This window comes from Zalophus californianus, chromosome 12 (assembly GCF_009762305.2).
Source record: "Zalophus californianus isolate mZalCal1 chromosome 12, mZalCal1.pri.v2, whole genome shotgun sequence".
NCBI classification, from domain to species: Eukaryota; Metazoa; Chordata; class Mammalia; order Carnivora; family Otariidae; genus Zalophus; species Zalophus californianus.
The window spans coordinates 106829705-106973883 of record NC_045606.1 but is presented as its reverse complement, the minus strand read 5'-3'; the positions used below and the strand labels follow the sequence as shown (position 1 = coordinate 106973883).

The 144179-nt window shown below is 46.7% G+C and overlaps 1 protein-coding gene and 1 long non-coding RNA gene across 4 annotated transcripts; one reads left to right on the top strand and one right to left on the bottom strand.

Moving 5' to 3' along the window:
- The first annotated feature begins 50224 nt into the window (after positions 1-50224).
- VIPR2 (vasoactive intestinal peptide receptor 2) lies at positions 50225-116596 on the top strand. Of its 2 annotated transcripts, none has more exons than XM_027573744.2 (13): positions 50225-50414; positions 52640-52739; positions 73585-73692; positions 78288-78385; positions 96105-96202; positions 102504-102645; positions 107601-107718; positions 108400-108460; positions 109964-110033; positions 110568-110659; positions 113915-114044; positions 114118-114159; positions 114878-116596. In XM_027573744.2, the coding sequence occupies exons 1-13, from the start codon at positions 50352-50354 to the stop codon at positions 115049-115051; spliced, it is 1296 nt and encodes a 431-aa protein (XP_027429545.1). In that variant the 5' UTR covers positions 50225-50351; the 3' UTR covers positions 115052-116596. The 2 variants fall into 2 exon arrangements, with proteins under 2 accessions (XP_027429545.1, XP_027429544.1); XM_027573743.2 differs by having other exon boundaries at positions 107568-107718.
- Positions 116597-129548: 12952 nt separating this feature from the next.
- On the bottom strand, positions 129549-141812 carry LOC113910981. 2 transcript variants are annotated; one of them, XR_003516342.2, is made up of 4 exons: positions 141355-141812; positions 137970-139094; positions 137026-137121; positions 129549-129760 (listed from the first exon to the last, which is right to left on the bottom strand). It is a non-coding gene; the product is annotated as an uncharacterized LOC113910981 (long non-coding RNA). The 2 variants fall into 2 exon arrangements; XR_003516341.2 differs by lacking the exon at positions 141355-141812 and adding an exon at positions 139179-139630.
- Positions 141813-144179: the final 2367 nt, after the last annotated feature.

Here is a 144179-nt window from a genome sequence, read left to right as displayed (position 1 = left end):
GTTCTTTTATTTCTCCAGAAGCGTTTCTCTAATAACTTCCACACTTTTTTCAAGCCCAGCTAGTATCTTTAAAGTCATGATTCTGAACTCTAGGTCCGACATCGTACTAATGTCTGTATTGAGTAGGTCCCTGGCTGACGGTACTACCTCTTGTTCTTTTTGCTGAGGTGATTTTTTTCGTCTCTTCATTTTGTCCAGAGGAGAATAGATGAATGAGAGAACAAAATGCTAACAGGTTTACAACGTCCCCAGCAAATATACTCTATACAAATCAGAGAAGACCTGAAACCAGGGGAAAAGAAAGGGAAAGAGAAAAAAGAAGAAAAAGATAAAAACAAAAACAGAACAATACAAAAAAACAGAATATGATCAAATATGATCAGGCTAGTGCATAGATCAGTGCCACACACTAGATTTGGGTGTATTTTGGTCTGTTAGAAAAAAGTGCCTCCTAATATTTTAAAAGAAGAAAGACTTATATATACAAAATAAGGGTTGATACAATGAAGGGATGGAAGATGACTGTAAAGATGAAAATTATAAAAGATTTTGTAAAAGGAATTGATAAGATAAGAGGTTGTTTGAAAAAAGAAAGAAAAAGATTTAAAAAAAAAAGAAAAGAAAAGAAATGGGAGAGACTGTGATCAGGCAGGAGACTAGAACAAAGCCATACACTAGTGATTTAGGATATATTTTGATCTGTTAGAAGAAAGTGTATATCAAAATTTTAAAGAGAGAAGAACTTATATATATATGCCAAAAATAAGGGTAACTACTATGAAGGGATAAAGTATGACTCTAAAAATGAAAAATAAAAAATGTTTTTTAAAAAAGGGATTGATAAGATGTTGGTTGAAAAAGGGAAAAAGAAAAATTCCAAAAAAAAAAAACTTAAAAAAATTAACTTTGAAAAACTAATGAATCATGGTAAAAAAAAAAAAAAAGCCATGAATTCTATGTGCAGTATTCCCCTAGCGCTGGAGTTCTCTCGTTCTCCTTGATCGGTAAACTTGGTCTTGGCTGGCTGTTCGTGCTGATCTTCTGCGGGAGGGGCCTGTTGCCGTGGTTTCCAAATGTCTTTGTTGGAGGCTGAATTGCCCCGCCCTTGTTGGTCCGGGCTAAGCAAGCTGCTCGGGTTTGCTCTCAGGAGCTTTTGTTCCCTGCAAGCTCTCCGTACAGCCTTGGAGGACCAGGGTGAAAATGGTGGTCTCCCAATCTCCACCCGGAGGAGCTGAGAACTCGGGGCCCCGCTCCTCAGTGCGCCCCCAGAGAAAAGCAGTCACTCCCGTGTCCCCGGTCTCCGGCCGCACTCCGTGCTCACCCGGCCTGTGACCGAGCATTTTTATCTCTGGCTCCCGACCCCGTGTGGAGTCTCCAAACCCAGCAGATCCCTGCGGTGCGCCCCCGCACAGCTCCTCCTGAGGGAGGAAGGGGAGTCTCCCCGGATCTGCCGCTTGTTGGGTCCCTGCTGGAGGAGCAGTGGCCCGACTGGGACGCGGATCACAGTTTATGGCCACCCCGAGCTGAGAGCCTGCGCCTCGGCTCCGTCTCTGCAGCCGGCTTCCCCGCTCCGATCCCTGGGAGCTCTGGCACACTCAGGCACCCCCGGTCTTTCTGTGACCCTGAGGGTCCTGAGACCACACTGTCCCGCGAGGGTTCCACTCCCCACTTAGGCACTGGAGCGACGTCCCTCAGCGGAGCCGGCTTCTAAAAGGTCCGATTTCGTGCTCCGCGGCTCTAGCACTTGCCAGAAGCGGCCGGCGGAGGCCCCCTCCCCCGCCGTCTATCCTCCCGCATATCGCCTCGGATTCACTTCTCCGCACGTCCTACCTTCCAGAAATTGGTCGCTTTTCTGTTCAGAGAGCTGTTGCTATTCTTCTCTTCGATCTCCTGTTGAGTTCGTAGGTGTTCAGAATGGTTTGATCCCTATTCACTTGAATTCCTGAGACCAGACGAAATCCAGGTCTCCTACTCCTCCACCATCTTGCTCGGCCCCCCTGGCCTATTTATTTTTACATAGAAGAGACAGCAGGTCTCCAAAGAAGCTTGTGCTTGTGTAAGATGACACAGGACAAGTGCCCTAGCACAAGCCAGAAGAGTAGGAGCCCAATCTCCCAAGGTAACCTTCTCTACAGGGCTGCGGTCAGCACCTCATAAGCTACTTCTTGTTGCTAAGGTGTTGGTGGCTTAGGGCTTAAAGATTTACCCCGAGTATACTACTTTTTATAATATGAATATCCAAAAATTTTCAAGATGGTTATTCTCCCTCTACCAACAGCAGCTCACAAACATTTGCGGAGCATTACAGGGCTTAGAAAGTCATGAGTCTGGCAAAATCAGCCTTATTTGTATCCATGTTCTGTTCATGTCCATTAGTAAAACACTCAAATGATGATACCATAAGTGTTCAAATTAATGGCAGGCACAATAGTATTCTATTATTGGAATAAAAAACTATGATAAATTGAACTACTGACCCCAAACTATCACCTCTTTCTGCACACAAGCTCTGTGCCATGTAACTTTGCAATTCCTTCCATTAGAGGTGGGTTTATTTCCTCCCACACTGATGCTGGGCTTGGCCAGCATCTTGCACTGACCAACAGGATAGTAGCAGATGTATTGTTATAGAAGATTTGAAATGGGACTTGCCCTCCATGCTTCTGACACTGCCCAGAGGAGTGTTGACCCAGCTAGCTCATTGGCAGGATGAGAGACAAGGAAAGAAGACCTGGACCCACCTGTAACTTAGAACCAATTGAACAGCCTAGATTTACTGTCAGCCAAACTACAAATATATGAGTAGAAATAAAGATAAGAATGATTGGAAGTCATTAGTGGTTCTCCATGGAAGTACAATTATTGGAGATCATTGTTTCCTTCTTTGTATTTTCTGTGTTTTCTAAAGTTGCTGCAGTTATCATGTCAATAAATAAGATGATGCTGTGGATCTCCACTGGCCTTAAGTGAGCCATAACTGAGAAAGTCACTGAAAAATGTTGGACATTTCTCCTGTGCTGTTTCCCGTGGGCCCTGCTGTATTCCCAGAATACAACTTTGGAAAACAAAGCATCCCAATTCTACTTTTATACTCTCTCCTCAGGTTTGAATACCCACAGTCATAAATTAGATTCATTGTTTTAAGTCTGAATCATGTACCCACCCCTAACTGTTGGACTTTGATTCAGAGAGCTATTTTTAGTGCTTACTTTATGGGGTAAAAAGATGGATTGAGGTGGTCTTTTAGAGAAAGGTTAGTAACCTACTAATGATTTTCAAATGCACCCTAGGTTTAAACTTTACACTTTCTAAAACTCATTACCTTTCCAGACATCAGCAGCAGTTAAAATGTAATTATAAACAGGTACATTTATAATAGCAATAGACATATGAGATATCTAGGAAGAAATCTAACAAATTATGTGCAAAATTCTTATAAAAAAGATATAATTTTATTAAATTTATTTTAAAAGATAAACAGAAAAGAAATCATGTTCATGGGTAGGAAAATAATATCATTAAAATTCCCATAAAAGTAAATTACTAATTTAATTCAATACTAATCAAAATTCCAAGAGGATTTCTTTGATGGACTTAAGCAAGCTGATTCTGAAATGGATTTGAAAGAATAGAAGAACAAGAGCAGCCAAGACAAATGCCTCTCTAGGTTGAAAATCTCACCACATGCAATCAAATTATGAAATACTGATTGTATTTATGTTCCTGGCACAGTACTGGACACTGAGATTACCGTGATTAGTGAGATCACTAAACAACAGTAAAGTGGTCCTGGTGGACGCTATAAAGGAGAATCATGTGACAGCTAGGGTGATGCCCTAGAATTCTAAGATGAAGTAAGGTGGTCTGTGGAGCCATTTGCAGGCTGTAATGGAAGATGGCATGGTTATGATTATGATTATGGTCCTACAAACTATTTCTCCTGAAATCTTACAATCAGGGGTTATTCTTAATTAATATCAAAGCATGTGGAATTTCTCTGGGCTGCTTCTGTTTCCTGAGAGCTATACTTAGGGTCTGAGCTCTATTCCCATTCCTTGGCATCCCAACTACCTTTCAATTCATCCTGTTAAAATGGAAGCTGATAAGTGGTTTATTCCTCCAAGGAGTTCATGGATTTGAAAGATGAATTTTTGAACACAAAATATCTTAAAGTTAAAAAGGAATGCATTTATAATAATCTGTAATGGTATAATTTCAAAATGTACATCACCAGAGATCTATTTGGAGAAGGACCTGGGGATGATTTTCTAAATATAGTTTAGCCAGTGGCCTCACCATGAACATAGTTGAAGCCCTTATAAAGAAGCAAATTTGCTAGCAACACATGTCTTGACTGTCAGTAGAGCAGGTGGGTGCACAGTGATTCCATAACAAAGAAATGAGGACTCTGCGTCTCTAATTCTCCCAAAGTCACCCTCAGCTGCTGGTTAACATCTAAGTTCACATGCCAACATACCTCAATACCAAGGCACTGAAGGAGGGAAAAAGCATAACTAGTGCAAAGAATGTCCAAAGAGTGAAAATTTATGATCATAAAAAATAATTTTTTTCATTGCAGGAGATTTTGCCTTTATTTATATTGTTTGACATTTTATGAAATATACCACTCACCTGTTATGTGAGTGCTTATAATTAAATAATTAACAACAGAAAAGACTGTTGAGGGGGCCAATCTTCTATCTACATATCTGCACATGCATATATATAAAAATTGGATAACAGTTCATATTTAAAAATTATATATATGTAATATATATGCCTTTTTTAATTCAGCATTTCCTAGATTAACAATGCATTCTCTAGTGACTATGAAAATGCTAGCTTTCTCTACTTGAATTTTTCTTACTAGTTATTTATAAATCATAATCCATTATGTATTTCAAAATTTAATTTCTGATTCTGCATTTACCTTGATGCTTACTTCAATACCTAGGAGATATTTCCAAAATGGAAAAATTAACAAAATTAAGGCCTTTTAAGGGCTTTTCTTTTAACTAATTTGAAAATGGCTTTCAAGATTGAAAAATATTTGTTACTTGACTGCATTATCATTTATAGTCCAGTGAAATGTAAGTCAAACTGGGTCTTGCTTTGGATTTGAAGCTTTTGGCCTGAGTATGGAAGGTCTTAGAGCTGAAAGATACACCCTTCAACCCAGTTACACAGAATCACACAGTTTAACATTGTAATGATCATTGTTTAAAGACAAAACTTTGGGAAACTTCTTGGTTATAAATCAGAATATTAACTACATTTAAATTTTTTGAAAAGCTACAAGGGTTTTGGTTTTTTTTTTAATGTTCTTTTTCTATTTATTTATATATTTTTTGATGTAGTGTTCCATGATTCATTGTTTGTGTATAACACCCAGTGTTCCATCCAATATGTGCCCTCTTTAATACCCATCACCAGGCTAACCCATCCCCCCTCCCCTCTAGAACCCTCAGTTTGTTTCTCAGAGTCCATAGTCTCTCATGGTTCGTCTCCCCCTCCAAAAAGCTACAAGGGTTTTGAAAGGAAGCAGAACAGGCTGGATATAATTTAACAGGGTAGGCTCACAGCTAAGCACAATGTTAATAGCAGAAATAAAAAGTGCCAAGAGACACATTCAGAATTTTCAGAATTTTACCTTGACAGTGTTTGGTCTTGTTCAAATTTGAAGTCCCAGTGAAATCAAAGCCAGGGTTCCAAAAAATAAGTTGATTTTAATGATTTTTGCCAATTTAGTCATGATTTTGTGGAGGGGTAGACTTTTGAATACTTACTTACTCTTACTTACTCTTACCTTACTCTATCATTTTTGCTTCTCCTTTTTTGAAGGACAATTTGCTACACATAGAAATCAACTGTTAGAGCTGTTAAGGGTACACTGGACAGGAGAAGACCCTTCTCTCTTATTGCTTTCAAGATTGTTTTTTGGTCTTTTGTTACTTTGATTCTTCTAGATGTATCTCTCCTTGAGTTTATCTTTCTTGAAATTTGTTTGAGTTTCTTAGATGTGTAGATTATTTTTTCATCAAATTTGGGAAAGAATATCCTTTCTACTCCTTTCTCTCTTTCCTCTCCTTTGGGACTCCCATTATGCGTATGTTGGTGCACATGATGGTGTCTCACATATCTGTGAGACTCAGCTTATTTTTCTTTATTTCTTTTTCTTTGTTTCTCAGACTGGATAATCTCAGTTGATTTATCTTCAAGTTTTCTCTTTCTTCCTTCTGACATCTCAATCTGCTGTTAGCTACTACACTGAATTTTTTTCATTTTAGTCATTCTATTTTTCAGTTTTGGAAGTTCTCTTTAATATTATTTTATAATTTCTATCTGCTTATTAATATTCTCTTTTTGGTGAAACGTCATACTTGTACTTTCCTCTAGTTCTTTAAACCTCAAACCAGGTCTAACATTGGTTCCTAGGACATGTTTATCATGGCTAATTTAACGTCTATGCCTACAAAGTCCAATGTCTCTGATTCCTCATGAAGAGTTTCTCTTGACTTTTTTTTTTTCTGTGATGAGCCAAGCTTTCCTGTTTTGGGATATCTCATAATTTTTGTTGAAAGCTGGCCATTTTAAATAATATAATGTGACAGCTCTAGGAATCAGACCATTTCCCTGCTCCAAAAGCGTTATGGTTCTTTTTCTTTGTTATTACTACTATGTTGCTGTTTGTTTTATGACTTTCCTGAATTAATTCTGTAAAGTCTGTATTCTCTATTATATGTGATCACTGAGGTCTCTGCTCAGTTAGCTTAGTGGCCAGAAAATGATTGAACAGAGATTTCCCTAAAAGCCTTGAACCAGTAAGTCTCCTAACCTTGGCTATGGGGCTCTGTTTGTGTGTTGGTGTTTCTTTTAATGCTCTGGCAGGCCCTTTACAACACTACATCATCCATTACATCCTGCTTATGGAGACCCTCAAGGCAGACACAAAATGAGAGATTTGGACCCTCTCAGGTCTTTCCTGGGCAGCTTGGGCATGACTTTTTATAGTCCCAGGAATATGTTGGAGCTTTTCAGAGCCCTATGAACATGTTATCCCTCAGATTTTCCTTCTGTTATTTTGGTCAGCTTCTTGTTTGCCCACAAAGTTATTGCTGCCTCAGGCAGCTACTATGTTAAACGATTGCCAGTGATCTTTTCAACAGATGCCCCAGGGACAAAACTGTTTACATGGAGTAATCTCTGAGTCAGATCAAATAAAAACAAGTCCTTGACTGGAGGTTTCCAGAGAACTGCCAGACCTGTCAAATAGTAACAATTATCTGGGCATGGGATGTTGGGCAGCTTCAAACCCATCCTACCCCATCCAGTGGCTACTAGTCTGCTACTTCTCACAGCCAGCTATTTGTTTTCAATACCACTGCAGAACTGGCACAGAAGGGTTAGAATAGGAAAAGTTAAAATGCCACAAATCAAGATTCAGCCATTTTTCTTGAATAAAACTCCTCGGGATCTTGCAAGGCTTTGGTTAAATTCTAGAATATTGAAAAAGTTTATTTTGACAATTTTGCCACTGTTCTCATTGCTTTTATGGAAGAACGGGTTTTTCAGTTTCTTACTCCAACATTCTGGGAATGCTGTTTAATCTGCACGTGGAAATTTTAAAATGTCTATTTACCTAGTAAAAGGTGGTTAGCAGCTAAAATGTATAGTAGTTAGAGACTACTAAAGAGGTAGAGAAGTAGCAAATGGAGAAGGCCTGAAGAATACAAAACAAAGAAATATCAACTTAGATGAGTACCCCTACCCCAAGCCAAGACCTAGGTCTCTAGGGAGAGGCTGTGGCTGCCACAGATGTATACAGTGCACCGACTGAATATACCCTTGCTAGAGGGCAGGGCTGACTAAATGAAGCATCCCTAAGGTGAGTACCCACACTGCCCCATGTTGATCCACTGGCAGATAGCAGAAGCAAAACACCTTCCACTTGCTATTAACAAGTCCTAACATTGCCAGCTGGAAAAGAGATGTCTAGTGTCCAGTTTTCATATCACAAAGCCAGGCCAAGAAAGGTGAATTTGGATCAGAGAAGCAATATATTGATAACCAGGACAGCACCTTTTGATAATGGAAATGTAATTCTCTGTAATGTATCTAAATTTAGTCCTTCTGTCATCCACACAGAAGCCAGCATTCTATGAACAATCCCCCAAATGATAGCTTCTTTATTCAAATGATGCCTCAGACTCATCAGAACACAAAGTCATTATCTAGGAAGCCTTCATCTTATTAGCCGTCTTCCAGATTTTTTCCTATGCTCATCTGGTAGGTTCTTTGAGAGTGTGAATTTTTATTTATTTTAATATTTTTCATCTCAGGTGTAGTTGGTTAAATCTGAGTAGCTAAGAGTCTAATGTTTGTGAGTTTTCAATTCAATAATAGAACTGGCTTAGTGAAGCACTTAGTGAATTCATTTAGTGAAGCATATCTTATGAACTGCCAGGTCGATTCAGACTCATTACATTTAGGTGGTATGAGTAAGTTCTAAAATGTAAACCAAAAAGGAACAAACTAAAGGGTAGAGTCAGGGAGCCACTTGACAGCAGTGAGCAAAGACAGAGGTCACCCTCCATGTGGGTGCTTGTCTGCAGCTGGGTCTTAGGATTTCCTGGGGGCAAAAACCTCCTGACAGAGACTTTTAAATAACTTTATTTGAGATGTCATCTTCCATAACAGCTTCCTAGCTACATGCCTATTTACAAAACAAAAGAATTGGTTTTGGGAAAGCATAAAAACTAAATACAGTTAGCTTCAGGACACAATAAAGAACCACCACGTGAGTAATTGTTACCTAGCAGGAGTCTAGCTATTTCAGAGAACATAAAATTGCATCAGAACTGATGTTTTATGAACCTCCTTGTCATCCTGAGTATTTTAGGGTGGTTTCCTTTTATTCTCCACCTAAGAATATGATGTGACTCACCCTAGTTCATCAACATTGGAATTTAAGGGGGAAAATAGTGTAAAATGCCATTTTCTGGAATATAAAATGCAGGCAACAGGGTGAAGAAGAAACAGGAAGAAACCCCTTTTATTCACAAGTCATTTCAGGGCACTGGCATCCACTAGCAGAAACTAATAGAAGCCACATGGCTTCATACGGCTTGAACCGATCAACAGCCTTTGCTGTTATAGAAGTAATGGTCAGCAGCAATGTCCAAAATAGCCAAACTGTGGAAGGATCTGAGATGTCCTTCAACAGATGAATGGATATAGAAGATGTGGTTCGGGCGCCTGGGTGGCTCAGTTGGTTAAGCGACTGCCTTCGGCTCAGGTCATGATCCTGGAGTCCCGGGATCGAGTCCCACATCGAGCTCCCTGCTCAGCGGGGAGTCTGCTTCTCCCTCTGACCCTCTTCCCTCTCGTGCTCTCTGGCTCTCATTCTCTCTCTCTCAAATAAATAAATAAAATCTTTAAAAAATATATAAAAAAAAGAAGATGTGGTTCATATATGCAATGGAATATTACTCAGCCATCAGAAAGGATGAATACCCACCATTTGCATCCACATGGATGGAACTGGAGGGGATCATGCTAAGTGAAATAAGTCAATCAGAGAAAGATAATTGTCATATGATTTCACTCATATGTGGAATATAAGAAATAGTGCAGAGGATCATAGGGAAAGGGAGAGAAAACTGAATGGGAAGAAATCAGAAAGGGAGACAAACCATGAGAGACTCTGGACTCCAGGAAACAAACTGAGGGTTGTGGAAAGCGAGGTAGGTGGGGGGATGGGGTAACTGGGTGATGGACAACAAGGAGGGCACGTGATGTGATGAGCACTGGGTGTCATACACAACTAGTGAATCATTGAACACTACACTCAAAACTAATGATGTACTATATGTTGGCCAATTGAATTTAAATTTTAAAAAAAGAAGTAATGGTCAGTCCTGTTAAGATTATAGAGATAGGACAAGAAGAGAAAAAAAAGATTCAAAATGACAGAACACAAAATTTCTGCAATTGCCAGATGATTCGGTAACCAGAATGTGAGTTATTATGGGGAAAGTACCTCTTTGAAGACTTGTGGGAGAGTATCTTCACCCTTGAGGTCGGATCAGAAACAGAGGTTTCATTTCCCAACGTCAGTCACAGAAAAACTGTAACCCCAAACCATGAGGAGCCATGTGCTTACTTCAGCGGGGGTCCCACCTCCTGGTGCCTCTCCAGCTTCCAGGCAGCCAGGGTCCCACTCCTGAGGGCCAGTAAACAGCTGCCTTAGGGCTCAGAAGACAGCTCATTCAAGGTCCCTCCAGAGCAACTGGGAGGTTTCCCAATGGGATTAGCCAGCAGGAATATCAGATGCCTGGCAGAGTGACTTCAAAAATAAGCATGGACCATGAGTTTTTCCTAAGGTTTAAAACCACTGATTTCTATTAGAGTTTTAAGGATTAGAGTATAGGATATAAAAATCTGTGGACTTTCGTATCCTCATCTGCTCAAAAGAGGGGCTGTGTTAGGGATGGGCAAAGGGTCCATACACAATTGTTCAGGATTAATGCAGCTTGCTTTTCACCCTAGAAGTTGGTGACCCACCACAGCTGTTCCAATAGCAACAGCCCAACCCAATTTGGAGCTCAAGGAATAAGACAGGCCTGATAACGCCATGAGCTGCACACCTCACTTCATTAACGGCTGGATTTAAATAGTCCTCTCTTCATTACTTTTACAGCAGACAGGCCCAATACCCACCTTTCCAAGTTCCCTCCTAACTATTGCTTCATCAGTATTGCTGTACACTTGGACAAGAAACACCCACAGAAAGATCAGGCTTGCAAGTCTTGAGAATGCAGTCTGCATTTTATCCACGCTTACTTCACACTCTTCACTTTCAAAGAGCAAATGCAACATCTGGGGCTTTTGTCTTACATGTCCTACACATGTCTTACATTTGGGGCTTTTGTCTACATGGACATTAAACTCTCTATGGAAAGTATGTTCTGCAAAAAATGTACCTCCTCACTTTTTTTAAAATTTTATTTTATTATGTTATGTTAGTCACCATACAATACATCATTAGTTTTTGATGTGGTGATCCACGATTCATTGTTTTCCTATACCACCCAGTGCTCCATGCAGTACATGCCCTCCTTAATACCCATCACTGGGCTAACCCATCTCCCCACCCCCTCCCCTCTAAAACCCTCAGTTTATTTCTCAGAGTCCATAGTCTCTCATGGTTCATCTCTCCCTCCAATTTCCCCCTTCATTTTTCCCTTCCTTCTCCTAATCTCCTCCATGTTATTCCTTATGTTCCACAAATAAGTGAAACCATATGATAATTGACTTCCTCTGCTTGACTTATTTCACTTAACATAATATCCTCCAGTCCCATTTGTGTTGATGTAAAAGTTAGGTATTCATCCTTTCTGATGGCTGAGTAATATTCCATTGTATATATGGACCACATCTTCTTTATCCATTCATCTGTTGAAGGGTATCCGGCTCTTTCCACCGTTTGGTTATTGCAGACATTGCTGCTATGAACATTGGGGTGCATATGGCCCTTCTTTTCACTACATCTGTGTCTTTGGGGTAAGTATCCAGGAGTGCAATTCCTGGGTCATAACGTAGCTCTATTTTTAATTTTTTGAGGCACCTCCACACTGTTTTCCAAAGTGGCTGTACCAGCTGGCATTCCCACCAACAGTGTAAGAGGGTTCCTCTTTCTCCACAACCTCTCCAACATTTGTTGTTTCTTGGCCTGTCCATTTTTGCCATTCTAATTAGTGTAAGGTGGTATCTCAATGTGGTTTTGATTTGAATTGCCCTGATGGCTAATGATGATGAACATTTTTTCATGTGTTTGTTAGCCATTTGTATGTCTTCTTCAGAGAAGTGTTTGTTAATGTCTTCTGCCCATTTTTTGACTTGATTATTTGTTTTTTGGGGGTTGAGTTTGAGAAGTTCTTTATAGATCTTGGATACCAGCCGTTTATCTGTAGTGTCATTTGCAAATATCTTCTATCATTCTGTGGGTTGCCTCTTTGTTTTGTCGACTGTTTCCTTTGCTGTGCAGAAGCTTTTTATCTTGATGAAGTCCCAAAAGTTCATTTTTGCTTTTGCTTCACTAGCTTTTGGAGATGTATCTTGAAAGATGTTGCTGTGGCCGATGTCAAAGAGGTTACTGCCTATGTTCTCCTCTAGGATTTTGATGGATTCCTGTCTCACATTGAGGTCTTTCATCCATTTTGAGTTTATCTTTGTGTGTGGTGTTAGAGAATGGTTGAGTTTCATTCTTCTGCATGTGGCTGTCCAATTTCCCAGCACCATTTATTGAAAAGACTGTCTTTTTTCCATTGCATCTTTTTTCCTGCTTTGTCGAAGATTATTTGACCATAGAGTTGAGGGTCTATCTCTGGGCTCTCTATTCTGTTCCATTGGTCTATATGTCTGTTTTTGTGCCAGTACCATGCTGTCTTGGTGATCACTGCTTTGTAATATACCTTGAAATCGGGCAACGTGATGCCCCCAGCTTTGTTTTTCTTTTTCAACATTTCCTTGGCAATTTGGAGCCTTTTCTGATTCCATACAAATTTTAGAATTGTTTGTTCCAGCACTTAGAAAAATGTCATTGGAATTTTGATCAGGATGGCGTTGAAGGTATAGATTGCTCTATGCTACCGAAACATTTTAACAATGTTTATTCTTCTGATCCATGAGCATGGAATGTTTTTCCATCTTTCTGTGTCCTCTTCAATTTCTTTCATACGTGTTCTGTAGTTCCTACAGTATATATCTTTACCTCTTTGGTTAGGTTTATCCCGAGGTATCTTATGGTTTTTGATGCTATTGTAAATGGAATCTTTTCTCTAATTTCTCTTTCTACAGTTGCATTGTTAGTACATAAGAAAGCAACTGATTTCTGTGCATTGATTTTATATCCTGCCACATTACTGAATTGCTGTATGAGTGTTAGTAATTTGGGGGTGGAGTCTTTTGGGTTTTCCACATAAAGTATCACGTCATCTGTGAAAAGAGAGAGACCCCATCAAAAAGGAGAATTTCAGACCAATATCCCTGATGAATATGGATTCCAAAATCCTCATCAAAATCCTAGCTAATAGGTTCCAACAAGACATTAAAAGGATCATCCACCACGACCAAGTGGGATTTATCCCTGGGATGCAAGCATGGTTCAACATTCACAAATCAATCAATGTGATAGAACACATTAATAAGAGGAGAGAGAAGAACCATGTGATCCTCTCAATTGATGCAGAAAAAGCATTTGACAAAATACAGCATCTTTTCCTGATTAAAACTCTTCAGAGTATAGGGATAGAGGGAACGTTCCTCAAGTTCATAAAATCCATCTATGAAAGGTCCACAGCGACTATCATCCTCAATGGGGAAAAGCTGAGAGCCTTTCCCTTAAGATCAGGGACACATCAAGGATGCCCAGTCTTGCCACTATTGTTCAACATAGTACTAGAAGTCCTAGCAACAGCAATCAGACAACAAAAAGAAATAAAATGTATTCAAATTGGCAAAGACCTCTTCACTTTTTTAAGAGTCATACTTTTAAAAAAATATTGAAGTATAATCAAGATACAATGTTATATTAGTTTCAGGTATACAACATACTGATTCAACAATTCTATACATTACTCAGTGTTCACCATAATAAGTATAGTCACCATCTGTCACCATACATTATCACAATAGTATTGACTATATTCTTTATGATGTACTTTCCATCTCTGTGACTTATTTGTTTTATAATTGGAAGTTTGTGTCTCTTAATCCCCTTTATCTATTTTGCTCATCCCCCTACCCACCTCCCCTCTGGCAACCACCAATTTATTCTCTGTGCTCAAGAGTCTTTTTACTTGTTTGTTCATTTGTTTTGTTTTTCAGTTCCGTATGTAAGTGAAATCCAATGGTATTTGTCTTTCTCTGTCTGATTTATTTCACTTAGCATAATACACTCTAGGTCCATCCATGTTGTCGCAAATGGCAAGATCTCATTATTTTTTTTGTGGCTGAGTAATATTCCTTTGTGCATATGTATATCTTCTTTATCCATTCATCCATAATTCGGCCTTTGGCTAATTCAGAGGTTGAAATTACCTCATAAGAGGCCAGCTAATTGCTTTTTTGAATCTACACTAACTTCAAATTGATCCTATTCTCAGAGGTACGTAGGCTTAGTAATAGAAAATACTTCAAGCTCTTCTACAGTCATTACTCCTGAGTAACTCAAACTGTACCGAGGTTTAACTGGCATAGGACTATTGAGTTCACAAGGAATTTCTTTTAAAAGTCTGGAAAAGAGTATTAATTCCTTAATTATCAATAATTACACCCAGCTTCCTTTAAAGCAAAGATACTTAAGGCAGAAAGAAAAAATATACTGAAGTTCAAACCATCTTTATACTTGCTTTCCTTTTTCTGGCTCAAGAAAGTGTCTCAAGATCAACCTAGTTTTTAGATTGGAAAGAGAAGTTTTAGGACAAAGTATCACTTCATGAGGTGCATATGGAACATTAGCTCCTGCTGGAGTCCCAAGTTGTACATACCTTGAGGATTATAATTACATCAGCAAGTGATACCCACTGGAATACTTGCCTCACACAAACTGATAAAAACTCCATGTTGGGCAATTTCTAATCTGCAACCTGTAAATCCGTCTTCCATGTGTACCTGAATTCTTTGGCCAATTAGCCCACTAGTTCCCACCATCCTTCCCAAGGCCAGGGTTTCCAGCCCAGGCATCCCGCTCTACCATCTGGAACCACTGATTCTCCTGTCTGGGCCTCTTTTTCTAACCCTTAAAATTAGGCAAATCTTTCTCAGCACTAGGATTTTAGGATTCTTTCTTTGAGGCTCATGTAAGTTCCAGCTTCCTTACAAGGAAAGGGGAAGGAACCCATGTGGTTATCCCGTTCTCAAGGTGTGGGTGGGGTCAGAGGTGCAGATAGTGGGGCTGCTGTCCAGTATCAGCTCTGTCCAGCATCTGCCTGGCAGTCCTATAATTAAAAAACATTTTGTTCATTTTCCTTAGGACTGACACTTGAGAAAAATGTTTTATTTCCCTTCAATCAATTTTCTATCTCCTCAAAGATATGTTTTTTGCAAATATACACCATAAATTTGACCTTCTCCCTAAACTTATTTAAAAAGTAAATTAAAAAGAAAATCAATTAACAAGCGTTTAGTAAAAATCTATTTTATAGTCATTATTGCTGTGCCAGGACGAAGAGGTATATAGCAAGTTTCTTCCCAGAAGAGTTGATAAGAAAGGGACCAAAGATTAATTAGTAATGAAATCAAAAAGTAACTTATTGGTAACAATGTGAAGGAGCAGTCCCGGGAAGTCCCTGGGACTTTTTGGTGGGCTGTGAGATCGGCTCAGGAGTCCCCTGCAGAGCCACACCCAAAGCCACCTGGCTTCAGCTCCTTGGTCATATGCCCTCATCTGATCTCCTCTGCATTTGGAAGTTCAGAGAGCCCCCAGGGCTCCAGTTCCACCAGCACACTGTGCCTGTCCACTGCCCCAAGCCCAGGGACTTCTTCCCTCACCTCTGCTCCGCATTTTGCATTTACCTTTGTTATATAACTCATCACTTACACTTAAAAGTAAACTTTTGGGGGGCAGAGCAAGATGGCAGAGGAGTAGGAGACCTGGACTTCATCTGGTGTCAGGAATTCAGCTGAATAGGGATCAAACCATTCTGAACACCTACGAACTCAACAGGAGATTGAAGAGAAGAATAGCAACAACTCTCTGAACAGAAAAGCGACCATTTACTGGAAGGTAGGACGTGCGGAGAAGTGAATCCGATGCGATACTCGGGAGGATAGACGGTGGGGGAGGGGGCCTCCATCCGCCGCTTCTGGCAAGTTATAGAGCAGAGGAGCACAAAATTGGAACTTTTAGAAGTCGACTCTGCTGAGGGACGTCGCTCCAGTGGCGAAGCGGGGGTGGAACCCTCGTGGGACAGTGTGGTCTCAGGACCCTCGGGGTCACAGAAAGACCGGGGGTGCCTGAGTGCGGCAGAGCTCCCAGGGATCGTAGTGGGGAAGCCGGCTGCAGAGACGGAGCCAAGGTGCGGGCTCTCAGCTCAGGGTTGCCATAAACTGTGATCAGTGACACAGTCGGGCCACTGCTCCTCCAGCAGGGACCCAACAAGTGGCAGATCCGGGGAGACTCCCCTTCCTCCCCCGGGAGGAGCGGTGTGGGAGCGCACCGCAGGGATCTGCTGGGTTTGGAGACTCCACACCGAGTCGGGTGCCAGAGATAGAAACGCTCAGTCACAAGCTGGGTGAGCACGGAGTGCAGCCAGAGACCGGGGACACGGGAGTGACTGACTGCTTTTCTCTGGGGGCACACTGAGGAGAGGGGCCCCAAGTTCTCGGCCTCTCCGGGCGGAGATTGGGAGGCCACCATTTTCACTCTCGTCCTCCAAAGCTGCACGGAAAGCTTGCAGGGAACAAAAGCTCCCGAGAACAAACCTGAGCAGATTACTTAGCCTGGACCTACAAGGGCGGGGCAATTCCGCCTCCAGCAAAGATGTTTGAGAACCAGGGCAACAGGCCCCTCCCCCAGAAGATCAGCATGAACAGCCAGCAAGCCAAGACCAAGTTTACCGATCAAGGAGAACAGGAGAACTCCAGCGCTAGGGGAATACTGCACATAGAATTCATGGCTTTTTTACCATGATTCATTAGTTTTTCAAAGTTAATTTTTTTAACTGTTTTTTTTTAATTTTCTTTTTCCCTTTTTCAACCAACATCTTATCAATCCCTTTTTGAAAAAAAAAACATTTTTATTTTTCATTTTTAGAGTCATATTCTATCCCTTCATAGTAGATACCCTTATTTTTGGCATATATATATATATAAGTTGTTCTCTCTTTAAAATTTTGACATACAGTTTCTTCTAACCGATCAAAATATACCCTAAATCACTAGTGTATGTCTTTGTTCTAGTCTCCTGCCTGATCACATTCTCTCCCTTTTTTTTTCTTTTTTTTAAATCTTCTTTCTTTTTTGAAACAACTTATTATCTATCAATTCCTTTATAAAATCTTTTATAATTTTCATCTTTAAAGTCATCTTCCATCCCTTCATTGTATCAACCCTTATTTTGTACATGTATAAGTCTTTCTTTCTTTAAAATTTTAGGAGGCAATTTCTTCTAACAGACCAAAATATATCCAAAATCTAGTGTGTGGCACTGATCTATGCACTAGCCTGATCATATTTGATCATATTCTGTTTTTTTGTTTTGTTTTCTTTTGTTCTGTTTTTGTTTGTTTTTATCTTTTTCTTTTTTTTCTCTCTCTTTCTTTTTTCTTTCTTTCCCTTTCTTTTCCCCTGGTTTCAGGTCTTTTCTGATTTGTATACAGTATATTTGCTGGGGACGTTGTAAACCTGTTAGCATTTTGTTCTCTCACTCATCTATTCTCCTCTGGACAAAATGACAAGATGAAAAAATCACCTCAGCAAAAGGAACAAGAGGTAGTACCGTCTGCCAGGGACCTACTCAGTATGGACATCAGTATGATGTCAGACCTAGAGTTCAGAATCATGATTTTAAAGATACTAGCTGGCCTTGAAAAAAACGTGGAAGTTATTAGAGACACCCTTCCTGGAGAAATAAAAGAACTAAAATCTAACCGAATCAAAATAAAAAAGGCTATAAATGAAGTGCAATGAAAAATGGAGGCACTAACTGCTAGGATAAATGAGGCAGAAGAGAGAATCAGCGATATAGAAGAACAAATGAGGGAAAATAAAGAAGCTGAGAAAAAGAGAGATAAACAACTACTGGATCACAAGGGCAGAATTTGAGAGATAAGCGATACCGTAAGACAAAACAACATTAGAATAATTGGGATCCCAGAAGAAGAAGAAAGAGAGAGAGGGGCAGAAGGTATATTGGAGCAAATTATAGCAGAGAACTTCCCTAATGTGAGGAAGGAAACAGGCATCAAAATCCAGGAGGCACAGACAACCCCTCTCAAAATCAATAAAAATAGGTCAACACCCCGACATCTAATAGTAAAATTTACGAGTCTCAGACATAAAGAGAAAATCCTGAAAGCAGCTCGGGAGAAGAGATATGTAACCTACAATGGTAGAAACATTAGATTGGCAACAGACCTATCCACAGAGACCTGGGAGGCCAGAAAGGACTGGCATGATATCTTCAGAGCACTAAACGAGAAAAAAATGCAGCCAAAAATACTATATCCAGCTAGGCTGTCATCGAAAATTGAAGGAGAGATCAAAAGCTTCCAGGACAAACAAAAACTAAAGGAATTTGCAAACACAAAACCAGCCCTACAAGAAATATTGAAAGGGGTCCTCTAAGCAAAGAGAGAGCCTAAAAGCAGCATGGACCAGAAAGGAACACAGACAATATACAGTCATAGTCACCTTACAGGCAATACAATGGCACTAAATTCATACCTTTCAATAGTTACCCTGAATGTAAATGGGCTAAATGCCCCAATCAAAAGACACAGGCTATCAGATTGGATTAAAAAACAAGACCCATCAATATGCTCTCTGCAAGAGACTCATTTTATTTTTTTTATTAAAGATTTTATTTATTTATTTGAGAGAGAGAGAGAATGAGAGATAGAAAGCATGAGAGGGAAGAGGGTCAGAGGGAGAAGCAGACTCCCTGCTGAGCAGGAAGCCCGATGTGGGACTCGATCCCGGGACTCCAGGATCATGACCTGAGCCGAAGGCAGTTGCCCAACCAACTGAGCTACCCAGGCGCCCAAGAGACTCATTTTAGAACCAAAGACACCCCCAGATTGAAAGTGAGGGGGTGGAAAACCATTTACCATGCCAATGGACACCAAAAGAAAGCTGGGGTGGCAATCCTTATATCAGACAAATTAGATTTTAAGCCAAAGACTATAATAAGAGATGAGGAAGGACACTATATCCTACTTAAAGGGTCTATCCAACAAGAAGATCTAACAATTGTAAATATCTATGCCCCTAACATGGAGCAGCCAATTATATAAGGCAATTAATAACAAAAGCAAAGAAACACATTGACAACAATACAATAATAATGGGGGACTTTAACACCCCCCTGATTGAAATGGACAGATCATCTAAGCAAAAGATCAACAAGGAAATAAAGACTTTAAACGACACAGTGGAGCAAATGGACTTCACAGACATATTCAGAACATTCCATCCCAAAGCAACAGAATACACATTCTTCTCTAGTGCCCATGGAACATTCTCCAGAATAGATTACATCCTAGGTCACAAATCAGGTCTCAACCGGTACCAAAACACTGGGATTATTCCCTGCATATTTTCAGACCACAGTGCTTTGAAACTAGAACTCAATCACAAGAGGAAAGTCGGAAAGAACTCAAATCCGTGGAGGCTAAAGAGCATCCTACTAAAGAATGAATGGGTCAACCAGGAAATTAAAGAAGAATTAAAAAAATTCATGGAAACCAATGAAAATGAAAACACAACTGTTCAAAATCTTTGGGATACAGCAAAGGCAGTCCTGAGAGGAAAGTATAGAGCAATACAAGCTTTCTCAAGAAACAAGAGAGGTCTCAAATACACAACCTAACGCTACACCTAAAGGAGCTAGAGAAAGAACAGCAAATAAAGCCTAAACCCAGCAGGAGAAGAGAAATCATAAAGATCAGAGCAGAAATCAATGAACTAGAAACCAAAAGAACAGTAGAACAGATCAACGAAACTAGGAGCTGGTTCTTTGAAAGAATTAAGAAGATTGATAAACCCCTGGCCAGACTGATCAAAAAGAAAAGAGAAATGACCCAAATCAACAAAATCATGAAGGAGAGGAGAGATCACAACCAACACCAAAGACATACAAACAATTATAAGAACATATTATGAGCAACAGTATGCCAGCAAATTAGATAACCTGGAAGAAATGGATGCATTCCTAGAGAGGTATCAACTACCAAAATTGAACCAGGAAGAAATAGAAATCTTAAACAGACCTATAACCACCAAGGAAATTGAAGCAGTCATCAAAACTCTCCCAACAAAAAAGAGCCCAGGGCCAGATGGCTTCCCAGGGGAATTCTACCAAACATTAAAGAAGAATTAATACCTATTCTCCTGAAACTGTTCCAAAAAATAGAAATGGAAGGAAAACTTCCAAACTCATTTTATGAGGTCACCATTACCTTGATCCCAAAACCAGACAAAGACCTCATCAAAAAGGAGCATTACAGACCAATATCCTTGATGAACATGGAGGCAAAAATTCCACCAAAATACTAGGCAATAGGATCCAACAGTACATTAAAAGGATTATTCACCATGACCAAGTGGGATTCATCCTTGGGCTGCAAGGCTGGTTCAACATCCGCAAATCAATCAACGTGATATAATACATTAACAAAAGAAAGAACAAGAATCATATGATCCTCTCAATAGATGCAGAAAAAGCATTTGACAAAGTACAGCATCCTTTCTTGATCAAAACTCTTCAGAGTATAGGGATAGAGGGTACATACCTCAATATCATAAAAGCCATCTATGAAAAACCTACAGCGAATATCATTCTCAATGGGGAAGAGCTGAGAGCTTTTCCCCTAAGGTCAGGAACGTGGCAGGGATGTCCACTCTCACCACTGCTATTCAACCTAGTATTAGAAGTCCTAGCCACAGCAATCAGACAACAAAAAGAAATCAAAGGCATCCAAATCAGCAAAGAGGAAGTCAAACTCTCACTCTTTGCAGATGATATGATACTGTATGTGGAAAACCCAAAGGACTCCACCCCAAAACTGCCAGAACTCATACAGGAATTCAGTCAAGTAGCAGGCTATAAAATCAATGCACAGAAATCAGTGACATTCCTATACACCAACAACAAGACAGAAGAGAGACAAATCAAGGAGTCGATCCCATTTACAATTGCACCCAAAACCATGAGATACCTAGGAATAAATTTAACCGAAGAGGCAAGGGATCTGTACTCAGAAAACTATAAAATACTCATGAAAGAAATTGAAGAAGACACAAAGAAATGGAAAAACGTTCCATGCTCATGGATTGGGAGAACCAACATTGTGAAGATGTCAATGCTACCTAAAGCAATCTACACATTCAATGCAATCCCCATCAAAATACCATCCACTTTTTTCAAAGAAATGGAGCAAATAATCCTACAATTTGTATGGAACCAGAAGAGACCCCGAATAGCCAGAGGAATGTTGAAAAAGAAAAGCAAAGCTGGCGGCATCACAGTTCCAGACTTCCAGCTCTATTACAAAGCTGTCATCATCAAGACAGTATGGTACTGGCACAAAAACAGACACATAGATCAATGGAACAGAATCAAGAGCCCAGAAATGGACCCTCAACTCTATGGTCAACTAATCTTTGACAAAGCAGGAAAGAATGTCCAATGGAAAAAAGACAGTCTCTTCAACAAATGGTGTTGGGAAAATTGGACAGCCACGTGCAGAAGAAGGAAACTGGACCATTTCCTTACACCACACACAAAAATAGACCCAAATGGTTGAAAGACCTAAATGTGAGACAGGAGTTCATCAAAATCCTAAAGGAGAACACAGGTGGCAACCTCTTCGACCTCAGCCACAGCAACTTCTTCCTAGAAACATCACCAAAGGCAAGGGAAGCAAGGGCAAAAATGAACTATTGGGATTTCATCAAGATAAAAAGCTTTTGCACAGCAAAAGAAACAGTCCACAAAACCAAAGGACAACCGACAGAATGGGAGAAAATATTTGCAAATGACGTATCAGATAAAGGGCTAGTCTCCAAAATCTATAAAGAACTTATCAAACTCAACACCCAAAGAACAAACAATCCAATCAAGAAATGGGCAGAAGACATGAACAGACATTTTTCCAAAGAAGACATCCAAATGGCCAACAGACACATGAAAAAGTGCTCAACATCGCTCGGCATCAGGAAAATCCAAATCAAAACCTCCATGAGATACCACCTCGCACCTGTCAGAATGGCTAAAATTAACAAATCAGGAAACGACAGATGTTGGCAGGGATGTGGAGAAAGGGGAACCCTCCTACAGTGTTGGTGGGAATGCAAGCTGGTGCAACCCCTCTGGAAAACAGTATGGAGGTTCCTCAAACAGTTGAAAATAGAGCTACCATACTACATGTATGTAGTATGGTATATATATACATATACCATGCTATATGTATATATATACCATATACCATATACCATGCTATATATATATATATATGGTATATATATATGTATATGTATATATATACCATATACATATACCATGCTATATATATATACCATATATACATACCATATACATATACCATGCTATATATATATATATATATATGCTATATATATATATATATACATACCATATACATATACCATGCTATATATATATATATATGGTATATATATACATATACCATGCTATAGTACAGCAATTGCACTACTGGGTATTTACCCCAAAGACACAAATGTAGGGATCCGAAGGGGTACGTGCACCCCAATGTTTATAGCAGCAATGTCCACAATAGCCAAACTGTGGAAAGAGCCAAGATGTCCATTGACAGATGAATGGATAAAGAAGAGGTGGTATATATACACAATGGAATATTATGCAGCCATCAAAAGGAATGAGATCTTGCCATTTGCAATGACGTGGATGGAACTGGAGGGTGTTATGCTGAGTGAAATAAGTCAATCAGAGAAGGACATGTATCATATGACCTCACTGATATGAGGAATTCTTAATCTCAGGAAACAAATAGAGGGTTGCTGGAGTGGTGGGGGGTGGGAGGGATGGGGTGGCCGGGTGATAGACATTGGGGAGGGTATATGCTATGGTGAGCGCTGTGAATTGTGCAAGACTGTTGAATCACAGATCTGTACTTCTGAAACAAATAATGCAACATATGTTATGAAAAAAGAAAAAGAAGAAGATAGCAGGAGGGGAAGAATGAAGGGGAGTAAGTCGGAGGGGGAGAGGAACCATGAGAGACGATGGACTCTGAAAAACAAAGTGAGGGTTCTAGAGGGGAGGGGGCTGGGGGGATGGGTTAGCCTGGTGATGGGTATTAAAGAGGGCACGTTCTGCGTGGAGCACTGGGTGTTATGCACAATGAATCATGGAACACTACATCAAAAACTAATGATGTAATGTATGGTGATTAACATAACAATAAAAAAATGGAAAAAAAAAGAAACAAGGAGCTTTACTGTTATATTTCCTTCTAAGAGTTTTGTAGTTTTAGCTTCCATTTAACTATATGATCCATTTTGAGTTAATCTTTGTATATACTGTGAAGTGGGATTCCAACTTCATTCTTTTGCATGTGGATATCTAGTTGGACATCTAGTTGTCACAGAAGTATTTGTTCAAAAGATTATTCTTTCCCTATTGAATTTTCTTGACTTCCTTGTCAAAAATGAATTGACTATAAATGTAAGCGTTTACTTTTAGACTCTCAGTTGCATTTCACTGATATTGATATCTATCCTTAAGCCAAATTCACAGTCTTGATTACTGTAGTTTTAGTAAGTTTTTGAATTCTCCAGCTTTGTTCTCCTTTTTAAAAGATTGTTTTGGTTATTATTGATCTCTTGCATTCCATATGAACTTAAAATCAGTTTTTCAATTTCTGCCCAAAAAAAAGCAACTGGAATTTTTATAAGGATTGCCTTATCTGTAGATCACTTTGTGAAGTATGGTTATCTTAACATTATTAAGTGTTCCAATATATTAACATTACATATCTTCCCACTTATTTAGGTTTTTACATTTTTTTAAATGTGTTTTAGTTTTCCGTGTACAAGTGTTGCACTTTTTTGTTAAATTTATACGTAAGTATTTTATTCTTTTTGATGCTGTGGTGATGATGAGGTGGAATTGTTTTCTTAAATTCATTTTTGGATTTTTGTTGCTAGTGTATAAAAATACGATTGATTTTTTTTGTATATCGATAGCCTACTTAACTAAGTATCCTGCAACATGGCTGAACATGTTTATTAGTTATAATGGTTTTCATGGATTTCCTAGGGTATTATATATACAGGATCATGTCATCTACAGATAAGGGTGGTTTTACATCTTCCTTTTCCACTAAGAAGGCCTTTTATTCCTTTTTCTTTCCCAACTGCTCTGGTTAGAATCTCAGATACAATGTTGAATAGAAGTGGTAAGAGCTTGACTTTCTCCACATCTTCGTTAGTTCTTTGAGCATAGTTAAGATAGTTGTTTTAAATTCTGGTTCTGGTGTATCTGCCATCAGGTACAGCTACAGGACATCCGGAGACACTTACTGTTGATTTACTTGTTTTCCTTTGAATGTGCCATACTTTCTTGTTTCTCTGTATGCTTTGTGATTTTTTGTTGTTTTTGTGGAAAGTTGCAAATTTGAATCTAATAATCTGGTAATCAGATTTTTCCCCTTCCTTAAGGCTTGCTATTTTAGTTATTATTTTGTTTATTGCTTGTTTTTTTTTTTTTATTGTTGTAAGCTGTCTCTGTGCCAAGGATAAGGCTGAGGCATAAATTGAGATCTCAGATCTTTTCTGAGCCTATGCCTTTCCCTGGGCATGCATGGCCACTTTCTAATTTTCCCTATATATGCCGTTGTTTTTGAATGTCCTGGTCTTTAATGTCAGGCCCCCAAAAGGGGAAAAGAGAAAAATGTTCAAGCTTTCAATCGGCTCCAGAGTTCCAAAATAGTTACATCAGACAAATTCTGTCAGCGCAGTTGTCTATGTGGAGAGACAGATTCTTGGAGCCTCCACTCTGCCATCTTCCCAGAATCCTCACTGAGTTAATTGTGATACTTGGTCTTTCCAGGAACTTGTATACCTCATCTAAAGTTTTCAGTTTGTTGGCGTACATTGGCTCATAGTACTTCCTTATACTACACTTTGTTTCTGAAAGGTCAATAATGTGTCCCCTCTTTCACTTTGACTTCAATAACCTGAGTCTTCTTCCAAATCCCGCTGAAGATTTGTCATGTTGTTGGTCTTCTCAAAGCCCTGACTTGGTTCTGTTATTCTCTTCACTGCTGCGCGGCTGTCTGTCCCTCGGAGCTAGTGCTGTCCTGATATTTATCATCTCCTTACTCCTACTTGCTTTGCGTTTATTTCTTCTTCTTTTCCCTGTGTCTTAAGGTGGAAGGCCAGGTAGGCATCTGTGATCTTTGTTTTTAATACAGGCATTTACAGCTATAAATTTCCCTCTAAGACATATTTTAGCTGTCATGTTTTGGTATCTTGTGTTTTTATTTTCATTTATCTCAAAATATTTCTAATTTCCCTTATGACTTCTTTCTTGATCCACTGGTTGTTTAGAAGTATGTTCTTTCATTTCTACACATCTGTGTATTCCACAAATTTCCTTCTGTTATTAATTTCTACTTTAATGCCATTGTAGTTGGAAAAGATGTTTTGTATATTTCAATCACTTTAAATTTATCCAGGCTTGTTTTATGGCCTAGCATATGGTCTAACCTGGAGAATGTTCCACGTTCACCTGAGACGAATATAGATTCTGCTGCAGTTAGATAAAATATTCTATAGATGTCTATCAGGACTAGTTGATTTACGATGTTGTTCCAATCTTCTATTTCCTTTGCTCTTCTGCCTGAATGTTCTATCCAGTGTTGAATGTGGAATACTGAAATCCCCAACTATTATTCTTGAATTGTCTATTTCTTCCTTCAGTTCTATCAGTTTTTATACAATGTATTTTAGAGATCTGTTGTTAGGTGAATATATGCTATAATTCCTATGTCTTCCTGGTTGATTGACACTTTAATCATTATACAACATTTCTCCTTATCTCTAGTAACCTTTTTCTTTGTTTTAAAGTCTGTCTTGTCTAATATTGGTAGAGCTGCTTCAGTTCTTTTATATTTCTTGTATGGTATATTTTTTACCATTCTTTTAATTGTAACCTATTTGTATTTTTCAATCTAATGTGTGTCTCCTATGGGTAGCATATGACTGGATCTTGTTTTTTATCAATTATTTTGATGCTATCATTAATAGTTGGATTTACATCTGCCATTTTATTTTTATGTTTCCTATTTTTTGTTCACATATTCCTCCTTTACTTCCTTCTTTTGCATTAAGTGTATACTCTAGAGTGTAACATTTCAATTCCTTTATTTTTTTATTTATTTTTTAAGAGGGGAGGGGCAGAGGGAGAGGGAGAGAGAATCTCAAGAACTCTATACCTAGCGTGGAGCCTGACGTGGGGCTCAAACTCACAACCTTGAGATCATTACCTAAGCTGAAATCAAGAGTCACTTGACCACCTGAGCCACCCAGGCACCCCTCCATTCCTTTATTTTTTAAAACATAATTTTTGTGTTCTTTTCTTAATGGTTCCTCTAGAGCTTACACTATACATCGTAACCTATCAAAATCTATTTCAGATTTATCCTAATTTATACTGAATTTATTCTAATGAAATACAGAAAATTTTTTCCTATATGTCTTCATTCTTTCCTCTTTTGTGATTATTAGTGTTATATATATTATATACATATGTTACAAGTCCAGCAATACATTTTAATAATTATTGCTTTATATAATCTTATGCCTTTTTATTGAAGCTGAGAAAAGAAAGAAATACAAATACATATGTGTGGAGTTGGTCATATGAACCTTTTTATTTATTCCTTTTGGTCTTCTTAAGTTCTTCCTGCAGATTGGAGCTATGGTTTGGTGTCATTTCCTTACTCCAATACAGCATTGTCCTACATACTTCCCTATAGTCCAATGTGCAGTTAAGGTCCAGTAGATTACATTTCAGTATGTTATTGGTTCAACAATATAATAATATACTCATATTATTTTATACAATTATTTTTAATCAATCAAAAGAAGAATAGAGAACTATGCAATGTTACACTATTTTGTATTTACCTATATAATTATTTTTTTTTAGTGCTCTTTTTGTGCATACAGATTTGAAATACTATCCAGTATCACTCGTTTTCAGCCTGAAGAACTTATTTCTTGTAGACAGGTCTTCTTGCAACAAATTCTCTCAGTTTTTGTTTATCCAACAATGTCTTTATCCTGACTTGATTTTTGAAAGATAGTTTTACTGGACTTTTTTTTAGTTTCCACGCTTTGAATATGCCATCATGTTTCCCTCTGGCCTCTATTGTTTCTGAGAAAAGTCAACTATTAGTTTTACTGGGGTTCCCTTGTTCATGATGAGTCATTTTTCTCTAACTGCTTTCAAGATTTTGTTCCTTTTGGTTGTCAATATTCTGGCTGTGATGTGTCTAGGTGTGGATCACTTGGCTTTTATCCTTCTTTCATTTCCTTTAATTTTTTTGGATGGATAGATTAATATTTTTCATCATGTTTGGAAAGCTGTCAGTTTTTATTTCTTTAAATATTTTCTCATTTCCTTTCTCTTTCTCTTCTCTGGTAATCTCATTGCATGTATGTTGGTGCCCCTAATGGAGCCCCAATTTCTTTGCAGCTCTGTTTATTTTTTTTCATTTCCCCCCTTCTCTTCTGCAGTTATATAATCTCTACTGACCTTTCTTCAAGTGTGCTGGTTCTTTTTTCTGCCAGGTCAGATCTCCTGCTGAGACTCTCTAGTAAAGTTTTTATTTGGGTTATTGTAATTTCATCTCCAGAATTTTTATTTCATTCTTTCCAATAATTTCTCTCTTTGTTCATATTCCTTATTTAATGACACATTGTTGTAATGTTTCCTGGAATTGTTTAGGTATGGTTTCATTCAGTTTTTTGAACATCTTTATAATAGCTGCCTTGCAGTCATTGCTAAGTCTACCATCTGGGCCCCTTCAAAGGCAGTTTCTATTACCTGTTTTATTAGCCTTGTGTATGGGTCACACTTTCCTGTTTCTTTGCATATCTCACAATTCTTTTGTTAAAAATCGAATTTTTGTTTAAAAAAATTTTAACTACTGTATTGTAGCAACACTCAATACTGATTCCCCCCTCCCTGGGGTTGTTGTTTGCTAAGCTGTTTATTGTTTAGTGCCTTGGCTGAACCAATTCTCTGAAGTCTGTCTCCCAGCCAACTCACCCCCAATGTGCAGCTTCTGTTATCTCTACCTAGCTGTTCCCCCCATTGTTTCAATCTTCTAACCTGTCACCTAAGTTTCACCTCTGGGTAGATATAAGTCACTTTTTTTTTTTTTTTTTTTTGGTAAAAGGCTTGTTGTAAACCCCCTTAGTCTGTTAGATTTTAGAATATTTGCTTTATGATTCTGTTAAGTATTTATTTCAGAACTGGCATGTCCCAGGCTCTAGGAATCAATGATTCCATGAGAAATGATAGATGGGTTCCTTCCAGGAAATGTAAAATTTTTCCCAAATGTTTTGTTTTGCTTTTTAAGATCTTATTTATTTATTTGACAGAGAGAGACAAAGCGAGAGAAGGAACACAAGCAAGGGGAGCGGGAGAGGGAGAGGTAGGCTTCCCGCGGAGCAGGGAGCCTGATGTGGGGCTCGATCCCAGGACCCTGGGATCATGACCTGAGCCAAAGGCGTCGCTTAACCATCTGAGCCACCAGGCGCCCCAAATTTTCCCAAATGTTTAAGTTCAAGGATGACTTGCTTTACCCATGATTCAAGTTTGGACTTAAGGTTCAGTTTTCTTTTGCTGAGTAACTATCCCAAACTTAGTGAAATAAAGCACTTTATTTTGCTCAGCCATTCTGTGGTTCAGATTGTGGACAGGGTGTAGCATGTATGACTAGTCTCAGCTCATCCTGTCTGGAAGGACCTCAATGGGAAGACTCAAGCATTTGGGTTGACTTGAAAGTCTGTGGGCTGAAACCATTAGGAGCTTTCTTAATTCACATATTTGGTACCAAAACTGGGCTAACCCGGTGGATTTCTATGTGGCTTGAGCTACTCACAGCATGGCAGCTGGGCCCCAAGAAGAAACTTGCTCACAGGAAACACCAGAGAGAAACCGCATGGCATTTTATTACCCGGCCCTAGAGGTCACATACATCACTCCCACTAACTCCAATTGGTCAAAGCAGTTACAAGCCAAATTAAAGGGGAGGAAGCATGGATCTCACTTCTCAATGGAAAAAATGTGGAGAATTTATGGTCGTATTTTAAAAACAGCCACAGCATGTTTAATACTAAATTCCCCTGAGAATTATATCTGTGTCTATTACCTTTACATGGTAAGAAAAAAGAAGGTAGAGAAATTTTAAATCATTGCAGCCAAAGCCAGTTGAGGCTTAATCAGAAATTATAGTGTTAAGTCATTATCAGATGTTTGTACCTCAGCAATGGTTGCTTTTGCAGAGGGTTCACAAACTGGTCACAATTTTCTAAAAAAATAAGATACAAGACAGATGAGTTTTGACAGGACACTCAAAGAAGGGAGAGGGAAAGTGTAATGTGCGGGCTGGCTTCCCTCGGGGACAACATGCCTTGCATCGAGGGCACTCAGACAGTGAAGTGTGCCCCCGGGGGCCCCAGACAGCTCAGAGAGGAAAAAGCAAGGAAAGAAACACAAAAAGTCCCAATGACCTGCTTCAAAATTGTGCCCATGAATGACCCTGGAATAAACGAAGGTTTCCCTGCATTCTTGGATTGAAAATCTGCAAATGTTAAGGAACTAGACTTTCTTCTGTCTGGAAAATAAAATTATAAATCCTGGTTGTGCCTGTCAGTCCATCCACAGGAGATTCAGAGCCATTTTCTTTGGCTTGATGTGCGGGAGCTTCTGGCATGGAGGAGGGTTCCGGATGATAGTGCTTTCTAGGGACTCCTAGTTACTCAGGAAGAGGGAAAATGCCAAGACTCAAACCCCTTGTTTTATTAACAAGGCCTAGAGAGGCAAAGTGACTTGCTGACAATCCCCCAGGCATGAGGCGCCAATTCAAGCAAGGTCTTTCAGTCTGTAGAACGAAGGAGGGGCATTGCCTCCAGCCAGGAACAACATGTGGCCTTGAGGCTTGAAAGTTGAGACATTTGCTGTTCAGTAGAAGCTGTGTTGGACGGAAGTGGGCTGGTTAGTAAGAGAGGTTTATCAAGATCAAGGTGAACATTTAAAAAACACATTAGCAGGGTTAGGAGGGCTAGCCTTCTCTGTCCCTGAGTAACTTTATTTGTTTGTTTGTTTGCTTGTTTAACTCACTCCTTTGGGTTAAACCCTTGGAGGCTGATACAAAAAGCCAGCAGTAGAGGGTCACCTGAGTGACCTGCCACATTAAACTGTGACCACACATTAATACTCTGTGGGACTGAAGCTTGCCCAGTAGAGGGAACTTGGGGAAGAAGACAGGGAAGTTTCAGGGCTCTGAGGGAGTGGGGGGTCAGTGCGGGGAAGACCAGGCTGGCTGGCCCACAGGGAAGAACTTAACAAGTAGCAAGAAAGAAGGTGAGAGAAAGACCTTTTGGGAGAAACGGAATCGTGCCAGGAGCAGAAGCAACAGTCTCTGCCACCAGCAACAGCTAACAGCTATTGAGTGCTTGCCCTGTGCCCAGACCCATTCTAGATTTTCTGTATGTTTCATCTCATTTAGTCTTCACACTAACCTGTGTCAATGACACTATTATTATTTCATGGTGCTGCGAAGGACCTCCTCTGCCTTCTAGAGGTTAAGAAACCTCAGCAAGATGACACACAGGGACCAGATAGTGTTGGGATAAACCTAGGTTTATGCTCTGGGTCAAAAACTATGTTCTACTGCCAAAGCAGTGCAAACTTGATGATTTTCCCTATTGCCAACTCTGTAGATTATAGTGTCCCAGAGAAAAACCTTTATAAATGACTCTCAGTGACATCTGACGTGATAGCCAATGCCATAAGAAGGGCAAGGTGAAGGAATATATTTGGCACAGTGCAAATCCATCTCCACTAGGAGAAAATCATACTTAAGTACCAGGCTTAGCATCACATTGGTTTCATTTAGTAGATGTTTCCCCAACATGTATCCCAGGATGTGACAATGCCAAGAACAGACAACAATAAATCTCCTAGGGCCAACAGCCACATTCCTGCACAGTCCAGCCACCCAAACATCTTGTGGATATTGGCCAGAAAGATGTAACTTTCAGAACAGTTGCTTCTACTTCTTGGTCTTTTCCCCTCTCCTTGCCAGACATACCACAAGGACGGCCCTGTTCTGCATATAGCATGCCTTTGGTGTCTCAACTGTTTTGGCTGCAAGTTCAAATAGAAAAGAATAATAAGTTCTTTTCAAAATGTCTCTCTCTACTGGAAATAAATAAAACTTGAGCTTGTGAGAAGGTCTTCACTGAGTCCTAACAGTTTAACCTTGTTGTGTGAAACCGAAGGGGCTCTGAAGGGAGGAAGACCCCAAAGGGGGAAAAAAGGCAGACTACCCCCAGTAAATGAGACATAAAGGAAATTATTTCATCTGAACCAAAATCAATTAATTTTTTACATCAGGAGTCCAGAGGTACTGTCTGAAACACCTGAGTGATTGTCTCCATTTCATTTTGGTTTTAAACAGATTCACGATGAAAAAATGCTAACGAGAAAAAAGAATCTATTTTGATTTTCAAATGTAACGTAGAAACAATTCTGATGTTCTGAGCACATGATGGGTAGTAAACACCATCGTGTCCCCCACACGCCCTCAGCACTCACCTCTCCAGGGCATGTCTGCCTCAAGCAATTCCAAGTCTTCACTTGGGACTCTAGTGGGGAGCTACTACCCCAGGAGCCCCACTGGCCCATGGGACCTGGAAGGTGAACACTTGGCATCCACAGCCCTTGGATGAGACAATTCTGAGGCATGTTCTATATCACCTCCCAGAGACGCCCAGCGGGACTGAGCCCCAGTTGTCCACGGCAGCAATCTGCTTGTAAATGACCTTCTCTTCCATCTCTGGCCCCCACCGCCCTACTAGCACTTCAGCACCTCCTGATTAAGCCCCTTGCTCAGAGTCAGCTGCACAGTTATTTGTGATATGGAAGGAAAGCTGTATAACTCCCCACTGATGGAGCCAAGAACAGAGCTGCTAAGAAATGATGCCTGCTATTTTCTTCAAGGAGTATTTTGATTGGCTTTTGGTTTTGTAGCATTTTCGCTGCCCCTTGAAGTCATGTGAAATGTCTAAACTATAGAAGAAAATCCACCAACTGGTTGAAAAGAATCCAAAATGTTAAATGTTAGAGATCTTGGTCTTTCCCCAAATGGACTTCAGTGCACACTATTATCTGCTTCGGTTCATAAAAAACTGTCAGGAAATGGAAATATTGAAAGAAATATTTTTTATTCCAAGAGAAGAGAATGTGAAGCAGCAAAACTGCATTAATAAAGGTCATATTGACCTGTTTTTAATGGACTTCTTTAATCTCCTAAATCTATCCTTAATTTACTCTGATTCCTTTTCCTGAAATTAAAGGGCTTGCCACAGCCTGGTTCATCCATTTGGGTGCCTATGAAATCAATGGTTCTTTTTAAAAATAGTCTTTTTCTTCAAGACAAAGAAGGAAGGAAGGGGAAAGGGGGGGAGTGGGAAAGGGGAAGGGGGAAGAGGGGAAAGGAACGAAGGAGGGCAGGAAGGAGGGAGGGAGGAAGGAGACAAAACAGGTTTATGGTATTGGTAACAGGCTGGGCTGGGCCTTGTCTCTAGACGAACAAAGGAGATGTTTTCTAAAGTATAATGATGGTCTCTGGATAACTGAGGTTTTCTTCTCTGATGACCAGGCAAGGACTTGAATATGGAGTCACGGGATTCTCTCTCCCGAGAACAGACAAGACCAGGGTCTGGCTGGGAGGTGCCCCTCCACAGTTAGTCTGTTCCACATTTACCCAAAAGTGGCTGGATGAGCCTGCTGGCTGCCAGGATCAGCTCCTCTCCAGGCCCCCAGCCTCACTCTGGTTTGTCAGAGGACAGAGGTTCAGCTGCCGCTGTGTTAGATTACTAGCTCTTGCCTTTCTGAACCCATAAAATAGACATCTTAAAACAAGGAGGGAGTGCGAGGTAGACATTAAAGTCACAGTCCCTGAAATGAGGGGATTGGGACTCTGTATCAGGCTCTACCACCTAATATCTCAGTTTCTTACTCTCTTCCCAGTTTCCTTGTCACTAAAACAGAAATACTAGTAACATTTACTTGATAGGGTGTAATGGGGTTTAATCAACTATTTGTGCACAGTGCCTGACCTTCTGGCTCTTGGTCAGGGCCCAGGGGGAGGTGGCCTGGGAGAGGCGGCAGGTGGCTGGGGAGGACAGTCCCCTCTCGGAAGGGTGCTGCCCTGCTCTGCACCTGCCCGGAGCTGAGGTGCTGGAGTCAAAAGTCCCCATGAACGACATCTGTGAGCATGCATGCTGCCACTCCTTCTTGCCTGGAGCAGAAATTGGTAATTCAGCGCTGTCCTGGGGTGGGTCTTCAAATCCGTTCAACACAGCCTTCCCAGAAGCTGCAACCAACCAGTCTCAGATGGCAACAGCAGAGGAGATGAAATCTTGGACAGTCGTGACTGTCCTGCAGGCCCTCATGCCCCACGGTCAGGGGAGCAGGAAGCACGTGGTCAGGGAAGTCGGTCCAGAATCCTGCGCTCTCCAGAAAGCACCCCATCCATCAGCCGGCAGGGGTCTGCACCAAGGGCGTGATGGCCCTTCAACCCCTGTGGCTAATTATCTCCAGGTGCCGCTGCAGAGTTCCTGGGGGGACCTGAGACAGGTGATGGCATCCTGGAGTCCTCCAATCTCGTATAATCCAACTATAGCCACCCACACACAGTGCCTCCGGAGCAACAAACCAAATTACCTTTCCCCTGCCTGCCTCCTATGGACAGCGTGGGAAAATCAACACAAGGGCAATTTAATCATCCTCCCTGCATTTTGCTTTTTCAGGAACTCTTCCAGTTTCTACACATTCTATTTTTAATCCTCTCAAACATATTCGACAAGCTGGAAGGACAGTACACTCCATAAAGAAAATTAAAGCAAGACATGACCTGTTTGAAGGATGAGACATTTTAAGTAATCAGCTAAAGTGCTCTCAATTATAAGAAGGAACATTTTTTAGGAGAAATATGGGCTGATTTGTGGATTACAAATCTTCCCTTTCTGCAGTCACAAGGTGTCCAGGCTTATGCATTTAGCTGTTATATTGACCCATAAAGACATTTGAATTAAAGCTCAATACTTATTTCGTTTATTATCTACCCACCTCTCTAGCTATTCATTCTGTGTAATGGGCTAGTTAAGTTACTAGAGCAAAGTGTGGTTTTCCTGCAATTACTGGACATCTGTCCTCCCCTGCAGATGGCAAGCCCTGTGGGGCTGGCAGCAAGTCTCTGGTTCTCAGTGACGTCTTTCACACATCCTGGGTGCTAACTAAATACTTGCTCATTAGTGAAGAGTCAGTTGGACAATTAGGTTTTCCATCTTTGTGATCATCTGAAGACGGGCCGGTAGGTGGTGGAATGTTGCAGATTAATTCGCAGCAAATATGGCCATATTGAAGGTTCTATCTGGCACCACAGGGGCAACAGAAATGTGGGTCATGGCCTAAACCTGACAAGTTTACAACCCAGCTGGAAAGTGAAGCCACAAAACAGCTCTATACACATCAGCATGTGATGAAATATCAAAATGAGTGACAGAGCCTCCAGCCATGGTCTCAGGACTGGACGGTCGGTCAGACCAACCAGTATTCTCCTCACTGCTACACTGTGGCTTTGACAACTATGCTGGGTGGTGAAATAAGACCGTGATCGGGAGGGGTGCCACAGAGCCCCCTGGTTTCTGGAAATGTTCTAGCTCTGGTTCTACTGGTGGACACATATATAAAACACACATTGTGCAACTTACGACTCAGCTTTGGAGAGTAAAGAGGGAAAAGGGGCTTCAAAGAACAGATGTGCACCATTTAGCGGAATCCAGAAACTTGTGTACTTCTGGTGATATAGCTTTGCTGGCACCTGGCCGTATCATCATGAGCTAGAGAAGGCAAAGAAACAGAGGTGGTTCTGGAAAACACACTGCCAGTTGCTTCCTGCCTGAAAAGCTCGTATTTGCTGTCTCTGATCCATTTGTGCAGGAAATTTTTCATCTGATACTTTTCAGTTCAAAATTTGCCACTAATGGAATAATTAAATACCAGAAAGATGAGTCTTGCCTTCTGACATTTTTCTTCTTTGACCCTCTTCCAGGGAAAGCATGCAAGTCCCTGTTTCCTACAAATTAGGGCTGAAGAGCATTGTGTCAGCTGGAAATAGGAAGTCCCAGAATCTTCTGAAAATCTCAGCACTAAAATGAGGGATAAAATTGTGCATCTTCCCAATGAGGCATGTTGTGTATGTACAAGTGTGTGCATGCATGTTGTTTCCTAAAAGGTGGAGCTAGCCCCCGAAGTGCCCGTCCCTGATAGACAGAGACAGGCCTCTGATTATTCATATCTCCCAGCACCTGGCTTGGTGCATGGCACAGTAGATGTACTAACAAGTGTATAAATATTATGAAACTTAACATAGGTAGAAACTAAGTAAAAAATTAAACCGAACAAAATGTATTTCTACAGGTATATATTGTTCTGTTAAAAACTTCAAAAATAACTTTCATTTTTGTTTATAAAGTAATTGTTTAGAAACTTTAGCAAAAATACACAGAAATAGAAAAAAAATACAAAAGACCCAGATTAGAGCTCTGTATTTTAGTGTACAAAATTAGCAATCACACAACTAGCTCAATTGAGAGTAAAGTCACAGCAAAACTTTGAAGTCAAAGTTGACAAATTTATCCTCAGATCCTTTATCTCCTCATCTTCTCCCTGCTCTTCCAGGGCTCACTGCCCATTTTTTCTGCACGATCCTCCCCTACTATCCAATATAAAGCTCCCACTCCCCAACCAGCATCTGTACCTAAGTGCTGACCTTGGGCTAGAAGCCCAAACCCTGCCCAAGGAGCTCCAGGCACCAGCTGTGAGGTTGGAAAGGACTAATGGATGGTGGGTGAGTAGGGTCCTGGGGTCACTCCTGGCTGTGTCCCCTAGTAGTTTATGGTTAAGAAATGGCTTATTTGACCATCTTTCTGGCTAATGATACGAGAATCAACTAAATCAATTAAGCTGTCAAAATAGCTCAAAAACTTGGATCTGTGGTTTGAAGACCATCAATATGCAGCCATCTGACACCCATCAGAAGCTCTTTAGACCCTGGCAGCCTCACAAAGGCCCACTCAGGCAGGGCTGGTCCAGGCCTCGAATCTCTAGTATACAGAGTCCACCTAGCAGCAGGACTAGGGGTCCCCACCAAACCAAAATGCCCAAGTTAAGGACCCCTCTAGACTGTGTGAGTCAGCTTTTCCCCCTCCGGAAATTAAGAAAATGAGTCCAACCTTCTTTAACCAAGACAAGATGTTGACCTGGCACGCATGCAATGAGGTAGGCAGGTCCATCATGCCCTGACAGAGACAGGGGCTCCCAGGCTGCCTAGGCCCGGGACATAGCCATTCAGAAGGCAGTCCAGCCAGTTTTTAAATTGTTTTGATAGTAATGCACAATGTGACCACACATCTCCATATATGCATTTTGATGCCAACAAAACTGTAAAATACAAATATGTTTTAAACAACTCTAAAACAAATGTAAGATGCCCCTGACCCAAGGACCTTAGCTTGGCAGCATCTTGCCTTTCAGCCCCTCCTGAGTCCTTTGGAGTGTTCAGAGAGCAGTTTTTCCCCCTTGCCTTCCTGGACAGGACCAGTCAGCCTCGCCTGCCTGGCCTCAGCCATTAGCAGGATGCTCCACAGGAGCAAATGTCTTACTGACCTGCCGAAGCCTACAGTTTGAGGGCACCTTAACCATCTTTTCTAAAAATATGTTCTCACTTCTCAGCTTTCTAAACGTACCATGCACATAACATTTTCTCGGTTCTTCAGCCTTCGTGACCATGGCATGATTCTCCTACAATGATGCCAGCATTATCTTGTAGTTCCTGTGTCACTGTTTTAACGTAATATCTGCTCCTCTAATTTGTTATGGTTGTTTGTCAACTTGACTCAAAGTTCCTAAACTGCTTTGAACTTAACCACCAGAGAGTCAGAAAAGCAAGCTTCAGATCCAGTTAAAACGGAACAGGTGACCTGAGCGGGGGCCCCAGCAGAGCTACAGGGAGGGCGTTTACCGGTTTTCCTGCCATTGGCATTTGCCACACAGCAGCAATTCTCCTGGAAAGGTCATCTTTGGGTGAGTGAATGGTCACTGTGATGCTTTTCTCTTTCAGATAAAGAACTGACACTGGTTTGCAGGTGACCAGCCACAGTAACACTGTTTTCACTGGTTCCAGGTGTAAAACCAGCCCCAAGCTTTTTCTTCTACAGATGCCTAATATGTAAGAAAGGAAATTATCTCCAGCTTGGACAGCAGAGTAGGTAAAAAGCCTCATTTTGGTCTTTTAAAGACTGCAATAAATATGAATATGCAGCTAACTCTAATTTTTAAATATCAATTTAGCTTGCTTTCAGAGTTTTAGATGTAGTCAGAATAGCCTATTAACCTGTTCACTAACTCATTTTACAAATGAGAAGACTTGTGTGCCAAGAGGTAAAATGATCATGCAAGGTCATGTGACAGGGCTTTGGTAAAACCTAGGCTCCCAAGGCTCTTTTTCCTCAGCTACCTCAGGTTAAAAATAATAGTTGGGTGCTTGAGTCAGAGAGGGAAGTTTTCCTTTGCTGCTATTATGTGACATCTGGGGAAGCGTCACCTCAGGCAGCATGGTGCAACACTGGGGAGCGCTCTGTGCAACACTGGGGAGCGCTCTGTGCTCAGCGCAAAACTCATACACTGGCCCCTGACCCGTCACCCCCTTTCCAAAGTACATGTGGAATTACAGAAAGGACCCACAGAATAGATGAAAAGTACAGGGAAGACTGAAGGACAGATCTTATGCAGCACTATTGTAATGAAAGGACAGGGACAGAAATGTTGGTACTTCCACTAACACCTCTGGTTTTGTGTTGTAAAAGGGTGAGCATAGAAAAGCCCTCGCCGTCATGTGGTCTATCCGCTGCTCCTGGGGGGACATTATCAATTATTCAAGGGCACTGTAGTAATTAATGATCCTTCCCCTTCATTCTAGAAGAAAACTTTTAAACTAAGTTCCATTTACCAGTTTACTTCTTAATTCTCATTTCTGCTTAAGTATGTGGTTAAAAACAGGAGATCTTTATTTTGTTTTCCTTCAGACTTGTTCATTTTCTTCTCTTCTCCCTAAAAAACAGAAACAAACCATTTTGAAAGGCAACACAGTATTTCAAATCCTGACTTTTCCTAATGATGCAGAGCTCCCTGTGCACGTGACTTCTCTCCATCCTGTGGCCAGGGCTACCTTTGTAAAAAACAGGTCAGATGGGTCTCAAAACCTCTGACACCCTTCACTCAGCCCACACCATCATCACCCTAGAAACGCATGTTTCTAACTGTGAGCAGGTAGTCCCAAGCCATTTTGTTGCCAGTTTTGTCAGGGGTGTTCTTTGTGGTAAAGAATTGTTGTGCGCATTGCGGGATACTTTGTACCTGGTCCCCCAGCACTCAGTGTCCAGGAGCTGACAATCCTCCTTTCCATACACCAGCCAGAGACAGCACTAGTCTGAGGCATGTTTTGCACGCTCCAACAGCTCACAGTCAGTTCGTGATTGTGGTGGGCAGTGGGGAGCAGAGCCTAGTCTCACAGGGTGGAACCCTGAAGTGGGGAGTGAGGAAGTGAGTGCTGGAGGAGGGGAAGCATCCAGAGCAAGTTTTACCTGTAAGGGTACCATGCATCTGAAACGCTGGCCCCTGGACTCACCATCCTGGGTATAAATAGCATGAAATCCTTTGCTGGCTGCCTTGGTCCCTGAGAACAGAAATACATGTAAGTCAGGCATCTAAACCACTAAATGCCATCTGTGAGGTTTCTGAAAAGCCAGGGAAGAGATGAAGCACTGGGAGATTCTCGCTTAACGTGGAGGAAACTGCTTTTTGAGAGTGACCCAGAAGAGATCTGAGCAGAAAAGGACAAGACAAGGAGGGGCCATGCCTGAGACCTTGAGCTCTGCCCTCTGTGCTCACTGCTGGGGTGGAAGCAGCTCTTGTGTGATGTGAGCAGGCAGCTGCTTCGGAGCAATAACTGCACCATTTAGGGCTAATTTATATCAAGAGACAAGAGGAACACAGAACAGGATTGCAGAGCGTGGGTTGTAGAAGGCAAATAAAGTTAGAAGGTGTGTTGAAATGTTTGCTCTGTTGTTCCCTTCTCTTTTGCTGGAAATTATGAGCAGCCTGTACTAGTTCCAAGGACCAAATGGAGTGAGTACAGCAGATGTAAAAGGCATCATTCACTGGAGGTCACTCTGCTCTCCAAGTTGTTAATCTTCAGTCTTTTGGGTTGAATTTATCAGCGCTGTAAAGTCAGCCTGCCATGTAAAATATTAAGGTTATAACTACTGAGGCTTTCCTGGTTTTAAAAAAGTACAGAAAATCTTGTCATTGATGTATCAGCTAATGTACTGACCAGTTAATCAGCTGATTTATTCTCCCTAAACTTAACCATATATTGAGTAAATATTGGAGTCCACCTGATGTATACTCTGGAAAATACTTTGAAAAGTAATCCAGTACATTTATAAAAATATGCTACGTTCCACCTTACCTCTGGCTTGTATTTTTTTTAAAGAAAACAGTTTTCAATAGACTTCTAATTTCTAATTCAGCATGAGAGGAACTTGGAAGGCATCACTCCTGCCTTCTCAAGGAGAAAAAGCTGAACAAACTAAAAATCAAAAACTTATCTTAGATTCATCACAGAATTGAGGTCAGAGAGCAAACCACTGCTCCCAGAATTGGAAAGACAGGCTGATGCAGAGAATCACAGCTTATGGGAGCAGAATCCCGGGAGCAAAAAACCTTTGCAGGAACCAGTGCAGTGGTGGAAGACCCTAAGCTGCAACTGATTAACTGATGAATTCACTATGGACAATTCTGCAAGTTAAAATCTGCAGGAGGACCCACGCCTAGGGAGCCTCACAGTTTTATGACTTTACCTCCAGGAGTGTACCAGGTTCTCACAGTGAATATCAGAGAAAAATCCCTTTGTTTTGCAGCAATGGGGGGGGAACCCATTTTTAAATACACAAGAGTACTCTGTTCTTAGTAAGACCTGTCTCAGGGGGAACTAGTAAACCCTAACCTGCTGTGGTTTTATCAGAGCCTAACCTACCCAGAGAAAAGAGAAATACTCAACTGCAGCCCATTCTAGCCATTCTATCCCACTTAAGGGAAAGAAAAAACTGAAAAGTTCTAGTGAAGTTCATGGTCCAGAGGCACAGGCTCACCAAAAGACAGAGTCCCGACATTAGGACACAGAAACCCTCCCTTCCCCCACCTCACCACTGCACATCAGTAGGGTTCCTGTATAACAACAGGGAAAGACACTGAAAGAACTGCACATCTCAGACCTTATTTAAGAAGTCTCTGAGAAATCCAAAGACAACAGAGCAGAAAATAACAAGGATACTGGAGGAAACTGTAGCCTGCGATACCCACAGTTACAGCAAACAGCAAATACAGCCTAACTCCTAGCCAGATAAACATAAAAACTAATACCAAGGCCTGTTCACCTCAGTTCCTTTTACCCAGCACATCACGTTCAACTTCTAACAATAAAATTACAAGGCATACTAAAAGACAAAAATCACAGTTTGAAGAGGCAAAGCAAGCATTAGAAACAGACTCAGATATGGCAGAAATTTTATAATTATTAGACCTAGAAATTAAAACACTATGATTAATATGTTAAGGACTTTTAGGGGAAAAGTGAACAACATAAAAGAACACACAGATAATGTAAGCAGAGAGTGGAAATTCTAAGACAGAGTCAAAAGGAAATGCTAGAAAATTAAAACACTATTAACAGGAATGAATGCATTGATGGGTTCATCAATAGACGGTATGACTGAGGAAAGAATCAGTGAACTTGAGGAAATGTCCATAGAAACTTCCAGAACTGTAATGCAATGAGAAAAAAGAATGAAAAAGATGGAACAAAATGTCCAAGAACTGTGGCACAATTCCAGAAGCTGTAACGTACACATAGTGGGGAAAAAGAGAAATCAACAGAAGAAATACTTGAAACAGTAATGACTGAGAATGGTCCAAAATTAATGGTGCGGATCAAAAATCCAGGGAGTTCAGAGAATACCAAGCAGAATAAGTACCAAAAAGTCTACACCTAGACACAGGAATGAAGTGGGGGCAAGGGAGACACGCAGCTCACACCCCTATTGAACATTCAGTCTCCTTGATGGAAGGGGTATGAGGGAGAAAAGCCATGTGAAATAAAAGTAATAGAATATAAGGAAGGGAGTGGGCAACCTGGGTGGCTCAGTCAGTTAGGCGTCCAACTCTTGATTTTGGCTCAGGTCATGATCTCAGGGTTGTGAGATGGAGCCCCAAGGTGGGCTCTGCACTGGGTGTGAAGCCTGCTTAAGATTCTCTCTCTCCTTCTCCCTCTGTGCCCCTCCCCCCCATATATATGTATATATATAGAAGGAAGGGAGGAAGAGGAAGGGTACATCTGGGCAGGTATGAAAGGGTATGAGACATTTTGACCTCACAAGGAAGGTCAGTGTGACTTCTTTGCTTTCATAGCACACTGAAGAAACTGACACTCAGAGAACTTAAATAATCCTGGAACACTCAGCAAGCCAGCAGGAGACGTAAGAGCCTAGCATCTAACTCTCAAGCCCACACTCTCCCCATTGCACCATAGTCTCCTTAAGCCTGAGGAGGTATTGAAGGCCATGTCCTGAAGAGACTTAATGTTGCCCTAAGGAGATTGGGCTTTATTCTGATATGGGTGGAAGTACCCATATTCAAATGGCAGAAAATTAAAAACAGAAAATCTTGAAATAAGCCAGAGGAAGGGGGGTGGGGAGGAAACCTTACATATAGAGGAGTGTAAAAAAAAAAAAAGAATTGAATTCAACTTCTCTCCAGAAACCATGCAAGCAAAAAGTAAAGGAGTGAAATGCTTTAGAGTGTTAATGGAAAAAAACCTACCAATATAGTATTCTGTATCCATCAAAATTAACCTTCACAAGTGAAGGAGAAATAAAGACTTTCTTAGGTAAATATAACTGAGAGAATTTATTGCATGTAACCTTGCCTTTCTAGAAATATTAAAAGAAATTATTTAGAAAAAATGAAAATGGTGTAGGTTAGAAACTTGGGTCTCCATAAAGAAGATTGTTAGAGAAGGAAAACTTGTTCAAAATACTAATAGAATAGTGCATTTTGTTATAGCTTATGGACACACAAATTGAATGACAAATTATAAAGGACAGAAGGATTTATTGAGGATACTCTGTTATAAAGTATTTGTTCTACCTATAAAGTGGTATAGTGTGGGGTTTTTTTCACTTTTTTTTTTACTTTAAAGAAAATTTTACTCACCAGGACAATTCCATACATTAACAGATTTCCCCAAAAGACATTAAAGTTAGAACCAGAGGAGGGCTTGAGATATTGTCTTGGCCAAATTCCTTATTTCACAGATGGGGACTTTAAGGTCTGAGAGAAAGCAATGCCAGTCCCCCAGCTGGGATGCAAACCCAGAGCTGCTGACTTCAGTGGTTTTTCTTTTCCTGCTCTTTGACTATCTTGTCACTACATCTATACAGGGATGTGTCCTCTTTCAGGGTATAGTGTTATTTGAAAACGGACTTGAATCCAACTAATCAAAATCTGTGGGATACAGGAAAAACAGTGCTTAGAGGGAAATTTATAGCATTGAACGCATACATTAGAGAAGATGAAAGATAAAAAATCAGTCATCTAAATTTTCACTTTAGGAAATTAGGGGGGAAAAAGCAAATTAAGTCCAAAGTAAGCATAAGAAAATGAAGAATTAGAGCAAAAGTCGATGAAATGGAAAACAGGAAAACATTAGAGAAAAATCAATGAAACCCTAAGCTGGTTCTTTGCAAAGATCAATAAAACTGATAAACTTCTAGGCAAGTTAACTAAGAAGAAAAAAGAGAAAACTCAAATTATTAATATCAGAAATGAAAGAGGGGCCATTCTATGTCCACAAATTCAGTACATTAGGTAAGATGAGTTAATTCCTTGAAGGACACAATTTACCAAAACTCACACAAAGAGAAATAGAAAATCTGAATGAACCTATATCTATGAAATGAATTAAATCAATAGTTAATAACCTTCCCAAACAGAAAATACTGGGCCCAGATGGGTTCACTGGTGAATTTCACTTAACATTGAAGGGAGAATTTGTACAAATTCTCTACATCTCTCCCAGAAGATAGAAGTAGAGGGACTATTCCTAACTCACTCTATGATGCCAGCATTACCCTGACACCAAAACCGGACAAGGACATTGTGAGTAAAGAAAACTACAGACCGATATCTCTCATGATCATAGATACAAAAATACTCAACAAAATATTAGCCAACTAAATCCAACAATTTATAAAAATAATTACACAGCACAAACCTGTGGGATTTATTCCAGGTATGCAAAACTGGTTCAACATTTAAAAATCAATTAATATAATCTATCACATCAACAAGCTAAAGAAGAAAAATCATGTGATTACATAAAATAGATGTTGAAAAAGCACTGACAAAAGCTAACACCTATTCATGATAAAAACTCTCAACCAAACTGAGGGTTCTAAAAGGGAGGGGGGTGGGGGGCTGGGTTAGCCTGGTGATGGTGTTAAAGAGGGCACGTACTGAATGGGGCACTGGGTGTTATATGCAAACAATGATCATGGAACACTACATCAAAACTAATGATGTACTGTATGGTGATTAACATAACATAATAAAAAAAAGACCTCTCAACCAAGTAGGAATTGAGGGGAACTTCCTCAATTTAAAAAAGACCATCCGGGGAGGGGGGGAGCCCTACAGTTAATATCATACTTAATGGTGAGAAACTAGATACTTCCCTGCTAAAATGAGGCAGGCATGGATGTCCCCTTTCACCATTCCTATTCAACATCATACTGGAAGTTCTAGCTAATGAAATAAGACAAGAAAAAGAAATAAAAGGTACATAGACTGGGAATGAAGAAATAAAACTGTTTTTGTTCACAAATGACATCATTGTTTATGTTGAAAATCCCAAAGAATCAACAACACAAAAAACCTCCTACAACCAATTAGTGATTATAGCAAAGTTGCAGGATATAAGGTTAATATACAAAGGGCAATTGCTTTCTTATATACCAGTAATGAACAAATGGAAGATGAACTTATTGTTTACATTAGCACCAAAAAACCCTGAAATACTTAGCTATAAATCAAACAAAATATGTACAAGATCTATGTGAGAAAAACTACAAAATTCTGATGAATGAAATCAAAGGAGAAATAAATAAATGGAGAGATAGTTCATGTTCATGATTAAAACGATTCTATACTGTCAAGAGGTCAGTTCTTCCCTAATTAATCTATAGATTCAATGCAATCCCAATCAAAATCCCAGCAAGTTATTTTGTGGATATGGATAAACTGATTCTAACATTTATATGGAGGCAAAAGATCCAGAATAGCCCACACAGTATTTTTTTTTTAGATTTTTATTTATTTATTTATTTGACAGAGAGAGACACAGCAAGAGAGGGAACACAAGCAGGGGAAGTGGGAGAGGGAGAAGCAGGCTCCCCGCTGAGCAGGGAGCCCAATGCGGGGCTTGATCCCAGGACCCCAGGACCATGACCCGAGCTGAAGGCAGACGCTTAACTGACTGAGCCACCCAGGTGCCCCTAGCCAACACAGTATTGAAGGAGAAGCAAGTCAAAGGACTAATACAAGCGTGGTAAGACTTCAAGACTGATTATAAACTACAGTTATCAGGACAGTGTTGAGGGCGCCTGGGTGGCCAAGACTCAAAAAACATGGAGGAACCTTAAATGCAGGTTGGTATGTGAAAGAAACCAACCTAAAAAGACTACACACTGTATAATGCCAACTATGTGACATTCTGCAAAAGGCAAAACTATGGAGACAGTAAACTATAGATGTTAGTTAATAACATTGGTTAACCAGTTTCAATGATGTGCCACAATAGTAAAAGATGTTAATAAAGAGAAAACCAGGGTGCCTGGCTGGCTCAGTCATGTGACTCTTGATCTTGAGGTTGTGAATTTGAGCCCCACATTGGGTGTATTATGACAACCTTGGAGGAGGAAATTATGGAATTGGGAATTACAATGAGTTTGGAAATTATAACCAGCAACCTTCTACTGGTGGTCCAATGACGAGTGGAAGCTTTGGTGGTAGCAGGAACATGGGGAGACCATATGGTGGAGGAAACTAGGGTCCTGGAGGCAGTGGAAGCTGTGGGGTTATGCAGGGAGAAGCCGATATTGAGCTTCTCCCTATCTGTATGGGCTTCACTCTACACACAGGAGAGGGTGGGAGCCCAGAGGTAACAGAACAGATTCAGGTTACTGAAGTAACAGTGTGAAGGAAACCCTTATCTCAGTCATGTGTAAGTATGCAGTGATATGACAGAGGACACCAGAGCAGATGCAGAGAGCCATTTTGTGAATGGACTGGATTCATAACAGTACCTTACTGTGGAGGAAGGATTATAAAAAAAAAAAAAAGCCTTTGAGACAGTTCCTTAGCTTTTTAATTGTTGTTTCTTTCTAGTGATCTTTGTAAGAGTGTAGAAGCATTCCTTCTTTGATAATGCTAAATTTGTATGTTTCAGGTGACATGGGAAACCTTTTCAAAGATTTTTCTCAAAGTTTTGAAAAGCTATTAGCCAGGATCATGGCATAATAAAACATAAGATTTTTCCTTTAAAAAAATGTAGGTGCGTGTGTAGATTTAAGAAGCTGTTGTACATTCATGATTCAATAAAAATAATTTTAAAGGGAAAAAAAAGAAAACTGGGTGGAAAGGTGAAGGGGACAAGGGAACTCTATCCTTCCCACTCAGTTCTGCTGTGAGCATGTAACTGCTTGAAAGAATATGCTCTGTTTACAAAATCACATCTTTCCAGATGCATCTTACACACCATCACCAGACTTCCTTTTACTCTGGGGGATTCCCAAGGGACAGACCCTCTTCAGATTCTTCTGAAGGCCTCTGGGCCAAGCTCAGCTGAGAGCTAGGTAAAGAACATCAAAGGCGACTCAGCCAGTTATGTCAGCACTTAAACTCAAACGCCGGAAAGGTATGAAAAGTAGCCCACATTTCAAAGTGAGGTGCTAGGCCATCGACAGAGGATTTGCCAAGGGAGTGACGCCAAAGGCTCTGTTCCAAGTTGAGTTAGAGAAGGAGGCCAGCAGGGCAAGACTCAGAGGAAAGACCCCACTGTGCTCAACACTGCCCTTCTTCACCAGGGAGCTAGGGGGTGCTTCCCCTCCCTCAACCCAAGTGAAGCACCTCAAGATCCATTTGGGGAGCTTGGCCTGTGTCCTCCAAAGGAAGCAGGAGCGACTCTGACGCCTGGGAAGCCTGACGGTGAGGCTGCATCTGGCTGGCTGCCTCCATTTGGCAAAACAAAGGGTGCGTTTTTATTCCCATTAGCCAGCTGTCGACTCCCATGGACCATCTTCAAAATCTTTCTTTCAGGAGGACAGTCTGGAGAGGAAAGATAATCCCAGTCGAAGCGAAACCTGTGGAAGCTGCAGGCATCCTGGGAGGCATCCTTCACATCCAAAGGGCTACAGCTGAAGGGTCTCGAGGATGGCGGGAGCAAGGGAGACCTGCGGGCCTCACAAGCAGCCCATGGTGGGCCAGTAAGTAGGGCTTTCTTCCCTGCCCCCCCTCCCTCTGACCTGGAGGATGCCCAAGCTGCAGTGGTGAAGGGGTGTGGAGGCAAGCCTGTGGGAGAGGAGACTCCTACCTTACCGTGCTGTGCACAGCTCCCGGCCCCAGGTTCAGGGCCTGGTGCAGGACTGGGCTAGGGCAGAGGAGGGTAGTGAGACCTTTTTAATTAAGCAGCTGGGACTTTTGTTATCCCATGGCACTGGGCCTTTGCTCTCTGGAAAAGAGATCCTCACCAGAAAAGGGCCGAGGATTGCCAGGGTCTTACAAAGCCACAGGCATAAGGGGAATTTACTCGAATGAATCCATCTCGTTGGATAGGTTGGTTACGGTTGAAAATAGGAAGGGCCAGAAACAGCACGGGCATACTAGCCGCCCAGATGCCACTGACCCATCCTGGGGCCAGAGGCTGCATTGTATCTGTCCACCTAGGGAGCTGGAGCTGGCGGTGGGGCTGAGGGGGCACATCCCTAAGGCAGCACTTCACATCCATGCACATGGCTCATATTTTATTTTTATCTTTGTAAGCACCTTGAGAAGTAGGCCACACACATATTAGGAATTCTACGCCACAGCCTGGGAAACTAATGCAGTCTTGTGTGACATGATGCACTGCGCATCTGTGCTCCAGGGTTCCCTGAGTATTCAGGCACCAAGGGGCCAGGCTGCTGTGTGCTTGTAGGAACTTAGAACACAACCACAGGAGATGTGCTCTATGGATGAAGTGCAAGGCCAGGGTTCAGGTCCCAAAGGGCATTCCTGTGAGCACCTGCTGATCCCCCCAACACACAGCTGTGAGTGGGCAAATGACTTAAAGCAGTCTCTAACACCCCAGGTTTTTTTTAGGAGGGAAGAGAAAGTAGATGTTTTAATGAATTCTAACATCCAGGCTTTTAAAATACACATAAGTTGGGATACAGCAAGTGGTGAGTTTCCTCATAGGTACAAGTTAACAAAGTCCTTGTGGGATGTGGGCCTGACCCTCCACCCTAGCAGATGTGGTCCCCGGAGTCACTCATCTAGTCTCAGCAGAAAGACCAGAAGGACCTCAGAGTCATGTATTCAAAGCTTACTTTTCTCTTTTGGAAAGTATTTAGTTTTGATCAATTTCACTCTCTTGTAACCACAAAGCCTTAAGGCTTCCCTTCACTAAATCAACAGGTTTCTGAGCTTCTAATCTGCTCAGCTTCCACCACAGGAGATTTGGTTCTTCCACTCAGAGCTGAGCCAGAAAAACCCAGGGAAGCCACTGGCAAAAAACAATGCCAGAAAGTGTGTGCTGTGTGGGCAAGGGGGTCCTGGCAGAAGGGGTGTCCAGGCAGGAGGTGGGGAGGGCAGCTGAAGTGTCCCACAGTCCCTGCCCCCTCCCAGATGCCTCAGAACATCAGCAGGTGCAGGTGCTGAGGGTAGGTGTGGTCAGAAGTGGTCCCGAGAGCAGGAGGCAGTGGTGGGGCCCTTGTGACCAGAGGGCAGGGCAGGGACCAAGGCTTTTGCAAAGTGTCAGCACAGCCAATCGGGGGCTACCACACCTCAGCAAGGCCAGTGCCAGAGGTGCAGAAACAAAGCCACTGGTCTACCATATCAGGCACCCGTGGAAGAACCCCTCCTTCAGCCCTGAGAACACATAGGCCCCCCTACAAGGAAAGTGGGAAAATTCCTGGGAGAGTGAGGGCTTACCCAAAACAGACAGTACCGCCCATCCCAACATCAGTGGGAATTTGGAACAAGGTAAGAACAGTCAGAATTAAAGAACATTTTGTTGTGCATTCATTCCATCTGGAGGGTATATAATTCTGCCTCTCATACAATACTGATTTTGTCCTCCACTGGGTCAAGATGATCTTTCAGGTTCTCAAGCCTCCCAGATTGGCCATACTTCTTGATTTCTCTGATGCTCTCAGCACATTCGTTTCTCCTTGGTGCTTCTGAGATGCTTCCTATCTCCATCCTTGATCTCTCACTCATAACCATTCTTCTTAACCTGTCACATGTAGGTGTCGACTCCTCCAGTGTCTCCCAGAGGAAGCCGACTCCTCCTTCTCCCATTAGCCTGCGTCTCATTACCTTCACACTTACTTCCCATGATATGAACTCCTACACGGGAAGACACCTTGGGTCTTGTCCTGAACCCAATGTAGTAATGTTTAGAGTGCGGGCCCTCAACAACAAAACATGTATGCGTGCATCAATGATCTTGATTCTTATTACCACCCTCTGAGGTGGAAGGCAGGCATCATTATTCTCATTTACAAATAGACATATAGCTCAGAGAAGTCCCTTGACCTGTCCAGGGTTGAATAGTGAGTAAAAGGAATCTTTACCAAATTGGTCCCAAGGTCACTAAGCTTCCAGAGCCCACACTGCATCCACCTAGAGCACCTGGATCTTGGCCTGTAATACTGCTCCCCACCAGAGAGAATGACAGATGACAGACAGGTAGACAGATGACAGACAGACGACTGATAGATATTAATGGATACATGTGGGGAGGGGTAAGGGTGGTCAGAGAGGACACAAATGATAAAAAGCCAATGGGGTAAAACTTTAATAGCTGAATCTAATTAAAGGGTAAAAGGGTATTCTTTGTACTCTTCTTATTCTAATTTTTGTGTAAGTTTGAAACTATTTTCACACGAAAAGTTAAAACCACAACAAAAATTACCTGTTTCACTTTTCATTTCTACATGCTTTTCCATTTGCTGGATAGCAACTAGCTCTAATGCTAAAGTAATCCTCTGGGATGTTAGGAGCCCACAGGATGCTTCTGGAAATGCCCATTTCTGTCTCAAGCCCCTCTGCAGGAGCCACTCTGGAGGACAGAATAGCTTTGCTGGCTTGAGTCAGGCAGGACCCACCGCCACAGGAAGTCTGCCCACACCCAAACGCACTCTAATTTTTTTCTTAAGTTTCAGTTGCTCCAACCCAACCCCACTGGCTTCGAAGGCAGCACACCCACCCTAACTGGGTTTCTTGACATTTTCTTGGGCGTCTTTAGCTTATTATTTAACAAGTAGGACATAAGTAGGTGCAAACCCATGGCGGTTCACGCCTGGAGTCCCGTTTCCCTGTTCCCAAAGAGGGTCACTCCCAAGTCGCTCTTCCCCTGACCTCTCCACTTGGAGTCTAGCTGGCACTGCAAGCCCTTCGCCTACCTGCGCTCGTCTCCTCACCGCTCCTCCAGCCGCGGAAGGCGCGGGGTAAGGCCGGAGGGGGTGGTACCTGGCAGGAGGGGGCGCGAGGTGGGGACGCGGGTCCGAGGGAGGGAGCGCGGGGGCCCAGGGAGGGGGTAGAGCGCGCGGGGCTGGGAGGGGAGGAGCTGGGGGCGCCGAGAGGAAGACCCAGGGAGACCTGGGGGCCGTGGGGAGGAAGGCCTCGGGGCGGGGCCGCGGGCGCGGGGGGCGGAGCCGGCGGGCGCAGGGTGCACCCAGGGCCGGCGGCCGGCAGGGAACTAGGCGGCCGGCCCACGCGCTCCAGCAGCCCCGCGGCAGCTGCAGGGCGCGTGGCGCTCCGACCGCCGGAGCCAGGGGTGCGCGCCCGCGGCTCGGCCCATGTTGGCATCCGCCGAGCCGCGATGAGGGCGCCCGCGCTGCTGCCGCCGGCGCTGCTGACCTGCTGTGGCTGGCTGCTCGCCCCCGTGAGTGCGTCCTGCGACCCCCGCCCTCCCTCCCTCCACCCCGACACGCGTCCTCCCTCCGGGGAGAGGAGCGCGGTTCGCGCCGGCTGCGCTTCCCTCCCGCGTCCAGGCGCTGGGCTCGGGGCGGGCCGGTCGCAGTCGGGGGTCCGGGGTCGGGAACGCGGTCGGAAACGGAGTCCGGAACGGGGTCCCGTCTGGGGAGCGGGTCAGAGCTAGGACTCGGGCAGGGAGCATGCATTTGTCGGTTCCGTCTGCCGCCCTGGATTTGCTAGAAGCAGGATCCAGTTTCCTCCAAGACGCTAGTCAAAGAGGAGCTGGTTTCGGCCGCCTCTTCCCCGAGGCGTGAGGCTGGCGGTGCCTGGCCGTCGCGTCGCCTCGAGCGAGAGACAGGGGTCAGGGCTGCGGCCACCTGCGCGGGCTTCACATTCCCGAGGGAAATTGGAGTTTGCCTTGTCACTGAATACTTCTCCTTCCACTTCCTTGTACTTGTCACTGGTTTGTATTTGCTTGAGTGTGTTTCGGAGGGAGACGGTGTGGCTGAAGAAAGTTTCCTTCCGGAAATATTCTGATTCCCTCACCCTTGTTGGAACAGATAACACACTCAACAGTGGTTTGTTGAAGGGCTGCATGACTGGATTCTCGAATTCTCAGGAATTCTTCCTTGTACTCGAAGGAAATTGTCAACCCGGGTGCTTGCCTTCCTCCCACGCGGAAGCCGGGCTTGCTCGTTTGTCCGTATCGCAGCCGCATCACCGGCCCTCTGGACTCATAGCCCCTCCGAGGTTGTGAAGCCAAGGACAGAGCTGTGTAGGGAGGTTGTCATTGCTGAGCATATCTCATTATTTAGGGGGTGAGAACCTACGAAACTCCCTTGCCTGGTATGAAGGTTACCAGGTCTATCCTCCCTCAGAGGAGTGGAGGTTTAAGAAGACCCTTGTTAGTAATTTTAATGCTTTGAAAGATCTAGTTTGTTAGACGTACCAGGAATTATTCTGGCTAATGCAGCTTTGATTTCTAAGAGTTCCCAAAGTAAGTCATTGCTTTGCATATTAAAGAATGTCAGGAACCATAGTGTCTTTTTATACCTTGACAAACATTTTTTAAGTCAACATAATTTTCACAATTCTGAAACTTAAAGACCATTGACTTGTTCATATAGGAAAAGTACGGTCCGTTTGAAACCAGGAGTTTCTAACAGTTGGTGGTTGTCCAGTAATGAGCCTGGGAGGAGGAACTTTGTGTCTTTTTAAAACTGAGGGTAAATGTGGCAAAAGTATCAGCCTTTACTTCTTTTAATTCTGTTTAGGAACTTTATTCCTGGTGAGAGTCCTAATTAAGCATTTTGATAGTGGGGTAATTAAATACAGGCGGCCATAACATACCCAGAGTATGATAGTCTTACAGGAAAAGTAGAATTTTGTTCAGACACAGGAGGGTTGAGTCCTTGGGGTGGGGAGAAATAAAAAAAGAGAACGTTGGATTTTCATAAAAACAGAGATCAGAGACTATTCTAAGACTGAAATGTGCAATTTTGTCTTTTGCACACATTAATAGGCAATACTAATCACTATCTGTGCCGCAACTTTAGTTCCTGTGACCGATCACGATGGGAAATCACCCACCTCTTGTTTAGTGATAAATAACACCCTGCTCCCTCTTCCTCTCCCTGCTTACCCCTCTAATCTTTTTGAAAATCTTCTTCGCGCCAAATTCTAAAGTTTCAGATGTGACCTGCAGGCTCTACAGATAGTGATCCCGTTAGCGCCCTGTTCAGTGAGTACAGAGACTGTCCTGAGATGAGGAGTGCTGGTGTCCGGGGATAGCGTGTGGTCATTAAGAATAGTCTTATGAGTAGACATGTATGTACTTTAATTAAATCAAGGGCTATGAAATGGAGGACTCAAATATTGAAAGATCATTGGATTAAAAAACTCTGCTGCTGGCCAAATTAGTACCAACAACATACAATGTATTATGTTAGTAAGTTGTTTTCCTGCTCAGAAAAAAAAAATTTCTATTAGGTTTATATTTGTGTTATGAGTTCTTTACAAAGTAATTTTTTTTTAAATAACTGTGCCAGAAATATGAAGGTGATTGCTTTTAAGTGAGTGTTATTTGGGGAACAGTTTAGAACCATGAGCTGTTTTGTTTTGTAGAAGTGTTGTTTAACTTTCCCCTTAATGGTGAAATTTTTAGTTACTGGCATTTTTTTAAACCTTGACCAGGTGACCAGTGTTCACCCAGAATGTCGATTTCATCTGGAAATACAGGAGGAAGAGACAAAATGTACAGAGCTTCTAAGGACTCAAACAGAAAAATACAAAGGTAAGGTAGCGGCTTGGTGAGTACAACGGTCTCAGTTGGATAAGCTGACAGGCAAATAGCTCACGCCTCACTCTAAAAATTGATGCTTTAAGGTCACCTGCATTTTCAAAAAAAAAGTCTGTTTCTACTGTTTTTTAATGAACTGCTGGTAAAACTCATATGAATATTGGGGGCCGGGGGAATCCTTCCCATAATAAACCTTTTAAAAGAAAGCTTTTATCCTTAACAGTAACAATATCCATGGTTTGACATAATAGCAACAGTTACTAAAGTAATTTCATGGGCATTGTTATGCTTTGCAAAAGCAACTCCATTTTCCATGGAATGAGTATTTATCTGATTTCTTGTACTTAAAAATTTTAGTCACATCACAGATGATTTTAGTACAGTTAAGAATGGTGGAAACATCAGAAATTAAACAGGGAAATGAGACTTTTGTTTTCCTGAAGACAGACCTATTGTGAATACAGTGAATTCGCTCATTTTATTTTCTCCAGGTCGAAGAGCACATGCTGGGACCACATGCACTCCAGCTAGGCACATTCACAAGTCTATAAATTCAGAAGGTTCTGTGATAGCACCCAAATTATAACATTAGCAAAAACCTTTTGTCTTTCATCTCCATTCATTTTCAAGACAAAAGTTAAAATCAAAGTAAGTATGTGTTAAAACAGTTTATTGTCCTGCAGAGGGACTTGAGACCAGAAGTTACACACATAAGCTTTGTTCTAGACCAGCACTGCCTAGAAGAAATAGTATGTGAACCACATAGATAATTTTTAATATTCTAGTTGCCCCATTAAAAAAGTAAAAGAAAAGTGAAATTAATTTTAATATACTTTATCCAAAAATGTCCAAATCATTATCATTTAAACTTGAAATCAATATAAAACATGGATGAGAAATTTTGAATTTTTTTTATATTGGGTCTTAAAAATCCAGCACTTGATTTGCACTCACAGCACATCACAATGTGGACCCACCATGTTTCAGGGACTTGCAGCCCCCAGTGGCTCCCACGCTGGACAGTAGGGCTTCAGACGGCTACTGAAATAGGCATCCTGTGTCCTTTCTGGTCCCCCGTGGAGCCTCCACTTCCTCAGCTGAAAAATGACATCTCTGACCCCAGGATTCCTCCAGGCTTAAAGATCTGTAATTTTTGTAACGCATACATGGTCCCCAGGCCGCATCTTCCAAACGGTCTGGTGGAGCCCTGACCAGGGAAAGGCAAATGAAGTAGCTCAGCTCCACAGCTAATGTGAACTGAGTGTCAATCTTATGCAAAGCCATGTGCTGACCATTAGCCAGCTCTGAGGAGAGATGAGACACGGGTCCTGCCAACCAGGACCTCGAGACCAAACAATCTTCATGGCCACTGAGGTCTGTTCCCTTCAATGAAAATTAAGAGACTTAGGAAAAATAAATGCAGAGGAGCCAGACTTTAGAATCGTCTGGTGAGCGGCCAGTGAACCCAGATCCCAGCAGCACCATCCATGAAACCTCCTACATGGAGACGGGTAGGCCAGCATGCTGTCTGCTACATCCTCCGTAGGTGACCCTTGGCCGTCCGAAGACTCCTGGGCACTGGGAACTCTACCCCTCGTGCCATTATTGCTGGTCAGGTCGTTGACGTGCTCTGAGGCTGCCCACAAGTGGTGTTCACACACTGGCATTAACTGTTCCCCTGGAGCAGCAATGAACAGAACCACTTCTTCACGGGAGTTCATCTTCCAGTGTCCGAAGGGCATTCATAGGCTCTGTGGGACCTCATGCTGCCCATTCCTGCCGCCTGCTTCCGGACATACTTCCCAGGCCCTCTGCCACAAGCTGTGGACACACACAGACACTCCCAAAATGGGGAAGGGAGGAAGAGTGCAGTTGACATTGCTGGCACTGGTCATAATGAAAAAGCAGACCAAGCTGAACTCGGTTTTATTACTGTTGATGGATCCCTTACAGAGGGCACACTTGCCCCTAGCCTGCAGCTGGGCAACTGCTCCCCTTCCTTGCTCCTCTCACAACTGATGTTTTAGGGAAAAGCTCCTGGAATACTTCATGCTTCTTTCTTGTTCTTCTTTAATTTCCCACATTCATCAAGAACATTTTGTTAACAAATAGAACACTGGCACTATTTCAGTGGGCAACAAGGAATACTTAACACTTAAAAAACAGCATATGGCTCATAACTTTCCCTCAGAGGAATCCCCTCACAGTTGGCCTGGGGTTGGCTGAAGACTGGGCAGAGCAGGGTGGAGGGGCCTTGTGCCCGTGACTCACTTGACAGGTGCTGTGTGATGAGAAATGGGACTAGTTCAGGGAAGTTAAGTTTTCTGCCATTCTGAAATAGGGTGTTAGGGTCACCACAATCGGGCTTTTTTTGTACATGAAAAATTCTTTATTACCGGTTACCTCACATAGATGGAGTGTGGCATTAGTTCATTCAAAACAATGTCCTTTTAATTTTACTCTGTTCCAAAGGCACAGGTCTCACCCGTAGTCCCTGGCCAACCCTTCAGGAGGGTAAGGTGTCGGCCTATGGGAGAGCTGACGGCCTTGTGGCTGGGCAGGGGCAACACATGGGGCAGTGGGGATGTTGGGGACTGTCCCCTTACAACCCTTGGTTGTTACTGTGAGGAAATGCAGGTTCCAAATTGCCCAGCTGCATATTTTCAGAGAATATTTGAAATGCAAACTTTACCTAAAATATTGCAATTTCTTTAAAAGTTTATAACTAGTTCTTAAAAAAAAGTTTTGCAGGAGACCGGCAGACCTCCTGCAGGACAGGCAGGCAGATCCTGTGAGCTGCCGGATCGCTCTCTCCGGGATGGCTGAACCACTCAGGCCTATCCCCACCATTGGACAGCACTTCATAGTACAAAGATGGGTCAAGACATCTTAGATATTCAATAGAGTCTCTGTCACAGGTGCCTCCTGCCTCGGTTCAGAGTTTCTCAGGGATGATCTGTATGTGACCCACATCAGACAGCTGGATGGCAATATCGAAGGGCAGAGTCTTTGAAAATCACTAGTTCACCTTGACATCAGCTTAAGCAGAAAGAACATGGTAGTTTTAGATGAAGGCTGTAAAAGGTCTTCCTTGTTTGGAGTGGTGGAGAATGATGTCACTCAGTTTTCTTGCAATGACAAGTATCAGTCCTGGACATTTTCTTATATTGAAGGCTCTTATTACTAATATTAGCTCTATAGCCAAAATATCTGCCTGTGACTCATTTCACCTTTTAACTTGCAGGAAGAGCCCGCTACCAGGCCAGCCGCCCTTCAGGAGAAAAGTGGCAATGTGACTGGGTTTAAGCCTGGCCACCCTTCAGCTTTCTGTAAAGAGGGACAACTTGTGTTCTAAATTCCTTTTTTTTCCTTTTTACTCGTTGAAATATGCATGGCTTAAATGCCAGAGATATAAATAGTAATAAGTTACCAGAATAAAGATACTGTAGACGAGGTAAACCAGAAGCAGTAAGTGAACGCATTCTGACCAGATGAGAGGAGAGTGTACATTTGCTTCATGAAATTAGAAGCGAGAGGGTCTGTAGTGCATACTTTTAAATTCTGTAGGATTAAGAAGTTGGTGTGAAAACAGAAACAAGGAAAAACTAGTTTTCAATTTAGCAAGGTAATGCGTATAAATCTGACGAGGAGTTCTTTTTATCATGTGCTGAATCTAAAGCAAATGCAAACACATAAATCCAGTCAAAAGACAATTTCAATTCTAAACCCTTTTAAAGAATTCACTGTATAAGAAAGAAAAGCTTGGGAGGTATTTAGGCTTTGTCATTTAATACTGATTCATCGATAAGACTAAGTTAATCCTACTAATAGATGTATGAGGTGCTCTGAGGCCACCGATGCCTAAAAACATAGCTAAAATCTGGCACTGTTCCTAGTAGCGGTCTGTGCTGACCTACAGAGGGGAGGGAATGAGTCAGCCACTCAGGCTTTGCCCAGTTTTCCTGCCTGTGCACAGAGTGGAGAGGAAATTTTATGTGACTTTGTATTATTTACGCCTAGATCTGGAGGGGCTGTGGCCTGCGTCTGGGCAGAGCAGAGGGGGAAACCTGTATTTTCTTGATAGCTCCACACTCGGAGCTGTCCCATTAAGGTGCACGGCTAAATGGGGTATGGTGGCGAATGTTAGCTTAGGACCAGCACCATGGGAGGTGCTAGACTAAAAAACTTCCTTTTCTTTGACTTGGATCTACTTGTCAAGAACTGTGAGGGGTTTGGACTTCCCCTCCTTGCAAGCTGACAAGTTAGCTTGCACGGTTTCATTGATGCCTGCCAAAGACTTGGGACCCTGGGCGAGAGACAGACTTGATTGCTCCTGGCACATGGGCAGCTTGGGAGCCATGTTCGCATAGTTCCCTTTTCCCAAGTCCCACGTGATGCAGTGCCCACGGCCGTCTGTGTCACAGCTGAGGAGCCCCCAGTGTCCCAAGGAGGCTGCTGGTGCCCTGCCCAGCTTTTGCTCCGGAGAACGATGCTCTCTCATTTATTGTGCTCAGTCCAGATGGAAGCACCGTCTCTGTCCAACAAGCCCCTTTCACAGACGTCCTCTTCCCAAGACACGCCCAGGGAGAACTGTCTCTAGCACCAGCAGAGTGGCTTCTCCGCATGGCTGAGCTCCTTCTTATTCTCCACAGCATGACGGCTGTGGCCACTGCTCACAGTCCCGTGTTGTGCTGGTCCTCAAGGGGGAGACGGCATCTTGCTCCCATCACAGCCCCAAGTCTTACACAGTACCTGGCATTTAAAAAGGCATTGAATAAGCTTTTGCTGAACACATTAATGAAAATTAAACATTAAGTGATATATGCACATGGGAGAAAAACCATTCAAATACACATCTAATGACAGATATTCCCCACTGCAGACCTCTGGCGCCCTCCCTGGAGACAATGTCTCCCTTATCCCCCTGATGAGGCACGCACACACAGGACACACACTCACCCCGCTCCTCGCTTCTCTTCTCCAAATGGAAGCCACGTACCCTACGCCCTTATGCTGTGGTCTGGACTTTGTTTTTCTTTTTTGTTTTTGTTTTTAACTTCAGCAGTATATTTGGAAACGATTCTTTATTGGTTTAAATATTCTGCTAAGAGTTGTGTAGTATTCTAACATATCTTATTATTTGCCCCAGGCTCCTGGGCGTTCAGGTAGCTTATAAGCTCTAGTGACGGCATTTGTTTATGTGAATAAAATACTTCACCAGCATTTGAGGATGGACTTCAAGCCACTGGTCATGAAATCATATCACCAAACAACATCATTTTCACGGCTTTCTTATTTCTGTGATTGTTGTGTCACATAAAATAAAAATAATTACATCCCATTTTACATCCAGTCTTTCCCTGCACCTTTTCATCACAAAGGGAACTAGACAGTTTCATGAATGGGTTCCCTCTCAGAAAATCAAGTGGGGAAGATATCTCCTCTTCTGCGGACTCTCCTTGGAGGCACACCAGGCAGAGGTGCCTGTTTCTGCCACTGTGGCCCGTGCAGAGCCCTGCTGTTGCATGCATCGTCTGCTCGGAGATTGTCCTTCTCCCTGTGGAGCATGAGCTCTTGAAGAGCAAGCACTGCGTTGATGGCTTTCTCTTCCTGGTCCTCAGTGGACACGCAAGTCGAGGTGTAAACAGAGTACCCACTGTCTTCTATTCACGTGGGTCTGAAGGGAGCCACGCTGGGAGTCAGGGGCACAGCCAAGGCGAAGGCAGCTGCCCTTCTGAGTCAGGGTGATGCCAAACGCCTGTTTCCTCCCTTTCCCTCTGATGCAAGTAGGCCCTTGTTCTAGGTCAAACATCTCTGTGGCCAATAAGTTAAAGAGACTGATCTGTTTTTTCCCTTAGGACTGGTCTTTTGTTTTGTCACTAGATTTCTCCTAATTCTATACTCCTTAAAATCAACTAGTAGCCTTGGATATTTAAATAACCAATAATTATTTATCAAGTTTTCTGAAAGTAATGACTTAAAATTTACTTTTTACAGGAAATGAATCTCACTGAAAAAAACTCTACCCTAAATTAAATTTTTGTGTTTAGACTCCTACCAGGAATCATAAATAAGAAACCGATTTCTAGCAGATAGGGCATCTGCACACCTAGAAGCCATGGTGATTGCTGATCTTGTTTGGAAGAGGAAAGCTGTAACCTGGCACTCCGTTAAATCACAGGAAGGAACTTCCAACTGGACTCACACTGCCCTGGTTTGGACCAGGTTAGCTTCTCTGTCCTTTCTTCTAAGACCGGCCGTCTCTGCTGCTGGTGATCCCAGGACTCAGCTCAGCGGCTGGTTGACCGTCTGCACTGCTTCTGCCCCTTCGCTTTGTGTGCTCCCCCCTTAGCTCAGATTTCCTCCTCCCTCTGGATTCTCACCACAGCGGGGCACATTCTGCTGTTTTTCAGGTTAGTGGGAATTGGGTTTCTTCTATAGATGATCCCTGGCAGCACAGGTTCTCATTCCACCGATGTTTTGTGATCTCCTGTGCTGTGTTTACAGGCCAGAGTTTCTCCAGCCTGCTGTGTCTGGCACGGGAGCGCTCTGTGGAGGCTCAGAGCCCCAGGCACCTCTGCTGTGTGCGCACTGCATGGCAGACACAGCCCTGGTCTCCTCCTGGGCTCCCCCGGCTGCCTGGCACCAGCTGCCGTGGGCGCGGGGCTGGTGCTCCCGTGTGGAGGATGGGTTCCGCTACCACATGACCTCTCTCACTTTCGTGCTGGCTTTCATCCAGTCTTGCCTGTTTTTGATTGCTTGGGCAGGTTGCAGCCCTACCTGACAGGGACTTGGAGATACGAGCTGTTCTGTTGCAAGACTTTCTAGAGTCTTCTGAGTCAAGCACCAGGGACTGCCTCGAAATGCTCTGTAGCCAGAGCCTCTGGTTTTGAGTGGTTGCCTTGTAGAATGAGTGAGAACGAGGCTGTGTTGTCATTGCTGATGCATCAGCTGATTCTTGCATTAACTTTTGCAGCATGTTTTTATTAAGTGTGTACCAAGAGGGAAGGCGTGAAGAGAAGTTGGTCGGGGCACGATCATCCCCTGGGAACCCCGAACCACGTCCACAGTGGCAATGCTGTGGGTTAGCAGAGGGATAACGGGGCTTGGAGTTGAGAGACAGTAGGATTTCTGAGGGGGAACCAGAGAGCGTGAACATACAATAACATCAGTTTACTTGGAACCAGAAACCAACAGTGAGGACTTCGGGTATCTTTCCTCAGAGATAAGGCAGAAACAGGATGGGCAGGAAAATGACCAAAAAAATGGGCCCTTTTTGATCATAAGCTAATCGGTGACCAGTAGTGTGGTAATGTACTATAAACTTCTTATGCACAGCGGTCCTGCTCAGTGACCTTGGTCTTGGTTTCCTTTTGGTCTCATATGTCCTGTGCTCAGCCCTGGGATGGATTCACTCCCACCTGGCGAAGCCCTGTGGTCTCCCTTCCAGCAACTTTTGCACCGTGGTATTGCTTTTGTCATGACAATGAACACAGGCCTTCATGCATGTTAGGCATGGGGTCCTGCCGCAGGGCTCCTCCGCTTCTTGGCACGCAAGCTTCTGCTGGAGAGACCCTTGCTGTCCAGCACAGACCTATCTGAGAAGCACAGACTGTGCAAACCTCACACAGCACCGAGGGCAGAAGGAAGGCACCCAGCATGCCGTGCCCCTGAGAGGTGGTGCAGATCCCGTCTGGGGACAAGGGAGGGAGATGTGCACAGAGCACTTGGCAGGGGAGCCTTCCGTCTTGATCTGGAAAGTAATCATCAGCCACCCTGTCAAGATGCATCAAAGTACAGAAATTCAAGAGAGCATTCCGAGCATCTCAACCAAGTTGGTGGCAGACAGAGCCCAGGTCCCTGGACTCCTACTCAAGTGCTCTTTTTACAAAACCATATTTGGTACATTAGAGAGAAGATGCTTTAGAAAAGGACTTTCTTCCTCTTTAATGTCTGCTTCAAAGGGAAGGAAAGTTCCTTTGACAGTCCGCCGTCTGTGGTACCTAACCTCTCTTGCATGTTCATTTTTAACTGTCAGCACGTTCAGCCTAAACTACCTCTTTGGATAAGGGTTTCCACTCGTTTACTGTACCCCTTGTGAAACCAGCATTTCCTCTCCTCTGGCCTACAGCAATGGTTTTGAAGTTTCAGGACAGGACCGTGACTGGTACCTTGTACCTCTGGCCTGAGTTTCGTTATCACACCCCTGGCAGGGTCGAGTCAGTTCTCTGCTTTTCTGTGTGTGAACACGGACCCATCCCAGGCAGCCGTGGTTTGTCTGCAGGTGGAGACCACGCAGTTGGGCACAATAAATCCATGGTGCAGAGCATTCCCAGACGTCTGCACCCCCCTGGGATGTCACGTTGACTGTGACTGCAGTCAGCACTGCCCCGGCAGCCCGAGAGCTACTGACAAAGGCACCTTCCTCCCATCCTGGGCAGTATTAATACAGCCTTTCAAATCTGTGACTTCTTTGCAGCTCCGTCCTTCCCTGTGGCAGGAGGACAGAGGCCTATTTGAGAGGACAGTGGGGGTGAGGCCAGGCTGCGTAGCTCCTAGGGACAAGGGCAGCATGTTCTTCCTACTGTCCCCCCAGCACCTGTGCTCTGTCCTATGAGACTCTGGGCTCAGGGCTCTGGGACCCTAAAGGATCCCCACAAGACAGTCTCCTGGCTCCAAAACACACTACAGGGATCCGGAGGAGGGACTGTTTCCACTGGGGGGCCGGAACTTGGAGATGCAAGATCTGGACATGCAGCAAAGGGAGAGAAGCATGTGTTGGGTGCACAGAGCCTCAGCCCGGGCGGGGTGGGGGTGCTGGGAACAGGGAAAGGAAAGCAGAGTTGACCCACAGCCTGGTCTGCTGAGAATAAGGAGCCTACTGAGGAATTCTGAAAAGCAGGGTGTGTGATTCAAGCTGTGCTTCAGGAAGGCTCCAGAGGCAGACGCTTCTGAGAGGAATGATGAGGGTGGCCCCGGGAGCAGAGAAGCCACTCAGGAACATCCCAGGTGGGAGATGATGATGTCTGCTATGGAGGGCGATGAGAAGAAGCATGTCCACAGACCGATGCAGCCAGCTGCCAAACGGCAGGGCGGTGGGACTGAGCAGGTCCTGTGGCTGGACGCTGTGGGCAAGCCACTCTGCAGCAATGCCAGACAGGCAGCGGGCTTCTCTCTGGGGAGGAGGTAACTTTGGGTGGGAGCAACGAATGTGTGTGGAAGCACAAGGCAAGAGAGAGGGGAGGGAGAGGCAGAGGGGCTGTTTTTGGCAGAAGCCCCTGCAGGCAGGAGGAGGTGAGCCCAAGGGCAGCCCCGAACTGAGCGGAGGGCAGGGAGGGCAGGGTGAGGGTGGAGGGGGCTCCGTGCCGGGGGCCCACAGGAGGCCACACTCCTGAGGGGACAGGGGTGGGGGGTCACTAGAACCGGGGCCCAGGGCACTGACTGGTGGACCCTCTTAGGGCCTGGGGGACTGTGCCACAGCCACCCTCTTGACCCTGCTCACAGCCACGCCCCCCACCCAGCCTAGGAGGGCCTCCCACAGGGGCCGGTCTCAGACGGAGCCCGAGTCGCCGTGGCGTGTAAGCACAGGGCCCGGCGTTTCAGTGCTTGCATTGGTTCTCACACACAGGCTCAAACTCAGCTGGGCCATGTATGAGCATGATTTGTCATGCTCATCGTAACACTGGTAGATCTATGTCCTGGAGTGATCCCGGGAAGTCACCCAAGTCCTGATCATAAATCCATGGAAGATTATCCCGGGAAAAACATGGCAGGGTTCCCTGAGCGTTGACCAGCATATTCATCCCTGCCACTCTGCCCCACACGGACGTTCCCATGGCCCCAAGTTGTCACAGACATTAGGACGAAGGCTTTTGAGAACTTTGAACATTTAAGGAAACAGAGGCTATTTGGGGGCCCCTGGGTGGCTCAGTTGGTGAAGCGTCCAACTCTTGCTTTCGGCTCAGGTTGTGATCTCCGGGTGGTGAGATTGAGCCCCACACCAGGCTCTGCACTCAGCGGAGAGTCTGCTTGGGATTCTCTCTCTCCCCCCCGCTCTGTACCCCCCAACCATATATTCCCCCCCCAGAAAATACAGGAATAAAATCTTTAGAAAAAAGGGGGAAACAGAGACTGTTTATGAAAGGTCATAGCAGCAAACATCTCAGTGAGTGAAAGGCATAAGCATGTTGCACACGGTTTAGTGCACTCATCGGTGTTCCTAAACAGACGCCAATCTAGGGCCTACACAGGCTTCCCGAGGCCAGCCATGTGCACGGCTGTCTGAGGAGGGGTGTGGATGTTGCTCCTGCCTTTGAGGGAGTGGCAGCCGATCCTTGGGCAGCAGGGCTGGCCAGGAGTCCCACCCACAGGCATCAGATTTGCTCAGGCTCAACTTGGAAGACGTTTTCATGTTTGGGAGTTACTGGATTTGGCATATTTTTTTAAATACATAGGTTCAAATTGGACCTCTTTTTTAAAAAGAGATTAATTCTGGATTTTGAGTCTTGGTTTAATGTGAGTTCAGATCCCAGAATATGACTCTCACCAATGGAATCCTCCTGTACTGCCAACCCCAATAACATTTTCTTGCTTCCAGATACAAAATTTCCAAGTGATCCATTTTCAAAGTGCCACCCAGGGGCAATGTCCCAGCAAATGGTTTTTCTAGACCTTAGTTGTGGTTCACCTCCCAGCTACTGAGGGTGGATTACTTCATTCAGCACCCTAACTAGGCAGAATATTGGCGTTCCCTGGCATTGTTTGTAATATAGTCCTTGTAGCGCCCTAAATGTTTCTGGAGTCCCAGGTGTACTGTGGGGCCTGGGCTTGCTGCTGCCCAGGTATCTCACATGCCCCCTGAGGAAGCAGCCTGGTCCCGGGGCCTCAGTCCAAGCCTACTTGGTTGTTTCTCTCAGGGACCCAAGGCTTGACCTGCTTTATGGACCCGGCTACGAGTCAGGGGAATGCGGAAGAGCTGGTCCTTGGGTGATGTCTCTGTTGGCGTAGTTAATCTTCCACTGTGCTTGATCTCGGTCAGGGCCCTCCTGGCATGGGTAACCCATGATAGTGCCGCCTCGGGGGCATAGCAGGGGCTCAGTAAACATTGGTGGAAGAAATGACTTGTTACTGTGGATGCTAAGAGGGCCTAGCTCATCTCACCGGCAAGCTAAGCTATGTCAGGAAGAAAGTGCAGTTTATGATGGGACAGTGCGTTGTCTGGTTTCTGCCCTGTGGACAACTAGGTTGTCATGACACCCCACACAGGTTCTAGCAGCTTGCCTTGCAGACCCTTCCAGCAACACCCTCTGGCATGGGCTTGTCTTTCACCTGCACTAACATCTCTGAGAAGAGCACATGCGTTCGTTCTGATGTGTCCTTGCTTTGGGTGTCTCCCCTCAAAAGGCTCCTTTCCACTCTGCTTCTGCCAACAGCCATTCGTTTCATCATTCCTGATCACAGCATTTTTAAAACAGCATTTGGCACCATACCCAGCTCAGTGAAAGCATGGAGGTAGCTTGCCTTATCTCACTGGTAAATATTTTAAGAACAAGATGTAAATATGCACCCTTAGAACAACAGGAAGAAGGAATCCCTCATCTGGTAGGACTTCATCATCACTGTTCATGTTCAGATTGACTGGGGTCTTATAGGATATAGAGTAACAGGATGTTTGTAATTGGCCACTCAAAAAGGTGGCATCAAAGATAGCCAAAGACGAAACCCAAAACCAAGGGAGGGACTGGCGGGGAAATTTAGGAGTGTGAGTGTGTTTTGGAGGCGTCAGGTCCAGTGGCAGGTTTCCCGGTGAGCATACTCACTGTCCACGGGGCTGGGCCTTTGGACCCTGCTCATCATCACCATGAAGCTTTCTGGAGAGCGTCGTTGGCTTCAGTGGGGAGTCTTGCTTACAGTAAATGCTGAGGCAGAGAACCCTGGCCCAGCAGTTCTCTGCGTAGCTCCTGGCAGCTGCTGGGGGACAACATCCATGTCTCGGGAAACAGAGACCCTGAGGTCCTTCTTATGCTGTGTGCTGAGCTCAGGCCACCAGGAAACCATGGCCTGAGTGTCCAGGAATGGTAGTATTTTGGGATGGTCTCTGAACAGAACGTCAAAGCAAGGTAAGGATGAGAATATTTTTAAGTTGCTGCCAGTTGTAATGGCAACTGCTCTCTGAAAGCCCCAAGAGCAGACTTTGGGCCGAGAGCAGAAATTACAAGTAGCCCAAGTGACCACAGGACATGAGACAAATCTTATAGTGACTTGAGGCCTCGAGGTCAGAGGGTTGCTTCAGATGTGCTGACCACCACTGGGAGAAGTCGGAGGGCCCACGTCTGGTCTTTTGAATCCTGGGTGCCCACCAGTGTCTGGCATCTAGAGTGAGGGGAGAACTCTGGTCACAGAGTCATCCTGTGTTCATCTGTTTGTGAGCACCTACCTGGTGAAAAAGGATAAGCCAGTGTCCCCTCAGGAAGCCTGTCCGCAGCATGGCCCTGGGGCCAGCTCTGTGGGACCAGCAGACAGGGGTTGGGCAGGAGTCGGCTTGTCTGGGGATTCAGGTCAGAACAAACGGCTGGGTTCACAGACAAAGCTCTTGTAAAAAGGGTTTTTTTCCGACTCAATTGGTGAGTCATTCCATTGAGCTTTTAGTTCTTTAATTTGATAACAGGCATGGAGGGGGGCTAGAAATGGGAAACAGATCAATGGCTTTGATGACCAAAATGAAGATAATTCATTTTTTAAAAGACCGTTAAATTAGAATTTTAGAGCTCAGAGGATCCATGGACAAGTCCTAGATTATTGCAGAGCTATGCCTGTCGGGCCTCCTCTGGTTCTTAATTTAATTCGAGGGACTGAGAATACAGTTCACACCATCCAGACCTTCCTAGTGGCCGACAGCGTGGTGAGAACGCCAGCTCTGTGTTGCTCCTGTCTCAGTTTTTATTGGGTTCATTCTTCTCCTACAAGAACACAGAGCACCAAGCGGGTGTCCTTGTCTTCAAGGAATAAAAATGAGCGAGCGGTGTGAAACAGAAGGTAGTAACTGCTTCAGAAGTGTTTTCAGGGCCTCCGAGATCAGTTCCCATCAGGGTACCGGCCAAGACCTCATCTCTCATCTCTGACTTTGTGCTTGTCCTCTGCCTGGGAGCCACCCGCAGAGCAGGGGCTATGCGGAGATTGGGGGCTGTGGCTGGGAGACAGAGGCCCCGTCCAGTTGCACAGAGAAGTAGGGGTGGAGGTTTCAGCCAGGACCACCAGAGCTTCTGGGGAGGTCAGCTCTGAGCCTCCCAAGCCCCAAGGGCAGCGCAGGCAGATCCCCACCCGAGCTGCTGAGGAAGGTTCCCTGCACACCCTGTCCTCCCAGGCTCCACCGGCTGCAAGCTGCTGGTTCAGTGTGAGCCCAAGCGGAGCGAGACACATCGGATGGGGAAACCAGACTATGCCTGAGTCCAGAGTGGTCAAAAACTTGAGGGGCACAGCCTGCATCTCCTCCAGGGACAGAGACCCGCCCAAGGGGCAGCCAGGAAGAAACGGCGCTCTTTCAGATTGGATCTAGTACAGACATGTTGGTACACAAAATAATAAGCGTAGGAATTGTGGGTTTCCCTGCATGCACGGCAGGCCGCACTGGAGGTTAGCTGGGGCAGCGTCTCTGTTCTCCTCTGGCGTGAGCTGATGCAGTGTGGAAACATGTGTCCAGTGGGTATATGTTGCTTTCGTTATTTAACAATGCACACTTGGTAAAACACGTAGAATTTTAAACACGTTTTTCAACAAGGTGTTTTTATTGTCACCGTAAGTAATGAGGAGTTCTGAGCAGGCAGATGGCAGCAGGATTCAGTGAGGGCTTAGACGTGTTTCCAGAGGGTCTCAAGACCTGAGACAATCTCGCAGCCTCTTGAGGCAGGGCCTCCCGTCCACAAAGCAGAGTGTTTCGCAGATGAGCTGTAAGTTTCTTCCCGACTCTGAAACTCTGCTGTCTTTGAGAATGATCACCCGCTGACCCTGTGAATTGTCTCTCTTCCTACTCTTTTCTCCCTGGAAGAGCACTGGTGCTTAGTTTAAGGGACTGATGAAGGCAATGGCAAAGGGAGTGACAAATCGGGACATTTGTTGTTGAAGTGCTTTTTCCCATTTGGAGATGTCCAGTGACCCCAGACCAAAATACAGGCCACAGGGGCAGCTGTGACACCGAGCCCCCACCCTCCACCTGCTATGGGCTCACCCCCGGAGAACGGCCCCAAAGGGGCAGCCCCTGCAGAGGCCCCAGTGTGATCAGAGGCTGAGCCCGCCTGCCTGGCACTTCCAGGGACCCCAAGCACAAAAGCTGCCTGGTGGATTGCTGTTCCCAAGGCTGGGTGGCCCAGCTCTCCGCACCCCAGCCGCCCCAGTTAAGTCACCTCAGAGGCTGTGTGGGCCAGAGGTTGGGGCAACACACAGGCCATGGAATCGGGCTCTTGGGACGGCCTGGTCCTGGTGAGAAACGCACCAGTGGCCTTTGGCGTTCTGGGGATTAAATGAGTTCTTGTGTCCAAAGTGCTGAGGGCAGTGCCTGGCCCATAGGAGGTGGTATTTCTGTCAGCTCGACCACGATCAGCATTAACACTGTGGCACCATCTGTTTCTCTTTTAACGGTCCCATCTGAGGGGGCTGGTTGGGCACAGCTCCTGGGTTCATGGAAGGCCAGAGGAGGAGCATCAGGTGAGGAGTCCAGGAGCCCAGCTTAGCGCCCAGGTGCCAGGCACTTCGGCATCCTTGGGAGAACGTGAGGCGCCGCCCCGCCTGTCGCGGGCTCACTGTGCCTGACCATCTCATCATTTTCTGCTCAGTGGCTGACAGGGACCACTTCCACTTTGCAGAAGGAGAAACTTGAGGTTTAGAAAGTGTATGCACGTGATCTCGGTCAGAGCTGGATGTGTTGTTTTTCTGGTCTTTCTTGAGCAAGGTTAAAAAAAATTAAAAGTAAATTAGAAGTCACTGTCTATAACGAAGGTCCTTGGACTTGGTGGTGTGTTTTCACTAAGGACTGAGGGAGGCCTGTTGAGCTGAGCTGGTCCACACTGGAGGCCTTTACACTTTATCCTCCCACCGCTAAATAGCAGTCACTTCTCAGTGTCTCCCGTCCACCCTTCCATCTCCTTATTCACATGAAAACACCCCCACTGAACTGTCAGGCCGTCTGCACAACAGAGACAGGGATCAGGAGGAGAGGCAGGCATGTGCGGGGCTCTCCCAGCTGGTCTCTGTCTTGCTGCATCAAACTGTGTCTTGGGCATCTTCACTCAGATGGACGTGGTGAATCTGAGTTTCACGTATGGCTCGTGGAAACCAGGACAAGGGTAACCCTTCACACCAAGCCATGGAAGTTCCTCTTGTGCGACTGTACTCCTGTACGCTTTCCTCAGGATTCTGGCTGTTACCGTCCTGCAGGAACTGCCCTTGGAGAGGCACTGACCTCCCTCAAAGCCCGGTTGAGAGGTCCTTATCAGTGGGCAAGGCGGAAGAGAGGCTCCTTTGCACGTGGAGGTGGCTCTGGGTGGGACCTCCCGAGCACTCTGTCGGCTTCCCTGCAATGTCTGATTCTGGAAGAAGCTTTGCCACTTGTGACTTTAAACTTAGATTAAGCTTTTGAATGGAGGAAGCTATTGGTAATATTTGCTCTTAAACGTGGAGGGAGGCTCACTGCCAGATACTGCCCAGCCTGACACTTCAGTGCTAGAAAGAGTTTTCTGTCTGCCCTCTCCCCACTCCCCTGTTCCTGCAGCCCATTCCCCACACTCTGTGGAGAGCCAGGAGCCCCGGATGAAGAGGCTGCCCAATGCAGGTCTCCCAGCTTCTCCTCCGCAGGCAGGGTTGGTCCCTTCCCTCCCTGTCACTACTCACTGCTTCCCAGCACCCGCTTCGGGGATGCACCTCTGTCACTCGATGCATGTGGGAACCACAAAGTCCGACTCTAAGAGCCAGGTCCACCAGGGTTCCCTGAGTCGTCTGTCTCTGAGTTGATATTTGTAGGGGACTGGATTTCTCGCAGGGTAGAAAGGTAGATGGTTCTGGGCCTGGCCACTGCCCGCAGTACCCCAGGATCTTCACACAGAGGGGGCAGCATCCATATGCATGGCCATGGTCACAGCATCATCTGAAACATAAGCCAGGGCGTTTGCTACACGAGCACTGAGAGTCACCCCACTGTCCACACGCAGAAGTTGGGGGATTTATCTCTGTCATACTTGAGGCTTGAGGAGGAGGAAGACTCAGATACGTGCCTTTGGCTCCATGCAGGGCTCTCATCATAAAGTATCTTGAACGTGGAAGACAGAAGTGAGGAGAGCATATCACCTCAGATCCTGTGAGGGCCGGTGAGGACGGTGGCCTTCTGGGGTGAGAGCGGAGACAAGCACAGATGAGAACGTGTTCTGGTCCCGGCTCTGGACGGGAGAGCCTCCCCGTACAGTGCAGGGTCAGGGCCGTGAGGACGAAGCTCAGCATTCACAGATCTCTTTCCTACAGAAAGTGTAACATGAAAGGAATGAGGTTCATGTTGCACTTTGCCTGAAAATTAGTTGATGTTTATGTCATTGAGATAATGAGAACAAAATCCAAAAACAACACATGCAGCATCATCTGCGAGAGATCTGACTTGCCTGGAAATACTTTGGAGAGAAAACTGGGTAAAGGGGGATGAGTCTCCTTTTAATTATGGCAGATTCCTCCCCACTTGGTGAGGCCCTCCCCTCTGACAAGATGATCTCAGGCAGGTCGAATTACAATGGCCTCCTTTGGAGTTTGTCCTCTGTGCCCATATTTCAGGGACATTCCCAGGAGCATGTTCTAATGGTAGACTTTCCTGAACCCTGTTCATCAGTGTCCTGCGTGTGCTCCCACCGACAATGCTGTGAAGTTTAAGAAAGGTGTGCAGGATACACGCGCAGAAGGTTGGGTGTTCTGAGCTGCTTAGTCTAGAGCCTTGTTTACAGTGGGCATCCGTACTTGCTTTTCCCTTGAAATTGGCAGGTTCACTCCAGGCAGCTTGACCTGTCTCGTGCTGAGGGCTCTCCCTGCCCACCTGTCACCTTCTCCTGCAGAGCCTCTGGGAGACCGTGCAACACTCCGATGCCTTCTAAATCTGTTCCTTACCCAGCCACTCAAATGGTATGCCAGCTGATGGGTTACCAAAAGGCACCCGTCTCTGCAAAAACGAGGGTGTGTGCTTCGGGAACACTAGAAGAGGCAAGTTGCTGAGCAGCTATCGAGTTGGAGATGAGAATGACAGCTGGGGTCAGCTCTGGAAATCTAGCCTGGCAGGAGTCTGTCAGCACACGTCCAGACTCTCAAAGTGGGAACCCGAGGCAAGGCTTCAGGGTGTGTCTGCACAGGAGAAACACCGAGAGGCCCAATCAACCAGTCCATACTCAAGGGAAAGCCTTTGGCTATGTGCTCCAAGTTTAAGTAATAAATACACACTTTTGTGTTTTAAATTAACAGATGTTGAAGGCATGAAGTATTGTGTATTTGAGCTGTCCTGTCATCATCACAGACCACGCGTAGCTACTGCAACTGAGGAACTGAACTGTTGTTGTATTTAATCTGAATTAATTCAGATTTAAATTGAAAGGGTCACATGTAGCTAGTGGTTGCCATCTTGGAAAGTGCAGTTCTAGGATCTTTTTCTCAGTTTTATACCAATGTATTCCACTTGGTTCATTTTCTTTTACTTACTGTTTTAGCTAAGAGTTCTGACTTGCGTTGAATAACAGTGGTGATAGCAAGGGTCCGGTCAGGTTCCTGACTTTGGTTGCACACTGTGTTTAATCATTTCTAATTATACTTGCTATTTTAAACAAATGGCCTTTGTTATGTTAAAGCAGTCTCATGTTATTTTCTTGCTTAGAGTTTTTGAAAATTAGGAATGGTTGCCAAATTTCATCAAGTAACTTTTCAGAGTCTATTGATATGAACAAACATTTTCTCCTTCCCCAGACTGACTCTGGACTTCATTATCACCATCTTAAATACCGAGGGTTGCTGCCAGTGCGTAACAAAAATAAATTCCTCATGCAGGCCTGATTGCCTCACCTGAGCCATATTGACTTAGACAATCTAGACTGCTCACCATTTCTCAAACTAGACTTTTCTCCCGAGTGTAATGTCTTTGCTCATGCTGTTCTTTTATTAGGAATGGCCCCTGCCTGTCACACTTCTGTCCCTCCTCCGATCTGCCCTCCGAGTCATGTCACAGTTGTTGGTTTACCACAGTTGACCATATAACAATCAATATTTCCTTTCTTGTATAACTTTATGCTTTTCTTGGAACAATAAGTACCTCGTTTTTCTGTTCCTTCATTTTCTATCTATCAGTAATTAAGCATCACACTTTGTACCAGAACAACAAATTACTCTCAAGACGATCGGATACATAAGGTCATCACAAAATGCTATTTCTTTCCTAGAGCATCTCCTCCTGGGTGCTCCATCCCCCTGCCTCAGTTCACCTGGCTGGTCTGGGGCCTCCCACGGGTTCTGTTCCAGTTAGGTGGCATAAGCTCAGCCTCCAGAAAAACCTGGCAAGGAAGGAAAGATGGAGGTCTCAGTGCTCAGAATTCAAACTTGATGGGATGCTCTTCCATTCACCCTGTGCGTGGTGTCCTGTGTCCAGCGCCCCTCCAGTGGGCAAGCATCGCCTGTGTCTTGCTCCTCACCCTTCTGCAGGCTTGGCAGTGTCTCCCTCTGCTCTCCCTCATTACTTAGCACAGATGTATGCTTTCTATCTTCCAAGTTTATTGACATCTCTGGGTGCTGCCCTTTCAAACTTCTTGATGTCATTTTCGTGGGATTTGGGAAGTGGAAGAGAGGAGCTTAGGACTCTTAATTGGCTGTTTCCTGCCCTCAGACTCGCCGCATATGTGAACGCTCAATACCAGCCTCTGGCCTTCATCTGCACGCATCCCTGGGCCGGGCACACTGCTCTCCCCACTGGGCCATAGGTAGGCAGGCTGGTTACTCTTGAGTAACCTCTGAGTGGTCTCTGAGTCCTGCACAGCCACCGCGTGGGTGTCCAGTAAACGCACAAATAAAGAGAAGGTTTGCCAGCAATCGAAAGGATGATCCATCAGACTCTAGGTACTTGAATCCAATCCTGCTGTAATGTGAAGATTGACTGAAATGAACCCATGGATTTAATATGTCTCCATTAAGGTTTCGTTATTAAAGCAGAAATTGTCATTTTTGTGGTGAAGACAGTTGAACTTTCACAATAACCATGGCCAGTGGTCACAACGTGCTGCTTATTGGTGGAGAGGCTCAGCCTCCGCTTCTGTTTCTCTGGAGAACTGGACACCTTGACTGGCCCCCTTGGTGGCTCTCTGTGGGGAACCCTGGCCCTGGCCAGTCTCGTCCAAGCCTCAGCAGCCACCTGTCTCCTGTGCTGAGATTGGACAGTCATTGCAGGGCCTCTCACCGGCCTGGTCTCTGCATCCAAGGCACGCACCTGGAGTAGCTAGTCACTCACTTGTACTCGATGACTTGTTCTGAATATTTCTTCAAAAGCAATGTTTCTTTAAATATGTAAGAATGTTAATATAGTATGAATGTATGCAGTCATTTAATTATTGACATGTAACTGAATTTTTAGAATAAATATATTTTCGTTTTTATTTTAAAACCTTTAGAAAGTATTTTCATCTGCAAAACTCGCCTTACAGCCGCTTATCAGAGGCGTCTGCATTCCTGAAATAAACACTCCTGTGGTCAAACCAGGACTGTGCATATTCCACACTGGTGTTTGTGTGCAGTCGCTGCACAGGACTCGGTGGCTTGTGAGAGCAGACCCGCTGTTCATTCATTCTTCTCTAGGCTAGCACATTGCTCCTCCAATATTGAAGCTTAAATGAAATATAGCACTTTAGAGGTCACAAAATATAGTAGCAATATCTTGGACTTGTGGTAAAAAGCCCTGGGTTCAAGTGTGGATTCAGTCACGGTTTGTGTGATGTTGAGAGGTCATTGCCTTTCATCTGGGATGACGGACGCATGTTTGTACGCCTTGCACAGGGTGGGGTGGTTGCTGAGGCCCAGAAAGAGATCTGGAAAATGGTTTAAGCTATAACATTATACAAATTAGGTTATCTGATAACTGCATGAGGGTGACTTAAGATTTCATCACTTAGATGCCATCTTAACTGTTAAAATCAAGCCAACTTATCAAATATTTAAATTTGCAAATTACCTTTGAAGTCAGATGCCCTAAAAGCACAAGTAGACACTCATCCTGGGGACCCTAAGCTTCCAGGACTTACACAAATCCCCAGTAGGACACATGTGATCACGCTGGGGGATGCATATCAGCAGTAGAAGAGTAACTGACCTTTCTATGAAAATTCAGCAGTGCGCAGTACACATTGGAATAGTCAAGTACTTTCCACCACACATCTGGTTATTTCTCCAAACCTGATTAAAATGAACACACAAGCTAAGAATATTCTCAATAATATTGTTGTAATGGGCTATCTACTTGCAAAGCTTTTATTTATTTATTTATTTTTAAGATTTTACTTATTTGACAGAGAGAGACACAGCGAGAGAGGGAACACAAGCAGGGGGAGTGGGAGAGGGAGAAGCAGGCTTCCCACAGAGCAGGGAGCCTGACGCGGGACTCAATCCCAGGACCCTGGGACCATGACCTGAGCTGAGGGCAGACACCCAACGACTGAGCCCCCCAGGGGCCCCTACTTGCAAAACTTTTAAACAGATGTGCTCCTACCAACCTGGGCATCCCCACAAGCAGCAGCACCTATGCTTCCCTCGTGCTGCGTTAGTCCTTCTTATACTTTCTCTCTCCCTCCAGCCTGCAGTGGTGTCTGGGACAACATTACGTGTTGGCGCCCTGCGGACATAGGCGAGACCGTCACAGTGCCCTGTCCTAAAGTGTTCAGCAATTTTTACAGCAAACCAGGTACTGTCTGTCAGCATTGTCTAAGCTCCTGCAGAGGCTGTGGGTTGGATTCCCCATCAAGGCCTCAAGAAGCAGCTCACTGGTTTCCTTTACAAAGGGAGTCAGGGAACAGCTGTGCCCTTTGTGTGTGCTGAGTGGTTTTAGGACCAGGAGACTGAGAGGCCCCTTGCCAGGTCAGCCACCTGAAACGAAACACTGGGGAGAGCAGGCCTCAGACAAGCGTGGACGCATGAGCCTGATACATGACAGGTGGGGCCTGAGCACCAAAATGAGGGGAGGTGGCAATGCCCACGAGGGGCAGCGGGCTTTAGGCACCGAGAACGTAAATGTGGTTCCAGGCTTCCCTGCCGTGTGTGGCTGCCCATGAGTCCTCAGAGAGCATTCCCCAGAGGTTTTGAAGAGCCCTGATGCTCAGGGACAGCAGCCAGTCTCTCCTGGAGTCCAGATGCAGTTTCTCATCCACGGGAAACATCTTGCTCATTGGACTGACCCTCCTCAGCTCCCAGCCCCCACTTTCTGAACTAGCTCCATGTGGCCTGAAGACCCACAGCCTCTGTTTCCAGGGTCGGAAGGGGCTGGCCGGGTGGGGGTGCCACCAGCCCTATGGCTGGCTCTCTGCACAACGCTGCAACGTCTCTTGGCTTGTTCCCAAGAAGGTAGTTCTGTTGTGTTTTGTTTTGTTTTGTTGTAAATGATCCAGATTTTCAAAATATGAAGAAATCTATCTGGAAAAATAGAAAAGAGAAGATACATCTGGAAATCAAAAAGGCGTGATACTTTGGAGTACTAGGGAACTTATTTTCATCTTGAGCAAACATTACAGGGTAAAAACTCTGAGAACTAGAATTGTTGAAGTACTTTAAGCAGAATGTTGTGGCACAGATTGGGATGGAGAAAAAAAGGAGATTCAAAAGAAAAAGGTTTTGTTCATCCCTGTGACTTGCAGGTGAGATGTTTTCCTTTGTGATTTAGTCAATGAAGCAGTCTGAGCAGACTGAAGTCATGCTCAGTCATTGGTCATCTTCAGCTCAGAAAAACTAAATCATTTTAGAGAACCTGAACTTTAAAAAATATCCTGTCCCATCAATAAAATTTCTACAAAAAATGGTTTGGGCTATAATATTCTCCCAGAAATCCCAAATGAGCTAGCATAGACCTAGGCTTCCCCTAATCAGATGGCTTGGCTCTGAATCCTTCTGGGGGCAGCAGGGGGTTTCACACTGACAAACAAAAGATCTCTGGTTCCTGGGCCATCTGCCAGAGCACCAAACCTCTGCCAGACAGGAGCCATCTGGGGCACACAGTGCCCAGGTCAGCTTAGAATCTGGCTCTGCTTGGAATCACTGTGCTTCCTCTCCTTTGGGGAATGAGAATTCCCAGGCTGTCTTGGGTTAAATGTTTGATGCTCTTTTTTGTCCAAGCAGGGAGCATGACACTGCCTTGTTATTGTGGGGAGCATCTCTACCACTAGAAAATTTGCTGGAGTTTCCCTAAGTCTGTGTATCACAGCTAGGTGACCTGAAATGTATATGCATCCACTTGTTTAACTGGTCACAAAAATGTGAACCAGGAGGTACTTACACAGACTGTTGACAAATTGCTGTCCACATGGAATGCTTGGAGTGTTTGTGCAATTACTTAGAGAAACGTGAACATAATGCAGAGCTGGGGGCTGAGTAGGGCTGGGGCTGGGGCCAACAGGCATCAGATGACAATGGGCTGAGGCTGGGCTGTCTATCTCTGAGGTAGAGATAAAAGGGTGGTCTTGAAATACAATTAAGAACCAGTAGGGCTTGAATCTGCGTGGTATGTTCCAGTTTATAGGAAGCTTTTACAAATATGGTAGTTGCTCCTCACAGTGACCCGTGGGGAGCGCCCGGTCATAGAGTGACTTGTGATCATTTCAGCCCACAGACCCAATGTTCAAGAAATAAATCTGTGTTTTTATAAAAAGTTGTTTTCTCTTCTGAGTTCTCATACCTCCAGGAGGTGGGAAGCTGGGGGGCTCTCCTGATAGCCATGCATGGTGTCTTGGCAGCCAACACCTTGTCTCTGCTGTCTTCATGCTGGGGAGGCTCCTCTGAGCTGTGCTATGGTATGGGGTTCAAGTTGACTCCCACAGGCAGACAGGGACTCTGCCTCCAGTGTGACAGAAAAGAGACAGCAACAAGTCATCAAGTGAAGGAGCAGGGGCAGACTGGGAGAGGAGGGAGGTTTGTTCTGAAGCGCTGAAAGCTCAGGGTGCTGCGGGTGCCTTCAAGTGTAGCAGAGAGGGTGGATGTGCCCTGCGTCGGGGACAAAATGGTCCAGAGCACGTGCCCCGTAGCCAGGCAGCCGGGCTCTGAGTTCTGGCCATGCCGACTTGTCCTGGGAGGACATGAGCAAGTCCCGAAATGAGCTGGGCAGTGGGGTCAGACCCTCCGCAGAGGGCTGTGGAGCTTGCCTGACACAAAGCCTGCCACGCGGAGCTCACGAGGATGGGTTGTCTGGAGAGCAGGGACCTCCACGCCCCGATAGGCACAGTGCTCCGTGCCGTGCAGGCACACCCACCTTTCCTGCCTCCATGGACAGCCAAGCACCCTCCTAACAATCACACCCAGACCTACACTCAGTGAGCGAAGGACTGGGAGCCTGTAATCAGCCTTGGGGAGCAGGGGAGAGAGGAACCTGTCACCGCTCTGGTGAGGGCCCCTGGCACTGTGGCTGAACTGAGGGCCACAGCAGAGAGAGTTCAAGAAGACTGGGGGGTCCCCACAAAGTGGTGAGGGTTCCCATAGAGCAGATGGTCCCACAGATGGAGGAGGTCTCCACAAAGTCAGGTGGAGAGGCCCACTCACAGAGGAGAGAGAAGAGAATCCAGGCTCCTGAGTCCTACAGCTGTGGCCTCCCCATCCTTTCTTGCCTGGTCCTATTTTCAACTCCCATGTCCCCCTCACCTAACCCCCTCACCTCCCTGGGCCCTCTCTCACCTCCCCACCCCACCCCACTTCCCTGGGTCCTCTCTCACCTTCCTGGCTCCCCGTCACATCCCCAGCCCCCTCTCTCACCTCCCCCAAGCCTTGCCCCTTCAGGACTCTGTCTTGCCTCCACTGTTCATTGTGGTCCCTGCCCTCCAGGTGCCCCCAGGACCCCTGGGGTTAGAGCAGGAGGAGGTTTGGGGCCTGGAATCAGAAAAACGCAGGGGACGGCGGTGTTAGAGAGTGGCAGAGCAAGCCCACATGATGCTACCAGGGGCTTTGCTGAGGCCCCCTAACCCCACTTTCTTGCCAGAAGCTCAGGATCTGGGCCCTCCCACCTGCTTCCACGCAGCATGCCAAGAATCGCTTATGCATATTATCACCTCAGCGTGAATGTGCCTTGCTCTTGATTTTGTCTGGTTAAGCAATCACGTAGGCCACCCTCGTGTAGAAAACATAAAGGGTTTTTGAGTGAGAAAACCTATTTCCGCCACTCAGTCATCCCAGAACCTTGCAGGTGTTACTGAACCTCAATCTCATCTGTAAAACGAACAGTAATGCTCACCAAGTCTGCCTCACGGTGTTGGCCCAAAGCAAAAAGAGATGACGTGAGTGAAAATATCTGCTATTCTGAAAACTCCAGGGGCTGTGAGTCAGGGAGGAAGCTTGGTGGGTGATCAGCTGCTGAGCCTCCCAGCGCCGAGGGCAGGAAGCGCCTTCCCAGGCCTGAGCTTCCCAAAGCCTGCCCTGCAAAGTCCCAGCCCTGTCACAGGTGATCAGTGCCCTGCCCTCAGGTCACTCATCACCACTCAGCACCTACTGCGGTCACCTACTGAGGACACTTTCTGTTTTTTTTTTAATTAATTTATTTATTTATTAGAGAAAGAGAGTGTCAGGTGGGGGGAAGGAGCAGAGGGAGAGAATCTCAAGCAGACTGCCCTGAGCGCAGAGCCCTATGCGGGGCTCGATCCCATGACCCTAAGGTCATGATCTGAGCAGCTGAAACCAAGAGTCGGAGGCTCAACCAACTGAGCCACCCAGGTGCCCTGACACTTTCTTTTAAATAGAGGGAACATTGCATTCCTGAGTTTAACATACACATTTATATAATTCAGAGCAAAAAAAAAAATGGTGCTATAAAATTAAAACTGCCTTTATTTCATGCAGTTTAAATCTTATACCCACAGTCTGTTCATCTAACGTCAGTGACCAGTGCTGCCTCCTGTGCACACCCAGGGCAGCCAAGTGAGGGAACTGGCACAGAACAGGATGGAATGGGAGAGCAGGCTCTGGAATGGTTGGGATTTGGCGATGACTCTCTCTCTCTCTCTCTCGAAAGAACAGGAGTCTGCTAATTTTCATTGTGCTCCTTGATAATAACACCACCAGCCATTATAACCGTTACCATTGCACCCGTGCCTGATGACACAGAAGCCCTCCCTCGAGCCACCCAGGCCCGCAAAACCCAGCTTCCAGGGGATGAACGCACACACCGTGAGGTGGCTGAATGGGTTGTGACTCCGCTCCTTGGTGACCAGAGAGAGGAGCATCTAGGGCTGTGCGCCTGTGAGCCTGCTCGTCAGTACCGGGCCGGCTGCTGTGGACCTGCCGGCCTAACACCTACATTTTATCTTCCAGGAAACATAAGCAAAAACTGTACAAGTGATGGGTGGTCAGAGATGTTTCCAGATTTCATAGACGCCTGCGGCTATAATGATGCCGAGGACGAGAGCAAGGTAAGGGCCCCTGCGTGACTCCCGCACTTTCTAGTCCCTTTTCTGGAAGTGCACACGAAACAGCATCTGTGTGCTGCCCGACAAGAATTATGTACATTTCCTTTCCCGCAAAGAGCAGTGCTGCTTCTTGATGGCCAAATTGGGCAAAGTCCCTATTTCAGTTCTGTGCCCGGCATTTGGTTCATTTTGTCGTTCTGTCATTTTGGAGGCAGGAAAGCCTGATTCTCTTTGCCTGCTTTCAGTTTGCCTGAACGGCCCTGCCTGCCTGAAATGAACTGTAATGAGCATCCATTCTGCCGACAGGTTTCTTTGGCCTATCTAGGACTTTGCTGCAAAGCGGGCCGTCCAGAAGCCATGCAGCCGTGTTTTTAGCCGTGGGCCAGCAGCAGGAGACAGGACTAACAATGGAGCGTGATTGCAAACTGAGAGACTGAGCGTGTCCCTAGCCAACAGTGCCAAGGGCGTGTTGGGGGCTCCGCCTATGGCAAGGGCTGCACTGTTGGTCCGCGTGCTGTAAGGAGGCCAGGAGGTGTGCTCAAGATGAGCCCTTCTCTGGGAACGTGATTGTTTAAATGATGTGTCAAATCAAGTCCCCTCAGCTCTGCTCAGCCCCAGGGCTGGGGTGGCTGTTCTTTCCTGCATGTTCACCCTGCAACATTGTATGACTGTGGTTTTACTTTGTTTACCACCAGGAAACCAGGTCACCGTCCCCCCTTGGGCTGCATTCCTTCACCCCCCAATGCCATATTTTTTAAAAAGATTTTATTTATTTATTTATTTGAGAGAGAGACAGAGAGAGAGCACAAGAGGGGGTAGGATCAGAGGGAGAAGCAGACTTCCCGCTGAGCAGGGAGCCCGATGCAGGACTCGATCCCGAGACTCCAGGATCATGACCTGAGCCGAAGGCAGTCGCTTAACGACTGAGCCACGCAGGCGCCCCTGCTAATGCCATATTAATGACAGGTGAATACCATGCATTTCATGCCCCCATCCCCTGCAAACACCCGCTGTGTGGGAACATACTTGAGGCCCTTTTAAAGAGCCTTAGGGAATACCTAGCTACTCATGCACGTTGGTCTCACTACCCTCCAACCCTGGGCCCTGCCACCCCACCATCAGTGAGACTGGTATGAATGTCACTGTCAGATCCATTTTCCTGGGGGATTAACACATCTTTTGTGTTCCTTTTTTATAAAGGGACTGTCTTTGCTCTCCTCACTAAGATTTATGGTATAAAGCCAATTCTTTTGCCACCAAATTATTAAACCCTAGAAAAGAAAGTACCTTACATTTTAGCGAGTTTCTCACTAATTGAAGGGTGTCTGGCCAACTGTCAGTGAGGACGATGGTGGTGCGTGGTGGGATCACACTGGCATTGTCCAGTGCACACTATGAACCACATCAATTACCAATATCACCTCATGCGGACTTTTTCTGTTGAGGTGTGACTGACATACAAACACTGTTTATATTTAAGGTACGGGCGTACCTCACAGCATCACACCTGGCAGATACTGTGCTTTACAAACTGAAGGTTAGGGCAATGCTGCACTGTGTCGGGGGGACATATTTCCAACGATATTTGCTTACTTCATCTCTCTGTGTCATGTTTTGCTAATTCTGACAATATTTCTAACATTTTGATGATTATTATATTTGTTAGGGTGATCTGTGATCAGTGATAGGACTCACTGAAAGCTCAGATGATGATTAACATTATTTAACAACAAAGTATTTTTTAACTAAGGTATGTACGTCATTTTCTTAGATATAATGCTACTGTACATTCAGAAACTACGGGATGGTGTATACATAACTCTTAGAAGCATTAGGAAACCAAACAATTCGCTTGACTCCCTTCATGGCCATATTTGTTTTTCTGCGGTGGTCCGGAACAGCCCGCCTTATCTCCACGGCATATGCCTGTATGCGGCGTGACGTTCTGATGTGTGTATATACATATATTGTAAAATGATCCCCTCAGTCAAGCTAATTATCTATCACCTCACATATTTACCTTTTATTTATTTATTTATTTATTTATTTTTATTTATTTATTTATTTTGGTGAGACACAGACTTTATTCCTCTTATAACTGAAAGTTTGTACACTTTGACTAACATCCCCCATGTCCCCGACCCCTTGTCTGCTTTAGTCTTGGTGACAGCCCACCTTACAGAGGGAAACACTGAGGCTCGGGTGTGACATGACGCGGTCGGGGCCCCAGCTCTGTTTCTGTTGTGCAATCACTGAGATTCAGCTTCTTTTGTCAGAAGTAGTCACCTTCCCCCTCGGTGTGCAGTCACCTGAGCTGCAAGTGAAGCCTGGGATGGTGCCTGCGCTCTCTCCGGCTGGCCGGGAACTACTCGGGGACCTGTGCACACCTGGTGTCCCTCAGGGAGCCTGTGCTGCTGCGCTCCATCCTGCAGGCCCCGCAGGACACCAGGGGGTCATTTGCCCCCTCAGCCAGGCTTGTGACCCGGGAAGCATGGGTGCAGAGCTGCACCCAGGGTGTCAGGAAAAGGACACACATTCAGGATCTGATGCCACAGAAGGTCCTCTCGGTTCCTCTGCCTTCTCTCCTACCTCTGGTCTTCCCTCCGCTCCAGATCAGCCTGCTGGTTTTGGAGTCTCACCACATCAGGCTTTGCACACTGGCCGGGGGCCGTCCTACACGGCAGAGCGAGACATCATGTCATTCTTCTTGTACTCACTGGATTCTGCGAGAAGGCCCCGTGAGATGTCAGCCTCTCGTGAGTCGCCTGTTGGGCAGGAAACACGAGGTGGTAGAGAGCCCCGAACACCGGCACTGATGGCTCTGGCAGCCACTGAGCTGCTCCAGCTGGAAGACAGAGGGTTGGTGCCATGATTGTGTCTGCTGAGCCTCCAGGGTGTAGCCCAAAGTTGGTGACCTGTTCAGGTCGAATCTGAATTCAGAACACATCTTCATAAGAAGATAACGTGTGGATTTCAGGTTCTAGACTAGTCCCAAACTGCTGTTTAGTTATTTAATAGGGCCAAACCAGGAGACCATCCTATTGGCTTGCTAAGAATAAGCCTTGAACTGATACAGAATTCACCCGAAGCCTCAGGACTGTCCTGGAGCGGGAAGCGTTCACAGGCCCTGTTCTGCTGACCCGGCATGCTGACCAGGAGTGGGGACTGCCCTTCTTCACGATGACCAAGGCTCCAGGAGTGGCTTCAGGGCACCCTGCCACATGACACCTCCCTCCCAGGTGACCCTAATAGATGCCATCAGGCCGTTTCAGGGGCAAGAAGACAGGCCCCGGCAACCAGAACAGTCTTGGACCTCTGTTCCACCGTCTGCAGGTTTCCCAGACGCCTGCGTGGGGTGGAAGCAGAGTGTCCCCAGGCCTCCCGGGAGCATTTCTTCAGAGCCAGTTGTGGGTCCCTATTCGAGGGTGGGCCCGTCCCTATTCATTCATATTCCACAGTTGCTTCTTGTTGTGAGTCTGTCCTATTATCACGAACCCAGTGTGGCCGTGGGTCGGTGCTGAGAGCTGACATTCGAGGCGATGTTGGCTCCCTTGACAAGTCAAAGCTGGCAGCTCCTCTTCCTTACGTTTCCCCTGGGCCACACTGTAGGTGGCCTTCCCAGGAAAATGGATGGAAAACTCTTCCAGGCCCTCGGAAACGTGTGTGACTGAGCCCTGCCTTCGTGAAGCACAGTGTCCCTGCTTTTCTGACACTTTTCCATCCAGTTTCAAGAGTTATTGGTCTTCTTAATTAAACATTTCAGAGATTCTACAAATATCATGAATGCATATTCCCTACTAATGGATTAGAAAGTCAAAATATTTTAACGTGTAGACACAAAAAGAGTGAAGGCACAAAACCAAAGTAGTGACTTTTCTTCCTGATTGCAGTTTCTGCCGTTCACATACTTTGAATACTTGGTGGTTTAAGGGTTCCTGCAGAAGACAAGAACCACGCAGTGTGGCGGACGTGCAGAGGGCCCGGAGGGTTCGCGACCCCAGCTGGGTCTCCTCAGGCGGCAGAGGGGAGGCACAACCCTGGCCATGAGCCCAGTGAACTCTGCTTCCGATGTCACGCCTCATCTCATCAGCAGCTCACTCTCCTCCCGGTTTTATGATTTTAATTGGATTTCCTGCTCTCACACAGCCAGACTCTGCCCTGGGTGTTGTGTGTGCAAACTCTGTTGGTTTCAGAATTAATTAAATTCAAGAAAAAAATTAGCCTCCACAAAAGCCACAGGCTTGGCTACATGTGGCAAGGGAATCGAAAGATGAAGTCAGGAATGGGGAGTCCCGCGAAGGAAAACAGTGTCCGAAGACCCCAAGGGCCTCTCAGATAATGGTGGGAACCACTATGGTGAAGCTGCTTCACACTCTGGACCAAGGCAGCCCACAAGTCGCAGGGGGGTTTGGCGGTGGTCTGGGCCTTTATGTTCTGGGTCTCACAAGCCACAGTGGGATCATGAAGCTGGCCAGGCTTGGCTCAGACTCTCTCTGTCACCAGGTCCTGGTTTCTGTGTCCAGTCTTCCTTGTCTATGACCCTCTCCCACCAAAACCACCTTCGGGCATGTGCCTTGCCATAGGAGTATTTTCCTCTCCGGACTTTGATCTCTGAACCATTGCATGAAGTGCTTCATCCCATTAAGGATTTAAGAAGCACTCCCAGGGGCCCACAAGGGTCACACCAGGAGCTGCCCTCTGTCCTTTCCCATGCCCCCACCCTTCCAGGGACATGTGGGTGTCCCCACTCATGGGGCTGAAGAAGCTGTCCTAGGGTCACGTTCTCAGCCTCAGGCGGGACTGCCAGTAGGGGTCGTTCTACCTGGAGTTATCTGCCTGGTGGTCCATCCCTCCAGGCCTGGCCCCCTACCCCGGGGCTCCCCTGACCACAGCAGTCTCTTGGCGTTTTTCCTGCAGCAAAGGCTGTTTTGAGGCTCCAGTTCAGGGCACTCCCTCAGGTCAGGCCCCCAACCCATCTCCCAGGGATGCTGAGAGCTGGTGAAACATGGGAAAGCCTAGAAATTTAGCAACCACAGGTTTCTATGGGGTCAGAGGTGCCTCCTTTTCCCTGAGTATAAGGAGTCTTCCAGATGAATGTAGAATGACCCAGGGCAGCACCCGCCCCCTTGGCTTTGTTTCAGTCATTGCGCGTGACTCTGCCCTAGAGCTGCACACTCTGCCCGGCCAGAGGACAGCCCCCCAGCCCCACACTGGCGTCCTGGGTGCAGTGGACACACAAGGTGGTGCACTCCATGTGTCTCCTATATTATATATTTGCTAACATAGTTCTTAAATAAAGAGTGCTTCAGCTAAATTTAGCCAAGAGAACTGTCTGGCATCTCAGCCTCCCCATGCATCAAGTGGACACATTTCTTCCATATTATGCCATATTCCTAAAAATATTTTTGCACTCTCCTCTCAGCTTTCAGACACACCAGTAACTCTTTCTGCCTAAACGCTGGTGTGGCCTCCCCAAGATTCCCCACCCTGACAACAAAGATCACAGCCACCCTCGTGTCCGTGGGGCAGCTGAGTCAGACGCACTTTGGCATTTTGCTGTCCTCACAAGGACTGAGGGAGCATGCAGTTATCCCACTGCTCAGGGAGGGGTCCCTCAGGGACGTGCTGAGCAGCGGCTGTGGGACGTGGAGCCAGGACGAGAGCCCTGAACGTGGCAAAGTGTGTGCCTCCAGGTATGCCAACGAACCCAAGATCTGGCGCACCTCCACCCTGTGTTTGCTTCTGTTACAGTTGCCCATTTAATCCAGCTTCTGAACCAGCTCCAAGGGCTGTGTCTGCTTCGTTTCGCATCAGATGGCAGGAGGGAGCGTCCCACTGTGGCTTTCAGGGGCATGTGAGTCCAGCACAGGTGGACTGCTGCTCAGCAGTGGGGGACACTAGGAGCTGGACAGCGAGGCGGGTGCCGACTCAGCTAAGCCGTAGAGGGGGCAACACGAGCAGAAGACTGGGTCAGAACGCCATCACCAGAGCACACAACACGGCGCCACAGCCTGCTGTGGCAGAGCCTGGGCTCACGTGAGCCGGCTGACTCATGTGAGGCAGAAATCTGACCACGAACAGGGACATGATTCAGAAGATTCATGAGACAGGCACAGTTATTAGCTATTTTTATGCTAATTTTAACTGAACCTGTGACAATGATGTGTAATACTTGCCCAATAAAGGAATGAGTCTTTCCAAGGCCAAAGAAGAATCTGGATGAGAAGTTAAGAAGGAAATATAAAGAAAAAACTGTCACTGGGGAGGGAGACCCATGGAGTCTCACAGGGGTGGGAAGCCTCCGCCAGGAGCCCAGGGCCCTGCTCCGGTGAGCACAAGACCTCCGTTTCTCGTCAAACAAAGGTGAGGACCGGGTGTGTCCACAGGACGGGGCACATGGGGCAAAACTCAGGGCTGCAGGCTGGGGCCCTGGCAGAAGTTTGAACAGCACCAGACTGGTCTTAACCTGGAACGGGGCTCTTGAGAAAGGTCTGACCTCCCTGATCCCCTGCTTTCCGTGGACTTGTCTACGAGCAGCCTTGCCAGGGGAGACAGGCATCTGGGGCTCAGGCAGCGGCAGTCTGCAAGGCTGGGGTGCTGGCTGCCCTGGCCGGACCCTCAGGTAGGGACAGGAGGAGAGGCACTGGTCCTCCGGCAGGTTGGGGAGCAGCCAGGCTATTCATCGAGTAGTCCGACTAGTTTCTCCATTTGGTGTACAAATTTTAGGACTAATTGAAATAATTGAGGAAAAGATGGAAACTAGCAATATTTGTTTCACTGGGGACTAGGGAGCTCTATCAGAGACCTAGCAGAAGGAAGATGAAGTTTTGACAAAGTTCCCCTGCTGACTGTCAGTCACCTGGGTGGGCTTTGAGGGATTTGTGGCTGGACATGGGCTAGAGGACCACGAGAGCCACCGACAAAGGACAGAAGCTCCTCGGAACCGGGAGGTAATAGCTATGTGTCCTCCCTTTTAAAAACCTCTTTGTTATATTTACGACTTTCTCAGAAGGAAGCAGATATTACTTTTGTATTCAAATAAAATCTAATTTTAGTCCAAAAAAAAGCCTCTTAAATTTATGCCAAGTTTGTCAAATTATTTCTCAGTCACATTTGCCTTTTAACCCTGGACGTCGTCAGAACAATGAGGAAACCCAACTGTCACACTGTGTCTCTGTGGTGCCTTTTATGCTCGAAAGGTGCGGGGGACCCACACGTCTACAGCCTGAGTCTCCAGGCAGAATCTCACCATGGCGGCCTGTGTCCCGGGAGCTGTGGGTGTGCGGGCACATCGACACCCATCGCCGGTTGTGCACAATCCCTCTTACTTCTTAGAACGTGAGGGTGAGTCTTTTAAAAGTGAGGATGTTCTCTAACCTCAGCACTGTCATCCTGTTTAGGAAATGTAACATTTTTGCTGTTACCCCATCTACCATCTGGGCCCCAATCCTGTCCAGGTCCCGGTACAAGCTTGTCGTGACTCTTCAGGGGTTTCAAAATCTGGAACATTCCTCTGTATTTCTCTCGCACAACATTGTGTTTCTGAAGAATACGGGCCTGTGATTCTATAAACGGCTGTCTGTTGGGGTTAGTCCGATGCTTCTCACAATGACATTCAGGTCTCAGTGGGATAAAATGCTCCAAAATATCCATGGCTGTTTACCTCAGAAATGTCATATTTGGATTTTAAAAAGAAAGTCATTTTTTTCGTCCGAGCCCTCCACACCAACAAAGGAACATTCCATGTAGTGACTTAAATGAAGGAGCGGCCCCTGCCCCCCAGCGCCCCTCCTCCTTAAAATGTCACCCCTGCAGCTGCACGTGAACAAGCTGCAAAATCACATTGCCATTATCACCGCGGGCTCCAAGCGAAATAACAATGCAGAGTTTCTCCGGGAAAGCAGCCTTTATTCAGAATAGCGGTCTCAGACAGTGTTGGATGCACCCGCCACCCCACGGGGCACCTGAGCTCTCAAGAGGCATTTTCCAGGTGTCTGCTCCTTCCTCAGGAGAGCTGGTGACCTCACAGGGGAGGGGAGGAAGGCGTGGGATGCTGGCCGCATGCACACACACGCGCACGTGGCGGCTCCTAACTCATTAGCACTGAGCTCCCTGAGGGGCCTTCCTGTGACCCCTGAGCTGTGGAGCCCAGCTCCCAAATGGAGTCAACACCTGTCCCAAATGCCCAGGTGTCTCTGATGGTTCCAGGGGGGACCCGTGCCTGTCTCCCCATGACTCTGAAAGTGAAGCATCCACGACTAGAAAGGCCCCTAAGTTACAGCTCAGGGCTCCTCCACTTTCTCCGAAGGCTGGGGCTGTGCCTCTGACCACCCAGAAGCAGCTGCTGGGAGGCTCTGGCTCGGGGCCCCTGCCCTTCCACTGCAGGGCCAGTCTGGGCTGGATGGGGAACAGGAGACCCCTCTCCAGCATGTTCGGACCTTGTCTGTGAACGCAGCACGTGTACAGAGGAAGCTTGAGAAGTATTTCTTCACCTGAATGAGGACGACTTGGGTCATTGGATTAATAATCTTTAAAACCTCTTTCATTATAAAAATGGTTTTCATTATAAAATCAAACCAAGTAACATAAATCACTTACTAAGAGCATTTATTAAGCTCTCTGTGAACTATCTTATTTAACCCCCCAACAAGCCGTGAGACACAGCACCGTTGTTATCAGCATTTCTGACCGGGAGAAGCAGATGCAGAAGGCAATGAACCCGTGGTCTTGTGTGTTCATGGAACATAGGCCTGAGCCAGAGGGAGAACCCACTGTCCTGTGAGCTGTAGGTGTTGATCCCAGGAGCGCAAGCACCGTTCCATGGAGACCACGGTCTGTGCCCTCATGTGGAGCATCTCTCCATGAGCTTACTTACCCTCTGTACATGTTCTTTGGTGAGGTGTCTAGTAAGGTGTTTGGCCCATTTTTTTTTTTAAGTGAGGTTGTTTCTTTTCTTACAGTTGAGTTTTGAGAGTTCTTTGTGTGTTTTGAGTGACAGTCCTTCATCATCTCCAGTCTGCACTTGTCTTCTCACTCTCTGCCATGGTCGATCGCAGAGCAGAAGTTTAGTTTTAATGAGTCCAGCGTATCAGCTCTTAATTTCGTGGACCTTGTCTCTGGTGCTGTGTCTGTGAAGGCATCGCCACACCCAGGGTCTTCTTGGTTCTCTCCTCTGCATCTAACAGGCATTTCCTAGGTTTATGTTTTACATTCGGATCTGTGATCCATTCTGCATTAACATTTGTGCAGCTCTGAGGTCTGAGTCTCAATTCCTGTTTTGCATGGGGATGCCCACTGGTTCTAGTAGATGTGACAAGGACATTGTGCTTCCGCCACTGAATTGCCTCTGCTCCGTTGTCAAATGTCAGTGCTGGTACTTATGTGGATCTCTGTTCAGGCTCCATTCTGTTCCACTGACCCCTTTGCCCACCAATGCCAGGCTGTCTCGATGGATGCAGCTGCATCAGTAGTAAGTCTCGTGATGCTGCCCTGGCAAGCAGTGACTCCCGTTGACCACCTGTCTGTCTCTCCAGTTATGGGGCAGCCGCCGGTCCTGTGTCCTCTCCTATCTTGCAGATCCAAGAAAAGTGGTTGGTTTTTCAGTTTGTTCAGACTTTCATTCGTTACCAGAATTCAGTGGCAACTTCCAAACTCCTTACATGCAGAACTGATTCCTCTTAAAGAAAAAAAATCAAAACAAAAGAGTAACTGTGGTCTCTCTTGGGGGATGACACCATGGGGTTCAGGCTGGAGTCTTGGCTCCACAACTTGAGGGTCCCGTGTCCTTAAACTTGCTTCTCCCCTCCTGGGGTTCAGGTTCCTCGTCTGTTAATGGGAACATGGTGATAATATTCAGTCTGCTTCCTTCCCAAGGTTGTTGGGAGAAGTGAATGAATTTTGTGTTACATTTTGTAAATTGCAGAACACTCCACCACTGTCTTGAGAATTGTTATAGTCCCCTAAGCAGAATGGCTTTAGTAGAATACCTGGGTCTTAAAAGATATTTTGCCAATAACTAGCAAGAGGAAAATTTACAATGGGTGATTGTGAGCTTCATCCTGAGTCTTGAGACCAGGAGTACGTCTTGGGAATGGGGCTTTGATGTCTTGCTGTGCACTAGGGAAATAAATGGAACTGTGGACCACATTTCCCATAAATAGGTGGTAGTTTCCAACGATCTCTAACACATTTGTTTCAAAGAAAGCCTTGGGGCACCTAGGTGGTGCTGTCGGTTAGGCGTCTGACCCTTGGGGGTCATGAGATCAAGCCCCGCCCATAGATTCTGTGCTCAGCAGGGAGTCTGCTTGGGATTCTCTCTCTCTCCCTCTGCCCCTCCCCCAACAAATAAATAAATCTTAAATAAATAAATAAATAAACAAACAAAAAAAGCCTCAGGTTTCCGCTCTTTATGGCGAGAAGAGGCACCTCCTTGTAATCTGACAGAGGGCTGCTGGTCCACAGCCTCCCGGAATCCTGCCACAACCCCAGAAACCACCCCAAAGTGAAGGCCCCTGGACTGGCACCCTACCCTTGCATGTCCTTTAGCATGAAGCAAGCACAGCCCTCAGGCCTTGCCCGCCACCACACGGGGAGTTGGGCTGTGTGAGTCCGCGTGCACGCACGAGTCCTGGAGTCAGGAGAAGTGTCACCAGTGTTGATGTTGTCTCTTGGGGGCCCAGATGTCCCGTTCCTCCTGGCCAGTGGCGCCCACCCCACCCCTGCAGCCTGGAGAACATGCTTCTCCTCCCCGCCGAGTGCCCCTCTACCAGCTCCCCCCACCCACCTCTTCTTGGCCCTGCTCATGCCTTGGCCATTCAGTCTGAATTCGGAGTTAGAAATGCAGGTTAGCTCTTACTCATTCGTTTTGCAGGTGTGTTTTGGTCTTGTTCACCTGACAGGACTTACGCACCCTGAGGACAGGAACTGTGCCTTCTAATTCAAGTGGGGCCTATCCTAAGAAGAAGCTATCTGAGCTTCAGTGGTGTTTTTCCTGCCCCCGATGCAAAGGGGTACTTGTTGATGAGCAGGTAAATCATTACTAAGCAGGTTCTGGGAGAAACCATTGTTTTCCAGGCAGCGATGCATGTGATGAAGGCATCTGTAGGTTCAGGAGAGTAGAACACAGCTGAGTGTCTGTCTCTTGACTTTGCTGAAGGGAGAGGTAATAGGTGGGCATGGCTTTTACCAGAAAGCTTCTAAGACTGTGCTGGGCTGAGTCAGGAGTCTCTGGTCTAGCCAACAGTCTTTCAATGCCTTTGGTTAAAGTGCACAGCTGGAAATCCATTTCATACCACAACCCAGCACAAACATTTCACAAAACCACATTTTCTATGCTACTCTTCTTTAAATGTTGGTCTCTGCCCACTAAATTGATTGCATAACCTACTAATAGGTTATAATAGGGTGACTGTATCATATGTCAGCCAAACCTGGCCTCTTGAGAGAGAAAGGAGGAGCTATTAATAATGACTCCGGACACCAGATGCAAGCCAGGCCCGGCCTGGGCAAATCAGTGTGTGGTCACCCTAGTTATGACTCACTGTTTGGAAAACATTGGCTGGGCCCTCAGTGTTCCCTGAGAAGGGCTCTGTCTGCATTGCAGCTCCAGCACAGACGTGCATTCATGGAATGAGAAAAGGCTATAGACATCACCAGTCCAACACGCTTGCTGTGAGGGTCAGGAAGCAGTCCCCGGTGACGGGATGGCAGAGAAGGGCCAGCCCGGCCTCTTTCTGGGACATTGCCACCTCCCAGGCAGGAACACCAACTGAAAGCTGAGCATAGAATTTGCCTGCCCAACTCGGAAGTGACTCAGAGCAGAGGGTCCCCACCACCCGCCCCTCCAGGGCCTCAGGGGCCATTCAGGCCCCTCAGAAGTATTGAAAAGGGGAAGCGTTGCTGGACTGTTTTATCTTCCTGATTTGTGATGATGGTGATGAAGGTCTTTTCCAAGTAAATCAGCCTCAAACGTGTGATCCTAACACGTGGCTCTGCATCCGCAGGGGACCCAGGGTTGTCCAGTCCTCCGACTGAAGGGTGTGGAACTCGGCCATTTGGTCACCCTGCGCTGTGGCACTCAGGACCCAAGGAGTATTGACAACCCTTTCTGTGCAAGAAAGCATCACGACTTCTTTGCTTGGGAGAAAATACCTCCACTGGCCAGGCTCTCCTGCCGGGCATTTTCCCTCCATGCCTATGAAGGCTGTGCTTCGCAGGATCTGTCCAGAAGGGGGAAAGAATACAACATTAAAGATACATATAAAATTACATATAAAAGCAAATGTTTGTTCCTGATGGAAAATGAAATCACAGGTTCCTGAAGCATCAGACATCAAGGCCCTCTTCACCTGAGATCTCTTTAAATGGGGAGGCCTCCTTGTCACCAACCACCCAGCACTCCCGGGGGCGGCAAGCCAGGGCCCTGTACCCTCAGCTCCACCGGCTTCCTGGCACAGCTGCCTCGGACGCGGTCATGTCCCTCACGAGGCCCCCTGACCCCGGCTCTCGCTCTGCATCAGGCCCAGCTGTTCGGTTCCAGCACCATGCTTGAAGCTAAGAGTAGGAAAGCCATTACATCTAGTCACTGGAGAACAAAGTCGGTTAACCCACTTGATTGACCCACAGTGGCTAGATCCATGAGCAACTGGGTTTTTAGGTTTCACCCTTGTTTTCGGATGGCAGGGTTTTAATAATTTATAGGCTGTTCTGGAGCAATACCATTTGGTCCTTACTTTCCTATCAATGCCCCATGAACAGAGGCCTTCAGAGAGCAGAACTGCAGCTGAGTGGGCCTGAGCCCTCTGTAGTCTTAGGAAAATGGGGAAGAGGTGCAAGAAACAGGATCTGAGAGATCAGAGCCCCCAGGAGAGCTTGTTCTGGAAGAAGTTTGCGTCCACTAGGCAGGGATGGCCTTGTCTTCTGCTCTGGAGGCCCCACGCTCAGTCACTTCACGCCTGTCTACCTGCTGTGTTTAATGAGTTCTCCGCTCATCCTGACGTAACCCCAGACGCTGCCGTGAGAAACCTCAGCGGAAGCCCCAAAGTTCAGGGCCTGCTACTGTCAGCTTCCTGGACGAGTATGAAGTAAAAGTGTCCTTAACAAAAAGGGAGTGCTGTCACTATTGTCTTTCCTGTTTTATGGGCAAAGGACAGAGACGTGACACAGCGCCGGGGGTCCAAACCTGGATCCTCCAACGCTAGGATGTGCTTTCCCACTTATCCAGTGCCCCCTTCTGACTGTGGCTGCCCTCTCTGCTGGGCAGAGGCCATCATGCTAGCCTCCTAGTTCACCACAGATCAGGTGACGTGGTAAGGAGAGGTCTGAAAACCGTAAAGCTTTGCAATCTCCAGTTCCCGGCGGCCCACTGGGGGCTGGGTGCAGACGGGGACAAGATTGGTTGCTTCAGGGAGCTCCAGCCACCACAGTGTGACCTGGTGAGGGCAGGGCAGAGCCTGGGCGGGCAGCTCCCCAGAGGAAGGGCCCTGATACAAATGCTGAGCGGTGGGTAGGAGAACCAGGGTGGAAATGCTAAGACACAGCCTGCGCATAGCAATGAAGGGAGCAAGCGGAGGCTGCCCTCTTGTTAGAGGGACCCGAGTGTGAGGAGGGGCTGGCAGCTGCCTCATGGGGGCACACAGTTTTGCTCACAAGCAAAGGGGCTCTGTGGAGGGTTTTCGGCAGGCACAGGAAAGGTCTTATGTACATTTTAATTCTGTCTGTGGTGTAGACCAGAGGTTCTGGAACGAGCCACATCAGAATCACTGCAGGCTTCTGGTCCTGGGGCAGGCAGGGACAGGTGGGGTCTGAGAGTTTGCATTTGGACAAGTCCCCAAGTGATGCTGTTACTGCTGGTCTGGGGGGTCACACTGGGAGAAACACTGGTATGGATCCTAACATCGTGGCCCCACCAAGAGGAGAAAGCAGGTCTCTGAGGGTGGGGGAAGGAAGCTGATTCAGGAGGCAGAGGCTGGGAAGGTCCTGGAGCCCAGAAACAAAAGCACCGTGCAGACCCACTGTGCAGTTCTTGAAACCACGTAGCTGGTTTTAGCCACTGCTAATGAAAATAAATTTAAATTGCATTAAAGATGGAGAACTCCACATGGTTCTTTAGGGTTCGTGTTCTAAACAGTAATTCTTAGTCTTCAGTTCTGTCCACATAGGTAGCAATACAGGAGATTTAGATGTACACAGAAAAACCCCAAAAGTTGTTCATCCTGCCTCCTTGAGCAAAGACCCCAGATTGTTTTCTTGTGATATGCCTCATTCTCTTAAAAGTTGGCTGTGAGAAAGTTTCCTGTCTCTTAAGCACTGCACATAATTCTGTGGCCTTTAGCCTTGGTTCTGGCGTTGCTCAGTTGTTACGTGGTTGTTTTGCGTTCTGTTCTGGTAAAGCTTCCCCAGTGCTGCCTTTTATTTGAGGTTTCTAGCTTGCCCTGGAGTGTACTCTGCTTCTCAAAGCCCTTAACAGAGGCAATTTGCAAATAACCAGATTAAGCCTTCTTAAATGACTGAAAACATGAGAAATGTAAAATCTAAACCATCTTTAAGGAAAGTAATATAAATTGAAATGTGGAGATTCTTTTTTTTTAAGTGAACACAGAAAAAATGTTTTAATTTATACCTATCTCAATTACTAGCTCATGCATTATCTCCTGGGACAGTCAGTCCAGTGGTGAAAATATGTCTATGAGTTCCTCATGGGCGGGACCCTTCTCTCTCACTCATCCTGTTCCCAAGACACCTTCCTCAGTGTCTGGTTCCAATTAAGCACTGAGTAAATGTGTTGAACAGAATGAATTAAATTAACCAGTAATACCAAATACGTTCAGCAAGAAATAAAAATCTTCTATAAGAAATTGGAGGTAAAAAATTCCCAGTACAAATCACTCAAAAATGCTAAAGTATAACAGTGTTGCTTTAAAACGCACAGCTGAGATTTCAAGAAAGTAAAAAAAATCTCAATAAAAGAGCTGAGAATCAGGTGCCAGGCAGCAGGGGCGGGTGGTTTCTGGGGCAACTGCTGGATCATTATGAAGAGCTGGGATGAGCAGCATGCATGTGTGGATGGTGGTGGGCGGCTGGAGTTGAGAGCTAGACCAAAAATCTGACCATGGATGTGACAGGGAAACTTCACTTTCCAGGAGGAAAATCTAAAAATCTGTCACCACGGGCATGCCCTCCTGCAGGTTGGGTTTTCCCATTTCTGTCTTGTGCGTGGTATGGCAGCTCTGAGCTGACACACTCATGTAAGGAGTCCTGAATGGAAGCAGTGGGGGGGTACCTGGCAGAAGTGAACACAGGTGCTCCTGGAAGGAAGCATCTTTGCCAAGACCTTACAAATTCCCATAGGTCCACTCCGAAGACAAGCTTATATTCCAAATGCACAGACCACACCAAGAAAAAGCCACTGTGAGTGAAAGTCAGCAGATGACAAACAGATTACATCCTCAGAACTTCAGATAATGGAGTCATCAGGCATAGAATGCAAATAAGTGCATTTGAAATGTTAAAAAAAAAAAGTGGAAATTAAAAATATAAACCTAGAACGAGATGCTCTTACCAGACCTTATATGGGAAAAAGTAGACCTAAACATGAAAGTCAAGAAGATACATGACACAGGAACTCAGACTTAGGTACCGGAGTTCTGGGATGGGGAGTGTGGGCTCCAAGGGCACAGGAGCGGCTGCAGCCAGGAGGACGGGCAGGAGACAGCGCCGCTCGGGGCAGGAGGTCAGTGTGACTGCAGGCTTGGCCGGAGAAGATGCAGTGGGTGACAGCTCGAGCGAGCCACCCGTTGTCCAATTCGGAGAGCCTGACCACCCCACATACATAGAGAACCCCACAGCTGCCAGAAGATGCTGGAGATCGAGGCCCGATGGCCCATGCACGTGCAAGCCACAGGGCAGGCGGCAGATACCTTCCCAGGGCCTGGAGAAGAGGAATGTCCCCTCGGAAATACGAGGGAAAGAGACGTGTCAGAAAACAAGCCGACAGGATCCACAATCAGCAGACTCTTACTAAAAATGCCCAGGAAATGGGCTTCAGGGGTAAAATGAAGACAGAAAAAAGAACTGAGAATCGAGAAAGGATGAAGCAACAATCAAGGAATGAGCAAACAAGGGAACCCAGCAAAGACTGACCGTTTAGAGCAGTGGTACAATTAGGCCGAAGGACTAAAAACACGTGAAGCCAATACTGGATAACAGACGACACAGTTGAGGGGTGATGAAAAAAAAGTTACGTGCAGTCCACGCATAGAAGAGAACTCATCAGAAAGGTCGGAACAGTGCAAGGTCGTGCCCACGCCCTGTGGGGGCACCCTGGGTGCCAGCACCCCAGCGTCAGGGAAGCGGCTACCTGGGGTCTCCCCGCCGTCTTGCTCAGTTGTCCCTCTGGTTGGAGATTGTTGGTAGGTATATTATAGATACTATCTGTTATTACATGTATAGTTTGTATTACATGTTATGGGTATATTAGATACATGATATGTACTCGTTAAGTATGATATATTGTTTTCTATGCTTTTGGTAGGTTTGAAATATTGCCTTTTCCAGTTATTTAATGTGAGCTCTGATCACAAGACAAAATGGTGAAAAGCTGCTCAGGATGCCCCAGTCCTATTTATAATCTCTCACTCAGAACAGAATATAGGATGTGGACAAAGACTTAAAATTCGAGTTTTCAAGGACGTTTTCAGAATGCCAGCATGACATCTCCTCTCTTCTTGAGCTAAAAAGAATGACAACGGGACCTTGAGGTTTAACAAGGAAAAACCCTTCTAAAATCAGATTAATACATTAGCTTACCCGATCAAGCTTCATGCTGACCTTGATTGCCTGAACTATTTGAGAGGCTATACCAATTAATTTCATTTTATCATTAAATATTAACTAGAAATTCATTTTTTCCAAATTTTGTAGTTTACTTCTGAAATATGTCATTAGCCATATTGAGTCTTCAGTAGTAAGGGTAATAGGGAGGGGAAAGCTCTCCTCAAAAGGGCATCACCTTGATGGTAAAGAACGACAATGGGCCTGGACGGTGGGTGCAGGGGTCCACTGACCTACAGATGCTGCCAAGCCCCACGAAGCTACAGGAGTAAGGCCGTCCCTCCTACCCCAGTGTTTGCTGGCTGACCCCAGGGCTGGGGATCGGCTCGGTGGGCACCATCCCCTCTCTAGAGTTTACACTAAGCTGGTGTGAACAGGGATATGGAGAAATCAGGGCCAGTGCGGAATGTCCCCTGGGTGCTCACTCCTCACGGGGTCTAGAGCAGCAAAACCCAGTTAGGTCAGGACATATTTTCAAAGCAGTCCCCTGTGGTTTCTGGGGCTCTCTCATGGGAAGCACCCCTCCAAGCCCCCTCTGGTTTCAGCTTATTTTTAGAAAATGTTTTTTAGAAAAATTTCAGCTTATTTCATATTCTTGACATCGGCAGTTGACCTCGGGTTTGTGATGCATGACATATTTAATAGTGATCAGAGAGCGAAGTTGGGGACCCCCCAGGTCATCCCTCTCCCTGCTCCACACAGTCACTCAGAATGAATTTTAAGGAAATAGGTGGGCATTTAGAGAGAATAAAATGTTTGGGTTCAGAATGGAGGTGGGCTGACGCTGTCTGGTGTGCCCCGAGACAGGCAGCGAGGGCCCGCGTGAAGGAAGCATTGCTTGGTCCAGTGCTGACCACCAAAACCTCACAGCTGTTTTGTTCCCTCTTTGTAGATTACGTTCTACATTCTGGTGAAGGCCATTTACACGCTGGGCTACAGTGTCTCTCTGATTTCCCTTACAACCGGAAGCATAATTCTTTGCCTCTTCAGGTAAGTATCAGAAATGAGCAATTCTGCTGTTTAAGCCACTTAGGCCCATCAGAAGAGGAAAGAAATTCTCTGTCTCCAAGCCCTCTCTCTGTGTGTTAAACCAATAAAACTCCCTTGGAGAATGCTGGTGTGAAATATGATGCTAATATTTACATTTTTGTTTAAATACTCTGCATTTCTTATATAAAGAGATAATACTGACTTTGGCTATAAGAATTCAGTTCAACTGCTGTTTACTAAATACTTAGCCATTATGCAAATCCTTTGAAAATACGGAAGAAACGTGATCTTGCCCATTGGTGCTAAGAGGGTCAAGAGACACTATAATGTGTTCAAGAGTATGAAGGCAGGAGCCAGATGCCTGGATTCGAATCCTGGGTCAGTCTCTCAGTCGCTGTGTGACCTTGGACAAATTACTTAACCTCTCTGTGATCTGCAAAGTGTGGGTGCTAATGAAGCTATGTGGCGTGTGGGAAGCACTCTGAATTTTGCCAGTTTTTTCCCTGCTGTGCAGTTAGAGTTCCCACCCAACCGAACCTCCAGTAGGTCTTTTTGGTAACTAATGACATGCAGTGTATACAGCTGGTTGGTTGGGGTTAAAGGTAGAGGCTTTGGTTTCAGAACAGAAGTGTCTGTCTAGGAAAAGCTAATAAGTATATTCAGGACTAAATCTGTGACTTGAATATCCCCAGCACTAAATAAACCAGATAATATTCCTCTTATTTTAACAGGAATTTGATCACCACAGGTCTTATTTCTCTTTATGCAAATATATTTCACATGTTGAAATATATCACAGTATTGTTGAAATAAATTACAGTATTCAGATAAAAACAAAAATATAACAAATGGAATATTTCAGAAACCAACAGATAATCCATTAGGAGATCCATACTTGGAAATAAACAAGTAAAGACTGTTGTAGCTGAGAAACCCATCAACTGTAATATACTTTCCAGGCATCTCAACTCCATCAGGAGGGTGGGAATCCTCAGAAAGAGTAAGTCAGCAGCTGTAATGAAGAGCTTATACTTTGGAAAATGTGGGGACAGTCCATCATATTCTAGTTCTGGAAAGAAAAGAATAGAAACTCTTGTGCAACATTAATATCTATTCTATTCTACTATCTTCTGTTTTTTACTATGCATTTTTAAATCTTCAAATTGTTGAAGATAAAAAAAAAGAAAGGAAAAAGTTAGGGAGGTAAGCTGGCACAGGGTAACTTGAACTGGAAAAGTTACAGCTTAGTTTTAAAGAGCCCCCATATTGAACAATCCATGTTCTTGACATCGGCAGTTCACCTGGGATTGGCGATGCATGACATATTTAATTAGCCAGCCTACGGGTATTTTGAATTATTGCAAATGTGGATGTTGGTCTATAAGAGAATCTCAAATGGTTTCATGCATATCAAACAGTGTTCCCTACGCGCACATCCTTAGTCACCTACTGGTGACACCTGCTGTGTATGTCCTTCTGCCGTGTTCGGTGTGTCCTGGCTGCTGGGACCAGTGCCGGGAGCTGGTGTACGGTTCGCAGGTCTGCCTTCCTCCTGGGCCACAGAGACTCGAACCTTCCTGCCTCCGTCCATCAGCTGTGCTTGCCTGTCCGATGCCACAAGTGTCAATTCCAAACTCCGTATTCTAAAAATAACTTCGTCATCCTGGAAATTTTACCCAGGAAACAACTCTTTACAACCATGAAGCATCTACTGTCCATAATAGCCCCATAGCTAAGAAAGCATTAAGTAACCACACTCTTATTTTACACACAGAGAAACAGAGCAACTTGTCTCCTAAGGCAGGTCCAAATCTCAGCGTAGACTGGGATCACAAACACACCACCTAGTTTTGCGTGGGACTCACTGGGCAGTCCTTGCAGCCACCGTCTTGGAGGTCCAGGCACCTGACAACGTAGCTCCGGTCCCCACAAGCCCAGATTGCTGACAACACACACCACGCTGCACGTTGTATAGGTGTTCATTAAAGTAGTCCCCACGGCAGCTCCCGTAGGTCAGTGCTGTTCCTGTCCCCATGTTACCAGTTAGAGCAGGACAGCCCAGAAAGGTGCTGCCCACACCTCTTTTCACCATCTCACCTTCAGGAACTGGGGTTCCATTTCCAGCCGCCAGAAAGGAGCAGATTCCAGCGTAGTTTCTCTGGAAGCCCCAATTTCAGCTACATCCATCGTCCTGTGTAGATCCATACTTGGAAGTGAGATTTTACAAAGAGCAATGAGTGATGAAGAGAGCATCACTCAGAAACTCAGCAAACATAATTTATTTGGACGGCTTGCTAACTGGAGTGAGTGTATGCTCATGTCTGAGAGACCGCCATAAATCCCAGACCCCACTCAGGGGAAGACATGGGCAGGAGAGAGTGAGGAGGAGAAAGCAGAGAGCAGAGGTCTTTGAGAGATGAGCCCAGCCCCCATGAGGAGCAGTGGGCACAGGCCAGCGTGGGGGACAGACACCGGCTTCTTGGGGGGAGGGGCAGGCTTTCACACTCATCTCATGTTTCCTTTTATTATTCCAATTTTCCCCTTTCAGACTGTCAGTTATACATTTTGTTCTGCTGCTTCTAGGCATCTCCCAAAATTGCCACACATCCTTGTCTCATAGGAGTTAACCTCCAATCACTTTTTTTCCACTTCCCAGTCAATTCAAGACTTGACAACATTTTCATTCCATTTACCCCCTCATGCCTTTTGTGTTATTGTAATGTATTTTAATCTGACGTCTATTTTAAGGCCGTAGGCATTATAGCTGTCGTTTACGGTCAGTGGTTACTTGGAGATGCCATGTGTTTATCTTTCCCGAGGCTCTCCCTTCCTCCTGTGTCTTCATCGGGGTCATCTTCCTTCTGCCTGCAAACCCCCTGTAGGATTTCCTTCAGCACAGGCCTACTGATAATGAGGGCTCATGGTTTTTGATCACCTGAAATCATCTTAATTTTGCCTCATTTGAGGATATTTTTGAGAGTATTGAATTCTTTCTTGGCAGTTTTTTCTCTCATCACACTAAAAATGAACATCATTTTTCTTTTTAAAAGTTAGCAGCCTAGGACGCCGGGGTGGCTCAGTCGGTGAAGCGTCCGTGTTTGACTCAGGTCATGATCCCAGGGTCCTGTGATCGAGCCCCACACTGGGCTCCCTATTCACCGGGGAGCCTGCCTCTCCATCTCCCTCTGCCTCTCTCCTCGGCTTGTTCTCTCTCTCTCTCTCTCTCTCAAATAAGTAAATAAAATCTTAAAAAAAAAAAAAAAGTCAGCAGCCAGTCTCATCACTGTTCCACTGAAGGAAGATATCTTTTTTCTTGGGGTGCTTAGAAGCTTTTTTTACTTGTCTTTGGTTTTCAGCAGTGACACTATCATGGGACTCAATGTGGTTTGCTTTGTATTTGTCCTTCTTGGGGTTAATGGCATTTCTTTAGTCTCATTATTTTTTTCGTTTCCAAAAATTCTTAGCTAGTATTCTCTAAATGTTGCTTTTACCTTATTGTCTCTCCTTTCCTTCTGAAACTCCATTCTTATGTGTTCAACAGTGTTTTCACCATTCCCCATATATCTCCTACTCTGTTTCTATACTTCCTGATGTGGGAAACAAAGGCAGAAGAAAAACTATTATATTTCCTTACCACCTACAGCCCACTGACAAGTCCTTGAAACAGGCAGAGTGACCTTCCTCTAGGGATGACTGGTTGTTAATATTTTGCTAAGGGCAATAGGCAATCTTAGCCTGACCCCCAGGATCCTGAGTCTACTTTAACATGTAGAAATTACTACATCAAAAACTAATGATGTGGGTCTGGGCGGCTCAGTTGGTTAAGTGTCTGCCTTCGGGTCAGGTAATGATCCCAGGGTCCTGGGATCAAGTCCCGCATCGGGCTCCTTGCTCAGCAAGGAGTCTGCTTCTCCCTCTCCCTCTGCCCCTCCCCCTGCTTGTTCTCTCTCTGTCTCTCTCGCAAATGAATAAATAAAATCTTTAAAGAAAAAACAAACTAATGATGTATTGTATGGTGACTAACATAACATAATAAAATTTAGAAAAAAAATTAAAGAAATTACTTTGAAAACTTCCTTTATCTTTACCCCCCAAGATCCATGTTGGCAATCATCCTCCAAGCACATGGCCCACCCGTACACATCTGAAGGTCTCACGACTACGGTTTGACTAGACAGTAGTAAATGGCCCTTTCCTAACAACAGCCAGCCTCCTCAAGGTCCTGGAAACCTGCTTCCAAATTCCTTAGAGACTTACGCTGTCCCTAACCCCCTCCTGACTTGAAAGTATATAATGGACCACTCCTCACAACCCCAGTGCAGCTCTTTTTTTTTTTAATTTTTTATTGTTATGTTAATCACCATACATTACATCATTAGTTTTTGATGTAGTGTTCCATGATTCATTGTGCATAACACCCAGTGCTCCACGCAGAATGCTCCCTCTTTAATACCCATCACCGGGCTAACCCATCCCCCCAGCCCCCTCCCCTCTAGAGCCCTCAGTTTGTTTTTCAGAGTCCATCGTCTCTCATGGTTCGTCTCCCCCTCTGACTTACTCACCTTCATTCTTCCCTTCCTGCTATCTTCTTCTTCTTTTTTTTTTAAACACATATTGCATTATTTGTTTCAGAAGTACAGATCTGTGATTCAACAGTCTTGCACAATTCACAGCGCTCACCATAGCACATACCCTCCCCAATGTCTATCACCCAGCCACCCCATCCCTCACACCCCCCACCACTCCAGCAACCCTCAGTTTGTTTCCTGAGATTAAGAATTCCTCATATCAGTGAGGTCATAGGATACATGTCTTTCTCTGATTGACTTATTTCACTCAGCATAACACCCTCCAGTTCCATCCACGTCGTTGCAAATGGCAAGATCTCATTCCTTTTGATGGCTGCATAATATTCCATTGTGTATATATACCACTTCTTCTTTATCCATTCATCTGTCGATGGACATCTGGGCTCTTCCCACGGTTTGGCTCTTGTGGACGTTGCCCCAGTGCAGCTCTTTTTGCCCACGTGTCCTGTACCCAGGCTTTAATAAAACCACCTTTTTGCACAGAAGACGTCTCAAGAATTCTTTCGTGGCTGTTGGCTTCAAACCCTACATCACTTTCCATTATTTTGTTTCTCTCTACTGAAGCCTATACATATTCTACCGATCTCTTTTCTATTTCATGGTACTCTCATTTCTTGTATCTAATATCAGACTCAGCCATTTTGATTGTTAATTTCAGGGTTCTTTTTGAGTTTTCAACTTTCCATTTGATTTTTGTAATCAATTCCATTCTTTAATAAAATTCTCCACCTCTTCATCAATTATTTTGAATATATTAATCTGAGTAAGAGAGTCCCGTATCTTAAAATGCCAGTATCTGAATCTCTTTCTAATCTCTGTGTAGGTAGTGGCCTCACAAGGCGAGACCAAGGTGGAGGCTGGAGGGAGGGCACGTCTTGGGGCCTTTCTTCTTACTGGGGTCTCGGTGCTCCGGGTCCTGGCCTCTCTGGCTGCTCTCCTGGTCCTTAGGCAGCTGCCTGGGGGGAGGTAGTCGAGAAGCTACTTCTTTGTTGCCTCTCGTAGAAGCCTTCCTTAGTATGTGTTTTAATGTCCTTCAACATTTTTTAACTTTATTGAAACCTAAAGAGCTAGCAGTCACTTGTGTGCAGTAGCTTGTTTCTTGATGGCTGTGAATTAAAAGTCAAATCAAATACCAGTTAAGTTTTCTCCAGAGCAGAATCTAAGTGGTACAAGCGAATTAGAAACAAAGTGTTCTGAGCACTTTTTAGAGAAGGAAGGTATCACATAAAGTTAAGTTCAAAGGCAGATGATTTGACATGGCTCTTGCAGGAAATTTACTGCAAAGATTTTCAGTCTTCACACCTGTGAAGTGGGCACATGCCATTGCAGACTTGGAACTCAGCACTGTTTGCTTTATACTCTTATCCTGAAATCCCATTCTAGGACTCCAACCTGAGGAGCTAGAAATAAAGGAAAAGTTTACCTACAAAGATAGTTATCATAATGCAAAACTGAAAACATCCTAAACATACAGGAAGGAATAGAAACTTCCATAAAAAAAGAAGCCTTAATATTAAACCCAATTATTAAAGTGTTCATCCCTCCCCCCACCCCATCCCTCTCACCCCCCATCCCTGCCTCCCCCACCCCCACCCCTCCCCACCTCACCCCATCCCTTCCTCCACCCCTCATCCCTGCCTCCCCCACCCCTCCACCCCTCATCCCTGCCTCCCCACCCCTCCACCCCTCATCCCTGCCTCTCTCCACCACAGGAAGCTGCATTGCACCCGGAACTACATCCACTTGAACCTGTTCCTCTCCTTCATCCTCCGAGCCATCTCAGTGTTGGTAAAGGACGATGTGCTATATTCTAGCTCGGGCACACTGCACTGCCCCGACCAGCCATCCTCCTGGGTAAGGCTGTCCCTGTAAGCAGGGTCCTCTCGCTGAGGGGAGGGTGGCCTCTGTGAACTGCAGCCCCACGGACCTCCCTCCTACTGCCCCAGCCCTTTGTCTCTCTCCCCACCTCACCCTGTGATGAAGTCCCACAGCCAGTGCACAGGGCTAAACGCAAGGGTCAGGCCTGAGAAGCAGAGGGACCAGGGGTTGGGGCTCAGAGCAGGTCCAGGTTGGTAGGTGAGACAGGGATGGTGTCCCAGGCACCTCCAGGGGCTGGGAGGTCATGGGCCATGAGCACTGACCCCCAGGCAGAGCCAGAACAACACGAGGGCGCTGCTCCAAGTGATCAGCAGCAGCAGCTCTGGGCTGAAAAATCCTGACATGGATGGAGATGCACAGTGCCATTATCTTCACCCCAAATCTCCCAGATTATGAGTAATAGATGCTTCCATGGACTGCTGGGAGGAAATCACCTATGCAGCTAATGAGCTCCTGGCAGCACCTGCCAGGAGCCCAGCTGCATGTCTGTGAATATGTTGAGCCCAGCTCTCTGATACGAGGAAAAACCATGCTAATTGTTTCTACAGATGGACACTACTTGTGCTGTTCACCCCTCTGTGTTGGTGGTGATAGTGCACCTACAGTGCTTAGTTCTTTTAGTACATTGGCCATGCCCCTCCAATATGCCCGTCGCTCTGCCGAGTCTTTCTCTGCCGCCCGCGTAAGGCTACCTCAGGACCTTGGCGGGCGTCTGGGCTCCAGTTCATCTGGGCTCTCAATTTGACCACAGCTTCTGAGGGTGCCTCCTCTCTGCAGAAGGAGCCAGGACACTGGCCGCTCTCCTCTCGAGGTCCAAGCAGATGGATTCATCTGCTGACACTGTTGCTCTGGGCTGAACAGATCTAAATTAATTCAGTTTTAGGACACCACAGAACATCAGCTGTTCCATAGGCCTGCAGATAAATAGATTTCTGGGGATAATCAGCTCATGACATACTTGGACTGAATTAATGCAAGGAGTTTGTTGTAATAATAAAAGTAATACAAGATCCTTCACCTGGGAAACCCCCGCCCCCAAATAGGAGTCAGAGCCCTTGAGGCTTTTGTCCCATGTTGGAGTGTCCCACGTGGGTGACAAGGGCTGAGCCCCAGTGCCACTCTGGGGTCTCCTCTTGTTGGGAAACCTCCTTTCACTTCTCCAGGGGGCAGGGGTCTCAAAGCTCTGCTCAAAGGAGCCCTCCTTCCTTAGCTTCTTGTTAAAGGGCCAGTGACCCTGGTGGGCCCACAGACACCAGCCATCCAACCCAGGGCCATGCTCCCAGCCACACAGACAAGACCTGGCGGGCCCCCCACTGAGGGGCAGGGGAGTGACAGGGACCCAGGGGAATAAGCTCCCTGTTGTGCCTACCCCGCCCTGCCTGCCCCTATGCTGGAAATCACCGACCCCTCTGCCCATCCACCTAGTCATTTCTTGAGGGTCTTCCTGCCAGACTGGACACTGTGGTGAGTGCCCAGTGACCTTCAAAAGAGCAGTTTGCCCATTTGTGAATGAGGACACAGAGCTGAGGGAAGCCCGGCAGCTCAAAGGGCTCGATGGGGCTGTGGTCAGGGTTCAAACCGCAGGTGCACCGCACACTTTGGCATGGAAATGCCCGAGGATTCACGTCTGAGGGCTGAAGTGTGAGAAGGAGGGAGCAGGTGCAGGGTTCCCCTGCCCAATCCCCGGAGCCATGAGAGCAAAGGGGAGGGGACCTAGCTGCACCCCTCCAGCAGGATGTCACCAAGACGTGTGCCAACAGGGGAAGAAGGGTGGGGGACAAGAGGCAGGAGGAAAGGAGGCAGGACTGGGTCTTCCCTCTTCTTGTCCCTAGAGGAGGTAAGGTCTTGAGTAGGTCAGAGAGACAGTCAGACTTCAGCATGAGGAACAGAGAAAACATCTTTTCTTGCAGTTGCATTTTTTGGACATTTTTGTTCTCAGCTGGGTATCAAGCCAACATTATTCTCCCAAGCAGAACACTAGGGGAATCTCCCCCAAATAGGTCCAAGGGTCTATTTCTCGAGACATTTGGAGAGGCCAAGAATTCGACAGAGTCTATTTCCTTTCAAAAGAAGGCTTCTCCCTCCACTGGCCCCCTCTTCCCATATACTCTGGACGTAGCAGTGAGTCCTGGGCTCAGTGTGTCTCCTCCTGGCTGCCCAACGTGGGCTGGGACACCGGCAGTTTATTCTCACTGAGACCAGAACGGATGACATGTGCGGTCAATCGGGGTTTTCAAAAACCTACCTTCAGGCTCTCCAAGGCACTCCCTGAGGGTCTGAGTGCCGCCCAGCCCAGGGAGGGGTCGAGTGAGGTTATACACAGTGGCAGCCGTGAATTCTGCAGTGAAGCCACAACATCTAAGCAGGGACGCACCCAGCCCAAAGCTAAGCTTGGGCCTGGCCACTGCCTGCTGTCACAGGTGGGCTGGGGAGGGAATGAGAGGCAAAGGTTTAGGCTGGAGGCTGAGCACCTGCACGTCATGGACAGTCCTGGGCCCAGTGAGCTGCCAAGCCAGCCCACAGCCCAGGTCAGAATGGCAGAGGGTCAGGAAGAAGAGAAGTGAATGAGAGCCCATCAACATGCTTATGTGTATGTGTGCACCTGCATGCACATGCCTCCAAAACGCATACACACATGATCACAGAGGTATACACCTGCATGAACACAAGCACATATGTGCAGACACAAGTGCACACAGGAACACACACACCGTCAGACTTCATTCCGTCTGTGTCTGGATCTGTGCCTGGAAGGATGGCTGGTCTGGGGCTTTGGGTGGTGCGGTGGGAGCCCCCCACCCTCAAGTGTGGCACTGCTGTGGACCCAGGACACGTGAAGGCGCACAAGCGGGCATTCCCATGGGTACACAGCTCTGCGGCGCACTGTGTGGTGAGGTCTCGTAGCCCGCTGCGGCTTCGTGGTATTCTCACACATTTAAATAAAATATCCTGGGTTTTTTGTTTTTTGGGGTTTTTTTAAAAGATTTTATTTATTTATTTGACAGAGAGAGACACAGTGAGAGAGGGAACACAAGCAGGGGGAGTGGGAGAGGGAGAAGCAGGCTTCCCGCGGAGCAGGGAGCCCAATGTGGGGCTCGATCCCAGGACCCTGGGATCATGACCTGAGCCGAAGGCAGACGCCCAGTGACTGAGCCACCCAGGTGCCCCGGTTTTTTGTTTTTAATCAACACTACAGATGCCATATGTCTTCCAGGGACTAGGGAAACAACTTGAGTTTCTGCAGGGTGTGGGGTATGTTACCCAGTCTTACCTCTGACAGCCTGGAGGTGGGCGCAGACTTTCATCTTCTTTTCAGGGAGTTGGCCTCAAAGCCAAGTGTCTCGTATTAGATCGTAGCACCAAACGGGGCAGCACCCCACTTCCTTTCCCCACCCTTGCCCAGCTGTGTACACACTTGGCATCCTTCTCTGCACTGCTTTGGTTGGCTTTCGTCTGACTCCTGGAAAAGCATATTCTAGTCCAGAGAAAACAAACAACCAAGTGGCCTGGAAGCCGACCCTCAGCAGGAGCCCCAGCTGAAGACAGGGCTTGATGCCCTCGACTCTGGCTGTGTGGGGCGCTAGGAAGCCCCCAGCCCAGGGGACGGGCCTCGGCGATCGGCCTCCATCTCTGTGCTATGCCGTCTGGGTGGCAGCAGGCCCTGGAGGCCCTCCCACCGTGCTCTCGACCCCGAGGGATGCGATCTGAAACCACGGCCAGAGAAGGGGAAGTGAGCAGAGAGCTCGTCCCGCCCCAGACCTCCTGTCCTCACAGTGTGCTGGTGGGGAACGGACAGCTGGAAAGACATGCACGGGTGGTGGCTTCACGGTTTTACCAAGAAAACAGAGTCACCTTCAACACAAACATGTGCATCTTCCGTCCTCATTCAGCACGACATCATGGCAATCCTCCAGGCCAACCGGTGTGTCAGTTTGAATGGTGACACAATAGCCTAGCGTGAGGCTGTGACATCATGCATTTAACCATTCCACCGATACGGGCACCACAACCCTCCCTGCACACATATCTCCGTGCACTGTTGTCTCATTTCTGTCCGATGGAGCTCACGAGTGAGTGTGCACATGTATATAAATACATGCACGTGGATAAGTGTGTCCACATATACATAAATATGTCCACACCTACAGACATATATTCACGTACGTGCATCAAAATACATCCACGTATGTAAAGGTACATCTATCCACATGTAAGAATGTGTGGATATCTACCTGTACACATACATATTTTGGGGGAGGCAGCAAAGATATAGAAGAATAGAGATGGAAGTTCTGTTCTTTTTCAGCACACTTACACAAACTTGCCAATTAAAAGCCTTAGTTTCATGTTTACTCAAGAGACTAAAATACCTGGTATGTTTATATGAAGGTCTGAGAGATTAAAATATATTTGTTTTATATACTACCCGGTTTTTCCCAGTGAAAACTCTTTCAAAATGCCTGGGGACGTAACATGCTTGCTGGTTTCTCTTGTTTCACCCTTTATTTTTCTGTCTCTTGCTGAGTGGGTGGCGAGGACAAACGGAGAATCGGAGAATCGAAAGCGGGTTGGGCAGAGGATGCAGACCGAGGAGGGGCGGGGGAGGGGCAGGCAGGTGCCCTCGCCTCACCGCGTTTCCTCAGCCCGCGGCTCTCAGAGGCGGCTGTGTGCATCTGCCCCCTGCCCGTTTTATCTTCCAGTGAGTTCTGATCCAAGGCTGTGGGTGCCAAGGGGCTCACTTTAACATGGTGCACATCTCTAGCCAACACCGCTGTGTTGGTGTCCTTGGCTCCTTACACAAACACGTGCATGCCTTATGTCCTGGAGCTACTCTGCCCACGGTGAACTGTTCTATCCGAATGGGGCCGTGTTCTCTTGCTCTGTCTCTGACATTGCAGGTTGGCTGCAAGCTGAGCCTCGTCTTCTTCCAGTATTGCATCATGGCAAACTTCTACTGGCTCCTGGTGGAGGGGCTATACCTCCACACCCTGTTGGTGGCCATATTCTCCCCCAGCCGACGCTTCGCAGCCTATCTCCTGATTGGATGGGGTAAGGACTGTCCTCCCCTGTGTATGCCTGATGCCCCATCAGCCACCCACCAACCCTCCAGGTTCCTGATTTCCACCACCTCCCCTATAAATGCAGACCTTTCAGCTCAGAAGAACTCTTTCCTACCCCTCTAGGATGCACTTCCGGTCATATTAAGAAGAGCTTTTCTAGCACGACTAGAGTTTCCTATAGGCAGCACCCTCATATTTCTAGGAACCAGGAACGTGGTTTAAAACTGCTATAAAGTCCCATTCCTGGGGCATACCCTGTGGTGGGAAAGTCAGAAAGAAGTGGCATGGAGGAGAAGGGCTTCCCCGCCAGTTAGCAGGACCTTCGATAGCCAGAATTGGAAGGGGCGTAAGCAGTGGGCCGCCCAGATTCACAGTGAGGAGCACCCCTTACTGTAATTGCCAGGCTCCCACACTCCAGCAGCAACACTCACAATGCACGGTGACGCCTTGCGGACCTGTGAAGCTTTAGCTTTCCCACACATGTTTATCTTCAGTGCTTTGTAAGGCATGAGCATAAACTTCTGTGTGTTTATGAAGCATTTCCACTTGGTCCTTCCATCAGAAAGCCCCCGTCCTTGCTGACGCTGGTGAATGAGGATGCACATGTGAGTCCCTGTGGGCTGTCCCGGTTAGGTAGCACAGGTTGTGGTAACCAGGTGTCTTTGTGCAGGCATCCCCACCGTCTGCATAGGGGCGTGGACTGCAGCCCGGCTCTCCTTAGAAGACACAGGGTGAGTGCTGGGTCCATACCTCTGCCTTTAAAATGAGGTCGAGCAATCCTGGCCTAAGTTGCTGGCATCCTTAAGTCTTCGGAAACGAGAAAGAAGCTTACTATCTGGTTGCAGGGAAGATTTGCATTTGCAGCTGCAGCAGAGCAGAGAGAGTGACACAGAACACCCCACATATGAGAAGATCTCTGACTTCACGACTGTTGGTGCGGGGGACAGAATTTGGAGAAGATCCATGTGAGGGATGGGAACTGAACCAGGTCCTACAGTGGAGCTGGGATTAGGGTAAACCATGCAGAGAGGGGCCAGCACCTTAGGTGGGGGAAGCAGCATTCACAAAAGGGAACCAAGCAAAATGCATGCATTGTTTGCCTGGAGCCAAGTACAGAGAGGTGACCAGCGGACCAGGTTAAAATGGCCAGCAGGGGCACAACTCTCAGATAGTTCTCTAAAATGCAGCCTGAGCAGGGTCCAACGTTCTGTCTTATGTATACAGCTGGGTCATGGCGCCAAACTCAGGTACCAAGTTCCCACCATGAATGTTGTGCCTCATAAAGGGCTCTCGGAGTCTACCAGTCATCTACTACTGGTAACACACCATCCTAAACCCAGTGGCTCACATAATGGCAGTTCATAGGGTGTGTTTCTGTGCACTGGCAGCTTGGGCTGACTCCCGTGGCATTCTTCTGGCCTCAGCCCAGCTTGCTCACACACCGGGGGCACCTGCTGGGTTGGCCGAGGACTGGCACGTCTGAGATAGCACCAACTGGCAGGCTCTTTTCTATCCTGCGGGTTCCAAGCGCTCCACATCCTATTGCCAAAACCAGCTAGGATTCAGAGGCGAGGGCTGGTCTCTCCCCTTGCTGGGAGGGGCTGCAGAGCCTCACTGCGGGAGGAATAATGGAGACATTGTGAGTGCCCTCTCCCAGCTTCCTCCTGGAGACAGCGCTTACGCTGGAAACCAGGAGTGAAAACATGGCTAGACAGACATTCCTATAGCTGTGCCTACCTCAGTTATTCCAAAGACATTTCAAACCTTCGTTCAAGGTACAAATACAAACCATTCAGGAGATGAGAGGAAATTAATTTTCAGGAGAAAAACTCCCCTCTGTTGGCCAGAGTGAGCATGAGCTACACCAACTCCCAAGTTATGGGCCTTCCCTGGGGCTTGGTCTCCCCCTTCTCCCATGTCCTGGAGTTCTGCTTTTGCTCCGCCTCTCCATTAGCAGACTGTCCTGTCAGGAAGAATAACATGAAACAAAGTGACTGGATAGGGACAGGTTGCACCCGGACCTGTGAGTGCAGAGCACCTCGGCCCCTACAGCGGCACTCGCGGGCCCTCAGGTGGGGCCACGAAACACACCAGGCACGTAGCTCGTGCATTGGGAGGGTCCAGCTGGTTTTGCCAGTACCGTGTACGGGCTGAGAGGCAGTGCACTTGCCCTCATGCACTTGGTTTGTGGATGAATCAGAGGTAACATGATTTTCCTTCTCTCTTTTCAATAGTTGTTGGGATACCAACGACCACAGTGTTCCCTGGTGGGTTATACGGACACCAATTTTAATATCTATCATAGTAAGTAATTTCTGTATTGAAACATGAGCTATCCATTGCACACTTGAGTAGAGAGGGAGCCCACTTCCCTGTATTAAATATAAATAGCCCTGTTCTGCTCAGCCTTCTGAGAGAAGACCCACACACAGCGGCCCAGCTCCTTCCATCAGTCCTAGACTCAGGTCCCGGTTGGGACGAAGGCTCAGTGAAGGGGGAGGGGTGGAGGGAGAGAGGCGTGTTCTCCGGCACAGGGAGGAACCCTGCAGGAAAGTCACAGCCACGCACTGTGCGGTTGGAGCTGAATCACATTGTCATTTGTCACCTCCCATCTCAGAATTGACTTGCTCCTGTAGCCTGGGTCCTGAGACACATGATGCTGTCGGGGGACACAGTCAACTCCAACTTGGAGGGCAGCCCCAGGCTGGGCAGGGCTCCTGCACTTCTGTCACAGAGGGGAGGAGAGACGATTCAGGCGGGGTTGAGCCACAGACGTCCCGGCCACACCCCCTCCCTGCAGGGAAATCCCACACAAACATGTGGTCTCTATTTGTGCAGGTCAATTTTGTCCTTTTTGTTAGTATCATACGAATTTTACTGCAGAAGTTGACGTCCCCAGATGTCGGCGGCAATGACCAGTCACAGTATAAGTGAGTATGTGTGTGGGTCCAGGAGCCGAGCTGCCCTCACTACCCTCCCGCGGCCTGGAAACCTAGAGTCAGGGAGGACGTGGGTCTGCGCATGCAGCAAAGGCCCAAGTTCGCCTCCTCTGGGTGCGGGACTGTGCTCATGGCTAAGGCAGCTGGTGTCTTCTCCAAGGGAGGGTGCTGCCATGGTGGTCATTCCAAGGCCCTGCCCCTGGTTTCAGCACGGATATCCTCTAGCGAGCTTGCTTACGGAAGCACTCCGCCTGCTCTGCCTGTTTTGCAATCTGACTTCTTCTCCTTGACCACACATTATTTGTATTTTATGCTTAATTCTTTTTTCCCCATCAGACCACAAGGTTCATGCTGGCACCTAACGCCAGGCCTTGTACTTAATAATAATTCATGTTTATTGGCTGAATGATTTCGTGAAGATGGTCATCGTCACATCCATTCAGTGGGAAAGAGAACAGAGGTTAAGTAACACGCCACAATCATCCAGCTCATTAATGAGGACCTGAAGACTCTATGAAAGAATTCAAAGAGTCTATAAATTTCTGTCAAGAATTTATAAAGAAAAAGTAAAGCCCACAACTTTATTATAAAGTAGAACTAGTTTAGCACGGGGTAGTTGGTCCTACCAGTGGGAGCCTCGGGTTCAGATAGACCAGTTTGGAATCACGGCCACCTGGAGCTGTGTGACCCTGGGCAGGTGACCTGACTATGGCCAGGGGTGGACCTGGAAGCTGGACAGGCAGCATCCCCCCACTCATAGCCAGGGACCCAGTGCTGGGCTTACACACCAGCTGGAAGCCTGAGTGATGTGACTTCACTGCTCTGGGCCTCAGTGTCCTCATCCATAAAGTGGAAATAATAGTCATTATCTCTAAGGCTGGGAGGGTTAATACAGTTAATATTTGAAAGACATTTAGTGCTGGCACCAGTAAGTGTTGTGGGGAAGTCTGGTGCACGGATCCTTCTGACCGTGCCCTAGGGCACAGAAAACTCAAGGCATCCCTTTCTCTGCGCAGTCCACTCAAGGAGGTGGCACAGAAGGCCGGGCCTAGAGATGGGATTCCACATCAGACCACAGAGGACAAAGCCGTGCTACCCCCTCTGAGCAGCGTCTGTACTGGTCCTTGAGCTCACTCGCACCTGCAGCTCAGGGACAGGACTGCCCTCAGTTGCTCTTCAAAATCAAGTTTGATTTTTGGCTAGTCTTGTTTAGCTTCCATGCTGACCTTTTCTTTGGGTTTTTTGGGAGTGTTCATTCAGTACGTCTTGGAGATATATGCTTTTATTTTAGAAACAAAATTAAGTAGGAAAATAGAAACTGTTCTTTTTCCAGGATGACAAAAAAGGCAGAGCCTGTCTGTGATGCTGCCCTTTGGTTGTATCTTGATGTCTTTTCTCTGCAACTATCTTTATAACACTAACAAACCCCCTGAACAGGGTCCCAGAGGTCCAGCCTCGCTAGAAACTCTTCTCTAGAAATGAGCATGATGTACATAAGGGAATTCAGGCAGACTCTTTGTCTCGCACTGAACTAAAGGGCACAGCTCCCTACATAACCCACTTCTGTTCACCAGGCTAGCGCTGAACCAGGGTATGAAATGCAGCAACCCTGTAAGGTTAAATGTTTGGACCTATGAGTGGGCAGCAGTGTGATGCTCACTGACGGGCCTTCCTTGCTGATGAGGCCCAGGTCATGTTGCAGAATGGCCTGGGCTCCTGGGGTTTGCACAGATTGCCTGAAACAGGACATCCCACTTGTAAACACCACAGGACGTGGTTTTTGTTGTGAGGGAAATCAGGAGAAATGGTCACGTTTCTAAAACTTACATCCCAGGCTCTGAGTGCTAGGTCTGAGGCGGGTGCCTCAAAAATATGTCAAGAAGTTCATGACTTTTTCTAAGCATTGGGTAGGGTCAACAAACAAGAGAAGGTGAGGGAGGTGCAGAGTGAAGCCTCCTCGCTGGGAGGGCGAGGGAGGATGAGCCTCCTCATCCTCAGGATGAGGCTGCAGGGTCACTGCAGAGGCTACCGGATGTTCGTTTAGGGGGTCTTGACATGCACACACATCACCAGGTGGCCTGACTTGGCCTGGGGGCCAAGCTCCTCCTTCTTGACGAGCCCCCAGGGGACCCCAACGCTCCTGTCCATGCTGGAGTTGTGAGGGTCAAATCTGGCCGCACGTTGGAATCACCCAGGAAAATGTTAGAGCTACCAGTGCGGGTCCTGCCTGCCCACAGGGACCTGATTTAATTGGAGTGAGGAGGCATGCTGGACTGAGAAGTTTTAAAAGTTCGCTGGATGATTCTAATGTGCAGCAGTGAGAGTCCCAGGCTCAGAGCAGTGATTCTCAAAGTGGGGTTCCTAGACAGCAGCTGCAGCATCTCTAGGAACCTGATAGACACACCCCAGACCCACAGAGCCAGCAGTCCGAAGGAGGGGCCAGCAATCTGCCTTCTGACGTGACCTCCAGGTGGTCCTGGTGCCGCTGAAGCTTGAGAAACACCAGGTAGAGAACAGAGACGGTGTTTGCTCAGGGCGTGGGGAGAGCAGCTACAGGAAAGGGGGACGTGAGCTCAGCTGTTTTACTTTCAAGCATAGAATGCAGTGAGCAGAAAATCTGCATTTTTGTTCAGGGAGGGTAGTAACTCTTTGATGGACAGAGCAATTACACCCGGTTGGTCCAGGCCACCCAGAGCCCGGGTCGCCTGCCCTGCTGCCATACTCTGTGCTCAGGGGCTGCACCCCTGCTGAGTCTGCTCTTGCGATCGGAAAGCCAGGCCTGCCTCTGCCCCGCCAATGCTGGTTATGAGACACTGCACTCAGACCAGTGTCATTGCTGGGCACCTGTCAGGAGGTCTTGTAAGAGCTTTGCTGCATTGTGAGGTACAGTCATTTTTTTTTAAAGATTTTATTTATTTATTTGAGAGATAGAGAGCACGAGAGGGAAGAGGGTCAGAGGGAGAAGCAGACTCCCCGCCGAGCAGGGAGCCCGATGTGGGACTCGATCCCGGGACTCCAGGATTATGACCTGAGCTGAAGGCAGTCGCTTAACCGACTGAGCCACCCAGGCGCCCTGGTACGGTCATTTTTATCACCATGTTGGCACATTCTGCCCATCGCTGGGCAGGGGAGGTTGGTTTTACTTAAATTTGTGAGAAACAAGGTTCAGACCGGTGAGGCCAACGTGCAAGACTCCTGAGCCCACAGGCTCCCTGGCCATGCTCAACATCCCTCTCTGTGCTGCAGGAGGCTCGCCAAGTCCACACTGCTGCTCATCCCGCTGTTTGGAGTTCACTACATGGTGTTTGCCGTGTTTCCTATTGGCATCTCCTCCAAATATCAGATCCTGTTTGAATTGTGCATCGGATCATTTCAGGTTTGTGTGGGAAGGGACTGTCCCTCCTCCCCAAGTTGGTGAGAGGCCTCTGACAGTCCTTTCTCGCTTGCAGGGCCTGGTGGTGGCGGTTCTGTACTGTTTTCTCAACAGTGAGGTAAGTGCTTTGTCACACCTCAGGGGACATTCGGCTCGTGTGGGATTCCCTAATGTGGTCCCCCAACCTGAAAGAGAGCTCAGGTCTTCTGTCCGGGCAAACCCCCTGCCATCCCTTCCAGCCCCGTTCACAAAGCCTGTCTCTCCACACCAAGCATCACTAGTCGCCCTCCCACAGGCCAGCTCAAGAAAGCTCCCCGGCCGGGTGGTGGAGAAGGACCCTGCCACTCTGTGTGGTCACTCTCTTGCTCCTTGACCCTGGATATCGGGAGACGCAGAACCCAGTGGGGAGGGGCGGGCACATGGATGGGAACCCTGCTCCCTGAGCTCGCTGCCCACAGCTGTCAGGATGTACATGCGTGAGTCCCTCTGAGCCCTGCCCTGCTCTGCTCCTTTCCCACATGCCTTCACCTGCCCAACATTGTGTGGCCAACTGCCCCCTGATGCTCTTGCCTGCACCTCTGCCCTCCCTCAGTTCGAAAGCCCTTCCCATGCCTGCTTTCCTTCAACTCCTTCAGTTGGCTCCCAAGTCCCGATTCCCCACCTGACTCACGAAAACCCCAAGCTTGCTGCTTGGGCCGCACCTTCTCTGCTACAGATACCCCAGAGGAGAGGGGTCGGTCAGAGACCTGTCAGCGCCGACCGGCCCCCAAGTTTATGTTTGTAAGCTCCCACGTTTGCCTGACCCCCACTTCCTCGTTGCCTCGCCCTCGCCCCAGGTGCAGAGCGAGCTGAAAAGGAAGTGGCGCAGCCTGTGCCGCAGCCAGCTCTGCGGCTGGGACTACAGGCTCCACAGCTTGTCCGTCTCGAGGAACAGCTCGGAAAGCGCCCTGCAGTTCCACCGAGGCTCCCGCGCCCCGTCCTTCCTGCAGACAGAGACCTCGGTCATCTAGTGCACGGCCACATTGCAGAGGGACTCCCCAGAGCCCTTGGAATGCGGGCCGCCAAAGGCAGGCCTCCCCCAGCAGGAGAGCCCTGGTGGGTGACGCAGCGGTAACACGCTAGAGCTGGTCTCTGCTTATCCCATCTGTGGAGCTGGCGTTACCTTCTAGCTGACTGGGACTTTCGTCGGATTTGTGTTAAACTCCAGCATGTAGGTAATTTTGCTCATAATGTTTGGCCAAGCAGACGGGCCCATTTTCAAAGTGAATAGGGAGACAGAAATGGTCCCTAAAATGAGGTATAGTGGCCCAGAACTTGGGTCCAGCCACCATGGAAGGAAAACAAGGGAATTTTCTAATCTCGGTGCCAGTTCTGGGCAGGGGGCAAAGGCCTGAGCTGGGGGCTGGACGCTCCCTCTGCATGACCCCCAGCACTGGCCTCCCCCTGCCCGGTCCTGATTAGGGCAGCCCTCTTGTCTGCAGGACACGGACACAGAGCAGCAGAACCCATCCCTGCTGGGTGCCCCTGCTTCTCCCCACCTGCCCCAGGGCCTCCTCTTCCTGCTCGCCTACCAGGAAAAGTGCAGAGAAGGGTGTCAGATGAAAATGGCAGCAGGTGGCGTGTCACCCCTCGAGGGCGTCTGTGTTTATGAGGGCTTCCCAACCATCGAGGACTCCCCCTGAGACCACTGCAGGCCCCCTCCCCCAAGAGGGTGAGAGGGTTGGGTGACCTGTGGCCAAGCTTGTAGGACCTGGTCGTCAGGGCAACAAAGACACCAGGCATTTTATCTGGGGGGAGCAGAAACCTATTCTCCTTTTAATGAAAATAACCTTACAGTCATTTCTGTTTAAATGGAGAATTATTCTAACAAAATATAAAACTGTGTTGAGCGCTTCTGTCCAACGTTGGCAAGCAGCAGTCCCGGTTTCCAGTTCCCTTGATGTTTGCAGATTTGGGAGCTAGGTCTGAGTGGCTGAGCAGCTGCAGAGGGAGCAGGAAGCCAGCGAGGAGAGAGAGAGCCCAGCCGCTGGACTCAGCGATTCGACCCCTTTTATGATACTGATGCCCCCAAAACTGAGGCCATGACGTCTTCTTCCTGAGGCATCCTAGAACCTGGCCAGCATGAGGGAGCAGGACCTGGCCGGCAGGGGTGGTCAGAGCAGCTCAGAACAGCTCATGTTGGTGACAAAAGCCTGGACAAACGGGGACAGCGGAGTGACTGTGTCCAAAGGCCACCAGGACCCAGGGCCCCCACCTCAGATGAGCCACTGTAACCAGAGCCACGTGACCGACTGGAGAGCCAGACCCAGGTTTATGTGGGGCCACGGGTTGTGTGGGCTAGAGGTGCATCTTCCTCACTGGCGTGCACCAAGGCCCAACAGACGTGAACTGGTCTGTCTTGCCAGGAAGGGGAAGGGGAGCGGGAAAGTGAATGTTTACTAATAGCAGGAGCAGGTGCCAGCAGAGTCAACGTATGTCGTCTGAAAACGTTGTAAATGTGTGTGGAACGCCCGCTGTATGTAAGCACTTCAGTAAAACCTGATTCCTGTCCAGAGGCTGGTAGTCTCATTCACTCTGGCCTGCACATCCTGAGGTCCTAGGGTCTCACACTGAGGACAGACGCACACTTGTTAGCTGAGGGCCGTCACCATCAGAGGAAGTCTCCCCGCACGTAGAGCAGAGCTGGATGGAGGAGGGAGAGAAGGCTCATGGCGCCTTCAGGGGCACTGGAAACAGCCACCTCTCCCCGGGACGCGTAGGCCGCCCGCCAGGTCATCCTTCCTGGAGCACCCTGGTCAGCGGTCGCCGCGGCGTAAGGCGGCTCCGGCAGCCAGAGGGGTGGGGGCCCCGCACACACCCAACCCCAGCCACAGAACCTGAGAAGCTGCCAACAGGGGCAGGGCTGACACACGTGTGCACGCACGTGTGTGTGTGTCTGCGAGCAGACCCCAAGCCTGTGTGCCACAGGCAGATAGAATCTACGTCCACACGCTCCATGCTCACCCAGTGCTTCTCTTCAAGAGGAACACCGCACGCTGCGAAAATCAGACTCTCAAGAGCCAGACGGGAGGTGGAGAGGCGGACCGGCCTGTGGTGAGTCTCCTGCGAGCAGAGTGCGGAGAGGAGCCTCGGCGCACGGCCTTGGCCCCAGCCCCCGGGGCAGCTGAGGGCAGGTGGAGGGGTCCAGTGAGGAACACGGTCCCAACGCTGAAGGAACACTCGCAGGGACGGCAGAGGCGTGAGCGACCCCTCCTCTCCACAATGGTCGTGCTCCTTTCTTGTCAAAAAAGGTGGCTTTTAAGTGGCTTTTTTCAGGTTTTCAGGTTACAGAAGTTATACAGAGGAGTTATAAAAGTTCAAATATTATAGGCAAATATTACCGACAATTCCATCTGCTCCTGTCCCTTCAAGAGCTAAATATTATGAGTAACTGACCTTCCCAATATTTTCCTTTATGTTTATGCAAACCTCTCTCCCCCCTCCCTTTCTTCTTCTTCATGGAAATTAGGTCATATTGTGTAGAAGCTTCCGCAACTTGCTTCTTTAGTGAAGACAGATTGTGTGAATCTTGCCTGTCTACTACGATGCGCTTTAACACTGCGTGATAGTCCATGGCACTGAATATATTGGGTTTACCTCATCCACCCCTACTGATAAATGTTTGAGTTGTTTCACGAGTGCTTGTGCCTTTGCCCGGGGACTCCCACAGAATAAGCTCGCAGCACGGGACATGCTGGGTGTAGCCATGCATAGTCAACGCGGGGCAGGTGCCGGCCCTGGGAAAGGGCTCCCGCTCGCCACGGCCATGACGGCTCCTCACCCACCAACCCCAGCATCATGGACATTTCCTCTCTTCCTCGCCCCAATCTGCCTGCCTCGAGGCGTGAGGGACATGAGCACCTCTTCTCTGCTTCTGAGTTAATGCTGAGCCTGACATCACGGTCAGATGGCCAGCCCCCTGCCCCTCCTGGCAGCCGCCCCACCTGAACACAGGTCCTGCTGCCGTTTTACAAACTGACTTCTTTATTCCTGAGAAACGGGGACGAGACTCAGCAGAGGCCATGATTTGTGTCACAACTGACAAGCACTTAAAGAGGCACCGCTTAGCTTGTGGCCCTTACAAAGGATTTAGGGCATCTTTTATACAGAAAAGTGTTCTTTGGAACATGGAAAGAAAGACGGTCGCTTCCTTCATCCTCTCTAAAGGTTTCCTAGGGAAGTGGAGCAGGCAGAGGTGGCTGGCAGGTGATCTCAATAATGGAAACAATCCCACCTCTGCCTGCCTAGGGGTGCCCTAGACCGAGCCTTGAGGGGCAGGTCATAGTGTGAACACTGACCGCCTGAGCCAGCACAGGACCTTCATTAAAGCTACTTATATTCAACACCCAGAACTGAAGAAACAATAGGGAAAAGTACACTGGTAAAGATGATTACAAAGCAATGAGATCAAGTAGGACCCAAGTCTCTTTGTAAGATTTAGGGTTATACATATCCTCTCTTGTGCTGAAGGTTGTAAGTAATCAAGTCAAAGAGCAGTCTACAAACTCAAGACACCTTAGAAACACAAACTTTTATGGTTTAAATATAATGATGAATCTAGAATATGCAAATTTTATTTTCAAATCATAACATAAATAATTACAATCCTTTTCTGATTTGAAAACACACACTACACTAAAGCCTCATACAAGGTGACTCAATTCTACAGACTTTTACATAGTGTGGGTGGATTATGGTCTCCCAAGTCTATCCACCTGCAGTGAAAAAGCCCTTATCTATTATTAGCTCTACGGAAGCTGGAGGTATATAAGACACAATCTCTGTAAAATTAACTCCAGTTTTTGTGTATGTATGTATGAAGCGCGCACACGCGCGCGCACACACACACGGATGCTTGGATAGGATGTGTTCGCGTGGGCACACTCCTGGCTACCTGTTGCCCTGTTGCCCTCTGGAAAGGATTTTGACTGGCTTCCCACACCCTTCTCTTCCCTCCCTTCAAAGAGAGTCCCTCCTTGTCAGACAGCCTCTGGGGCTTTGAGATGGGGGACCTGAAGGGAGAGAGGAAGGAGAGGCCTTCCTCTGGGCGGGGTTGATGGACACAGTCCAGGCTCAGCTCGAAGCTGAGAGCAAGAACCAAGGGAGAAAGGAGACCGGGAGCTACCACAACCCATGAGGGGCCTCTGTGGTGTAAGAAAACGCATGAACTACTCAAAATTCCTTTGGATGCACAGATCGTGCTTTTGATCACCTGTCACACTTCTCTGGGAATGAAACCATGGATCATGGATCGGTACGCATTGGTCTGCATTGTGTCTCTTAACCCACACGTCCATTGTCTGTCTGTACATCTGACCATGTGACTGCTCATGGCTCTGCAGAAGACAAGAGTTCAGCAAGGGAAAGGAGGGTTTGGAGGAAAAGACAGGCCTTAAATGAGGTTACAGGGGATATGTGGAATTTATAAAAGGGAATGGCTTAAAAATAGGACGGATGTAGTTAATGCAGCTTGTTGAAGGGCTGCACTCAGCTCTGCCGAGGAGGCAACGGGAGAAGTCAGATGGGCAGACTCCAAATGCTCCTAGCAGGTGAAGTGGGCTTTCTTTGGAAGACTGGGAGCTTTCCAAGGTTTTCGAGCTGGGGAATGACGTGGCCAAGGTAGTGTTTCAGGAGGTTCATTGATGGCTGGGGAAAGAAGTGTCGTGGAGCATCTGTGAGCTTGGTCTGTGCAGGACGGAGGAGGACAGCAGCTAGGGAGGCCAAGAGAAGGGGAGCCACACCCGCGGTGGCACAGTTTGCTAAGAGGTGACATCGGGATCACAGAGGCGTCCCCGGACGCGCATATGGCAGTGATGCACACTGTGGGCCAGAGGCCGCCACGTTCACGCCGTTGACTCTGACACTTTCAGAATAAAATGAATACATTGCTTTTTTTCTTTCTTTAAATTTTTTTATTGTTATGTTAATTGCCATACATCACATCATTAGTTCTTGATGTAGTGTTCCATGATTCATTGTTTGTGCATAACACCCAGTGCTCCACGCAGAATGTGCCCTCCTTAATACCCATCACCAGGCTAACCCATGCCCCCACCCCCCTCCCCTCTAGAGCCCTCAGTTTGTTTCTCAGAGTCCATCGTCTCTCATGGTTCGTCTCCCCCTCCGACTTACTCCCCTTCATTCTTCTCCTCCTGCTATCTTCTTCTTTTTTTTTTTAACATATAATGTATGATTTGTTTCAGAAGTACAGATCTGTGATTCAACAGTCTTGCACAATTCACAGCGCTCACCATAGCACATACCCTCCCCAATGTCTATCACCCAGCCACCCCATCCCTCCCACCCCCCACCACTCCAGTAACACTCAGTTTCTTTCCTGAGAGTAAGAATTCTTCATATCCATGAGGTCATGTGATACATGTCTTTCTCTGATTGACTTATTTCACTCAGCATAACACCCTCCAGTTCCATCCACGTCGTTGCAAATGGCAAGCTCTCATTCCTTTTGATGGTTGCATAATATTCCATTTGAATACATTGCTTTTTAAAATATTAGTCTGGCTTACAGAACTAGCAGCCTTCAGTTTTCCTGTCCTGTGGAAGTTTTTCTGAGAAAGAAAGGTGCCCAAGGGCCTCGGAGGGGGGTACCTCTCCCTCTGCTCTGCTATGTTGGCTCAACTGCATCTCAAACCCACTTACAACATAAGAGACATGGAGAGACACTGGAGATCACATGAGTTTGTACAACCCCAAACCAAACTGATGCTTTTCACCGATCTATGGAACCAAGAAGAAAGAAATCTATGCGTAAAAATCTACTCGACTAGATCCAGGCCGGAACAGAAAGACCATCCAGAATGAATCTGAGTCAAACCCAGCAAGCAGTTCTGGGCTCCACGTGCTCTCCAGGTCAACAGACCATAGCTCGAACCTGGGACCCTGATGTGCCCACCCTCCCTGACCCACACTCTGCTGTCAAGCTAGATACACAATAGGCTTCCATAAGCAATGTCAAAATGTGTTTTTATGGAAGTCAAACCCCAGAATCCTGTTTGGGGCATTAGGGGTATGCGGGGCTGTGAGGGGAGGGGTCTGTCGGTGAGACTCACCCTCCAGGTTTAGTAAATAAGGTTAAGGTCAGATTGCCAGGCCCATGTCAGGAACAGCAAAGTCGAGACAGAGGCAGCAACAGGGGGGTCAAGGCCCACAGGAAGGAGGAGCATTTGAGCAGGACAGTTATGCCCCAAACACAAGGGAGGCTGGGCCCAAACTGTCTAAGAGCAACACCGTGAGGATGGGGTGCAGCACTGCGCCCCCCTGGGCTGAGCTGGGTGCTGTTGAGGAAAAGCATGAGGTTGGGTCCAGGGGTGCCTCGAGGACACTGTGATCGGGAATTCCCAGTTGATTCCACAAGAAGGGAACACATGTCCCACATCCACGTCGCAGCACATTTACCCAGCTGGGCCAAAGCAGATTATTGGGGATGGCACGGAAAGCCACGCCACATCTTCGTGGTACCCCCTGCACCTTGGCTCCCTGGCCTCCCTGGTCGGCATCTCACCCAGATGACGTCCCTGCAGCAGAGGGACAGGTTCCACCCTGGGTCAGCACAGCCCACAGACGCCCTTTGCTCGGGCCTCAAGGCAAATGTGCCCCCAGAGCCGGCATCACAGTGGCCCTGCTCGCGGTCACCCACTGTGGGCTTGCTATTGCAAGCTGCCTTGAATTTGTTTTGGGATGGATGCCAGTAAAGCAGTAAATAAAAACACTGTCCTCCCGCGGCCACCCAGCCAGCCTCGCAGTGGCCAGTCACACTAAGGTCTTCCTGGGGTCCCCATGCAGTCCTCTCCTGTTTCTGGGCCCGGGCCAGGATGAATTCCCTCCCTACAAGACAGTTCTCTAGACGTGAACACCCAGCAGAGGAAATTAGGAAGGGGGATAGGCTTCAGCTTCTTCACAGTCTCTGCTGGAGACCTTTGAGCAGAGTGAGATCCAAATGATATTCCTGCTCCCAAAATGTCAGGGCTGCTCTGGAGAAACACCAGCATTTGTGGTGGCTTGGGGTAAACTTCTTGAATAATCTGGGCCTCAGCCATCTTCCCTGCAAGACTGTGGCCTCCTCACCGCCCTCCTTCTTATTTCAAGGGCCTTCACACACCCATTACTGGGGCCCACAGCCCCTCCACCACCCCCTTTTCCCACATGGACAAAACTCCCTGGGAAGCCATGTGAGTGGACCGGTCTGCCAGAGGTAGCTGAGGACACGTCATTGCACATCATTTCTGAGCTCCCGCCCGCAGGAGGGTGATCTAGGTCTGGGTCAGCAGGGATGACAGGAGCCCTCTGTGAGCAGTGGGGCAGGCTCCTGCTCCTGTCTGGGAAGGGTGGCTGGCAGACCCGAGGGAGCGCTCCCTGGGGGCGGCTGCGGAAGGGACCCCCTCACTCCAGGAAGCTGCTGAGCCCTGGGGAAAGCTCAGAAGGAAGCCCCGCATGCTTTGCTGGCACAGAGGTGACCTGCATCAGACAGCTCACGGGGAGGGCTACGCGCCAAGCAAGAGGGACGGAGAGAGGGAATAATGCCCTTAGGCTCTGGAGCACACAGGGAGGCATCTCTTAAGAAACTTTTTTAAAACATATACATAAGAGGGGCGCCCGGGTGGCTCAGTCAGTTAAGCGTCTGCCTTCGGCTCAGGTCATGATCCCAGGGTCCTGGATCGAGCCCCGCATCGGGCTCCTTGCCCTGCAGGAAGCCTGCTTCTCCCTCTCCCGCTCCCCCTGCTTGTGTTCCCTCTCTCACTCTCTCTCTCTCTTTCAAATAAATAAAATAAAATCTTTTAAAATATATATATATGTAAGAGGGAGCAGAGGCTGCTGGGAAGATGGCGGAGTAGGAGGACCCTGGGTTTACCTCGTGCTGCACCTAGAGAACACCCACATCAGCATGAATAACCCAGAAAGTCACCCGAAGACTGGCAGAACAGACTCTCCAGATCCGAAGCGGGTCCCCCCCTCCGATATGCTCTTGGCAAGATCTCATCAAAGCAATGCCACAAGCCTGGCAGTGTGTGTGTGGCCCAGACAAGGGTCAGCACCACTCCAAAGTGAGTCCTGCTCCAGGGAGAGGCAAAGATAACCACACACCAGTCTGACTGTGACTCTAGCAGTGGGTTGGGGGCAGGTAGCTGGTCTGACTGCAGGCCCCACCCACCAACAAAAGCTTCTCAAGAGACAACACAGGGAAAGTGCCTGCAGTCTGGTGCTACTTCATCTCTGGCAAACACCTGGTCTTACTCAACTTAAGCCCAAGGCAGCCCCAGACTGGCCCACTAAAACCACGGGCACCAGACTCTGCCCACAAAAGGCAGAGAGCCATCACAGGCTGGACTGAAGGCAAACACAGCTCCACCACAACAGTAGGGCACCCCTGGAGCAACACACATAGGAGACACTCCCTGAGGCAACATTTTCTGGTGAAAAGGAAACATTGCACTATGGGGCACTACAGGACCTCTTCTTCATAAAGCCACTACTTTCAAGTGCAGGAGACATAGCTGACTTTCCTAACAGAGAGAAACAGACACAGCAAGAGATAGAATGAGGAGACAGAGGAATATGTCCCAAATGAAAGAACCAGAACAAAATCAGAGCAGGAGACCTAAGCAAAACAGAGATAAGTAATATGTCTAATAGAGAATTTAAAGTAATGCTCAGGGTGCCTGGGTGGCTCAGTTGGTTAAGCGACTGCTTTCAGCTCAGGTCATGATCCTGGAGTGCCGGGATCGAGTCCTGCATTGGGCTCCCTGCTCAGCAGGGAGTCTGCCTCTCCCTCTGACCTTCTTCCCTCTCATGCTCTCTCTCTACCATTCTCTCTCTCTCTCAGTAAATAAATAAAATCTTTATAATAAATAAATAAATAAATAAATAAATAAATAAATAAATAAAGTAATGCTCCTAAAGACACTCACTAGAATTGAGAAAGGAGTGCAGGACCTCCACAAGACCCTCCACCAAGAGATAGGAGACCTAAAAAAGAACCAATTAGAGATAATGAACTCACTAAATGAAAATAAAAATAGACCACCTGGAATAAATAGCAAGCATGAGGAAGTAGAAGAATGGATCAGCCGCCTGGAGGAGAGTCATGGAAAGTAATCAAGCTGAGCAGATGAGAGGGAAAAAAAATACGCAAAATGAGAATTGACTCAGGGAACTCAGTGATACTGTCAAGCATAACAGTCACATGTTAGGGTCCCAGAAGAAGGGTGAGAAAAGGGGGCAGAAGATTTATTTGAAAAAATAATAGCTGAAAACTTCCTGAATCTGGGGAAGGAAAGAAATCCAGATCCAGGATGCACAGAGAGCCCCCAACAAAACCAACCCAAAGACATCTGCACCAAGACACAAAGTAAATAAGATGGCCAAAAGTAATGATAAAAAGAGAATTTTAAAAGCAGCAAGAGAAAGGAAAGCAGTTACATACAAGGGAAACCCCACAAGGTTATCAGTGGATTTTTCAGCAGAAACTCTACAGGCCAGAAGGGAGCGGCATGATAAATTCAAAGTGCTAAAAGGAAAAAATCTACAGCCAAGAATACTCTATCCAGCAAGGCTTTCATTCAGAATAGAAGGAGAGATAGAATTTCCCAGAAAAACAAAAGTTAAAGAAATTCATGACCAGGAACAAAACCAGCCACGTCCCCATCACACATGATGCCATCAGCCTGTGAGTTGGAAATCCACAGTCCAGTCTCCCTCCTGCCTGAGTCAGCATGCACTGCCTGCCACCTGCTCAATGCCAAGTCAAAATGCCTTCACCACAGATCGGCAAAGACACAAACTGACACTCTTCCCCTGTGCTCAAGTTTGTGCATAAAAGTGGGCATAATTATAACAGCAGAATGAAGCAACCCAAATAATGACACTAATTCTGTGGAATATATAAAGGATAAAAGGAGTGTGCTAGGCTGAGAACATCTCCAACAAGCACATCAAAGAACAATACATACAGCATGATTCTGGTGACTAAAAGAAACAAACCTGGGAAAAATAAAACAAGACAAAATCAGAGAGGGAGACAAACCATAAGAGACTCTTAATCACAAGAAACAAACTGAGGGTGCTGGAGGGGAGGGGGGTAGGGGCATGGGGTAACTCGGTGGTGGACATTAAGGTGGGCACATGATGTAATGAGCCCTGGGTGTTATATGCAACTGATGAATCACTGAATTCTACCTCTGAAACTAATAATACACTAAATGTTAATTAATTGAATTTAAATTAAAAAAAGAAAGAAAGAAAGAAACCCAGGTGGCTCAGTCGGTTAAGCGTCTGCCTTTGGCTCAGGTCATGATCTCAGGGTCCTGGGATCGAGCCCCGCATCAGGCTCCCTGCTCTGTGGGGAGCCTGCTTCTCCCTCTCCCTCTGCCTGCTGCTCCCCCCACTTGTGTTCTCTCTGTCAAATAAATAAATACGATCTTTTAAAAAATATAAATAAATAAATAAATAAATAATAAAAAAGAAACCCAAAAATATATGTAAGAGCAAATTGAAAGAATGTTTGATTTATAAAATGAACCAGAGAAATGAAGCTTTTGACTCTTTGTTCATCTGAATAAAGTTCCTGAGAGTTCATCCAAGCCCCAGTCCCCTCTGCTTCCACTTTGGACGGGGCGAGGTTCTGGGTCCTGGCAGGGTCCAGTTGGTGCTTGCCACCCCAGCCCCTATTCTGATTCATGGCCTCAGCATCAGGAGCTGTTGGTGCTCCACCCAAAGACAAAGCGGAGGGGCATCCTCTTGTGGGGTTGGCCAAACCTATCCTGCAGCACCCTCCGTCTTTCCATACCCTTCCAGAAAGGCCCTCAGGCAGAGTCTGTTTCAGCTAAATGAACCCTGCAGGATGCGCCCTCCAGAAAACAGCAGTCACCCAGAGGCAGAAAGGAAACAGTTCTGGGGTTTCCTCAGGTGGGCTCCAAGCACAGCTTGTCCTTCAAATGAATGGGAATCTAACAGGTTCCCAGAGCCTATTCACTCCCCCTGCTGTCAGAGGAGTTCCTAGAGCCTCCCTGACTCTCGGCCCTCCCCAACACCCAGCCCCCTCCAGGGGCAGCTGATCAGAGAGGGGTTTAGTGAGCACTTTCCAGCAGACACGATTGCCAGATGTTCCAGCAGTTCCCACAAGGGACGACGAGACCCTACACGTGTGCCCTATGAGTGGCACAGCCTGGGTCCAGAGTGCCCAGGTGTGAGCCCCAAACCCCTTCCCAAATGCTGGATCTGTGACCAGCTCAAGACTTCTGAGAAGATGGGCTTGTTAACTGTGGAAAGCCCTAGAATCAGGCCTGATACTTAGTAAAAGCTAACTGAGGGTTAACAGTTCCTCATTTCTTAATTGAAGGAAGGTCAATCTCCCCATGAGGAGCTTATACGCAAAAGAAAAATACCAACACTGAGAAATTGACTAACAGAAAAAACAAAGATAATCAAAGAACAAAAATTTGTAAAAACAAAAAGAATAAGGAAAATGTTATACATCCCCATAAGTAAAATAAAAAACTGGATACCTTAATTGCCTATAAGAATGGCATTATTCAGTGATGATGTGAGGTTAGAGTTATACTATGTAGTATGATATTATAAACTTTATATTTGGTGGTTTTATTATATATCATAGTATTACCATAAGGCAATATAACTATTATACCATACAGCATATTATTATCCTGTATTTATTTCCTTTATAAACATTAAACCTGATATGACTTTAAAATGTTCATTCCAGTTAGTAAGTTTATCTATAGGGGTTTTCCCTAATTAAATATACAGAGTTGTGCACAATAATTCATGTGCAAAAATGGTCATTACAATGTTATTTATAATATCAATGTCAGAGAATTGAAAATAAAATATTAGATCATTTAAGGATGGTTAAGTAAGTTGTGATTTAGACTACTGAATGAAGGTTCTGACATGGGAGGCCCATGCTGGGCAAGGGTACCTCGAGGAACATGGGTGCCACGTGCCAATCCATCTTTCGAAAAGTACACTGAGTCAGCCACATACAGGCTGAGGGATCTTGAACAAGATCAGAATTATGGGAAAGAGTCACCTGTAAGTAAGAAGCAGGAACAAGTAACCACCCTGTGTAATCTGAGAGGCATTTACTGCCCAGACAGCTCTTTATTCCCAAAGAAGTGCAATGTGCATGGACACTTTCCTCTGCTCAGAGGTAGAAAACCTTTACTTAGTGATAGGCTTCCTAAACACTATCCCCATTAGATCTTTCCAGGGAATATAGATCTCAGTAAATTTTGAACCAGTTCTTCACAAATGTTTCAAGTCATGGTACACATAGATCCTGCTTGTTCTGCACATGGTGGTGAATGGAGAAGGCACCTGTGCAGGAAGGCAAGTCGCCCAGGTGCCCCCGGGGCTGTGGGACGTGCCCTCAGCACCTGTAACCTTACGGGCTGGGCAGCTTTGCCTGATGAAAGGACAGACGTCCTCTTAGGGAGATCAGACTGCAGGAGAGGCCATCAGGGCCCCTGCACAAAGCACCAGGGGGATCTTTGCAATTACCCATCCTTCCTCAAGGCAACCAAGCAAACAAGCTGCAGAGAAAGGTCATGGTGACCTCTGGCATGCGTTGCTCAGGAATGGTGACCGCAGATTTATTAATGTTCACATATGCCCATAAAGAGGAATAATGGGGCTCTGAGGGATTCAAGATTTTCATTAAAATGTCCCATAAGGATGGTTACATCAGGGAAAGGCACCAGAGGTCTTTAACCAGTCTGGCTATTGGTGGGCAGCTCACGCTTGATTAGGCCAAGACTACATAAGCCTTGGGCTTATTTTCTTGGAAACACATTTGAAAATATTTAATTCTATGAAGGAAGAAAACAATCTAAAAGTAACTCATTTTTTCAAACAGGTCTCTTTGGCTCCTTCTATCTGCCTTAACACAAGATACTTGTTGGTATAGCAACCAGTATGGAATGAAAAATAATCCAGAAATTTCAGAGTTTGTCCTCAGAGAAAAAGTTTCTAGGTTTGTTTTGATGGGATCTTTCCGTTAAGATCATTCTGTTCTCAAATGGCAGACGGATCTGGGTCGGCGCCAATGTCAAATAAAGCACATATTTCCCAGCCACGCTGTCTGACCATAAGGTTTCCCTCCAGCAATCCAGCTACCCCATTGCTGAGAACGGTGCTTGCTGTTCTGGAGTCAGAAACGCCTCCTGGACCACAGAGCCTCAGGTGCCCTTGTGCTGGGCGGCATATGCTTCCGGGTCCCTGCACATGTCCTCCTCACCTGGGCACTCAGCTCTGCTCCTGCATGTTACCATAAATTGCAACTCCAGGCCCCACCAGCCCCCCAGGGAGTGCAAGTCAGAGCCACACATGTGTGAAGGGAAAGGGTGCTGTGGAGGCCATGGGCCTTCACGTGGCTCCTCACCGGCCAGGTGCTGACGATGCTTTGCATCACCAGGGTCTTCTTGAGGTTCCTTTTCAGGAAAACAAAATCAAAGTTCACTTTTAAAACCAAAAAAGAAAAAATAAACATGTGCTAGTGTTTCACATTGTAGATAAATATGAATCCCAGATGGATGAAGGAGTTAATATGCTAAAAATCAAAACCAAAAAATACTAAAAGAATATGTAGGTGAATTTCTCTATCATTGGTTGAGAAAGTTCTTCCTAATCTCAAAGAAAATTGCTGCACTTTACCACACAAAAGTTCTTACTTACACCACATTTTAAAGTTGTGCATATCAAAAAAACCAATACACTAAATTAAAAGACAAATAATAATATAGAAAAATATTTGCAAGAACTATGAAAAGGAGTAAATATTCCTAAGGTTCAGTCAATAAGCAAGCTGCCAATACTCCATGAATAAGTGGGCAGATTACTTAAAAAGCCAAGCCACAAAGTATAAATGAAAATACCTAATAAATATGTGAAAATTGTTCAATGTCACAAGAAAATAAAGTGATGCATTTTTATTTCCCAATACAAAAATTTGTAAAGACAAATAAATAATATCCCACCTAGAATGTTACTGATAGGACCAAACTGGTCCAAAATTTCAAGAAAGCATTTCAGTAAATACAGCAATAACTTCAAAAATGTTTGTGAACTTCAACCAAATAGTTTCACTTCTTATCCTAAGCAAATAAACCTGGTTTTAAACAAATATTTATGTACAAAGATGCACACATGGCAAGAACTGGGAGAACAGGCTGGAACTGGGAGGAATGGCTAGATCCCAGGGTGCCCATTTCCTGGGGTATCATGTGACCAAGGATGTTTGCAAACTTTTAATGATAAAAAATAACGCTTAGGAAGTTAAGTGGAGAAAAAAAAAAGCACTTAAATTGTATATAGAATCCTTCATTCATATAAAAACACATTAAAAATACTAAAAAGAAATACACAAGATATTAAGGTGGCTACTCTTGGAGGCAATCATGTTCAGAAATTCATACTTCTTTGCTTTCAGCCAACATGTGTAAAGTGCCTTCTACTTACCAGGCAGGTTCCTAGGGCACTGGGAGCTCAGACGTGGACAGAATAAAGCACCTGCATTCCAGTCAGGGGAGATGGCTGGTAAGAGGCAAATCAGAGCAGACTGTAGCAGGTGCAGTCCACACTCGCTCTACAAATCAGGGGCATGAGAATGTGTCCAGCAGGCAGATGGAGGTCCCCCAGCAGCGATACTGTGATGACAAGGAAAAAATACAATGAACACAATGGAAATAAAACTTCTAAAAGTCTGGCTTACAGGCAATTCCTTATCATGTACACACTGCCCAGAAGTGATGTTCTTGCCATTTGCAATGGAGTAATGTTGCTACAAATCTTAGCTCCTCTAGAAGACAGCACCACCTACCCGGCCTGAGGTATTTCTTTCTTTCTTTTTTTTTTTTTTTTTTTTGGAACCTGAAGTATTTCTTTGCAAAACTATATGTCAGATTTATACCTAGCCAAAGACTTTTCATATGTGAACTGGACAAGATGAATATTCAGAAAATATAAACTCAGATGTCACCCAGGAACTCTTTTTTTCTTTTTTTTTTTATTATTTTCAATTAGCCAACATATAATACATCATTAGTTTGTGATATAGTGTTCACTGATTCATCAGTTGTATATATGAAGACGTATACCAACTGTTGGACAAAGGAAGAAAACGGAAAATTTCAAGAATGAGAAAGTGACGGTGTTAAAAAAAACTGTCAGTGATAAATAAGGTGAAATAGAGATGATCTAAATAACCACACTGTGCTTTTAAAGTTAAATGCAAATGTAAGAAAATCCTCAATATTGAATTGTATCACATAAAATTCTATAAAATAGCAATAATAATTTAAAGAGTAGATATTACTATAAATGCTGAGCAGTAGGTATAAAGATGGAGAACACATGCATGAAGATGAGAAAGAACATTCTAAAATCACATATTCAACGGAGATGCATTTCACTATCGACTACTATTTAGGGAAATATAGGCTAAATCATGCCTTTAAAAACTAAAAGTATTCACTAGTTAACACTGAATATAGTAAATATTGTTTCTAAGACAGAAATTAAAGAAAGAAAATACAACTCATACACCAAAAGAAGAAAGCAGTGTGCAAGCCTTGATTAAAATGATGGAACAATGTTTAAGTCGGATATAATTCAGGGTGATTTCACTGTTGGAAGATAAATCTCAGATTGTACCTACCACCAAACTCCAACCATGTCCTACTTTTAAAAGTTACACCTAAAATAAATGACACTAAAACGTCTCCATATTTATATATTGGCAAAGTACACAGGCAAATACAATGAGAAGTAATACAGGGAGGATGACCAGGGGGATGGTGAGTGGAGCAGGGAGGATGGTGGGTGGAGCAGGAGGATGGTGGGTGGAGCAGGGGGGGATGGTGAGTGGAGCAGGGAGGATGGTGAGTGGAGCAGGGGGGATGGTGGGTGGAGCAGGGGGATGGTGGATGGAGCAGGGGGATGCTGGGTGGAGCAGGGGGGATGGTGGGTGGAGCAGGGGGGATGGTGGGTGGAGCAGGGGGGATGGTGGGTGGAGCAGGGGGATGGTGGGTGGAGCAGGGGGATGGTGGGTGGATCAGGGGGGATGGTGGGTGGATCAGGGGGGATGGTGAGTGGAGCAGGGAGGATGGTGAGTGGAGCAGGGGGATGGTGGGTGGAGCAGGGGGGATGGTGGGTGGAGCAGGGGGATGGTGGATGGAGCAGGGGGATGGTGGGTGGAGCAGGGGGGATGGTGGGTGGAGCAGGGGGGATGGTGGGTGGAGCAGGGGGATGGTGGGTGGAGCAGGGGGATGGTGGGTGGAGCAGGGGGATGGTGGGTGGAGCAGGGGCGTATCTAAAGTGATGGATCAGCTCACCTGCTCATTCCTCGCTTAGAAGCAACTTTCTAACGGCCCAGCCGCTTGACTGCAGAGAACCCATTGGTGAGCAGGTAAAGGTCGCTGTGTGGGCCGCTGCGGCCCCTCCCACCCTCCCCACAAGCCCAGCCCAGAGGGAACCCAGGCCAATCCAACGCTTCAGTGGGCAGTAGAGGAAGACAATGTCCGGCAGAGGAGAAATGAAGCAAATACCGAGTAGGGGTCCTACGGGGAGAACGGGGAGCACAAACAGCAGGGTCAGGGTTACGAGCAGCAGGCAGGGTACAGAGGCTCTGGGAATTCGGGATGTGAGAGACAGGGGTGCACAGAAAGCACAAGGGTATTTGCTAGGGCCTTATGACTTGGAAGGGGTTGGTCCTTTGAGGAAAGAGACATTTGTCACTGTTTTTGCGCGCCTGACTGGATGACACCTCTCAGTCACGGGCCCACCCAGCTCCTGGATGTGAAGGGGCCCCTGGAGTTGGGCCGTCCTGAGCACCAGGGAGCATGGACACCGCTGGCTGAAGCAGGGCTGGCCCCTGAGCCTCTGAGGAAGTTTCCCACTGGGGGTGCCTGAGGGCCTTTTTCCTGGGGGCACAGACTGGGGGGTTTCAGTGAGCTCGACTCCCCGGTCCTCCCCAGCTCCGGCACGCAAAAGGCTTCACAGAGGGGACGTCTGAGCACAGTCCCCTTCTGTCCATCGGGCCTATGGGCCTCTCCATTTTTCCCTGGGGCTCCCTCGCATTCCTTGTAGAGCTAATCTGAGCCTGGTGGTTAGGAGGGCTGAGGACAGCAGCTCGGGGAGCGACAGCAGCAGTACCAAGCTTGGGTTGGTTTTATGCAGGCCTGACCTACTTGACTGACACTATGGGAGTGTGGCCAGTTTCTCATTGTTGGGAAAGGCTGGGAAAACAGTTTTGAGCAGAGACTTAATTAATTGGTGCTTTATTTCTCTATTTAAGCATCTAACGATTTTTTTTTTTTTAAGAGAGGGAGGCAGGGAGGGGCAGAGGGAGAGGGAGAGAGAATCCCAAGCCAACTCCACTCTGAGCACAGAGCCTGACGCAGGGCTCAATCCCAGCGCCCCGAGATCACGACCTGAGCCGAAATCAGCAGCTGGAGGCTTAACCGACTGAGCCACCCAGCACCCCAAGCATCTAATGATTATTAATCTTGGTTGAAAAAAATTTAAATTCTAGCTTCTCCGACATGCCTTTGGAGCATGAGAGAGGATGGTTTGGGCTTGTGTGCCTCTTCCCAGAAAGCGGAGAACAGCACGGGAGAAGAGCGAGAACGTGCTGGAGGCTGGCGGCTCTGCTGTGAGCAGCTGTGTACAAGAGCGGCTCTGCTTCGCGACAGGTCACCGCTTACCACCCCACCCCCCCCACCCCCGGCGCGTGAAGACGGTGAGAGCGGACGGACGGGCGTGTTCGGTCCCCACGCAGGCCCGGGGCGCCACCGCTCTGAACCCCTCCAGACTCCACAGTGGTACCATGAGCCGAGACCTGACCTTGAGGGCACCGTCAGTGCTGGGGACAGGGCGCCCATTCTGGCCTCCCGGGGAAAGGTGGCGGTCTCCACCGGTCTGTAAATCAAGACTTAAGCTGTTCTCAGGGAAACGTAGCCCTGCTGGGGCCTCTCTACCGCCGGGTTTGTCTGCTTTGGTTTGTGTTCTCCTCAAAGACCCCTCACAACCAAATGAGGAGCAGATCTTGAGGATGCGGTTCCCTCCAGATCATTCCAGAAGGAAATGTGGCTCCTGAGTGGCTGGGGCACCACCAACACCGCCCAGTCCCCAGGGCCTTCTCCCCTGCCTGTTCCTTTCCCAGGACAGCGTGATCCCCTCCCAGGACTGGAGCCCAGCCACTAAAGTCATGAAACTTCAAGAAGACTCAAAAACGCCTCAGCTTTGGTGAAGAAATAGAGCTAAACAATGCTTTTTCAAGCTTTCTTCATAGATTTAAAGGAGGGTTCTCTCCCAGAGTTCAGTTTATAGGTTTAAAACCAATTTCTAAAAGGAGGAAAAAGGGAATGAAGAAAGAAAGCAAACAAAGAAAGAAGACAGAGGGAGAAAGTCTGTCATCTTCATTTAAAAAAAAAATGACTCTTATTCATTACTTGGTTTACTCATAAAATAATTGTGTTTTGTTGGTAAACCCACCCAAACAGGAGTTCCATGAAAGCAGGGACTTTGTTCTTTACTCTGGCATTTATAAGAGTTCCTGACACACAGTAGACACTCCATTAATATTTGTTGAACTAGTTACACATTTAAATATTTGAAGCAAAAGAAACATTTGAAGATTTGGGTGGAAAAGATTTTTCCCTAAGTTTGGAGAAAAAAGAAAATGTGTAAGTCCTGAGGAAGAAGAGAGATGATTCTTCTGAAGTTTCCTTGTGTTTTCCTTACGCATTTGTACCTCCCTTTGCCCCATGTTCCCACTCACCCTTGCCCCAACTCAGAAAGGGTCAGCATTCTTCTGATCCAGGTCCCCTTTCTGAGGTCATGGGCAAGGACATTTCCAGCAGTACCTGCCATTGTAAGAAACAGAAATCCCTGATGAAGACAAGGAAGGCATAACTTATACATGGCATATCCCCAGAAAAATGGACACGTAGGTGGGGGCCTGAGGGCACAGCTTAAGAGACCATGGAGCCTCTAAAGCCCATTCGTGGAAACAAGGGTAAGAATCCATGCTCCAGTGGAGTCTGTGAATAAATGGTAACTTCCGGCCCCTTCAAACATTGAGCCCCAGCAATGCCTGACAGGCTCTGCCCTGGCTCATTTTACTGAGCCTTCAAAATTTGACAGGCTGGCAGACACTGTATTTGGCAGGAGAGTTAGGAAGATTTCTGTGGCAAATAAAACCCAAGACAGTTTCCAGAACAAGAGAGCCATATGATCCTACACAAGGACGAAATGGCATGACGGCCAAGACTCCAGACTGGTTAGCCCAATCAGGGTTAAACTCCACCTACTGATAGAGACATGACTTTCTAAGCAGAATTTTAATGAAAATTTCAGAGGACAGGTTGAGAAACACTGCTCAGATTCTATTATCTAAAAGTAAATCTTTCCCTAATTTACTTTTCATTTTTAATTATTATGTTCTCAGGCCAAAAACCATTTATCAACTTATCACTATAAATTTTGATACATCCACAACAACATCATCAGGGATGTAATAGCAAGAAAACCAACTTCCAGGAGTAGAAAGGAATTTACATTGATTCTACCACGGAGGGTCCTAAGGGACCACTGAGTTAACCCCTTACTCCCCACGGAGATCGAGACACAGAGAGGCTTGTCCGCCAGCCTGAGGACTCACAGCAGAGCACAGTTCCCCTCCCACCTACTGAGTAGGGCCAACAGAGAGACAAGAGGCAGTGGCCTGTGGCAGTTAGCATGCTCCACTGGTCCGGACGGTTGGGCTGAGGTTCAGAATTCGTAGAAGTTCCCCAGGGATTTCAGTGTGCATCCAGGGTTGGGCACCTCAGTTGGAAGGGTGCCTTGCACACTGGTCCATTAGAATCAGCTGCGAGCTTCTCCCTCCCTGTTCACCTCTCCCCTGGGAGACGCAGACTTTCCCCAAGAGGACGTCTCAATGCCGATGTGAGCGGACCTTCTGGGAACCATACAAAGTCCAAAGGAAAGGGGTTAAGTTACTCTGTTGCTCCCGAGCTGGGGGACGGGGTCTGCCCAACCCACCCCAATCTATCGCCTCTCCATTCAAAACCGTCTGCTTCTTATCTCAGGAAAGCTCGGCCCTAGAAGTAGATGATTTCTATTCTGTTCAAGTATTATTTGAGTACTTTTCCTAGGATTTTGTGGTGTTGGTTTTGGGATTAGTGTGCCCTCTTCTAAGGATTATAAATCATTTTTTGATCACACAGAATTAAGTAATTATAAGATAATTTGCTAAAGTGGGTTTTGGCCTGCGTCGATTGTTATGAGATCACTCAACACAGGCATTACAGAACACTTTCTGGAACAGCTCATTTCATAACATTGACGTCAAAAGCTCAGCTCTTTCTCCCACAGATCTGGCTTCTCTGGGTTCAAAGAGGGCACTTTATCAGAAAGGGGGGCCTGTCTTGCTTCCGAGGAACAGTAGCTGTTTCTACAGCACTTGGTGTGTGTCATTTTGCTTGACCCTTGGCCACTTGAGCAAATGAGGGTGGGGCTGGAGGCTTGCAGGCGGCTTAGCCTGAAGCTGAGTCTTGGGATTTCCAGAAGGATCACCACGGGAGGTCTGGCTTTGGGCCATTTAAATCCTGGCAAAACGGTCAGAAATGTGTGAACCCTCTGATCATAGCTGCAGAACAGAAATCAACCAGTAGGTAGAACCCTACCCGTTTACTCACCTGCTGTGTTCACCATCTATGTTGGCAGAGGGAGTCTTTCAAGGAATCAGCTTATGCAATTATGGGGACCAACAAGTCCAAAATGCACAGGCTGGGCCAGCAGACCGGATACTAAAGCAAGATATCCGTGCTATCGTCCTGAGGAAGATCCTTAGGGAAGCCTCAGTGTTTGCTTTAAGGTCTTTCTACTGATTAGAGGGGGCCCACCCACACCACTGAGAATAACTTCCTTGACTTCACATCTGCTAATGGGAGATGCTGAACCAGGCTCACCCCCTCTTCCTGCCAAAGACGTGGGCACTGGGGCAGTCACTTGTGATCCTATGGGGGAAGTCATGAAAACCTTAAGGGGATTCGGCCCCTGTATCATCGAATCACAGAGCCAGGGCCTGCAGTCACCTTCCCCTGGACTTCTTTCCATGTGAATAAATACACCTCCCTGGGTGAGTAAACTGGAAGGGTTCTAGTTGTTATATTCTGTTACTTGGAGCCAAAGCATTCATAACCGATACACTGGATCTGATGGAGAAGATTCAGTCCACTTCTGAGTTAGGAGCTACCTTAGTGGCAAGGAATAAACAACTGCTCAGGGTCTAATTAAGAGGTTTATTGAAAGGACAAGGAGATTAAGGGCAGAAGCAACCTCGACAGCCACCGGCCAGGTGTGACAGCTCAAACATGGCTCATGGGCCATGCGCCATTGAGGAGGTCTCAGGAGCCCCACAGAAGCTGCGGCGACCAACAGGTAGCTCTAGAACTCCCACACTGTGACCTCATCAGCTCTGCTTCCCTTCCTGCTCTTCATGCGTCCGCTCTGCAGCCTGACAGGCTGTCCCACCTCATCCCCACTGTTGGCTTCATCTGTATCTAGCTCTACGTCTCAGCTTCTGGGACCCTGCTGTCTGCAAACTCCATAAGAGACGAGCTCTGTTGGGGTTGGCCAGTCACCCCCAGATACGTTAGTGTCTGTCAAAGATAAGACTCACCTGCAGGATCTGAGAACACTGTGGGTTCCTGCGACCTAGCCTAGACTGACTATATCACAATGGAGGGACACAGATGGGAGTCTGCATCGTTAGGAATCTACCCAAGTGTTTCTCATGCACTCAGTATGAGAACACTGCCTTCTAAAATGCTCCTGCCTTCTGCAGGCTAGGCCATAGGCCGCTGACCACTGGAGGAGAGCTTGAACTTCACCCAGAAACAAGGCTTACCTCCAAGAGCCATAACCTGGGTGTCTGGTGGAATATTCCAGGACTGGGGAGATTCAGAACAGAGACATGTTCTCATATTCTTGGATGAGGACGTACCTAGGAGAAAGCAAACGTTCTTTACCAAAGTGCAAAGGTGCACTATGGGGGGGATGACAAAATGACCAAGAGAACTTATTTTTCCTTGAAAATTTCTTGTTTTCCCACAGCAACCAAATGAGTCATGGGATTTGCTAGCCAAGGGTTGGAGGGTGGGGAGCTCGCATAAAGCTGAGAACCAAAGCCAACTAGGTTTCTCAATCAGTTTTTCAAATCTTCTCTCGACTTTTGGTCTTGAAACCCAAGACTTCTATTACAAGAGCTTCCTAAGAAACAACAGCTTTCTTGAGCTGCACAAAGTGAAGAGCGTAGATGATCCAAAGCTTTGAGCTTGTGCCATGAATCAGAGTGTGAAGAAAAATATAGAATGGCATGAAACAATTTTCCACCCCAAAACAAGATGAAAGTTTGTTGTGGGAAGAAGAGGGTAAGCTGCTGCTAGGATCTCAAAACGGCCCCTAGAAGACCTTAGAGTGGAAGCAGAGACCCAGAGCACAAGCAAGGCCGGGGAAGCAGCAAGCTCTGTTTGTAAATAGAACCAGGGGCACGCCCTCGCTGCCCTCCTCCCGGTGGACACAGGGCTTCCACAGACAAAGCCTGTGCATCCACAGCTCCCCCGCCCACGGCCCTCTCTGTCACTCAGTACTCCAACAGAGCCTTGCGCACAGACGGCCTCTATCTGGATTGTTCCCTCCCTGCTCCTGTACAGTGTGAGACCCCAGGGCCTGCAGGCTCCTCGGGGATGGGAGCCCCGTGCACACCGTCTACCATTCACAGGGTCCCACAAAAACCACAACATCAACAATAACACTCACTGAGGGCATCTATGCACCAGGAAAGACACTCACCATCCCGTGGCCTGTGCTGTAGGTGCTGTTATTACCCCATTTTACAGCAAAGAAACCAAAGCTCAGAGAGGGCAGGCAACTCGCCCAAGAGTGTCCAGTCAGCAAGTGACACAGCTGGGAGCTGAACGAGGCGGCGTGCTTGGCCATCTCCCTGTGAGCAAGACAATGGATGTAGCAGACAGCAAGAGTGCTGCGGCCTGAGTCGGTGTGGGGTTCAAGTGCAGCTTCACAGGAAAAGCAGGTGCTGGGGTCGAAGGGCTCTGCTTTGCGGTGGGAGCCCTATGACAGTCCTCCCGGGACACGCAGGGGCTCAGGGGTGCCTGTTCACGGCACCCAGGCCACAGGCTCACAGAGCCAGCTGAGATTTCCCCACTGTGGGGCCACAAGTTTGGGAAAAGGCCAGCCACAGAGCCTGGGAACCGCGGGCTTCAGTTAGGTGCCAAGGACTGTGAGCGGACACTGCTGCCAGGCTTGCCGAACCGAAGACAAAGTAACAATGGATCATAACATCCAAGTTATGGCGACCAATACGAAACACACATGATCAAAAATATCAAATAGTGCTGTGAACCACGCACAACGAAAGACCCTTCTCTTCTGGTCCCTGGAGCGGACACTGGCAAGCCTCACCCGGGATCCTAGGAGCTACCATGTTTCTGGATGATGGTCTTCGAATGGGACTTCTTGATTGACCAATAGTGGATACTGGCTTTCTGTTTGGGTGAGAAGATTGGGCTTTGGTACACCTCCTACTGACGTTAAATCGTGACTTTAATGAACATGATCAGAGTTGTCACAGAGCTGAGTAGCATCAGGGTTAGTGTCCGCGGCTGGGGGCTTCGACATTGCCTTTCTTTCTCTCACTCTGTCCACGCTTCTGTATTCATAGTTCTCTCTGCAAGCTCCACTATGTTGAGCAGTCCGACATACTGCTCGGATTGGCCATCTCCCTGTGAGCAAGTCCGGGGAGCTTTTTCTCCTCCCCCGATCTCCTCCCCAGGGCGCCCCTGCCTGCCCCTCGGACCCAGGTGTGCCATCAGGCCTGTCTCCAAGCCGGATATTTCATGTCTTCTTTCCCCTGGATTTTCTACCTTGTTTTCTTTGCTTATATCCTCAAGTGGCTTTCTGAAAAAGAGTACATCAGAAAAAACATTACCTGAGGTTATAAATATGTAAAACTACTACTATTTTATCTCATCAGTGATTTACCTTTGTTCCAGGTTGAAACCATTCCTTCTAGAACTAGCAAAGCCTGGTCCCCGCGACTTCTGTGCTGCTAAGAGGCTGAGAAGTCTGCTACCAACCCAGTTCTCGCCTCCTTGGATACTTTCGTCCGCCTTCCACTTCCTGGGACTTGTTAGGGTCTTCTCTTGACTCTTGGAGCTCGGAAACTTAATGATGTTAAATCTCTGCGTAGGTTTGAGGTTTTGTTTGGTTTTGTTTTGTTTTTGCTTTGGTTTTTGGTCTTGGAGCTTTTTTCATTCACACAGAGAGCCCAGTTAATCTGGAGACTTGTGTCCTTTAACTCTGGGACATTTTTCTTACATTTCTTTGATATTTTTCTCCTTCATTTTCTCCATTATTTTTCCATAATCCCTACTAATTAGATATTGTTCTTTTAAGTGTCTTGTCATTTTGTTGTACTTTCTGGGCTGTTTCCTTACTTTATCTCCCGACACTTCTACTGAATTTTTTCATTTTGTAAGTCATGTTTCTGATTTCCAGGAGCCTTTCTTAATTCCCTGATTATTTTCTGTCTGTGGCATGGTGTTCTTATTTATCAGTATACTCTCAAAACCTTTGAGGAATATATCTATTCTGAGGTTTATCTTTGCTTTCCATAGGATCGTTTTTAGTTGGTTTATTTCAGTCTATTTTATATCAAAGACTTCAATGTTTGCCTTCCTATTTCCAGCATATAGATACCTCCTTCTGTGGTTTTATTTTCTCCAGGGAAGTAACCCCAGCTCTCCTGATGGAGGGCAGATGCCTGACAGTGAGCATTCTCAGGCCAGAGTCTGACAGATTTCACACAGTAAATATGATGAACTCCTGGGACTGGAGCTCCGAGAAGCCTAGCTCCTGAGACGAGAAAAGTAAAAAGGAAGATTTGGGAGGAAGACAGCTTCTCACCTTTTGCAGTGGTAGACTTACTGTCAGCCCTTCAAGGTCAGCACTTCGGATCTGGAGGGAAGCTTGGATCCTAACCAGCCTGTTTGTTTGCACTTGGGGAGACAAGCCCAGGGAGGGGGGCTCCCCTCTCCATGGCCACGTAGCAGGCCAGCTACCCGGCCTGGCCTGGCCTGGGTAGGACACTTAGGGCATCCTGCTTTTATAGGCTTTATCGAGATGCCCCCCCTAACTTTGAAGGGTCCACTCTATCTAGTCCACAGTAACCCTCTTCTTACTAGAGCTGCCAGGTTGGCCTTTCCGCCCGTCCCACCCTGTCCACCCCCATCCTGATCCTACACCTTTAGACACCTAGACATGTGGCTTGTCCTCCTGAAACCCCTCCTTCCCTTTTACCCAAACCTGGATAGCCCAAGGGTAGAATGGGGTCAGCCTGGTGCTGCCTTCAGGGGACGCTTGTCAACAGGTCGCTTCTGCACGTGACAAATCATGTTGCCTTAATCATTTCCGGGGCTTGGGGAAGTATGAAGAATCGGGGAAGAACTGGTAAGTAAGCACCTACCTCAACTCCAAAAAAACATTAAGTAAATACATAATAAAATTCAACTTCATGTGTCCATAAGAAACTCAAATGTACTACCTTCACTATTGAAACAAGGCTACACCTTCTTGAAGAACACACATCCCTAGCCCAAGAGGGTTCAATGTTTGCTTCAGATCTCAGAACAGGTGAGGCTGGGCAAGTGTACTGAACAATGTGGCATCTCGTCCCTCATCCACCTCCGAGCACCAGTGATAGTCCACCCTCTATGTGTGACAGGCATGTGTCCAACAGCCTGTTCCTGATGCTTTCACTGTTTAGATGCCTCATTTTTCAGTATCCAGCCCAGAAGGGCACAGTACCTGTCACACGCCACCTTCCCCACCCTACGGCCCTTCTGAGCCTGGTGCCTGTGTCGTCCTAAAGCGCTCTCCGGGGACCCAGCCCTGCCAGCTGGAAATGTCCTCAGTGCTTCCGCTGGGGGCAGAAGTCACCGAGCGGCTCCCTTACAGAGCATTCCCATCCCCTTAACCTGGCCCAAGAACACTGAGAGGCCACAGACTTGAGGCCACAACCGGGCAACACAGCCGCACACACTGGAGTCCCAGGCCCCGGCCGGCTGGGCCCCTGGGCCCTTGGAGGGACACCCCTGCTGTTGCTCCCGCCCCGTCTACTCCCCACCCCACCCCCGGCCCCAGGAAGACCTGGCCTCACATGCAGATAATCATCTGAGCGTCACCACCACTCTTCTCAGTTCCTGACGCATCAGTGTCTTCCTGAGTCCTCCTGCTGCCAAACCGTGATGCACTCTCTTCCACCTCCCTCAGGGGCTCTCCGCTGCGGGGCTGGGTGCCGGCAGGTGCAGAGGATGTCCACTTGGAAGTCCACCTCCTTCTGAGGCTCAGATACAGAGGAAGAAAGTCCTCCCACAGGAAGGTCTGTCAGTGACTTCAAGTGCCAGGCTAACCAGAGATCAAAGGACTTTGGGGAACACTTTCAATCCACAACAACAGTAACTAGCAAACTCAAGACTCTCTCCCTATTAAAAAACCCCTCCTCAGAGTCACAAGACAACACTCACATCTAGTCCTCGTAAATAACTGGATCCAAATTGTGTGTCTGACCACATACCAACAAATACCTCCTGATGAGTGTCTGAGTGTGGACGCCTGTCTTCCTCACCCTCCACCCACCTGTCAGGGGCCTCCCGGGGCTGTGGCTTCTGAGGCACAGCCAGCTGCCCTTCAGGCATCAGGGGAGTGGTGGAAACCCTGTTGCGAGTCTTCTCTTCAAGAGAGAGAAATGCAGGAGGGAAATGTTAACAGGATTTGTGGTTTGGGCAGAGCCCTATCACGCCTGAGGCCATGGTGAGGCTTTGACCAGAGCCCGTCGGTTGTCTGTCCACAGCCCCTGGCCCTGGAGAGCTGGAGTCCGATCCTCTGCGTGCCTAGCTGGCCCTCTTGCCAGTTCCTGCACGGCAGGAATTTGGGGTGAAGGTTCTCCTTAACTTTCTAAAATGGAAGCCATCTATAATTAAATCAAAAAGGCAGTTCTTCACTCAGCAGAAGTGAATACTGGAAATTCTGGACCAGCAATTTACAACTATAAAATCACTCCAAATAAAACCAAAAAAACTATCCCCAGGATATTTCAGGCACAAGGCAGGGGGAGAAAAGAGGAAGACTTTAGAATGAGTATTGGTTTTATGCAGACGGCTTTGCAAATTTGCTGCCGTGGTGAAATGTTTCTGTTAGTCTTACAAAATGTTGTGGCATTTTTCCATGTGAAAAGTAGCCTCTCTGGGACAGAAGGGCAGGAAGGACTTAGCTAAACGGAAGGACCCCATCCCTGCAGCTCACAAGCAGGAGGGAGCGCGGGGTCTCAGCGGGAGGAGTCATGGGGCTCTCACCTGTCACAAAGGCCCAGAAGAGAGTGCAAGTGAGTGTCACCATCCTTGTCGGGTAGAGGGTGAAATAATGTCACATTTGTGTGGCAGGAAGAGAGGTGGCCAGGAGGTCACAGGAGAAACTGCCACCATGATCCCCCCCCCACCCCGGGGAAGGGAAGGGTTGGTACAAACAAAACTAAAAGAGCGTCCACGTTCGATACCCATCTTCTCAGACAGCTTCACCACCCATGCCTGGTCACCCTGACACGCCCTGTCCCTCTCCCGGGAAGCTGAGGACTCCCTGGTAGAGGCTCATGCCTCGCACAATCCCGAGTGGGGCAGGGAAGGGGCTTGGCTGAACAAAGAAGCCTGCAGGCTGTTTTCACTAAGGTGAGTCAGGAAACGCATAACCAAATGAGGCTTTGTTCGTAAACACAATGAACTTTTTCAGTAAGTAAAGAACAGGAACATATGTTTCCTTCAGACCAAGTGTTCCCTCCTTTGGGTGGGAAACTTGGTCAGTACAGCTAAACCTCTGGCCTTGCCCATGACCTCACATGTGACCCCAGCAAATCATCAAAACCTGGCATGATTTACCGACCCACTAAACAGGAACATTATCAACTTCGCTACCCACCGAGTCAAACTGGACCATATAGGAGCATACTCTGAAACACAGAAGTCATTCTTTAAATTCAACTTTTTGTCTGCACTGTTCCAGATAGGGTAGCAAGGCACCAAAGAAAGGGAATTACATCATTTTAATGGATGGCCACTTCTTGAGAGCCTCAGAGTGGTCTCCCAGTAAAGGGATCCCTGGTCTGCAGAGGGACTGGCTAAGCGCTTCTGAGCCCCAGGGGGACTATGGACCATCACCTGTTCTCAGCCCCGGAAGCTCCAGGTAGGGTCAGCCTGCTTGTGGGGCACGCCTCCTGTCTCTGCCCATCACCCTGGTCTTCTCAACGGCCACAGTCCCTGGGCAGAGGGAGGGCATGATGTCACCACCCTTTAACATATTCTTTGGGTGAAGAAATTTGAAATGGAGCATTGTCAAGAGATATTCTTTATAAAATAAACCTTAAGGTCTTGAACGAGCTCAGCCTGTCAGACACATTCTGACAGAGCACGTGGCCTTAGTGTCTAAAGGGTCCACAAAACTTCAGAAGGCTCCCATGGCCACCGAGACCCTTCTGAGGCCTGTAGACTCTCCACAGGGTGCTGTGGCTTTGCCTCCTTATGGCACAGACTGGTCTGCTCTCCTTCCACTAGCTACCACTGCAAGACACCATAGGGCGGGTGCCGTCAGGCTGCCCCACGAAGTTTTTAGTCAGAAAGTTGGTGGGCAAAGGCTCAGTCAGCCCTGTTGGCAGCTCCTAACACTCATGCTGCCTTTCAAGCAGGTGAAGTGACACCCGAGACCCTGCGTATTGCATATTCTGTATGCGAAGGCACAAAGCGTGTACCCACGGAAACACACCGTGCTTGGCACAGATATCACCAGCTGCGTCTCACTCCGAGGGACCAAGCTCAGGGACCGGTTCGTGGAGGTCCACCCTGGGCCTGGGTCCAGCCCGCTAGTTCCAGACCTGGGGACATCCAAGTCTTACCCATTTTAAATATTGGCCAAGTAAGGACTCAATACAGAAATGAC

Excerpts from the sequence above, each read along its gene's own strand:
- VIPR2 (XM_027573743.2), top strand. The coding sequence starts at position 50,352 with ATGAGGGCGCCCGCGCTGCTGCCGCCGGCGCTGCTGACCTGCTGTGGC. Across the intron at positions 78,386-96,104 it reads ATGCCGAGGACGAGAGCAAG|ATTACGTTCTACATTCTGGT; the intron begins GTAAGGGCCCCT and ends CCCTCTTTGTAG. Across the intron at positions 110,034-110,567 it reads CAATTTTAATATCTATCATA|GTCAATTTTGTCCTTTTTGT; the intron begins GTAAGTAATTTC and ends CTATTTGTGCAG.